At 42.8% G+C, this 128377-nt stretch overlaps 13 protein-coding genes across 13 annotated transcripts; 5 read left to right on the plus strand and 8 right to left on the minus strand.

Annotated features, from left to right (window-relative positions):
* Window positions 1-4609: 4609 nt before the first annotated feature.
* LOC131288280 (uncharacterized) lies at window positions 4610-9695 on the plus strand. The gene is made up of 4 exons (XM_058317400.1): window positions 4610-5405; window positions 5518-5655; window positions 5739-5947; window positions 8537-9695. Exons 1-4 carry the CDS (start codon window positions 4611-4613, stop codon window positions 8883-8885), a joined length of 1491 nt encoding a protein of 496 aa, XP_058173383.1. The 5' UTR covers window position 4610; the 3' UTR covers window positions 8886-9695.
* Window positions 9696-11712: 2017 nt separating this feature from the next.
* Window positions 11713-13751, plus strand: LOC131288282 (serine/threonine-protein kinase pakD-like). Its single transcript, XM_058317402.1, has 4 exons — window positions 11713-12045; window positions 12137-12223; window positions 12306-13178; window positions 13272-13751. The coding sequence occupies exons 1-4, from the start codon at window positions 12015-12017 to the stop codon at window positions 13541-13543; spliced, it is 1263 nt and encodes a 420-aa protein (XP_058173385.1). The 5' UTR covers window positions 11713-12014; the 3' UTR covers window positions 13544-13751.
* A 1325-nt stretch (window positions 13752-15076) lies between these two features.
* On the minus strand, window positions 15077-16570 carry LOC131288281 (pachytene checkpoint protein 2 homolog). The gene is made up of 3 exons (XM_058317401.1): window positions 16482-16570; window positions 15737-16413; window positions 15077-15663 (listed from the first exon to the last, which is right to left on the minus strand). Exons 1-3 carry the CDS (start codon window positions 16529-16531, stop codon window positions 15077-15079), a joined length of 1314 nt encoding a protein of 437 aa, XP_058173384.1. The 5' UTR covers window positions 16532-16570.
* Window positions 16571-20098: 3528 nt separating this feature from the next.
* LOC131284551 (phospholipid-transporting ATPase ABCA3-like) lies at window positions 20099-41845 on the minus strand. Its single transcript, XM_058313414.1, has 13 exons — window positions 40833-41845; window positions 39891-40045; window positions 39481-39813; window positions 39151-39386; window positions 38107-39048; window positions 37788-37981; window positions 31642-31852; window positions 25316-25433; window positions 23109-25242; window positions 22163-22896; window positions 21753-22085; window positions 20372-21660; window positions 20099-20272 (listed from the first exon to the last, which is right to left on the minus strand). The coding sequence occupies exons 1-13, from the start codon at window positions 41843-41845 to the stop codon at window positions 20099-20101; spliced, it is 7866 nt and encodes a 2621-aa protein (XP_058169397.1).
* Window positions 41846-57187: 15342 nt separating this feature from the next.
* Window positions 57188-57915, minus strand: LOC131284552 (gastrula zinc finger protein XlCGF49.1-like). Its single transcript, XM_058313415.1, has one exon. The coding sequence runs from the start codon at window positions 57875-57877 to the stop codon at window positions 57188-57190; it is 690 nt and encodes a 229-aa protein (XP_058169398.1). The 5' UTR covers window positions 57878-57915.
* Window positions 57916-61371: 3456 nt separating this feature from the next.
* LOC131286931 (uncharacterized) lies at window positions 61372-63228 on the minus strand. The gene is made up of 3 exons (XM_058315942.1): window positions 63081-63228; window positions 62871-63012; window positions 61372-62807 (listed from the first exon to the last, which is right to left on the minus strand). The coding sequence occupies exons 1-3, from the start codon at window positions 63144-63146 to the stop codon at window positions 61372-61374; spliced, it is 1644 nt and encodes a 547-aa protein (XP_058171925.1). The 5' UTR covers window positions 63147-63228.
* Window positions 63229-63716: 488 nt separating this feature from the next.
* LOC131284553 (Golgi-specific brefeldin A-resistance guanine nucleotide exchange factor 1) lies at window positions 63717-70808 on the plus strand. Its single transcript, XM_058313416.1, has 8 exons — window positions 63717-63818; window positions 63951-65709; window positions 65785-66290; window positions 66501-66709; window positions 66783-68970; window positions 69047-69316; window positions 69381-69528; window positions 69573-70808. Exons 1-8 carry the CDS (start codon window positions 63717-63719, stop codon window positions 70772-70774), a joined length of 6384 nt encoding a protein of 2127 aa, XP_058169399.1. The 3' UTR covers window positions 70775-70808.
* A 719-nt stretch (window positions 70809-71527) lies between these two features.
* On the minus strand, window positions 71528-72127 carry LOC131284554 (UPF0235 protein C15orf40 homolog). The gene is made up of 2 exons (XM_058313417.1): window positions 71824-72127; window positions 71528-71730 (listed from the first exon to the last, which is right to left on the minus strand). Exons 1-2 carry the CDS (start codon window positions 72029-72031, stop codon window positions 71528-71530), a joined length of 411 nt encoding a protein of 136 aa, XP_058169400.1. The 5' UTR covers window positions 72032-72127.
* Window positions 72128-72783: 656 nt separating this feature from the next.
* Window positions 72784-74357, plus strand: LOC131286278 (glyoxylate reductase/hydroxypyruvate reductase). Its single transcript, XM_058315210.1, has 3 exons — window positions 72784-73216; window positions 73286-73453; window positions 73520-74357. The coding sequence occupies exons 1-3, from the start codon at window positions 72993-72995 to the stop codon at window positions 74247-74249; spliced, it is 1122 nt and encodes a 373-aa protein (XP_058171193.1). The 5' UTR covers window positions 72784-72992; the 3' UTR covers window positions 74250-74357.
* LOC131286279 (U6 snRNA-associated Sm-like protein LSm3) lies at window positions 74296-74938 on the minus strand. The gene is made up of 3 exons (XM_058315211.1): window positions 74825-74938; window positions 74654-74761; window positions 74296-74595 (listed from the first exon to the last, which is right to left on the minus strand). The coding sequence occupies exons 1-3, from the start codon at window positions 74840-74842 to the stop codon at window positions 74416-74418; spliced, it is 306 nt and encodes a 101-aa protein (XP_058171194.1). The 5' UTR covers window positions 74843-74938; the 3' UTR covers window positions 74296-74415.
* Window positions 74939-75729: 791 nt separating this feature from the next.
* Window positions 75730-76589, plus strand: LOC131286779 (H/ACA ribonucleoprotein complex subunit 1-like). Its single transcript, XM_058315778.1, has one exon. It carries the CDS (start codon window positions 75730-75732, stop codon window positions 76438-76440), a length of 711 nt encoding a protein of 236 aa, XP_058171761.1. The 3' UTR covers window positions 76441-76589.
* Window positions 76590-77020: 431 nt separating this feature from the next.
* On the minus strand, window positions 77021-77806 carry LOC131284556 (uncharacterized; the record flags this gene model as incomplete). Its single annotated transcript, XM_058313418.1, has 2 exons — window positions 77021-77198; window positions 77271-77806. Coding segments are annotated over 2 exons (714 nt in total), but the record flags the coding sequence as incomplete, so codon positions are not given.
* Window positions 77807-91499: 13693 nt separating this feature from the next.
* LOC131284557 (adipokinetic hormone/corazonin-related peptide receptor variant I-like) lies at window positions 91500-121201 on the minus strand. Its single transcript, XM_058313419.1, has 9 exons — window positions 121000-121201; window positions 101717-101907; window positions 99965-100192; window positions 97517-97718; window positions 96481-96634; window positions 96081-96277; window positions 94874-95017; window positions 92932-93149; window positions 91500-91706 (listed from the first exon to the last, which is right to left on the minus strand). Exons 1-9 carry the CDS (start codon window positions 121199-121201, stop codon window positions 91500-91502), a joined length of 1743 nt encoding a protein of 580 aa, XP_058169402.1.
* Window positions 121202-128377: the final 7176 nt, after the last annotated feature.

Below are 128377 nucleotides of genomic sequence, written 5' to 3' on the forward strand. Positions count from 1 at the left end.
GTGTTGTGCTGGGGTGGTTTTATTTTTAGTAGAAAGTGAAGCGATGAACCAAACCGAACGCGCACCAAGCCAACATCGGTTGCCATGCGGGATGCGCGTGATGCGGCCAAACTATTGACACTTTCTACATACCACCCCGAAACCCGCCCCGTCGTGGGGGAAGGATGGTTAACCGTGGTCCATCACACAGCCAGAGGACCGCGCATCTTTTTACAACCGGTCTCCGCTCGGATTGTGGTTGTACACCGACAAGGAAGATGGGTCATTTGCCTTTTGGTGCGAGACTTGATCTACCTTGCGGGTTACATATATACCTGCACCTGACACCGGTGCCAATCTAGCTCCAGTAAATCACTTTGATATTACATCAGATTTGATCCAGCGGACGATCGATGTGAGTAATCCAATACCAGTCGGGAAATTAAATAACTTCCTTGCGCAATCGAACGAACGCTCGATCGAGTGTAGAGGATATAATTCCGTTGATGTGTATCATTCTCAAAGGCAAACAGAACCTGCCGGAAAGGTCTGGAATTGCCGTTAACTTACTTCATTATGCCAAGTTCCAAATATACATTGATATCCCAATAATCGCACGTCAATGCACATCCGCAACCGGTTGTGTTGTTGCAGATTTGGGGTGTATAAATAATTACCCCCGCATTCGAACCGCCTTTTATTTGCCAGTCTCATCCATCTGTACAAAGTTTGACGTCAGTCCAACGTTTTATTGGAAGATGATCGCCAGTCCGACGGCTCACATCGGGGAAGATATCACAGATTGGATGCAGTAATCTTCTGGGGGTATAAACGCTTCGTGATAAACGGATATTTTAAAAAGACGAAAAAGAACTCACTCAATTTCGTTATTGCGGATGTTTGTGTTTCGTCGATTACGCACAACGATAGGGCTGCACACCCTCACCAAGTTTAAGGCATCCTCTGCCCCTTCTCCTTCTTCGGCGCTCGCACTCAGGTTTGATTGGAAAAACTGGCAAATCATGCACCACACCATAAGACTGATAGGACCCAGCACCACTGGTGGGGTCACGACCTCTACCTACCCGTACCCGGTGGGGTGGGCGGGTGTGGAGAAGATGTAACGGGGAGTCCCGTCAGCCGCTTTCGCCATTGCAATGGGTTTTTGATAACGTCACCGAGAGAGCTCCAGAGGTAGTTCCAGAAGGAATTCCAGAGCCTTCGCCGAAGGGAGCCTGGAAAGACCAGTACCAGAATCGAATGATTCGATCGGCGCCTTCAGTGCCGACCCTCACAGGCCAATTGGTCCCCGGCTTGGCCCGTATGGTCAGTCAAAACAAGTTCTGCAACCTGTCTCCTGTTTGTCAGAGATGCACAACACAAGGGCGAGCGTACTTGCAGAGGCGGATACTTTTCGAGGTCCCGGGTTCTGTTGTTTGTCCGAGTTCGAGCAGGTCTTTGTTAGTGCTGGAGATAAATCCATGATCGTACCAGCATGGTGAATGATAACCTCCTTTTTCGACCGGAACGACGGTGGCCGTGCTTGTCCATCGGCTTTATCGGCTCACCCTTGAGGGGCACACCGATTTCGTTCCAGTGATCCAATCGGTACTTTTGCTCTTGAGGACACGGTTAAAGCTGTAACACTGTAAGCCCTCAGATTTTTAAAGCCTTTCCAACGCCTCAGTTATTTGATCGGTCACTTTCTTTCCAAGTGATATGCTATGACTGGTAGATTTTTGGTGAAGCAATCGTGAATGAAAAACGGTGACACGAAGCAGACTAAACTACATACTCTTTCTTCCTCCAACGGGTCAAGTTCCGTTGGTTGATGAATAAAATTTCAATCGCCATCAATTGGCTGGCGGTCGTGTTGTGCCATCATGGATTTCTCAATGGGGTCGACTACGGTGCAGCGGAGCAGCTTACCCGGTATCACTGGCACACACTGATGAAGCCGTTTAGGATGGCGAGGCCACTGCCCTAAAAACGACAAAATTGAAATAAATTGTCTCTCTTTACGGCAGACGGAGTTCCAATGTCGGGTACGAACCGGTACATCCTCCTTGAGATGGGTGCTAGAAAATCGGCCATTCGGGTGTGGAACATTACCGCCGACAGTCGCGCCGACCCTTCGGGGGATCCTCATTCTCAAATGTCCAGCCCTCTCGCTGTAACCAAAACCACGCACACTGGTGTCGCTTTACCTCGCACGCGGTACTGCGTCTCCGAACAAAAGATGTGCCATCGAATCTAGCCAACCTCGAAACATCTCCCGGCCCTGGAAGCAACGGACGGGACTGTCACGTGTAGACGTGCCATATGCACATGCCAGATCGAAAAAGTGTACAGTACAGGGCCCCCTTGCGAGAAGGAATCTGCGCAACATCAATGTGATAACCTTGTGCCGACGTGGGAGAAAAACCTATACAGAACACCAACACCGAATCGAATGGTCTATGTTGGCGCCCCGTTTGCACTTTGCACTACTGATCCTCGTGATCATCCCGGGTTGGCTTCGATCAAGCGGAGTGATCGATCGAATCCTATTTATGGCTCAACACCCCCTCCTTTCACTTGATGCACACGTTGGGGTGGGGTACACCTTATCAATTCGATCCGTCCTTCTGGCTCCTCCCCCATCCAGCCACGGCCCTTCCACAGCGTGACTCGTGGCCAGCTGAGATGAGGCTGTTGTTATTGAATGTTTCCCTCGCGCATGACATCGCGGGAGACAAAAATAAATAATCTCACGGTGGATCCGAAGGAGGAACCCGGCTGGCGCCAGTAGCCGAGCCATGGCTCCTTGGGTGGAAAATTCCACTTGCCACGAACGGGAGATTTCGCAGGCGCAGGAGAACAGACGGATGTAACCGGCTGCATATGTTTTCGCTCACAAGACGTTCACAGAAAAAAGTGCGTCCACACGCGCGAAGCATCAGGAACGTCTCTATTTTAAATTTTTGTCAGCTGATGCTGGCGTGATAATCAGGGGCAATACCGTATCAGATTGCGTCAGGGTTGTATACATGTGTTCTTGTTCTCGCGCAGGTTTCTAAATTTACCCATTCTTCACTTCACTTCACTTAACCTATTAACAAACCTGTCTAGATAGAGGATTAGCAGATTGCTGTTCCGCATTTGGTCAATCATTACGTCTCAGCGAGAGTCAACTTCATACCGGTAGGAACGTTGCCATCCATGTCCATGTTTGATATCGTAAGCTGCCCTGCAAGTGACGTCGGTCGACGGCAACAATTTGTGTGCCCCGTAAACAAATAAATCACCGGAATGCTAGCGCTTCACAATTCGTCACAATTTAAAATGTACAACAAATCTCTCCCAAGTGTCTCCATGCGTGTTTGTATGCACGATGAGTAAACAAATTTCAATATTCTCTGTCCGAAGTGTCTTGAAGATGGAAAAGAAGTGGAAAACGCTACGGGAAGAATGTACTTCCTTAGTGGATTTTTTAATTGGCGACACATGTCGTCTCTCTTTTGCATCGTCTATTGTTTTCTTTAAATACTCAGAAATAGCAAAAAACTGCCCGGTTCGGTGAAAACATGACTTTTTACGATCATCAATGAGGTGATGGTAAAAAAGTTGCCAAAAATCTACAAATCGACTGAGAATGTGCATCATAAATACATTAGATTGCTTGGATGACAATAACACGTAGATTTTTTTTCCTTTGGATCCACCATTCATTCATTTATTCTCACATTTTACTTCTTTCGTTGTTTTATCTCAGCATCTTTGAGTAACATTTACAGATGCAATATTATTGATGGATCTTTTCGTTTCTTCTTTTGTATACAAACTATCGCTGAAAGATACCCTTTAACCTCCTTTTTAAACATATACCCGGTGCATAACTGCAGAGCGAACTGATTTCAATGACCATTTAAGCAAAGTTTAAAACTATTGAACATGTAAGAATAAACCCGTTTACTTTCTAAAAACACCAAATCTTTCCTACAACACCTCGTTCTTGGACGACCATGTCCTATATTGGTATTTTTTTGTAACCTTCATCATCAGCAGCAGATTCATCGAATCGCTCTGCATCCGCGGCTCAACAACTGCCGGGCAGAAATAAAAGCGTGGATGCACTTAAAAATAGAACTTCCACAAACCAACCCCTACACGGCCTTGCAGGGCGTGGGTTGTGGAGAATATTATTTTCTGTATTGCCTCATCATATTGTACTGCTGACGTACGTGTCCTTTCCCGTCAAGAAATGGTTTAGCAGACCAAGACTCTTGTGGTACAGTAAAAAGTAATCGGATGCAACTGGTGCCGGTACCGAGTGCAGCATTGCGAAATCGTCAGAATGCTCTCTACTTTCTCCTTGAGAATCCATTACAATTTGGATCGAGTCACATTGAAAAAGACAAAGCTAAAATAATATGATCGGTCGCACACGGATCTCGTGTTAACAAAGTTTATTGTTAAAAATAGAACTAGATTCGTTCCAACTCAACGGTCAACCTGACATGTTAGCTAATGTTGTTCTTTTAACTTTTTTTTTATTTACAGAGCATTCAGAAGGTAGCTTTATAGTTCGTGAAAAAATACCAATAGACCTTTCGTTCGTCGATATCCCCATCGTCTGCTAACTAGCCTGAATGCCAGCCTTTGCGGAAATGTTGGTCTCACAAAGCCCCCCCGTGTACAGCCACTCGCTGCCAACCACGGACTACAAACCTGGTAGTGGGTCCCCGGGATCACCCGGCGGTGGCAATGACAGCACCGCATCCTACTTCGCCAACATGGGCAGCTACTGTCGGCCGGCTTCGCTGCACCTCACGACACAACCACAGTCAAATGGGCCACCCCCGCTCCAGCGCCAGCTTACTCCGCCCTGGGGCCTCAGCCCGACGGGAGGTAAAGGGCCGGCTTCCCCGAGGCGTTCCTGCTTGGTGGTGCGTCCCGACGATCCGACCACACCCGAGGAACCGGAACCGCCCATCGCCGTAGACATGATACCAGCGGTGGAGGCAACGGATGCTGCGACGATGACACTTGCCAGCGAGATCCCCGCCAAAAGCAAAAAGAAGGTCGTCTTTGCGGATGACCACGGCCGACAGCTGACACATGTGCGGATAATGAGCGAACCATCCTACATGCCGCCGATCTGGAGCCTGCAGTTTCTGGCCCATGTCACCCAGGGCATGATCAGCCCGGTACCGCAGGAGCAATGGGTGGTCGATTTCGTGCAGCCCGCCAGCGACTACGTGCGCTTCCGGCAGAAGCTGGACGAGCGCAACGTATCGCTCGAGAACGTGATCATCAAAGAGACGGAGCAGCTGATCGTCGGCACGGTGAAGGTGAAGAATCTCTCCTACCACAAAGAGGTCATCATCCGCTCGTCCTGTGACAGCTGGAAAACGCACGAGGATACGTTCTGCACCTACAGTGTGGTAAGTAAGAACGGCAAACACTGCAGCCAGCTAAAACTGACTAGAATGATTTACTGATTACCTACTGGCAAACAGAGCTCAAGTGGCTAATTGTTTCTTTTTTCTCTGACAGGTTGGCAACGGAGCTGTTTCAGCCTACCTTCTGTATGACACATTTGCCTTCAAGCTTACTCTTCCTCCTAAGTCCAGACGGATTGAGTTTTGCGCCGCATACAAGTGCGATGGCGTCGAGTACTGGGATAACAATGATGTACGTATCGATGTGCAATCTATACTTGCATTCTCAACCCTGTTTTCTTATCGATACCTATTCTTACATGCCTTCCCCCACAGGGTCGTAACTATTCCTTGACGAACCGCATTGCCCCACGGGAGGACTCCGGAGCGTTCCTATCGTCCGCCGCGGCGTACAGTAGTGGTCATAATGGGCGCAATGGCACAACGACGCCGACCGGTGCCTTCAGGTCGCCTTACGTCGACTCCAGTGCTCCTCTGGACACCTGGACTGACATGAACGTCGAATCACAAACGGGGCCCTACTGGTAAATGCAAACACAGCCAACCGCAACCTTAGACCTCCCCACAACCTCTCAGCACCACACACAAACAGAGAAACACTACCGCGACCACTCACCACCACCACCACCATTTACCGGTGACGGCGGCAACAATCCCGAGTCACGATAATCGCGTTTACCCGGAGATCGTCTAGATCTAGCGCTATAAGAAAAATCCCTCAGTGGGACATAGTTCGAACAAGTAGCCGTTAGTGTTCACACTATTCACTACTAAGCACATGAAAACTCTTTGCCGAACCACTTGGGAGAGAACGGGTGTTCGGTTGCGGCTGTTGGTATACTGCTATGCGAGGGAACATTCCGCCACGATCGTCACGAAGCGTGTAAGAAGCTAGCCTTTTGGAGACTTGAAAATCGGTTAAAACACTTCCTTTGCTCGCGATAAGGGATCAGGCAGAGTGTGCTTCCACCTGAAAAGTTTCTAAATCAGCGAGGGGGCAGGCAGGGACCAGGAGTTATAATCACTTCCTAGCCGTGTGGAACCACTGTAGGCCTTCGACCCTTTCCAGATAGATTTAAGTTTAGAAAAAAAGCAAATTAAGGAAGGAAAGAGATAAGAAGACAAATCCTGTCACATCTAACCAAGAGGTCTTTGCGCTGAATAGGGTGATCCCTCGTCTGCTCATATTGCCTTACGCTAATCCTGCACACTACTAAGACACGAATGAATGACGAGAATGGAAAGGACCAACTATCGACACCCACAAGTACTGTTTTTCGGATTCCAAAGTTCCGGAATGAAGTGGGTATCGTTTAATGGCGTATGGTCCCTTGAAAATTCTCCACAAACGGAGATGTCTCTAGACATCTCTGTCGCGGAGTGTTTGCATCCTAGACGCTGTGCTAAAGAACTGTTAGACAACTTTCACGCATCGAGTAGTCAGTGATCACACAATACCGGACACTTCAGTACCTCTAAGATGTGCACGCCAACCGGTTTGCGTTTGTGTGTATGTGTGCGCGTTTGTGTTCGTGTATGTGAGTGTATGTTCGTGTGCATGTGTGCACAAGCTCCAGTTGCACCTGCCACCGCCCGCGCACAGCTCGCACGCAAATAGAAAACGACAGTGAAAGTGATTTGTTTTCTGTTTCACGGAGGTAAATTTTCAACACTAAGTTTTAACCAAGCTTCCCTTAAATGTAGAATATCCTTTGCTCCATTGCTCCTCGCTTCCTGCTTCCTTTCTCCGTCACTGCTTGTGCCATCAATTCTGTTTGCCTTCGATAAAAACTAACTTAACACAGATCTTTGCCTAGTCTAGAATCAGGAACATGAAAGGTACCTTGAGTAGATAGAGTAATTCGTTAGGGGTAACTTCAGCTACTAGTACACTAACTTGTTATTTCAATTTGGTCGCACCAAAAGCGAAAGAGTAGAGCACCGTTTGGATCACGTGACACCGACGGGTAGGTTGTTCGCATACAAAACGCTTTAATTTTGGGAATCTTTCATCTATCATGTGTACGAGAATATCCACTGCTCTTAGATCACAAATTAATTCTTAACTACCTAACCGTATATGTTAAGCCCGTCACACTGCACTAGGTCAAGAGGTTATTATGGATAACGTAAAACAACGTGGGTCCACGGTAGAGGTGCGTAAACCAAGAGCAAAACCAAAAACCGGTTGGCGTCCTTCGAAACGTTTAACAACCCGCGAGACGGTGCCATTGAGAGCCAGCAGCCTCACGCGTAGTGCCCCGCTGCACTACTTAGAGTTCCATTGATCTCGTGGTGTCGTATGCATCTAGTAAACAGCACTTCCTTCCTTTCGCTTCCTTATAGTCTATCTTGGGGTTGTGCACCGGTATTGTGGAATCACCTGAGCCTGTGCTGAACTGTTCGGCTTTAATATGGCGTTATTTTGTACACTCAATGGCATGATCATGTCATAGATCTAACTCGTTGTCTTCATCGACCACACCAATGAGTTCAGGGATTCGGCGCTCAAGTAGCTCACACCTAGAAAATTTCGAATTCAAATTTCTAACCGTTTTCGACACTCCAACACAAGAAACATCCTAGCAAGCGATGAAAACTGCGTGTCAGTGTTATCTGTGGCTTTCCCATTCGGCCGTTTCAGCTGCTTCCGCTGTAATTGGAACTGGGTGCCATCGGTACTGAAAAGCTTTCGTAAGAAAAAGCGCATATCCACCCACAACCGACTGGCGCTAGAATCCACTAATGTGTCCAGTAAGTGTGGCGTGCTGTAGCCGCGCCGGTCGAGCCAACGCGATCGGTGTACTAACCCATCCTCATTATGTGTGTTGCATTGTGGTAGAATGGGATTGTGAAATGGCGAAATTGGCAACATTTTTTCCCATTCATAAGCAAAAATCGGGCAAACATAGGGCATCATTAAGGCCTCGTGATGGTTTTCCATCAGTTTCGTACACCTTTCCACCCTGCACCAATCGTCGACCCGTAGGAATCCTTTCGTTTTAAACATAACCGTTAAATGAGTCAAACTGTTAGCCGCCCGCTTCATGTTTTGCTTTGTTTTTGTTCTCTTTTCTTTCTCCCGCACTGCCTGTCTGTTTCGTCGCCATCAGTACGGGTGACTGCTCGCTGGACCGTTGTGCCGGGCATGATCAGACGGTGCCGGACGTGGACGTCGCCCCAGGACCACCCCGCCAGCAAATGAAGCCGATCGGGTTGAATCTGTCGTATGAGGAGGGTACTCGTGGGACGCACGTGGCGATGGCGGGCGATCGCCGAGCCAGCACCGGCGCGGATACCTGCACCCATCCGCCGGTCAGCATGAAACCGATCGTGCCACTGGGTCGCAGTGCCAGCAGTGGCAAACTGTACTACATACGGGAGCGGCACGAGGGCGAAGATCTGCTTGCCAATTTGCTTCGCCTGCGCAACCTTATGTTGAACCAGAATGTGCACACGTGAACCGGGACTCGGACGAAGACAATTAACGGATCAGCCGACCGGTGCACCGTGTTCACCATACGGTTTGTCATATCCCTTTCATGAGGTGGCACGATTGTGGGATGACCGCAATGGGTGGGTTTTTTGTTTTTAAAGTGATCAAGTGTAATGTTGAGTACGAAAGCGACACGATTCGTATCGTTCGTTGGCCTCTTATGTTTGATGTAGATAACGTGTGATGATTAACTCGCACCGTAGCAGCTGCTCCTTTCACTGTCGTTAGGGCCAAGGGAGGACACTACCGAAGAATACTCAAAAGCTAACCGAACCAATCAGAGCTGTCGAGTTCCACGGAGGGATGGTTAAAGAGATTTGTTGGCGGTTTTCTTTGAAATATATGTTCACCTCTAATTAGCAGCAAAAAGAAACGTACAAGGGAAATTGCAATACAAACATCCTTTCCACACTGGTCCAGTTGAACACAATAGGTACCAAAAACATACTAAAGCCATGTGGGCAGGACGGATCAGAGAGCGGATTTTGCGCGAGTGATAAAGCGTTTGCCAAGCAGGCGGCGCGTGATAAGGAATCGCGATCGGATAGATCGATTTGTCGAATCGACACTGGAGAGGAAGAAGCAACATGAGCATAAATAGCAACAGAACAAACATTAGTAATTTAATAATCATATATTTACATACGGCAACTAAAAGACTGATTATGTCCACAAAATAAATTTATTCTAGGACAATGTGTGTGTGTGCCTTTCGATTCGGACGCGGATGGTCTATGGGAGCTCTATCTGATTATTTTTCATAATCGTAGAACATGAGGGCGAGGGATCTGGCTTAGAACGGAATATTTAAGGTGTGCAAAATTAGTTTTCGGGCGAAATCAACGACGATTCGACATTATATGTACCTTTTACAAAGCATTAGAAATTGATTGAAAAAATAATAAATATACACACACACACACACACACACACACACACACACACACACATAAATCGAGCGATCGAGAACTTAATAATAGGAGTTTAGCAATTCAAACATAGAAAACACCGTGGACACTAGGGAAAGCCGCTTCGTGGCTTCACTAATTTATGTATATAATTTCTACAACCGTTCGAAAGTAAAGAAAGTCAATAAATTTTCCTTTTCATGTAATGGAATGGTCCCTCGATGTAGAGTATATGTACACAGAAACAATGTTTGCTAGCTAATGGATCCTTAGAAGATGCGACGTTAAAAGACAAGCAGCAATACAAATGAAAACATAAAACATAAATGTAAAGCCAGATTCGATCTGAAACACGATAACATAACATAAAGCACTATCTTAAGGAATGGAGGCTGAGTCAAATTATGTGGGCGAGGGAGCGAAAGAGTTAGGCCCATCCTTATCACTGAAAGTGGCCTCAAGAAACGTTATGTTTCATAGGTTTTCAACACAATTTCACTTGACCTTCTATCTTGTGAGGACTTGAATGATTCTAATCTATTATCATTAGCTGCTGCTACTTTGCCTTATTTCAAATGTGCTTTATTAGATTTATGCCTTCGGGCTATATCGTCGATTTACCATTAAGTTAACGTTTGCGGTTACTGTTCCGTAAGAAGGCTGTAAATATTTCGTAACCCACGTTCCTGCACAAAGGAATGTGCTTTTCTTCGCACGTGACTTGAGCATGCAGGAAGAGTGGTAAATGTATATAGTTGGTAGTAACGAATAATAAAATTAAGATTGATATGTCTTTCTAAAAAGAAAACTATACGTAAATTTAGGGTTGTACCAGATCCACGACATCCTTATCTATGACATCCGAAAATATATAGTTTTTATAGACGAATACTGAACTTCTTCATTCTGCAGGACATCTGCCCAGCAATATACGCATTCTTTCGCGGCCTGGAGCAGTTCTAAACCGAACCCTTGCGTGGCAGACATGACCGAAGACGATTATTAAAGAAAGTTCATAGTGGAATAAAAGAAATGAATTCAAATGTGTGTTTGATATGCTATTACACTCTCTTATAAGTTTACTGCAGTGAAATTCTACTTAAATTAAATTTGTTTGTTATCGCAGTTGTTGAAACAGTGGTCAAATTTTTAATAAATGTTTGTTTTCTTAACTTTTAAAATTAGTAACCGTAAAAATATTTTTTTATATTTTAAGGCCTATTCCAAAAACCTTCTTCTTCTTGTTCTTCTTGGCGTAACGACCTTGTTGGTCATGCCTGCCCGTTAAGGGCTTACGAGACTTGTTTCCCTGTTGTACGTGGATAGTCAGTCCTCTCGTACAGGGGAGGGTCCGGTCTCGGTTGGGATTCGAACCCACGCCGTCGAGGTGGTGAGCCCCGGCGCTCATGGGTCGATTTTCTAACTGGCGCTACCGCTCGGCTGTCGCGGACCCCCAAAAACCTTATGATTGGTTAAATAATTTGGGGACACTGGTAAGTTCCTTTTTCATACAGTGTTTTTTTTTTAATTTTAGAGACTTTGACCTCTTCGGTCATTCGTCTAAATTTTCCATACAATGTGATTAATACATATTGTTGAATCCGAAACATCAGAAGGTTTGCCTTATTATGTTTTGTTCTACTATACTAATGGTATTAGAATGTAAACCAGAATAGCAAATTATGGAGGATCAAATGTTTGTTGGAAAATATGATCAACGTATGGTTAGGTTAGTTTGAAATCTGCTTATGCATTAATCAACCTTCTGTACAGCTCCTTGGGTAGGTTCCATTGACAGCTGTCAATCTGTGTTTTTCTTCCATTTTTTAATTGCATAGATCCCCAGGTTCGCTCGTTTGTTGTTCGATTGTTCAACAAGACTTTTCCGTGTGGGAGACTCCCAATGTGCTTACTCTGCAGTTCACCTGCTTCGTTTCGAGTGTAACTTGTGGCATAGCGGAATCTGTATCGCCAGTTTTCGAAACCCAACTGCAGTGGGCGATTGGTAGGAGCTAAAATTCCATAAGAAAATTACCACGGACCACACCAACGCAGTCTATGCTATACGCCAACACTTTCCGACGTTCGACGCATCGGATGCACTCCATCCCGTAGTGCACTGGTAGTTTCAATAGTCCAGTCGTACGAACAGGTCCACCACAGCGCGCCAGGAGGGAACCATAAACGATGGATAATTGCCACAACTATGCGACCACATGTAAGTAGCTTCGAGTTTGTCTAGTTTCGGTGTTATGGGAACCCAAACCCTATTCGCGTTGGGGAAACTTACCCTTGTGCTGTTTTTTCAGCGAAAAAGAAACGTATTCCGATCTCCGACGACATACACATAATCATCAAAAAATTTCGTGACAAGGACAAGCATGATGAAAAGCCATGTAAGTATTTGATTTGCAGTACAACGGAGAAGTAACAGTTAGCTTATGGCGTTGTGTTTCCACTTTTCACACCGAAATTCAGCCACTTCCGGTGACCACGACTATGACGATGATCACAGCATGGATTCGGAGGAGCTGCGACGAGTGCGGCACCAGGAACCGTCATCTTCGTCAACGTTGGTTGGCATTACTACAAACAGTAACAGCAACAGTACAACATGCGCCTCCGTTGGAGGAACTTTGCAGACGGTCGGTCTCGGAAATAGCCACACAGTGCAGGTGCAGTTGCAAGCACAGCAGCAACAAATCATCTCGCTCGGACAGCAGTCCGTGGGAGTGGGCGGTTCGCTCTCATCGAACAGCGGCGCCGGTCTAGCATGCCAAAGCAGCAGCAATGTCGGCTCTCAGTCGGAAGACATTAAGCAGATACTGAAAAAGCTGTCCAATATCGAGGAGCTACTGAAGATAGTGGCCGAACAGAGTCTAACTCGTCTAACGGCGCTGAAGCAGGAGTCGGGCAATGCTCAACTGCAGACAACGACGATTGTCTCCGGTCAATTGACTTCCGTAGACCCAAACCCAACGCTGCAGCAACAACAACAACAACAACAACATCAGCAACAGCAACAACAGCAGCAACAACAACAGCATCAGCAGCAGCAACATCATCATCAGCAGCAGGCAACGCAAGCAGTTGAGATAGAATCGTGCTTTAAGTTTCCACTGCGGTCTCTTAAGGAGCTGATCGAGCTGAACAAGAGCATCTGCGGCGATGAGTCGCTGTACAACAAGCTGTTCGAGCATCTCACCAAAATAAGACTGGAGTGTGACCAAAATATCGTCATCAATGCGCTAACGTCGATTGTCAGCGACGAGGTGCTCGATGCCGTTACGTGGGACACCGGGAAAAAGTTCAAACTGTCCTCGGTCGTTTTGTTCAGCGATTCGCTGTACGGTGAGCATAGCGGAACCGAAAGTGTAGAACAGTTGAAGTGCAACTGAAGCAAAACTAACCTTCAACCTCCGTTTATCTTTTCTTTTATCATAGTGGCCTGGTTTAAGGACAAAATGAAGTACGATGAGTACGTCGCCGAAATGAAGGATGCCATCGAACGCTCGCACAAGCGGCACGCGAAAGTCAAAACGAAAAGAAACCAACAGAGCAATCAGCTGCAGCAGCAGACGGTCTCCGTGATGCACTCTCCCCTGGGGAGTAACGCAGTCGGCGCAAATACCTCCGTCGGTGCGCCCCCCGGAGCGGTAAACTCTATCAGTTGCGACAACAGTGCTTTAATCTTAAAGGTGGAATCTCTTGAGTAGTGTCGTCATCCGTTTTAAGGTCTGTACCCCGAATTGCCTGGTCCCAGACTGGCACGCACGACTTCTTTGACCATCTTTTTTTTCGTTTTTAAACAGTTTGTAACCATTATACCGCCTGCTAGGTTTGTTTTTCGTTCTTGAATTATTGAATTCTAGAGAAATGTTAGATTGAATTTTACAAGCCATCCCGGTTTCATGTGACGCAAATGTACGCATTGAGATTTTTCAAAATTTTCTTTTCAACAGTTTTTACTCGACTAGCTTTGAAAGTGTCAGAAGATGAAACATAACCTAAAGCACATATAGAAAACATCATTGTGCATGTTAAGCAAGGCTAAACTACACCGATAAGCGTTAATGATAGTGGTGTTGGATCTCTCATATCAGCACCGAGAGTGAACAATTTAGTCAGCAATTGTTTTGTTTCTTTTTAGTGTTGATGTTTTTTATCTCATTTATGGCCATGCAAAAATACGGCATACAGGAAAAGCGGATACACAAGCGGACAAGCGGAAGGTGTCATATGAAGTTTTTTAACTCATCATTAAGAAATATTCAAAATGGTCAAAAGTGCATCCTTAAATAAGTACACGGACAAGTTAGGTTTAGAAATTTAGAGTACAGTGATGTGAACAAATCCACGTACAATAAAAAAATGGCAAGACACTAAATTAACGCGTAGACGAAAGTTGGTTATTTTGAGGATTTATTCGGATAGTTTATTCACATGAAACTTACTTCATCCATAGTAGGCGACGGGGTAACATAATCCAATCAGTAAACAGAAAGCAACGAACGTAACATCATATCAAGTGGAAACAACACTGTTGGCATATTATGAGCCCTGTTTCGAAAAAACGCTTTTGTACGTGGCGGGAGTCACGATTTGAATTTCTTTTTAATCTGGCATGCGCCAGATTTTCGCCAGTCGATGAACGGGACAGAAGAATAGTTCTTATTTCCTGTTTTTGGCTGCTTTTGGTAAGCGCAAAAATAACAGTGTTTTCAATGATAGAGTACAGTTCTTCTATAATTTTTATTCAAAACAGATGGAACGATTGAGTGCATTACTCTGCTTAATGGTTAACCAGAACGATACCAAAACAGGGATAATTCTCTCTTCGCAACGAATCCTTTTGTTATGGCAAACACACGTACTCATTCTGCTTGCTTATTTTCAGTACAGCTTTATAACGGTAAGTTTAGCTCGAAAATAATATTTTAATTACGTCTAGTACTAGTACCGATTGACCCCAAACGCCCAATTATTTTTCACCCCTAGTATCAACACGAGTGGGAACTGGTGCAGTTCATACCACTATGTTTTACACTGTTGATTGATCAACTGGCCAGCATCACTCTCGGAAAAATTATCATTACGCATCGCCTAATCGGATTTATTATTCTAGCACATAACGCAGTTTGCACATTTGTTGAACAACATTGTAATTGAATATTAAACTGTAATCGTGTCCGTTTGCCAAAATTTGCGTACCTACAATGAAAATTGTGCTCGTGAGGTGAGAGGGTGAATCATAATACATTTTCATCCAAATGTAATCCGTTTACTTTCTCCGTTAATGTTTTCATATCCTTTCCCAGCAACTCGTTGTCGGATCGCACTTTGCGGATGGCCTGCCGCATAGCGGAAAGAAAGTTTAATAGACTATCCGATTCCTTTTTGACAAATATGGCGTGCGCTAGGAAAGGGATCTTCCGCAGTGTACGGCCACTTAAGCCTGTTGACAGTTCCACCACCTGTAGCAGCATCTCGAGTACAATGCACGGTGGTCGATCGATTTTGATTGCTTCCGCATGGGGGGGAATATTCTCGCCGAGCCAACTTTTCGAGAGAGTCTGCGAGGAGATAGATGTTTCTTCGCGCTTTATAATGCCCACTTCGATGAGATCGTGTAGGGCCATGCGGTAAATTTCGTAGATTCCCTGCGCCTTCGGATAACCAATGTACTGCACGAAATCCGCACGGTCAAGGAATGCAGCATCGATGCTCTCGGTCAGGTTGGAGGTCGCAAGGATGAACACATTGGAGTATCGTCTGATGCGGTCAAGCTGCGTGAGGACGGCATTTACGACCCTTATGCTGTCGCTCGGTTCGTTGGCTGCAACCAAATGAAAGGGAGAACTGGACTAGCATTCGATTTATCCAATACAGGGCAGTTTCAAAGTACTTACAGGAAATTTTTTCTCTGGCGTAAACAATCGACTCGATCTCATCTACCAGAACACACACCAAGCACTTTGGGTCCTGCAGCAAGTCCGTTATCTCACCAAACACTTTTTTCACCAGCCTACCGCTCTCGGAGAACCATCGGGAAAATAAACTATGACTATTTATCTCTACCAGGTGGGAATGCGTATAATGCTCGTTCAACCGGATGGACAATTTCTGCGCGATCGCTTTACACAAGCTTGTCTTGCCGGTTCCGGGTGGACCGTGAAATAGTGCCAACCGATTACAGGTGACCAAATTAGTACTGACGCCCTTCCTGGAGAATAACATCGATGTTTCAGCGAACGACAGCATTCCGTCCTTGATTTCTGCATCGTAGATTAAACTCTCCCAAAGTCCGTGCAGTTCACGGGAAGGGAGCAGCCAGTGCTGGGCTATGTCCACCTCTTCCCCGCCATGGTTTACTGTTTCCTCCTCGGGTGCAGCATCATGCAGCTCATAAAAATTGAACTGCAGCCCCGAGCGGGGCGTGAACTGATCTATATTTGTGCAAAGTTGCACTTCTACGACGTATTTCACTGGTATAGTGAAAATCGTACCAATTGGGATTTCTTGGCGCTCGTCGACAAACGCATGCACATATTGGAACACTTCGCTGCGTTGCTTTAACTTGTTGAATCTGCAAAGGACCAACAATCATAGGATAACAATAGATGGTCCCATCTGCGAGTGTTGTGGAACGCTTACCCTCGGCTACAGGCAACTTCAACCAATATCGGGTAGACGATATCACTCATTGCTTTAATATTAAGCGAAATAAATGCGTAGGAAACGTTGTGCAAGATAATTAGGAGTCGACTCCGGCCGGTGAATTCAAGTGATGGATTTAAGTGATCCCGCTAAATTTGAAGCATGTTTGACAGAATGCAAGGTTACTTGAAAGAAGTAACACTTCAACAAAATGGCACGTTAAACCAAGGAAATTAAATCAATGTAAGAAAATAGTATTTAAACACCTCGATAAGAGTGTAGCATTGCAAAATGTACCTTCATCGAAGCCGGTTCGGCCCATGCAGCAGATTGTGTTTCACCGGCAGAAGAATATGGAGCAATATGCGCAATAAGGAAAACAGACAATATTTATTTCCTGAACGTTCTTAGATGAAATTTTATGCAGCAGCCTCATCGGTACAAGACTAAATGATAAAATTCCAAATAAGGCCCCACAATGTGGAACTTGTATGGAACAAGAGGACATTACTAATTTTAACGAAAATCGGTGGACATTTTGGGATGTTTTGTTTTTGTTTGCACTTGTCTTACTCAAAGCAAAAAATCGTTAAAACCCCAAATGAAGCTCCCCCAGCCGAAATCGCTGTCGTGGCTACACCATTTGCGAGCGGATGTACCTAAAAGGTATGCAATGGATGAAACAAATGCCGTTGTGTGAACCGTTTGAATTGATTGTCACGTTAAATTAAAGATTATGGTTATACTGGAAAGGATGTGAATTGGATGGATGAAAATTCAGCTACGCAATCAACCTAGGGGTGCGGTATGAGGGGGGCCCACGGGCCACCCTTATTTCACAAATTTATAACAAACTCCCTTTTTCGGTATACCTAGCGCAGTCCGCTCGCTGCGCTCGCTGCGGGCGCGCCGCCGTTTCACACTGATTTCTTCAGTCCAACTCATTGGTTTATGATGTCCATCTTGCTCAGTTTAACCAATTAGTTCAAATCATTACTGCTTCTAACAGAAATTCAACGGTTCACATACTCAAACTGAATTGATGTGCCACCTATTGCATAACTTTAGGCGCAAACGTGGAAAGAATGACGACGATGCGGCGACGGGGGGGCTTCATTTGGGATTATACCACATTTCCTTGCAGTAGACATGTTGGTAAAAGAGTAAATGAGGCCCCGGCCGCCATGTTTTCGATCGTGGCTACACCTCTTGTGGACGTTTAAACTGAATGTATGCAATTGGTGATACATTAATTCGTTAAATTCAACCTACGAGTATTTGAATCGTAGTGTGTACCGTTAATTTCGGCTACGCAATCAACCTAAGGGTGCGGTATGAGGGGGGCCCACGGGCCCCCCTTATTTCTCAAAACTATAACAAACTCTCTTTTTCGGTAGACCTAGCGCAGTCCGCTCGCTGCGCTCGCTGCGGGCGCGCCGCCGTTTCCAAATCATTTCTTCGGCTAAACTCATTGTTTCATGCTGTCCATCAAGTGTGGTATAGTTTACTTACTAGTAACTTAACATGTAAAAGTATATTAACCCGCATTAAACCTCCAGTGGGTGATTAGTTTAAACCGTTATGTTCTTTTAAGCGAACCGTTAGCGTTCAAAAATTCGAAACGAATGCATGTGTCGCGCTTTGCATAGCTTCAGGCGCTTAATGTGAACCAGCAGGAAGAGGAGAATCTAGCCCGGGGCCTCATTTACTCTTTTACCGACATGTTAACTAAGACCAATCCAAATGTTTAGCCTTTTAGGATTAGTAGATTTCAAGAAATAATCTGTCAAAGTCAAAAAAATGTTCAAAAATGGTCCGCGCTAGCGAACTTTTATTGATTGCTTGATGGCAATCGTTTTACAAGTATTTAAACTATGACCATGATCTTTTATACATTGTTGGAAAGGTAATATGTTAAGCTTTCATAACAAAATATTTAATATGCACATTTACCATGTCTTACTCACTTTTGCCAAGTAAAACTGTATGCCATTATGGAAAAAACACTTTTTCAACTTTGGTAATGCAGCAAAAAAATCTTTTGAAGTAAAAGAGTGTTTTAAAAGTATTTAGAAAAGTTTCACCGCCGGCATGGACCCGGATCAACCCCAACCGTAATTTCGAAAAAAAACACTCTGCTAATCGTTCCTGGTCTCTTTGAAAAAACAATGAAAACGATTAGAAAATGAAATGATCTAAACAGTCAAGTTCTTTATTCTACTAAGTAAACACCCTTATCAGTCGGTTATCATAGCTGTCAAGCTGTGTGTAATCTTTTTTTTATCAGTGATCACGGAACAACAAGGCATGTGTTGTCCTGTTTGTGGTGCCACTCCTGTTCAGAAGAGTGATCTAACTTTGCTTGAAACAGGATATACCCCACAACCTTCCACATTATTGCATGGCATATCCCCACTACATTGCTGGCTGCGGTTTCAGTTAGAAGCTGTAATAATTTGAACTAATCGGTTAAACTGGGAAAGATGGACAGCATAAACCAATGAGTTGGACTGAAGAAATTAGTTTGAAACGGCGGCGCGCCTGCAGCAAACGGACTGCACTAGGTCAACCGAAAAAGGGAGTTTGTTATAAATTTGTAAAATAATACCCTTATTAGACGAGCGCTTTTGCTGTCATCTTTGCCCAGAATTTTACTACCAAAATATTCTTTTGACATAAAAATGCTCTCCGCTCGTGTAATAACGCAATGTTCCACAAAATGGGTAATGCAGTTAATTGATCATTTTCATGTTTGAATTTAGCGTATTGTTCAACCTAGAGTAACGAACAAAATCTGTTGCAAACAGAGCTAAAAGTAAACAAATCGCCACTTTGAAATAAAAATTCTAGTCGAAAGAAAATCGGAACCGGGCACGACCGGTTCTGACAGCAATATTGCGCATAAATCGCAAGGGATTTATAAAAGGAAATTAAATTGACTGGGTCTGTAATTTAAAACATAAACCTTAGTGTACTCCGATGTAACTGTGGCATCGTAAACGATGTCTGCACTAACAAGTCAGAATAATATTGTTATTAAAAAATCGCTTTGTTTTATTTGAATACTGATCCTCACACACAAAACAATACAATAAATACGTGCTTTCCTGCTATTTCCTCATTTTCATTAGGGATGTTTGCAACGCGTTTTATGATTGTAGCTCGAAAAAGCATCAATTATATATTAACTAACTAACCACAAGATTAGTAGCATTGGTTGAAACTCGTGCATCAACATACAAAAAACAAAGACAGTATACAGATGCATTAAACAGCAGCTGTTGACACAATACAAAATATCTTCAAATACGACGAAGTTCTTGCGTTTCAAAAACGAGAGACAAATTGACCGATTAAACTTAGTCAAACATGATACCGATTCTCGGAAATTATGCATCAGAAAAATTTTAAAAACAATTTTGAATGTGGTTTTGGATTGCCACAATATCCTGTTCTTTGGGATAAGCAATTTGTGAACTGTTTTCATACGTTTTTCGCTTAGCCTCACTATTTTCGAGAGTACTCTGATTAAGAGTTTGCACAGGAACTACACAACCCTCTTAGTTTTATAAACGTTGCTGAAAATTCATGCTTTTTTTAAATAAAACTGCTGTTCAAGGGTTACTTTCATTTGCTTTTGCGCGAAATTTCATAAAAATGTCCTCGAGCGAAGTTTCGTTGATTGAATAGCTTGCTATTGCTTCGTCGTGCGCTTCTTTGAGTTGATTCACTTTTTCAAATAATTGAGACAGCATGACCGGAGGATTAACGGCAAATTTCAACATATCCTGCAAAATGAAGAAACATTATTACACTTGCTCACATTATGATACACATGACTGAATGTTCATGTGTGAGTTGAATGAAAAATTGTTCAAGTAACGTACTTCATGTTCTTCTTTTAGCGATGCGTTCAATCGCTTCTTAATTTCCGCAATAAGCGATTCATAATTTTCAGCATCATCCATAACCAACGTGTCTTTAAGTTTGATTAGTATGTTGTAACCCTGCCCGTGGTTTGATTTTAGCTCCAGAATGCTACCGATGCATCGAAGTGTTCCATCGACCATAATGGACAGCCGATTACATAGTTCCTCACACTCTTCCATGCTGTGGGACGTTAACAGGATCGTTTGATCTTCTCGCTGAATGTCTTTGATACACTTCCAAAGAAACCGTCGAGACTTTGGATCAACACCAGTCGTCGGTTCGTCGAGCAGCACAACCGACGGTCCACCCAGCAGTGCGAGAATCGTGTTTACCTTGCGCTTAGTTCCGCCGGAACACTCTCCCACCGCATGATCTTTATATGCAAGTATGTCCAACACCGTCAGCCAGTAAATAATGTGCTTTTCTCTATCCTGTATATTTTTAATCGAAGCGCAGTAATCTATCGTCTGGTACACGGTCAAAAAATCAAGCAACATGTCAATCTGCGGACAGTAGCCGTACTGCTCCCGGTATTCTAACGGGTTTGCCTGTTGCACCTCACAATGTTGCAAGTAGATCTGACCATCCGAAATCGGCAGATTACGGGAGAGCATCTGAAACACGGTCGTCTTTCCGGCACCATTCATTCCGAGCAGTCCGAAACATTCCCCACGCTTCACCGCGAAGCTGATCTGTTTCACTGCCTTGTGTTCGTCCATGTACTCCTTTTCCAACTTTTTCACCACTATCGCGTACTGGTCCCGCACGTTTGTTGTATTCTCCAGCAATTTGTCCACTGTGTTTGACTCCTCTTGTACGTTCTTCAAAAAAACACTATCAGTTTCATCCATATTTTCAGCAGCGTCTTGTAGTTTCGCTAAACTGGATGTTCGGCTTTTTCGACACGATTTTTTAGTTTTAAACATCAAACAGAAGACGGAACAATTTTTGAACTTTGAAATATTCTCTCGCCGATAAATGTGCTCAATGACTTCGTTTAAAATCAATACCAGTATTGGTACCACAACCAGTGGTGCGACGTACAGTTTTACCAGGGATAGTGGCTTATTGTCGTCAGCTTCGATTTTGGAGGAGCGCGATTCATAGACTATGAGTTTTTCATTTTCGTAGATTACGTGCATTGAATGCTTCAAGGCAAACTCCGGAATTATGTGCAGTAGCAATATCAAAGTAGAATTATTTTGTATATCGTCGTATCCGCTCGAAAGCAGCACCACACCACAAACTGTTAAGAAGAAAAATTGCAATATTAACGTTTCTATTGGTCAGCTCGGTATCGATTGGACAGCCAATTCGCATCTTTCCCGATATTCTTACCCCCAATGATCATTAAATAGCTCATGATCGTGATCGCCGTATTCGCATGTTCCACACACTTGCTTATGATGTACACTACCAGCAGGGCTTGCACGCCATACAAAAGTAACGCGGCAAAGATGTGCATATACGCAGACGACGAAAAAACATTTCCGCGATCGGTAATTAATGGCAAAACCACCACCAGCGTGGTTATCGCAGTATGCAGCAAAATGTCAAATAAATAAGTGCTGGTCCAGTATACATACCGGTTAATGTTTTGTAACTGTCGAAAACCTGTCTGATGTTCTAGCAGAGGCAATTGCAAGTATAATAAAATGTAGAACATGTACGCTATGTGAGGGAGGACAAAACCAAAACCGTTATTTTTAGAAAACATGCTCACGAGGAGCATCGTTTGCGATATTTACCGATTGAAACAAGCTCCGTGACGTAGTATGGTGTCGCAACATCGATTAGTAATTTGCGGGTTGATGGAATGTTCTGCACTTCGACATTCGCACTGGGATGACCGAAATAGTAGCGCATCAGTATTGTGGTCGCTATACTTTGTCCAATACCGGTACTGTGCACGAGGTTGTTGTTGTGTAGTATTGTCATGTCTAAACCATCCTTGGTATGATTGCACTCAATTCCTACTACCACTTCGTCGCGGTATTTCGTGTAATCCTTTCGAATTTCATTGTTTAGCAACTCTATCAGTGATATATTTTCCTGAACCACCAGATCTACTCCCTCAAACGTTGTATTCTTTAAAATGGTACGGAATAATGATTGTGTGTTGTCTCCATTTTGGAGGGAAAAGGAATTGATTGCTATTACACCACGTGCATTCGAAATTTTCGTTGCGATAAGGCTTACGGCGGCTAGATCCATAGCACCTGCCGTGTGCCCGGTGGCGATACAGCAAATAAACATGACTATAACAGGCAGCAGCAGTAACGCACCGTAAATGTGCTTGTTGCATTGCATATGGATAACCTTTTTGCGCCAAATGGCCCAGCCTATGTTTAATGAAGCACGTGACAGTACGTTGGACGCCCTTTTAACTGTAGTCGATGAAGTTAGTGGCATTCTGATGGGACTATCGACGCGATCTTCACTTTCCGGATGATGCTGGAATCTTTTGTTGGATTTGCTAGAGCTACAATAAACAAGAAAAACAATATTAGAAGCTTATTTTGCAAAAAATAAAAATATAGTTCATAGAACCATTATTAACATATTAAACAATAAGGTTGATTTGTAAACTGAAGGTGAAAAAAGAAATTACTCTCTTTTAGGAGATATTTCTCAACCAAAACATTCTGTTTGGACTACAAAAAAAAAAATTGTTTACACTAAATTTAGACTTACTTTAAGAACACTTCCTCAAGCGACGCATTCGTCATGCTTATAGCTTCAATGCCTCGATCTTTCTGATTGGTTTCCAATGTATTTAACAGCGCCGGGTACTGATTCAATGATTCATAAGGCAACGTAATAGAAAATACTTCTTTTACTGATTCTCGTACGGTTGACTTGGGTACGTGTTGCTGAACTAATTTCCATATTCCATCGGCGTCAAATTCGGGCCCTTTTAGCAGCTTCAGTGTGTAACCCTTGCCATAACGTTGTTTCAGGAATAACGGGGTTCCAAACGCTACCAACTCTCCGTACTCCATGATCGCAATCCAGTCACCGAGAATGTCGGCCTCTTCCATAAAATGCGTTGTCAGTAGGATTGTGTGATCTCTGCGCAGCTTCAGCAACAGATCCCATATGTCGCGCCTAGACTCCGGATCTAACCCGGATGTCGGTTCATCGAGGATTAACAGTTTGGTGTTCCCTATGATGGCGTTGGCCAAAGAAAGTCGCCTTTTCATTCCGCCGGATAGTGTGTGGACAAAAGCTTCGCTTTTATCCATCAAATTTACTTTTTTCATAACATCCACCGCCTCCTTTCGAGCGTCCTCAAGACTTAAACCTCTTAAACAACCGAAAAATTCCACGTGTTCTCGACAGTTGAGGAATGAGTAAAACACGTTGTGCTGGGGACAGAACCCGATCTGCTGCCGGTACCGATCGGGAGCTTGCTCTCCGTCCACAATTATAGAACCGGAAGTACGTGGGACCATACCGGTAATAATGTTCATTGTAGTCGTCTTTCCGGCACCGTTGTGGCCAAGTAATACCGTGATGCTATTTGAATAGATGGAAAGAGAAAAATCTTTCACCGCTACCTTTTCCCGCCCGGTGTTCCAGCGTCTTTTGTAAACCTTATTTAACTTTGTTATTCGAACCAGAGGTTTCACCTGTTTACCAACTGCTTGTTGTTCAACTCCATCCGGAATGGGTGTATCCAAGCACATGGAATCAACAGGAACCATTTCTTGGTCAACTGACTGATCCACTGTACGGCGACTTTCGGCCATTACTCGGTTGCCCATTAGTGTACCACGTGCCCTAAGCCAGTAGTTTTTCGATAAACAGAATCCTTTTGACTTCGGTGTTCCATACCGCCCAGGAAATACGTTCGTAACATAGAACCACAGAAACAGCCAAAAAATAATGCCACAAAGCTGCATCAGGTAAACGCTGAACAAACTATAACTTTCAAACGTAGGATACGCACTATTGAACAGATCGTGTGCCTCAAAGACATGACCGGAGGATTTGTATGAAACAAATATAAGCCCACCAGTCAGCCAACCATTCACGGGAAAGATGCAAAGTGGCAATGTTAGGGATTTGAAGATATAACTAACCAAGACAGAGGAAAACAAACAAACGGGTGCCACCGCTGCGGCAATGGTTGACGATTCGAGGGTAGTGCTTAGAAAAAAGATGAATACAATCAAATGTATAAGATACAATAGGCCGAGTAAGATCAGCCAGACAACCTGGGCAGGGTTGGTTTCCCAAACATCAATGAATAAACAGTATACCACACTTATCAAGAAAACTATGAAAAAATGAATTAAAGAAATGCTGAATAGTGTCACCTCATTCCAATAGCTAGCCGAACAAACTATTTTCAAGTATTCCTTTGCACCGTTAGCTCGCTCTTCTAATAAGGGCAGCAATAGTAGGTACACACTTTGAAAAGTACCACATGCGAGTGTCCAAACGACTGTATAGAAGGCACTGTTTGAGTCCTTTATGTTAGGACTTTCCACCACTGGAATGTGTCCATAGTGCAAGGAAGCATGTGGCATCTTTAAATCGTCGCCGTGACTCGCTTTCTCCAAGTAAAATGTATACGCCCGATCGATCGCATTCTGGAGAGCTAAAAATCCGCTCTGGATGTACTCGTTATTGCGTATCTTGTATGCGTTGAAAACGTCCCGCGAGTATGTTTGTTCGGTCTGAAAGTTATTGTTTTTCATACGTATTGTGTATCGAAGCAAATCATCATGGGAAATATTCGAAAAGATGATGCCGAAACAAATGTGTTCGTTGTCCAGAACTTTATACTCCAACAACTGTTCGGTTGCAACTGGTTCAACTCCTGTAAGCACATCATGAATCATGATCAAAAATTAGACGTATAAAAATCGAGCAAACCAATTTTATCAGCATACTTTCTTCGACGATGTATAAAATTTGACGTACATCTTCCATGATAGTTTTTGTTAGGCTGGTATTTGGCGTATAGTAGAATTTGTTGATAAGCTCGCTAGGTAAAAAATTCGCCAATTCCTAAAAGCAAAGAAGAAAAAATGTCAATAGAATCCATGGTGATGTGCCGCCATGAAACTGGCCAATAAAATTCTTGCATGTGTTTAGCCTAGGTCTGCACCACACAAAAACGGTTAATATCCAAATGAGTTTGTTATGTTGATGATTGCGTAGCCAAATTTTCATAAACTCATGCAAATAATACGTGTGGGAGTTCATGTTGTACATCTCGTCCAGTATAATCATAATCGAGACATCCAATCCAAACGGTTCACACAACTTTTAGGTACCTCCTCTCGCAAATGGTGTAGCCACGAGAGTGATTTCGGCAGGGCGACCTCATTTAGGATTTTACCCAGAAAACTGCTATTCAAAAAAACACAAAAAATCAAACATGATCATGCATTAAGATAAGAATATCACAAATCTTTCTCGGAAATACCCAGACCGTGCTTTTTATAGACGTTTACACTAGTCATGAGAATAACGATTCAGTAACGTGATTCAATTCAGAGTGAGTGAGTTATAATAGAGAGTCAATTCTTTTATTCACTCAGTATGAATTGACACTGTGAGAATGATTCGGCTCAGTGAGAATGTATTGCCTCAGTGAGAATGAATTGACTCTAGGAGAGTGAATTGGCTCAGGGAGAGTGGATTGGCTCATGGAGAGTGAATTGGCTCAGGAAGAGTGAATTGGCTTTGGGAGAGTGAATTGACTATTACGCGAGCTGAAATTACGCAGTTTTTCGATGGATAATTACTGATTAACTGAATTGACCTGGTAATCACTGATTATTCATCGAAAAAATGTGGAGTTTTGAGCTCGCAAAATAGTCAAATCATTCTAAGGGAACCAATGCACTATTCCTGAGCCAATTCACTCTTCCAGAGTCAATACATTCTCACTGAGCCGAATCATTACAGGGTTTCGATCCATATAATGGATAGAGAGAACATTTTAAAAGCATAGGGGATATTTTCAACCGGTTGAGAGAGCTTTGCAATCATATAGGGGAATGTTTTAGACAGCTAGGGAAATCGTGCAAATCTACCAGGGAGCTTTGCAACCGGTAAGAGGAGCGAGCTGCTAACTTCACAAAACTCAACGTTTTTGTTGAAAGGAATGACTTTAGATAATTTAATATTTTAAAAACGTATAAATTGGTTTCAACTAGACTAAAACAATATTCCCCGAGTTTTCAGCTTTTTTCGACATGTTACGAACGGTTCGGTCAAACAATCGATCCGCTGAGCCAAACGCAAAGTGACAAGTTAATGTGGTATATTCGATGCGAGGTTCTCCACATCTATCGTACTAAATTCGTTGCATGACAAACGAAGGTAAACTAGTTGATGCATAAATCGAAGACACAAGTTTTAATTAAATTAATAGACCAGTAAAAATACACAGCAATTAATTTAATTTTCTTGCGTGGACGTACAGGGGTGGATCAAAGTAAACAAACAAATTACAACAAACGAGAACTTTTGGGGGGTTGACAGCTTGCTCCCCTAAGGCTGGTGTCAGTGCTTTGTCGCACGATGTTTAGTCGGATGTCAGGTCCGCCAATTTTTCTGTAATTTTACAAATTCTAAGATTAAATTTTTTTTCTATTCTATATTATATAGAGAATAATATATTATATTTCTCCGAGTTTATAAAATCCAGCTTTGTTGACAGATAAAACCAGATGCATCCATCCGATAAAATCAAACGATTTTGATTTTATCGTACGATAAAATCGTGCGACAGCTTGCAGCTGTCAAATCCCATACATTTTGGGCTGTCGAAACTTAACGCGGTAAAGCACTGACACCAGCCTAACCGGTTGCAAAGCTCCCCGTTGGGTTTGCATGATTCCCCTGGCTGTCTGACACATTCCCCTATATGATTGCAAAGTTCTCTCAACCGGTTGAAAAAATCCCCTGTGCTTTAAAAATGTTCTCTCTACCATGATATGGATCGAAACCCTGTAATGAGCCAGAATAAATCATCTTGATGAATTGAATCAGTTCATTCATTGCGATGAATTGGCTCACTCACTCACTCTGACTCAGTTTGCACATCACTAATTTACACACATCACTATGCGAAAACTGATAGTCAGCAGCGGGTCTCGTCCTACGACGAACTAAAGCGATTAGCTGATGTATAAAATTACATGGATTGCATGATAACCATGAACCAAGATTTCGATTAATATATATATAAGATATAAACTTACTTCTTCGCCGTATACGCTCTCATCTCGGCCTATTGTTTGTTTTTTCTGGGTAGAATTCAATATGAATATAAGCACAATGAGCGGTATAAAGGTAATGACGATGTTCCGAAACTTGTGCCGTTTTTTTTCAGTACGACATTTTTTAATGAAATGTTGCGCTGTCCTCATTTCTCTGGGTTTCACAACTATTTTATTTTGAACACTTGACTGAGAACCTCGCTTAAAATTTATATTTTAGAAGCACAATAGGCGTCGGTATACGTATAGCACGACTCGATCCGCCATGTTTGTGTATAATCATGCCCTTAAAGCTCTTGCACACATTGCCAATGTTGGCGCCAACTTTCACTGCCAATATGCAGATTCTATGGTATCGCCATCTTTCGGAAAAATTTGCAACCAAATCTTGCTCAACCAAATTTTGGTTGCAACCTCGCCAACATTCGACAATTTAATGTTACTTAGTACAGAAGGTAAACAAACCAGTCTACCAAGCGTAAACAACCATTCGCATTCAAACACAACTGTTGTTGTTTATTTTTCAGAGAAAAAATGAGTATAGAACAAATTGTAAAAGAATGTTGTCGTCGACAACTTGTCGACAACTTTCGGTGATACTTCGCACATGAGCAATGCCAAGACAAGCTATTTTGACAGAAGAATAGAGGTTGTCAAGTATTTGTTTTGGTATTACCTTGGCAGGCATAGTTCATGTCTGCAAGGCCTTTAGGCCATAGCCAAGATCGATAAAAAGTAAGGTGGCAGCATACTACCCGGTTGACAAAAATTCAAATTTTTTGCAGCTGTCATGTAGTTACAACAACCCGCTAGGCGATTTCGAGCAAATCGTCCTCAAAAACGTCCTCCATGACACAAACATCGAGCAGTTTTGTATGGTGAGGAGGACAAGGAGGACGATTGCTCGAAAAACGTTCTCCTTTTGTTTCATCCCCATACAAAAATGGAGGACGTTTGTTCGCGCGGAGGAGGTTTTGAGGACGATATTTCGAGCTGCTTAGCGGGAAGTTTTTCCATGGCAGATTGCTGGAATTCTTGCTGGAACTACATAGTACCAGCAACAATTTAAATTTCTGTCAACCGGGTATGCAAAAACCCAGCGAGCAAAGGAACTTTCCTCGCCGACACATAATCAACCCAGCTAACAATTGAGGGTATTATGATACACGGGGTCCACACTACAGCGCAACGTCCCGTTTCAAAAGTAGCCCAGTTTCGGCAGAACAATCGCGCAAGCCAAGCGCGACAGAGGTAGGAGAGTATGTGGAAATATGTATCACATTGTGTCGCAAATTCGGCTAAATTTTTTCATTGAATTTTGAGGTAGTAACTGTTCATCTCCACATAGCGAACTCTCCTCCGACGAACTGTCGAACTCAGTTCCCGCAACAGCTGGGAAACTCGTAGGAAACTGGTAGGAAACTCTTGACAGCACTAGCAAAGCCCCTCGTTCTGACGTTTAATAACTGACGGATTAAGAAGAAGCGAAGAAGACCGAAACAAATGCGAGTCCACTTAGCGAACTCGGGAAACTCGAAACTCCATACAAGTTTGACAGGAGTTTCACCAGAGTTTCCTATGAGTTCGCTATGTGGAGATGAACAGTAATGCATGATATTTGTTTAACTACATATTTTATGCACGCTGAGTGAGTTTGGCGCTTCTACATCTGAAATTCACTGAGAAAACAACCTAAAAAAAACATCGACGATATTTTGCCCCACCGTATGAGGTATATTTTTTTCCGTCATCTCCTACTTGGTGAAGAGCAGTTTGTTTACGTTTCGGCACCTGAAAAAACTTTGGTAAAAATATCAATTAAAACGGAGTTTGATAACTGAATTACATTTGTGAAGCCTAAAAATAAGTAGTACAACGAAAAATCCGATGTTTCGTGAAGAATATTGCTCGTTTTGTTCGCGTTTGTGTTTCGCTTTGTTTACGTTTTGTCCAGCTGTCGGTTTGTTTTCGTTTCGAATTGACATTTGACAAGAGCTAGCGCGACGTCGCGTTTTTCGCTGTTTCTATACTAGCGGGATTTGTACGAAATTTTTTTGTATCGTTTCGTGACAGGACGTCGCGCTGTAGTGTGGGCCCCGAGCTAGGCATCGTCTAGCGCGATTTGTGCGACATTTTTTTTATATGGAGTTCAGCCGCCTGTCAGGCGACGTCGCGTTTCGGGACGGGACGTCGCGCTGTAGTGTGGACCCCTAGTCATAATACCCTCAATTGTTAGCTATCGAATACTACCGAAATTTCTCGTTACTCGGGGTCCACACTACAGCGCGACGTCCCGTCACGAAACGAGACGTCGCCTGACAGGCGGCCGAACTCCATACAAAAAAAAATGTCGCACAAATTGCGCTAGTGTAGAAACGTAAACAAACCGACAGCTGGACAGAACGTAAACAAACCTAAACACAAACGCGAACAAAACGAGCAATATTCTTCACGAAACATCGGATTTTTCGTTGTACTACTTATTTTTAGGCTTCACAAATGTAATTCAGTTATCAAACTCCGTTTTAATTGATATTTTTACCAAAGTTTTTTCAGGTGCCGAAACGTAAGTAACCTGCTCTTCAACAAGTAGGAGATGGTGTGGAAATATATACTTCCTACGGCGGGCCAAAATATCGTCGTTGTTTGTTTAAGTTTGTTTTCTCAGTGAATTTCAAATGTAGGAGCGTACAACTCACTCAGGGTGCATAAAATACGTAGCTAAACAAATATCATGCATTACTACCTCAAAATTCAATAAAAAATGTTAGCCGAGTTCGCGGCTCAATGTGATGCATATTTCCACATACTCTCCTACCTCTGTCGCGCTTGGCTTGCGCGATTGTTCTGCCGAAACTGGGATACTTTAGAAACGGGACGTTGCGCTGCAGTGTGGACCCCGAATTAGGTACACTGGAGGAAACAAGAACAGCACCACCTTGTTTTTTGCCAATATTTTTTATAATTCGTTAAAATAAGAGCTTTTTCGAGTTTTTTACGTTACTACAATCAGTTTCACAACTTTTCAGTGGATTACGATCGCATTCATGTGGGCTAATAACATTAAAACAAAATAAGTCATGAAAACAGGGAGGAAATAAAAATAGCACCACTTTGGTTTTTTGTTCAACAATTGAAGATATTTTAACAAACCCTCAATTAAAATATAATTTAATGATTTTATTAGTAAATATAAGAGTATTTGTATCTAACCCGCAGTTCCTCTCCGAGACTCGTTGCGATCGGACGCACTTTTACCAAAACAGAGTGTTAAAAAAAAAAAGTGCAAAAGCAAGCCACATCATGGCTGCTTCGAGAAGCACCCTGCGGGTGGATTTCTCGAAGCTCCCCAAAAGGCCGTCCTTGATGGAGGCCACAACCCTCGCCATGACCAAGCTGGGTCTAAGCAGCTCTTCAATCGTTTCAATCCGGACGAAGCCGGCATCCCACTTCCTTCACATCCGAGTGAAGGACCAGAGCCTTGCTCTAAGAACCGTCGAGGAGAACGACGGCAAGCATTCTCTCGAATGCGACGGGAAGAAATTCCCGATCCCGATCGTAATGGTCGACAATTCCGTGGTCATCAAAATCCACGACCTGTCCGAGGACATCACGGACAGATGCATTACGGATTTCTTTGCTCGCTACGGAGAAGTCCGGTCAATCCGAGCCGGAGTATGGGCGAAGCCATACCCGTGTGCCGGAATCCCTGACGGATACCGCTACGTCACAGCGGTCTTGTCTAAGCCGGTGCCGTCATACGTCTCGATTGGAGGGGAAGAGACGCTGGTAACATACCGGGGACAGCAGCAAACGTGTCGAACATGCCGTCTTGCTGCACACCATGGGATGACCTGCACCCAAGGCAGGAAACTGGTGGCTCAGAAGACGAGCGTCAACGAGAGGCTGTCGTATGCCTCAGCGGTGCAGAATGGCACCGAAAACCCTGCTCCAGCAACAGTCCCCCGGGCGAGCACACAAACCGTCCGTGCACCGACCGACCCGGTGAGCACACCGACCGTTCCGGCAAGCACAATGCTCATCCCATCGAGCACACCGATCATCCCGGCGCCCGCATCGACCGACCCGGAGAGCGCACCGGCCGTCCGCGCACCGACAGTCCCGACGAGCACATCGACCGTCGCGGCGAGCACATCGACCGTCGCGGCGAGCGCACCGGCCGGTGCTTCGAGCCTGACAATAGGCGCACCAGCAACGATCATCCCGATGCAGGCCACTAGCGTTGCGGCTAGTACACGGACCGTCCCGGCAGTAGCATCTTTCATCCGGGCAAGTGCGTTGACCGTACCGGCAGCATCGACCAGCACCAAGATGGACAACGCCGGACTTCAGGTGGACGCCGATGCCTCATCGACGTTCAAAGCCCCTCGTGTCCCTTCACCTTCCGCTACACCTTCATCCCTTTCCTGGCAAACAGTGGCAGGTAAGAGAAAGACGGACGAACAGACGGACAGCGACGTGTCGTGCAAGTCTGGGGAGGAACCGATCAAGCGTAAGCCAGGTCGTCCTCCCAAAAAGACCAATACCACGGCAGCGAAACCGACTGGGGTAATGGAAGTGGACGCACAGTAGTTTGGTGGAAATGGATGAGTTGATGACATCAGTGACGATCGCATCGATAAACATCAATGCGATATCCAATTCCACCAAACTAGATGCACTACGAACTTTCATACGCACTCTTGACACAGACATAATCTTCCTACAAGAAGTTTCTGTCAAAGACTTAGTGCTCCCTGGGTACAATGTTGTAACAAACATTGACCACACAAGGAGAGGTACAGCGATCGCCTTGCGGGTGAACCTAAAATTTTCTCACGTCGAGCGTAGCTTGGACTCACGACTAATCTGCGTCCGGCTTGAGAATTCTTCCACGCTATGCAACATTTACGCTCCTTCGGGAAGTCAAAACAGAGCTGAGCGGGAACTCTTTTTCAACCGCTCGTTGGCGTACTACCTGCGGAATGCACCGGGACCGGTCATCCTTGCAGGGGATTTCAACTGCGTGCTGAAGTCCAAGGACGCCACGGGTATGGGGAATACGAGTCTCACTTTGCAAAACTTTGTTGACAGTATGCAGTTGTGTGACAGCTGGGAGGCTCTCAAAGGAAACTTTGTAGAGTTCTCTCACATCACACGTGGTTCGGGCTCTCGCATCGATCGCTGCTACGTCTCTAAGGACATGAAGGATCAACTACGTGCAACAGACATGCACGTATTGTCTTTCTCGGACCATAAGGCGCTCACGGTGCGCATCTGCCTTCCAAACATACCTCGCATGCGGCAAAATGGATACTGGCAACTTCGGCCACATATCTTGACAGCCGAAAACATGGAGGAGTTTAGATGTAAGTGGAACTATTGGACAAAACAGCGAAGGAGCTTTGGCTCCTGGATGGAATGGTGGATTCATTTCGCCAAACCAAAAATAAAATCGTTCTTCCGATGGAAAACGAATGAAAAATACTCCATGTTCCGCTTGCAGCATAATATTCTCTATGCGAAGTTAGAGTCCTCATACGGTCGGTATCTTTCCAATCCGATCGAGTTGGTCAATATCAACCGTATAAAAGGAGAAATGCTACTCCTTCAGAGGCGTTTCTCCGAGGACTTTACAAGGATTAACGAAACAAGGGTGTGTGGGGAAAACCTCTCCACCTTTCAGCTTGAGAAACGAAGGCGGGAGCGCACCGTGATCACCAGACTTACGTGTGACAACAACGTTGTTTTGGACTCTCCAAAACAACTGGCAGACTATATACATACGTACTACAGGGAGTTATACACCGACGAGACAACAAACGTTGACGATACTTTTGCCTGTCATCGTGTAATCCCCGAAGATTGCGAAATCAACAACGATTGCATGGATGAGATCACCTACGGTGATGTCCTTCATGCAATTGAAAAATCGAAACCTCGAAAGTCTCCTGGGCCGGATGGAATTCCGATTGAATTTTATCAGCGAACGTTTGGGATAATTTGGAGAGAAATCATATTGATTCTCAACGATGCTCTCAACGGTCGTTTCCCGGCGGCCTTTGTCGATGGGGTCATAGTGCTTGCGAGGAAAAGGGGAGATGGGTGCACACTATCTTCGTACCGTCCGATCTCTCTGCTTAACACTGACTACAAGCTGCTTTCCAGAATTCTGAAGCAGCGGCTCGAGAAGATTATTGCTAGGTGGCAAATCATTTCACCGTCGCAGAAGTGTAGCAATAAACCCTGCAATATCTTCCAAGCTGTGCTCTCTGTTAAGGAGAGAATATTCGAACTCAAACGGAAGAAGAAGTGTGCAAAACTCGTCTCTTTCGATCTCTCGCAGGCGTTTGACCGTGTTGACAGGGGCTTCCTGTTTGGAACGATGGATTCGTTAGGGTTTAATCCCGCACTAGTGCGGCTTTTGAGGAAAATTGGTGAGCAATCTTCGTCCCGTGTCATTGTAAATGGATCCCTATCACCTGCCTTTCCCATCCAACGTTCCGTGCGACAAGGAGATCCCTTGTCAATGCACCTGTTCATCCTCTACCTTCACCCCCTCATCAAGAGACTCGAAGATATATGCTGCGATCAGGACGACCTGATCAACGCGTATGCTGACGACGTCTCCGTGGTGAGTACTTCCCCTTCCACAATCGAGCGGGTGAGAGCAGCAATTGAGGCCTTTGGAGTCACTTCTGGAGCGAGGTTAAACGTCCTTAAAACCACGGCTCTGGACATCGGAATGGTGACAACCGAGAACAGAATCAACCTGCCATGGCTGCACACCGTAGAACGGCTCCGTTTACTTGGAATTCTGTTCTCTAACAGTATCCGGGAAACAGCGGGCCACAATTGGGATACTGTTATCAATCACTTTCGTCAGTTGGTATGGCTGCACAGGGTGAGAGATCTAAACCTGCTGCAAAAGGTAACGCTGCTCAACTCATTCTTGCTCCCTAAGCTATGGTTTGTTGCGTCAGTCTGTGGCCCTCGCGCAATGGACATAGCCAAGGTGACAAGTTTGATCGGGTCTCTCCTCTGGAACGGATCTGGGGGTATACGTGTCTCGCTCCAGCAGCTGGCCCTGCCACGAGACCGTGGTGGCTTAAACCTACACATCCCAGCCGTGATGACAGCAGCCCTACTCACAAACCGCTATGTTGCAGAACATCAGAGCCTCTCATTTGGAGCCCAACACATCTTGTGTGCGGGAAACCCCCCAGATATTACATTGATACCGTCTACGTATCCGTGCCTTCGCAGTGTTGTCCAGCAACTGGCGTACACTCCATGTACGGTAAAAACACAGCTATCCACCAAGGCCCTCCGCAGGTTGCAAGTGAACAGACTACCCCCAGCCAAGATTCAGTCCCATCCGAAGGCAACCTCTAAAAAGGTGTGGAACAACATCCACCGAAGCAAACTAACAGCGGAGCAAAGATCCACCTTATATTTGCTTGCGAATGGCAAGATCCCGCACGGAGAGCTGCTTATGCGTATGGGACGCACGCCTTCGGCTTCCTGCATGTTCTGTGTTGAGTGTGACACCCTGGAACACATGTTCACCTCCTGCACTCGCGTTATTGCCGCCTGGGACCTGCTGCAGCAGTGCATCAGGAATGAAGCTCCAGGGTGTCAGTCGTCCTTCGAGTGTCTCCGATTCCCAGTGCTTGGGAATATAAGCATTGCGCAGCGGAAGGTTGTCCTTCGTTTGTTTGCAAACTACATCATCCACATCATTGGAAACAATGATGCTGCGATCGATGTAAATGTCCTTAAGTGTGCACTGTATTTGTGATTATAGAGTATAAGAAAGTTTTGTTTGTACACCTTATCTATTTATAAAATAAATAGTTTATATTTTACAAAAAAAAAAATCCCTTCAATACGCGGTGATGTGGAGGTACAAAATACATTTTTTCAGAGAGTTCTGCACATGGCGCTCCCAGCATTCACGAAGCATTAGCACCTAATTGTTGCTTCATTGTTTTACATTTGAAGACAACCACGATGACCATAAATAGGCCAAAAGTTTTTTATGAGATAAGGATACAAAGAGCCTGCTGGCCATCTTGATAGCTCCATTCTTATACCAGGAATCCAACCTGTAGTTAACATCAACTCATGGAATCTGGTATATTTTTATTGTAAAACGAAGTCTAAGCTCATCAAAGTTTAATTTTGTTCAATTAATCCTGTTTCTAGTACATCAAACTTCATTGTCAGTCAGATGCATGGCAAGGTAAGCTTTCGTTGCAGTGAGAGAGCTCCCCATATCAATGGTTTAACACCACCAACGTTCCGGCTCATTTTAACACCAGGTTCTTGTTGAAGATCTAGCTAAAACTATTGTCACTGTAGGAAACCAAGAGTGAACTTTATTTAGCCAGAAAAGAACTTTCTTTCAGGCGTCGCTGCAACAAGTATACCTTAAAGCGAATTTGAACCGTTTCAATGCATGTCGCTCTGTCATGTTGAGCTTGCGGAATCTTTGTGGCTACTTGTAGTTTTCCCCGCTCAACGTAATTTGCTGCAAATGTCTTATTGGCACCTTAAGTTGAATTCTGCATGATTTCGAATCACTCGTCCCGGGTTTGTTCCTTATTTATAAATTATACGCATATCCATCTCCGTAAGCTGGGTTTTAATTCCGCGTTGGTCCTTGTGGCCGTCGTTACCGGAATGTTTCATCAACCCTACTGCTATGATATGTAATCGGAAGGTTTTTAGACCGATTTTCAGGGAACAGAGGGCTGTACCATGGTCAGTTTTGATGTTTAGCTTAATTTTAACGAAGCGATGCTGTTCCTGACCCATGTCTTCTAAATGGCTTGGAAAATCAAATAACACACGACTAATAAAATGTAATTACTTTAGTTTAGGTTCCATACTAACTACTTATATCGTAAAAACTCATTTAAAATTATTAGTTTTTGAAATATCTTCAATTGCTGAACAAAAACCCAAAGTGGTGCTATTTTTATTTCCTCCCTGTTTTCATGAAATATTTTATTTCAACGTTATTAGCCCACATGAATACGATCGTAATTCACTGGAAAGTTGTGAAACTGATTGTAGTAACGTAAAAAACTCAAAAAAGCTTCTATTTTAACGAAATATAAAAAATATTGGCAAAAAACAGGGTGGTGCTGTTCTTGTTTCCTCCAGTGTATTGCATGATGGAGACGCATAGTAGGTGATAAACTTCAAGTTTCTCATACTTATTTCGAAAAAAGGTAAAGGGTGCGCTTAGGCGTAAAAAATTATCATTTATTATTACAAAACATTCTAGACTATAAGAGGGTATGTTTCATACGAGGGCGGACCCAAAAGTAACGGGAATCGGGTTGTAGGGAGAAGTGGGGGAAAGGGGATCGGGTTCAATATTTTTTTAAATTGTAACATGTTCTGGATCAGTATGCACAGTTTAGTTTCTGTGAGTGCATCCGCTAGTCTTTGAGATTTTTTTTCAGTGAAACGGTTTTAGTTTTTTCGGCGATTTTGTGAGATGGCCAAGTGGAACTGAGGCCAACCTCGTTCTGTAAACTCAAAGTAAAAATCTCAAAGTACTAAAAGAAACTAAACTTTGCATACTGATCAAGAACATGTTAAGATTTTAAAAAAATATATTGAACCCGATCTCCTTTCCCCCTCTTCTCCCTGAAACCCGATTCCCGTTACTTTTGGGTCCGCCCTCGTATTACAATCTTTTACAATTTTTAGTGATGGCGTAAGATTAGGAACGGAAAATTGGTAAATTTACCAGGACTTTGGTGATTGCGCAATATTTCATCACATTCATGTTTATTTTACTTAAACTGTCAACAATTTCAAAGTATAATGATATACCTTTCCAAAACTGTACTTCAAGTGAAATTCCGGTCAATATTTTAGGAGTTACAAGCCTTCAAAATTAATGCAATTTTTTCTATTTTTCTCCCAATATTTTCACAAATAATGACTTTATCGGAATGTTTCTCAGAACCTGGAATAACAGAGATTTTCCCAATTTCATTTCCCATTCCCAGTCCAATCCCCCCCTCAATTCAGCCTTCCCGCCTATTCGTCCATATAAGGAGGTGGATTCCCCCGTGTACCAAGCTTGGATATTTAGGCGACAAGTTACCATTCTGTACGACGCGGACGTATTGAGTAGGAGTTGGGTAGGATACCCTTTACAGAACTAAAGATGTCCTCGAGAGAAGTTTCATTAATTGAATAGCTTACTATTGTTTCGTCGTGTGCTTCTTTGAGTTGATTCACTTTTTCAAATAACTGAGACAGCATGACCGGAGGATTCACTGCAAATTTCAACATATCCTGCAAAATGAAGAAAATTATTATTACTTTTATTACTATTGCTATAGTAATAATATGTTATTACTATTGCTCACATGAAAAAATGTTCATGTGTAATTGCATGAAACATTCTTGAAGTAACGTACTTTATGTTTTTCTTTTAGCGATGCGTTTAATCGCCTCTTAATTTCCGTAATAAGCGATTCATAATTTTCAGCATCATCCAACTTGTCTTTAAGTTTGATTAGTATGTTGTAACCCTGCCCGTGGTTTGATTTTAGCTCCAGAATGCTACCGATGCATCGAAGTGTTCCATCGACCATAATGGACAGCCGATTACATAGTTCCTCACACTCTTCCATGCTGTGGGATGTTAACAGGATCGTTTGATCTTCTTGCTGGATATTTTTGATACATTTCCAAAGAAACCGCCGAGACTTTGGGTCAACACCAGTCGTCGGTTCGTCGAGCAGCACAACCGGCGGTCCACCCAGCAGTGCGAGAATCGTGTTTACCTTGCGCTTAGTTCCGCCGGAACATTGGCCTATCGCATGATCTTTGTATGCAAGTATGTCCAACACCGCCAGCCAGTAAATAATGTGCTTTTTTCTATGCTGTATATTTTTAATCGAAGCGCAGTAATCTATCGTCTGGTACACGGTCAAAAAATCAAGCAACATGTCAATCTGTGGACAGTAGCCGTACTGCTTCCGGTATTCTAACGGGTTTGTCTGTTGCACCTCACAGTGTTGCAAGTAGATCTGACCATCCGAAATCGGCAGATTACGGGAGAGCATCTGAAACACGGTCGTTTTTCCGGCACCATTCATTCCGAGCAGTCCGAAACATTCCCCGCGCTTCACCGCAAAGCTGATCTGTTTCACTGCCTTGTGTTCGTCCATGTACTTCTTTTCCAACTTTTTCACCACTATCGCGTACTGGTCCCGCACGTTTGTTGTATTCTCCAGCAATTTGTCCACCGTTTTAGACTCCTCTTGTACGTTCTTCAAAAAGACACTATCTGTTTCATCATTTGCAGCAGCGTCATGTAGTTCCATTTCCCTGGATGTTCGGCTTCTTCGACACGACTTGTTAGTTTTGAACATCGAACAGAGAATGGAACAATTTTTGAATTTTGCAATATTCTCTCGCCGATAAATGTGCTCTATGACTTCGTTTAAAATCAATACCAGTATTGGTACCACAACCAGTGGTGCGACGTACATTTTTACCAGGGATAGTGGCTTATTGTCGTCAGCTTCGATTTTGAAAGAATGCGATTTATAGATGTTGAGTTTTTCATTTTCGTAGATTACGCGCATTGAATGCTTCAAGGCAAACTCCGGAACTACGTGCAGTAGCAATATCAAAGTAGAATTATTTATTATATCGTCGTATCCGCTCGAAAGTAGCACCACACCACAAACTATAAAGAAGAAAAATTGCAATATGAATATTTCTATTGGTCTGCTCGGTATCGATTGGACAACCAATTCGCATCTTTTCCGATCTTTTCTTACCCCCAATGATCATTAAAAAGCTCATAATCGTGATCGCCGTATTCGCATGTTCCACACACTTGCTAATGATGTACACTATCTGCAGGGCTTGCACGCCATACAAAAGTAACGCGGCAAAGATGTGCATGTACGCAGAAGACGAAAAAGCATTACCACGATCGGTAATTAATAGCATAACTACCACCAGCGTGGTTATCGCAGTATGTAGCAAAATGTCAAACAAATGCGTGCTGGTCCAGTACACGTACCGATTGATGTTTTGTAATTGTCGAAAACCTGTCTGATGTTCTAGCAGAGGCAATTGCAAGTATAATAAAATGTAGAACATGTACGCTATGTGAAGGAGGACAAAACCGAAATCGTTATTTTTAGAAAACCTGCTGACGAGAAGTATCGTTTGCGATATTTACCGATTGATACAAACTCCGTGACGTAGTATGGTGTCGCAAAATCGATTAGTAATTTGCGGGTTGATGGAATGTTCTGCACTTCGACATTCGCACTGGGATGACCGAAATAGTAGCGCATCAGTATTGTGGTCGCTATACTTTGTCCAATGCCGGTACTGTGCACGAGGTTGTTGTTGTGTAGTATTGTCATGTCTAAACCATCCTTAGTATGATTGCAATCAATTCCTACTACCACTTCGTCGCGGTATTTCGTGTAATCCTTTCGAATTTCATTGTTTAGCAATTCTATCAGTGATATATTTTCCTGAACCACCAGATCTACTCCCTCAAACGTTGTGTTCTTTAAAATGGTACGGAATAATGATTGTGTGTCTCCATTTTGGGGGGAAAAGGAATTGATTGCTATTACACCACGTGCATTCCAAATTTTCGTCCCGATAAGCCTTACGGCGGCTAGATCCATAGCACCTGCCGTGTGCCCGGTGGCGATACAGCAAATAAACATGACTATAACAGGCAGCAGCAGTAACGCACCGTAAATGTGCTTGTTGCATTGCATATGGATAACCTTTTTGCGCCAAATTGCCCAGCCTATGTTTAATGAAGCACGTGACAGTACGTTGGACGCCCTTTTAACTGTAGTCGATGAAGTTAGTGGCATTCTGATGGGACTATCGACGCGATCTTCACTTTCCGGATGATGCTGGAATCTTTTGTTGGATTTGCTAGAGCTACAATAAACAAGAAAAACAATATTAGAAGCTTATTTTGCAAAAAATAAAAATATAGTTCATAGAACCATTATTAACATATTAAACAATAAGGTTGATTTGTAAACTGAAGGTGAAAAAAGAAATTACTCTCTTTTAGGAGATATTTCTCAACCAAAACATTCTGTTTGGACTACAAAAAAAAAATTGTTTACACTAAATTTAGACTTACTTTAAGAACACTTCCTCAAGCGACGCATTCGTCATGCTTATAGCTTCAATGCCTCGATCTTTCTGATTGGTTTCCAATGTATTTAACAGCGCCGGGTACTGATTCAATGATTCATAAGGCAACGTAATAGAAAATACTTCTTTTACTGATTCTCGTACGGTTGACTTGGGTACGTGTTGCTGAACTAATTTCCATATTCCATCGGCGTCAAATTCGGGCCCTTTTAGCAGCTTCAGTGTGTAACCCTTGCCATAACGTTGTTTCAGGTATAACGGGGTTCCAAACGCTATCAACTCTCCGTACTCCATGATCGCAATCCAGTCACCGAGAATGTCGGCCTCTTCCATAAAATGCGTTGTCAGCAGGATTGTGTGGTCTTTGCGTAGGTTTAGTAACAGATCCCATACATCGCGCCTAGACTCCGGATCTAACCCGGATGTCGGTTCATCGAGGATTAACAGTTTGGTGTTCCCTATGATGGCGTTGGCCAAAGTAAGTCGCCGTTTCATACCGCCGGATAGTGTGTGCACAAAAGCTTCGCTTTTATCCATCAAATTTACTTTTTTCATAACATCCACCGCCTCCTTTCGAGCGTCCTCAAGACTTAAACCTCTTAAACAACCGAAAAATTCCACGTGTTCTCGACAGTTGAGGAATGAGTAAAACACGTTGTGCTGGGGACAGAACCCGATCTGCTGACGGTACCGATCGGGATCTTGCTCTCCGTCCACAATTATGGAACCGGAAGTACGTGGCATTATTGCGGTAATAATGTTTATTGTAGTTGTCTTTCCGGCACCGTTGTGGCCAATTAATACCGTGATGCTATTTGAATAGATGGAAAGAGAAAAATCTTTCACCGCTACCTTTTCCCGCCCGGTTTTCCAGCGACCTTTGTAAACCTTATTTAACTTTGTTATTCGAACCAGAGGTTCCACCTGTTTACCAACTGCTTGTTGTACAACTCCATCCGGAATGGGCGCTTCCAAGCATATGGAATTCACAGAAACCATTTCTGTTTCAACCGACTGATCCAATGTATGGCAACATTCGGTCACTCGGTCCTCCGTTAGTGTACCACGTGGCCTACGCCAGTAGTTTTTCGATAAAAAGAATCCTTTTGACTTCGGTGTTCCATACCGCCCAGGAAATACGTTCGTAACATAGAACCACAGAAACAACCAAAAAATAATGCCACAAAGCTGCATCAGGTAAACGCTGAACAAACTATACCCCTCAAGCGAGGGATACTCGTTATTGAACAGACCGTGTGCCCCAAAGACATGACCGGAGGATTTGTATGAAACAAATATAAGCCCACCAGTCAACCAACCATTCACGGGAAAGATGCAAAGTGGCAATGTTATAGATTTGGAGATATAACTAACCAAGACAGAGGAAAACAAACAAACTGGTGCCACCGCGGCGGCAAAGGTTGGCGATTCGAGGGTGGTGCTTAGAAAAAAGATGAATACAATCAAATGTATAAGATACAGTAGACCGAGTAAGATCAGATAGACAACCTGGGCAGGATTGGTTTCCCAAACATCAATGAATAAACAGTATACCACACTTGTCAAGAAAACTATGAAAAATTGAAATAAAGAAATGACGAATAGTGTCACCTCATTCCAATAGCTAGGCGAACAAACTATTTTCAAGTATTCCTTTACACCGTTAGCTCGCTCTTCTACTAAGGGCAGCAATAGCAGGTACACACTTTGAAAAGTAGCACATGCGAGGGTCCAAACGATCGTATAGAAGGCACTTTTTGAGTCCTTTATGTTAGGACTTTCAAGCACTGGAATATGTCCATAGTGCAAGGTAGGATGTGGCATCTTTAAATCTTCCCCGGAAATCGTTCTCCCCAAGTACAGTAGATACGCACGATCGATCGCATTCTGGAGAGCTAAAAATCCGCTTTGGATGTACTCGTTATTGCGTATCTTGTATGCGTTGAAAACGTCCCGCGAGTACGTTTTTTCGGTCTGAAAGTTATTGTTCTTCATACGTATTGTGTATCGAAGCAAACCATCATGAGAAATATGAGAAAAGATGATGCCGAAACAAATGTGTTCGTTGTTCCAAATTTCGTATTTTAACATCTGTTCGGTTGCAACTGGTTCAAGTCCTACAAGCAAATAACACCATATATAAGCAATAATTAGGCGCATAAAAAATTGACCAAACTATTTGTACAACCATACTTTCATCGACGCTGTACACAATTTTGCGTACATCTTCCATGATAGCTTCGGACAGGGTGGTGTTTGGTGTGTAGTAGAATTTGTTGATAAGCTCGCTCGGTACAAAATTCGCCAATTTCTGAAAACAAAGAAAAAATATGTCAAAAGAACCATAAGAGGTGATTTTTTTTTTTTTTTGGACGAGGGTTCACATTGGCTGTGGCCCCGTGAGACCACAACCAACATTACTCCCTCCTCTTGCCCTTCGCCTTCCATCACGCTATGCACCTAAACGGTAGAAGCAATGACGGAAGAGGCATCTGTCCCTAGGTTAAAATATCAGTTTACGGACGCTGTGGCACGCAACTAACTCCTGAAGGGTGAAAGCGCGTGTTACTAAAGGTCTGACAGGTACTACCCTGACTACCAGGGGCTATTTCCCAAGCCTAAAGCAACGGACTCGGTGCAGTGCAACTTAAGCGGCTCAGAAGATCGATCCGACAGCTGACTTACCTGACACCACTACCTCCTAAAAACCCGTAAATGGGACTTGCACTAAGGTTCATCTCTGACCCTTCTGATCTGTGCGATCTTTGGCCCGCAAAACCGAGCTCCTGCTCGGTCTACGTGCCGTCCCCGTACTGCACCCGCTGGTGCTTTCCTTCACCTTGGTGCGCCAGTTCACCGGTGTATCCCTTACCAACAACAAACAGGTCGCCCCATAGACAGGACCCACCACCTTCCTCTTTCTGCACCTGTTGGTGCTATCCTTTGGCCCGGCTGATGTTCTGCCGGGCCCCTGGCAAGCCTAGTTTCTGGTTTGACCTGGTTTATGTTAGATGGGTACCACCTTGGTGGGGCCGATCACCGGTGCATCCCTTACCAACAATGAACAGGTCGCCCCATAGCCAGACCCGCCCTCTTCCTCCTTGCCACGAGCAACCCCAGCGCCCTGCTTGCCGGTCAAAAGGGGATTTTCAAATTCTAAGCACATTCTACACATCTGTAACCGGCCGCCCCCGGAAACAAATCAACAGTTCCTTCGTAACCAGGGTCACTCGTGACCTTCGTGAATCTTCCAGGAGAGTGCATCCCTTCCGAAACACTCCCTACGTCTTCGCGGTCCTGTCCACTGACATAGGGTCAATCCTGTTGAAAATACTGAGTAATGTCTTTTGGTTTCTGTGGAAATACTCCACCCTTGGATCAAACACCAATAGAGGAAAGCAGCAAGAAAACACGTGTTGTCTCTTTGAAAGTCCAGTAACAATAATTTATTTCATACAGTTTAAGTTACGTTGACAGCCAAATGCAGTGCTGCCAACTTTAGTTCTTTTCTCCCCAAGGTTTATACGCAGAGGTATTCACCCATTTCCAACACTCCTCCTGGGTGAGTACCAACCTTACTACTTTGCAAGTATTGTAACACGCGCTTTACCGCACTACAGTCACTGTTGTTAGGCTGACTGGCTTTGCGTCCCCTGTACAGTGTTATGTCTTCGAACGGTTTGCTTCCTTCATTTTCCGCTGTGTACCCTGGATCCATTGGAGTTCTTGGCACGTTCGACAGTCAGCTCATCTTCGAGTCTGTCGACTTCCTTCTGCAACTTCTGAACGGAACGTTCAGCGAATTCAGCGCGAGCTTCAGCCTCCTTGAGACGCTGATCCAACACTCTCACTTGACCACCGTACGATTCCTCCCGTTGCATTGCCTTTTCTTCCGAGACTTCCAGCGACTTCAGGTTGTTACCGACAACGCGGAGTTCCTCCTCAAGCTTGACGATCTTGTTTTCGTTCATCTCGACCTTCTCCTCCGAACGCTTGAGGTCCTGTTCCATGAGCACTAGTTTTCTGGCCACCTCTTCATATTTTTTGTCTGCATCTTCTTGCTCTGATGCTCTCGGTTGTGACGGGGTCCCTTCATTCTTGTTGTCACATTCAAACGAAAGATCTTCGTCACTCTCTAATACAGGATAATTCAAAACATGTCGCTCCTCCTGTTTCATTAGGTTCTTTGTTGCCGCCTGTTCCCCGCAGGGGTCTCCGTATTCGCCTGGCGTCGGACGCTCCATAGGACTACAGAGATCCGTGTGTATGATGTCCATTGGTCGCTTAGATTTCCGCTCTAGAACCTGCGGAAAGGGCTTCCGAACCAGCTTTCCCAGCATGCAACACTCACACACCATCCGCTCTCGGCAGTTTGTCATTCTTACTCCGTCAACTAGCCCTTTATTCACCATCGTGTTCACAGCCTGCATGTCACGGTGTCCCATTCGCCGGTGCCACGTGTGTTGGCAGTCTACACCATGATAACGCGTTGCTGTCATACACGTTTCCACCACCTTTAGCTTATATTGGTTGCCAACTAATATACCAACAGCTACGGTGGTATTTTGTGCTTTTATTTCGCAACCTTTTCTTCCGAATGATACCGAGAAACCTTTTGCTGCGAGCTTTCTTACAGATATAAGCCCACCTTCTAGCGCTGGAACTAACAAAACATTTTCCAGTGTGATGGCCACACGTTGACCATTGGCGTTCATGCCTACAATCACACCGTTCCCAATTCCGGTCGATTTTGTTTTCGTTCCATCTGCTAGAGTCACATCACCCAAAGGTTCTCTTTTAAATTCGGCGAAAAACTCAGGGTCATTCGTCATGTGACAGGTACAACCACTGTCAATCGTCCATGCACCTGGTATGACGTCACCCGCTATGAAGCACACAGCTCCAACAACCGCCGCCTGCTTCTCCTCCGACGAGCGTTCGCCTTCCATTTGAACCTGTTTCGCTTTCGGCTTGAAACTCTTTTCACTGCCGGATTGCGCCAGAAATTTGCGGCAGTTTTTCTTTAAGTGTCCAGGTTTCTGGCAAAAGAAGCACTTCCTTTGCTCGCTCCGTTCTGTCACTTTCAACACCATTTCTTTTTCTGAGACGTCATTAGAATTGGAACGTTTCTGGAACTCGTCCCGCAACCGCGCAGTTACCAGATCTAAGGTTAGATCCTCCTGCGGCCGATTCTCTAATGCAGTAACGAAACTGCTGTAAGACGGTGGGAGACTGCGTAGCATCATAATTATGCGCAGCAGTTCGCTGAGCTCTACCCCGGCGTTGTCAAGGCGCTCAAACAAGTCCTCAAATTCCTCGAGGTGCCTCTCCACGTTACCGCCTTTACACAGGTTTTTGGAACATATCTTTTGAAGCAACATTACCTGATTACCAATGGTGGCTTTTTCGTGGTAAGCCTGCAGGTTGCGCCACATGTCACGAGCCGTCTTGCTTTTCTTGATAAAGCGAAGTTGACTATCTTCAACAAGAAGGGAAATCGTCGCTCGCGCTTTGACGTCTTTCTTTTTCCAGTCTGCGTAATCATCATCATTTTCTTCCGGCTTCGGTAATTCTATCATGTCCCACAATTCCTCGCGTTCCAGCAAGGACTGCATGCGGAACCTCCATGTTTGATAATTACCGTTCCCGAGCTTCGCAAATGTTGCCTTCCAACCGTCCGCCATTGTTACTTTTTCTGCACACCGTTTCTCTTCAGGAATACCACAATTGCACTTCCTGGAAAACCTTGTCCTCAACCAAAAACTTTAACACACGCTCCGAAGCACTGGGGCTGGGCCCATAACCTGTTGAAAATACTGAGTAATGTCTTTTGGTTTCTGTGGAAATACTCCACCCTTGGATCAAACACCAATAGAGGAAAGCAGCAAGAAAACACGTGTTGTCTCTTTGAAAGTCCAGTAACAATAATTTATTTCATACAGTTTAAGTTACGTTGACAGCCAAATGCAGTGCTGCCAACTTTAGTTCTTTTCTCCCCAAGGTTTATACGCAGAGGTATTCACCCATTTCCAACAAATCCTAACCTCCGGAGAGGCTAAACAGACCAGAGGGCTAGATACCTAAAACCAGGATTAAAGATACCTTACAAGGCCCGTTCCGTCTGCGGCACACTACCAAACTCAATCCAGGCAGATTGATCATCCTCAAGTCCCGCACGGAAAAGACGAGGAATCTCACTCACATCCTTCGAGAGTTTCACTCTAATAGTGCACGGGAGGTCGGATATCCCTCCCACCCGGATCTCTGTTAGTCACCCCTGCTGCAAGGGGGTCCAGTGGCGCCACGAGGAGGCCAGTATTCCAGGCGTTCACGCCGTCACACCGTTTGACCGGAATGACCCCGCGAGAGGTGATTTAAGTTGACTCAAACGTTACGTGTACGTCCCTAAATCTCGTTAATCAAATTCTTGCGTGTGTTTAGGCACGGGCTGCACAATACAATAAAGAAACCCCTGGGGTGTGGTATCAATCAATAACAATCGCTTTTCTATTTTGGTTGAGTCATCGAGTTGTGAAACAAAGTAGGATAAACAGAGGTAATACAAACCTGTGAACGAAATCAATTTGTTTTTTCTTTGTTGTACACTCAAACAATACAAATATAAATATATACATATGAGATGAGCTTATGTCGTATTTGCAGTGTATTCCTGGAAAACCACACATGAAACATGATAAAATTAGCCACTAATGTGCTGTGTAAGTCAGATTCAGAATGAGCAATCGCTCCAGAAGTGCTGAAGTTCTGCGACAAATTGAATGAAGGGGCAGCGATAACGAGTAGAATGCGAGTGTTTGGCTGTTGACTATTTTATAGGGATTATTTCGCAGAAAAAAAACTCTTTTAAAGAAAAAATTGAGGGTATCGCGATTTGTCGACACTACCTGTTAGTTTTCTCGTCTGTCCTATACAAAAGGTAAACAACAAAAACGTAAAAAATGGCTGGCCGTGCGCGACGTTCCGTTTCAAAAGTAGCCCAGTTTCGGCAGAACAATCATGCCAGCAAATCTCTACAGAGGTAGGAGAGTATGTGGAAATATATATTACATTGGGACGCAAACTCGGCCCAAATATTATGTTGATTTTTGACGTAGTAATGCATGATATTTGTTTAGCTACGTATTTTATGCACCCTGAGTGAGTTTGGCGCTTCTACATTTGAAATTCACTGAGAAAACAAACTTAAACATTTTGCCCCACCGTAGGAGGTATATTTTTTTCCGTCTTCTCCTACTTGTTGTGGAGCAGTTTGTTTACGCTTCGGCACCCGAAAAACTTTGGTAAAAATATCAAATAAAACGGAGTTTCATTACTCAATTACATTTGTGAAGAGTAGAAATAAGTAGTCAAACGAAAAATCCGATGGGTAAAAGAGTAAATGAGGCCCCGGCCGCCATGTTTTCGATTGTGGCTACACCTCTTGTGGACGTTTAAATTGAATGTATGCAATTGGTGATACATTAATTCGTTAAATTCTACCTACGAGTATTTGAACCGTAGTTTGTACCGTTAATTTCGGCTACGTAATCAACCTAGGGGTGCGGTATGAGGGGGGCCCACGGGCTCCCCTTATTTCTCAAAACTATAACAAACTCTCTTTTTCGGTAGACCTAGCGCAGTCCGCTCGCTGCGCTCGCTGCGGGCGCGCCGCCGTTTCCAAATCATTTCGGCGGCTAAAGTCATTGTTTTATGCTGTCCATCATGTGTGGTATAGTTTACTTACTAGTAACATAACATGTAAAAGTATATTAACCCGCATTCAACCCCCACTGCGTGATTAGTTTAAACCGTTATGTTCTTTTAAGCGAACCGTTAGCGATCAAATATTCGAAAAGAATGCATGCGGCGCGCTTTGCATAGCTTCAGGCGCTTAATGTGAACCAGTAGGAAGAGGAGAATCTAGCCCGGGGCCTCATTTACTCTTTTACCATCCGATGTTTCGTCGAGAATATTGCTTGTTTTTCGCGTTTATGTTTCGGTTTGTTTACATTTTTTTTTCCAGCTGTCGGTTTGTTTACGTTTCGAATTGATATTTGACAATAATTAGTGCGACGTCGAGTTTTTCGCTGTTCCTACACTTCTGGCATCGTCTAGTGCGATTTGTGCGACAGTTTTTTTATATGGAGTTCAGCCGCCTATCAGGCGACGTCGTGTTTCGTGACGGGATGTCGCGCTGTAGTCTGGAGCTCGTGTTACGAAAATTACTGGTTGGGTCGTGAACACAATCACACGGTGCCAAGGTAAAAAGGCCTTGTGCGACTTGGTTGGTCAAAGAAGAAAGTACAGATTTCGAGTGACACATCCGAACAATATCCGATATCTTGATTATATTAACTTACTGATTCATCAAGTACGCTCTCATCTCTGCCTATGTTTTGGTTTTGCTGGGTAGATTTTAATATGAATATAAGAACGACGAGCGGTATAAAGGTAATGAAGATGTTCCGAAACTTGCGCCGTTTTTTTTCAGTAAGACATTTTTTAAAGAAATGTAGCGCTGTCCTCATTTCTCTGGGTTTCACAACTAGTCTTATTTTGAACACTTGAGTGGAAAACTTGCATTTTATAAGCACAATAAGAGTGGGTTGACGTGTCCGCGACGCGGACTGCGCGGGGACTGGTATTGCGAGGTCCGTGAAGCACCTATTTGGAACGATCCGTTCCTAAAAGAGAGGTGATGCACCCAGTTTTTTGGAACGAATATGAACCCCGCCCAGCGAACGGCGGTACACTGAATATCGAGCAGTTTTTTGCCTTTTTCTTTCGGACCCCCCGATATCCGGGGGGTCGAATTACACGCACACAACGTTGAGTCAGAGATGACACGCATACCAAGCGCGCCAGAAAAAAAGAGAGCAAAAACATAGTTGCTCTCGTATTCCGCTCTCTACTATGTCCAGCCCCACTCTTTCTCCCAGCTCGTCTTCAATTCTCACCAATGCGTCTTTTTCTACTATTTAGTCGTCATGTTGTCTCGATAGGATAAGTCAGTGCAATAATTGCTCTGAGCTATTTGTCAGTTGTCGATGCCCGAGGTTTAACATCCAATACTAACCTACGAGAAATGGACATCGTTTTCCATGACGATCCATTCTCTCTCCCATCACGGCGCGCGACTTTGCTCCGTTCAGGTGTAAGCACGGATGGTTTCGCTTACAGCTGTTCGACGTCAATGATATGAATGGTGTATGTGTTCGATGCCTGCATGGGGTATTGTTTTGATTGCGGAATGAAATTGCGTGAAACTAATGGAATGATATTGCATACATGAAACTAAGTAATTTCTTTATTTGTCGTTTAACTTCTTCTTCTACTTTTTTCCGTACTTTTCACTATAGAATTGAATAAATGAAAGAACAACATTAAAACAACAATTAAAAATAATGAATTGCTATGGGCTGAAATACGGTAGTAATGCCCCAGCGAACGGTTTTGCTCGAATCAGTCCATTTTACAGGCGAGGGGTAGGGAGAATTCCATCTCCACGACCCTCTACCATTGGCAAGAACAAGATAGCTGCTATTGATGCTATGCCCTGACTCTTTCTTGCTCATTGGGTCATGCATTTACGATTAACGCGGGGTAAAAATCGGTTGATGGTGTGCGTGAAGCTGAAGGCATCTGGTTTGTTTACCGGCACTTTACCTGTATACAAATTCTTATTTCAGTTCAAAGCGCCATTGAGTTCAATTCGTAACAGCCAGATTTTGTTAATTTTCACGGTTTTCACAGTGTTGTTCAGTGTTTCTTTGCACCATGTATAAAGTGAAGCAAATGAAGAAAAGTTCCTTAGCCAGTAAACTTGGCAAAAGACTGTGGGATGCGTGTGAAAAGGAATGGGAGGAGGAAAACCAGCCTGGACCGAGCAAAAGGATGGGAGAAGGTATGTTTGATGGAAAAGTGAAGAAGTGAACGTGATGTAGCGTTCAAAATGTTTATCTGAATTGATTAACGTAACCTTCACACTATTCCTGTTTCTAGAAACTACTCCTGATGCAGACCGTGATGCTGATGATGGCGAAGACGAGATTTTAGAGAATCTTCCGTTCGAATACATCCTGGAGGACGATGAGGACGACTCTGACGACGAAAATGATTATGAGACTGAAAGATTTAACAAAAATCTGCTGTTTAAAGAAGGACTCCGAAACTGGGCCCTAAATCACAAAATCTCGCATCATGCCGTTAATGACCTGTTAGAGTTGGTGTTGGACACAACGGATTTCATCCTTCCTAGGGACTCAAGATCATTGCTTAAGACTCCAGTGGATGTTGGAAAAGAGCTGGAAAGTGTAGCTGGAGGGAAATTGTGGTATCAGGGTATACAAAAATCCCTTCAATACTACTATCGGTAAGTTATAAACTAGTCCGGTAGCAATGCTGTATTAATGCTATTTATGATTTTATTTGCAATTAATATATATGTTTTTGTTTATTAGGGATGTGACACCAACAGTGAATATTTTCCACATCAACATTTCAATGGATGGCATTCCATTGCACAATAGTGGACCAACACAGCTGTGGCCAATTCTCATGCAGCTTGATAATATTGCTGAACGACCAGTTTTGGTGGTGGCTGTGTATTGTGGTCCTTCAAAACCTGCCAACGCAGAAGGTTATCTGCGTAGTTTAGCTACGGAGTTAAACTACGTGCAGGAGCAAGGAGTCCAAATAAACGGGAAACAGATTGAAATAAAAATAAGGGCCTTCATCGCAGATTCTCCAGCACGAGCATTTATCAAGGGTAAGTGATAATCGCAGTTAGCTACCTATGCGTACTTAATCATTACTGAATGTTTTTAGGCGTCGCTTACCACAATGCTATTCATGGCTGCATGAAGTGTAAGATTATGGCTACACATGTACGCAGCGCAAGAAAGGTAGTTTTCGAGGGAGTTGGGGAAGACCGCACCGATGCTGAATTCCGAGGTGGTTTATACGTTAATACGCACCAGAAACGGGAATCGCCTTTATCAGATGTAAATAATATAGATTTAGTATTAGACATACCTGTAGGCGACCCGCTGCACGCTTTAGATTTAGGAATTACACGAAAACTGCTGAAAGGGTATTCTTTGGGAACATTACAACCATTTCCTAAATGGCTGTCTTATACCCAGGAAGAAATTTCCCATTTAGTTAGGACCACCCAATTACCCTCGGAAATAACCCGTAGATTAAGATCCTTAAAATATTTGCCCTTTTGGAAAGGTACAGAGTTGAGTTCTTTTCTACATTATGTAAGCATAGCTGTATTAGAAAAAAGAATAAGTGACGAGGCTTTCGAACATTTTAAACTATATTACACAGCAGTGACGATATTATCTTCAAACGCATACAAAGCACATTGGAAATATGCAGGAGAGCTACTGAATATTTTTGTTGAACAGTTCAGTCATATTTATGATCGATCACACTTAACGAGCAATGTGCACAATCTTGTACACATTGCTTCAGAAGTAGAACGATTTGGCCCGCTTTCAACATTCTCTACGTACCCTTTTGAGAATAAATTGCAGTTAATGAAAAGATTAGTTAGAGGAGGGAGTCGGCATTTAGAGCAAGTAGTTTGTAGGTTAGTTGAGCTGAGAGAAATAGATGTTGCAAGTAACAGTAAAGTTAAAGATTATCCCTGTGTTGAAAAAACAAACAACAACGAGATATTGCACATCACATCAAGCTGTACATTAAACCAATGTAGTAAAGATTGTTGGTTTTTAACCAAAGATCATACCATCATTAAGTTTAGTTGTACAACTGAGCTCTCTAAAACTTTATATATTGTTGGTAATGTTATGTTAGAAAAACAATCTTCATTTTCGACCCCTTGCGATTCTGGCGAGATTCTTTATAATTTTAAGGCTGATATAGGAAGCTTATCTACTAGCACTACAACAGTTCTATTAGGAGATGTAAAATGTAAACTCGCTGCTGTTACAGTGGACCAGGGCTCAACATTTTATTTCACACCGCTGCTGCATACTTTGAGTTAGTTCATAAAAATTCTAATGCTACCTTTCTAATATAATATAATTCTAATTCTAATAATAAAACGATTTAAATACTTCTAACGATAAAAGCTATTCCGTCCGTTTCCGTTTCTCTGTCGTACGCAAGCCTTGTGCCATACTGCGACCTGTGCTGTGGTAAAATTTATTGAGAAAGAATTTTTTTATATATTCATCGGATAATTCAACAAAACTGTTTCCTCCAACAAATTTAAATAAAGCTAACACGTAAGTGTATTCCTCAAATGGAATTTTTGGGTCGGGAAAGCCCCTGCCTGTCCAACTACATAGAGACAAAAAGTCTCTATCAAACAATAAATCTAATAAAATACTCAACCTTGCATCTACATCATTGGTTGAACCTAATAAATGCAATAGGCGGCATATTACATCTGCCATGTAAATACTGTCGCCTAGCTTATGGTTGAATATTTTCAGCTCCTCGATGTTACACAATTTTTGCACATTGATATTTCTGTTATTCGTGTTTGCCTTATTGCAGCCAATGTTATTTAAAATTATGTTCACTTCGCTAGCCATATTACGTACTAGTTTAGATAAAATTCCTACATTCCTTTCCAATCGATCTAATTGAACGTCTTTTTCCTTCGGGGGAGGAGGAGGAGTTGGCGGAGGAGGAGTTGGAGGAAGAAGAGTAGGAGTAGAAGGAGGAGGAGTAGGAGTAGGTGGAGGTGTGGGTAGAATCTGATGGACAATGGATGTTGCTGGAGATCTAGGTGGGATTGCTGGAGGCTTTAGTTGATTGGGATTGGGATTTGATCTTTGTGGTATTGGACGAGGATGGAGATCATTGGGAAATACATTAGCTCTCGGTGGAATGGGTGGCGGATGGAGATGATTGGGAGATACATTAGCTCTCGGTGGAATGGGTGGCGGATGGGGGCTGGTACAATGAGATGGTCGTGCCGGTATCGGTGGAACGTAGTGGATTGTGTTGATGAATGGTTTTGAATTGCTGGATGAAGGAAGTGGTGGGAAGTACAAAATGGTACGGTTTAATGATGAAGGTGTCGCTTTTGCTGGTTTTTCTTCCATTATCCTGCAATATAATATAATAATCAATGAATAACATCACCATGATATATACGATCCGGTATATGCTATTTTTAGCATCGAACATATTATGTTCATGGATCGTAACTATGACGGATTTTTACCCCACTAATAAACTGCACAAATCACTGCAGTGGCGTAGCGGCGTGGTATGGTGATGGATCTTCGAATTCAAAGAAATGAGTTCAAACCTGGTAAATATAACTAATCACACTAAATAAAAAGTTCTTCTCCTCTTCCACAGATATCTAAAAGACTAACACTAGTGAAAAAGGGATGCCGCAAGATGTAAAAGTGTTGAAGCGAAGCCTCGGCTTGAGCAAAAACGCGTCAACATAACCTACAGGTTGAACGTCAACTTAATACAATGTTTTTTTTTGCTTTCACGCCATTTGCGTTGGTGTGCGTGACATCTCCTACACTTAACGATGTGTGAGTGCCACCTCTGACTCAACGTTGTGTGCGTGTCATCCGACCCCCCGTTAAGCGGAAATCGGGGGGTCCGAAAGAAAAAGGCAAAAAACTGCTCGATTTTCAGTGTACCGCCGTTCGCTGGGGCGTCTTCACATTAACGCAACCACCGCAATAATGCCGTTAATCGCTCTATGCACGTGTCAGCATGAGCAAAGGTCCATCGGATTTTGGTTCATGGAACCGAGCCAGAGCCTTTGCGTTATTTTTCGCCCTTCACATTATTGAAACAAACAGAACCGTACAGCGATTGCTATTAATTTCAAACTTGATATTTGAAATCGAATTTAAATCTGGAGACCTCTACATTGCTCAGCAATCAGCTGTGCTAATAACATAGAAAACTCAGAGCACATGACAAACAAACATAGGTCCAATAAGAGTGAAAGAGATAGCACATTTGAGGCATGCTCTTTTTGCACACAGCAGAAAGCATTGAAAGAGAATCCTAAACCCGCATGCTATGCATATGCCTTCCGCTTCACGCACACCATCAACCGATTTTTATTCCGTTTTAACCACAAATACATGACCCAATGAGGAAGAAAGAGTCAGAGCATAGCATCAATAGCAGCTATCTCGTTCTTGTCTACAGTAGAGGGTCGTGGTGGTGGTATTCCCTACCCTTCGCCTGTAAAATGAACTGATTCGAGTAAAACCGTTCGCAGGGAAATCAAATCCGTCAAATGACTCAAATTTGAAGATTCCGCCAAATGGGATTCGAAACTTCAGTCAGGTCAAGTCAGGTCGATCAGGGATGGGGTTTTCCCACTATGTGGCGGTCTGCCTAAATGACTCCGATCCGTAAGAGTTGCTACCGTTCCACTCCTTCCAATTATCGAGAATCTATTGTCCATTCCTCCCTTCTTCCCTCTGTCTATTCCTTGATCGCTTCTTCTCAGCATGGTTTTATGCATAGACGCTCCACTGTTTCGAACTTTATGACCCTGATGGTCAACCTGTATCCGCACATTGCTCCCGTGAGGCAGGTCGATTAAATTTACACCGGGTTCAAGACAGCCTTTGAATGCTTGTCACATAGGCTGCTCCTCGCCAAGCATGAGCGGATGGGATTCGGAGGATCTCTCCTTCTCTAGCTTGAGTCCTTTCTGGCTAATCGGACTTATAATGTCAAGCATTACCTTCCTGTATCCTCGTCTAATGATCTCTTCTCCCATTAACATTTTGCTGATGCCTTTTCTTCCTGATGTATCACCAACGGCCTCGTCCTGTGCGAGCCTAAATGTTGTGTTATCACGTTTAGCCGTTCCTCGGATCTCGGCTCTGTAATCGAGCGCGCAAATAAGATTTTGGGCCATATAACCCGCATGGCTTCCGAAATTCGGGATCCCTTGCGCGTGCTCTGTATTGCTGCTGGGTGCGTCCCATCTTGGATTATGGATGCGTCATCTAGTCTCCCGCTGGTGTCATTGCACTGGATAGGTTGGAGAGGGTGCAGAGGAAGTTCACTCGTATCGCCGTGAGGCGTCTTTTGAACGACCCTAGCGCTACTTTACTTTCCTATACCGCTCGGTGCCAGCTTCTTGGGTTAGACAGTCTCAAGGACCGGCATAATCGTGCACGTTCTTTGCTTACAGGGTTTGACAGGCCAACATACAACTGGGGCAACATTCCTTCTAAATCGCACCTTCTTTCAAAACAATAACAAAATTGAAGTTGTAACGTCAACTGGGTTATCGATCAGCATCACGCTGTAACTTGACACGGAGGGCGTAACCGATCAGTGTCAAAAAGGAACTTGTCAATGAAATGAGCGTTCTAGACACGGCAGAAAATCATCACGCTTCTGATGTTTCATATTGTTGTACTTTTTTCATTGGAGTTTCCTTCCCCTGAGGAACACTGATTCTCCTTCCCCGCTGGCTCCCTGCGGCTATTCCCTTTTACGTTCCTTTCTATCAACTCCGTGAGCATCCTCCTCCATTTATCCCACCCGACGCACGCAGTTTGCGCAGGTTGCGTTGGTTGATCCTTCATCGTCTCTTTCTCCTCAACGTTATCCTTCCCTTGTTTCTTATCCGATGCGGTTTTGGTTCCAATTGTATAGCCCTCGGAGGAAACAATTTTTATACAAAAAAAAAAACGAAAAAAAACCATGCGCATCCAACTCTGCTCCATTCATACAACGGTCACCATAAATTGTTCAAAGTGGTACATCTTAGATTTCCCAACTCCTGTTGTACCACTGTACTCTTGTGAAAATCGGCATCCTGTTGTACCACCCCTTTGAAAAACAACGAATTTCGGGCATTCCCAGACAGATAGCTGGGAAATCTTGGCTTACCAGCATTACGAGTGTGATACCTATGCACGTCAGACCCAACTACTATCCTTTCCTCCCGAATACGTTGATACCCGGCCTCTCAAAGTTTTGTACACAAAGACTACAGTTTGCAACACTATCCGCTGCTTGACCGACATTCGTTGTAAGAGGTCGAGCATAACAGCCGCAACACAAAATTATTCGCAATACTGTGTTCTGCAACCAGCAATGCCTCAAGCAACATATTTTCTATCGTTCTGCCAAAAACTGAATTTTTATTTTTATTCTAATCAGTTGTTAAAAGTATTTTTCTATTCATACCCTTTAAATCTACAACCGCGTACCCGTGTAAGCCATACGTTTTGTTTGCATTTTTCTATACTTCAGAGCTTATGGCACGAAGTTCGAAGCGGCATGCTATATCAAATCGACTTTATTCGTTATAGGAAAATTTCACGAGGCGCACTTTCATTACAATTTTTAAGCCGATCTAGGGTGTTCTTTTTGCTTGTGCTTGTGAAAAGAGCTTGGATCGACAAACCTTCGCTTGCAAAATTCACAATGGTACGGTTTTTCACCGGTGTGCAATCGGGTATGTACCTTCAGCGTGGGTTTCCGTTTGAAACTCTTGTGGCAATACTCGCAGGTGAATTGTTTGGCATCATTATGCACCACCTGCATATGACGATCGTACGAGCTCTTGTATGAGAAATGCCGATTGCACTCAAGACAACGGTATTCATTCAAACCCTTGTGAATATTTTCATGGTCCCGCAGACCAATACGTTTGTTGAATACTCGACCACAGAATGAACAAAAGAACTTCGGTTGGCGGCCCTGGTGCGTATTGTAATCGTGCTTTTGTAGCTTAGCTTCAGTTGTGAATTTCCTATCGCATTTAGAGCAGCGGTATAGCGTTATGGTAACGTCTGCGTGTGCCTTTTGCATATGCTGCAACAGTTCTTGATGGAATTTGAAACTCTTGAGACAGACGGAGCAATCGTTTGCTTCATTATGTTTCAGGGACTGGCTCTTCTTGTGCGAGAGTCGATGCTTTCGGGCGATGGTGAGGGACGTAAACTTCTGTGGACATACATCGCAACAGTGCAATATGACGGCGAACGTTGGATGTGCACGTTCAAAATGTTGGGCCAAACTTGCATTGCTCATAAACTCCTCACTACAAACAGTACAGCATAAGGGTTCGGCTTCGTTATACTTTACAAAGAAGTCAGTAAACAGATTTACGATATGCAGTTTCTGGGGCTTGGAAGCTTTGCACTTGTGTTCCTTCAATACGGACAAAAACATGAAATTCATTCCACACCCATCACATCTGTAGCCGTTGCAATCGATTCGATGTTTTTCCAATTCCGTTTTTGCACTGAACTGGTCTTCGCAGTATAAACATCCATACGCCGTTAGATGGGTTCGTAAATGATCATTCAAATCTCGGACATCTTGCAACACAGATACACACTGATAGCAGCGATACGGAAGCAATTGACTGTGCATATTTTCCAGATGATTAGTCAATGCCCCATAAGAACCGGAGAATGCATTGCACACAAAGCACGATTGTTCCTTATTGGTATTTTCTAGTGCATTTGGTGAACTTGATTCTTTTACAAATTCATTGTAGAGTTCGTCGTCGTATGGTTCTGTTTCGATAACATCGTCATCAAATATATTCCCTTCATCTTCATTTTTTATCGCCAGGAGATTTACAGTTTTCGGGTGTTGTTCCGTTTGCAAGAATGCTGCATCATGAAACGTGGATTTGCGAGTGTCGGAATTGACCTCATTTTGATCAAGTACTTCAATTTGTAATCTTATGATATCCTTCGATTCTTCCTTCAGAAAATTGCGTTCATGCCTTAAAAGATTGTTGTACGTCCATAAATACCATTGTAACGTGAATAGTTTAGTCAAATAGTTACCTCAATAAAGAACAGAACAATGTATTTGTTCTCCGAAACTCGTCCATTAAAGAAAACAACACTTCAACTTTGGAAGTACATTGATCACATATGTTATTGTATACGTCGGATGGATCCAGCTTTAAAATGAAACCAATTTTAATAAATTTACTGTTCTGCGTATGCAAAATGCGCGGAATACCAACCTTCATTCCCAAAAGACCGAACAACTTATCGCCCAAACATTCTGTGTTAAATCGTTCAAAAATTGATCGTGTTTGTTTATTTGATGATAAACAAAATCGGCAAGTAAGCACAGCAAGTTTTGTCGGCACGCTGTCCATGCTCATTTGCCGATTATTATTGCGATTTCACGAACAAATTACCAGCGGCGTCGAATGCAAGCCAATGTTTATGTTTACTTGTTTGCAGCTGGAAACCAAGTAATTATATAAAGGTGGCCACTATAATTATAAAGGTGGCTACTTGGGTTTTAGCTTAGAACCAAACACCTTGAATATGTTTTCAAACGTCAACCAAAGAGATACTGTAAACCTTGATTGTGATTTGTGTTGCTTAGTATTATTAACCTCATAATTGTTATTCCTAAATGTAAACAATGTAGATGTCCTTCGACCAGTGTTTGCGAAACATATAGAGGTGAAAGAAGCCACCCGGCTCAAAACCTCTATAAAATATATATACTACTACTTTGCGAAACATTCAACAACATTATCTGCGATTCTCGACTTGAACTGATATGGCAGCAACACTTCTGCCAGCAATGTGCCGGTTGTGTTTGCGGGCGGGCCCCGAAACATCCACGGTATCGATTTTTAGTATCGCCAATGGAAATGTTATCGCAGAAATTGTCGAGCAATGTCTTGGTATCGCAATCGTGAAGGATAGTACACCGTATGAGAACGTCTGCCCATCGTGCATTGTCTCGCTGGTTTCGATGCACGAAATGTACCAAAAGTATCAAGAATGCAATCGTACATTTATTCAACTGTGCCACGAACGGAATCAAAATGACATTGGAGGCGAATTGCATTGTAAAACAGCGGTATACACTGATGTGCATGAAATATCTGCATTGGATGTCACACTGGAGGACATTATTGAAGAAGATTATAGCATCGACGAAGCATCGAATGAATTAGAAAGTGCTCTTGAAACACTTCCCTTGAACGAACCCACAGACGCAAATTACGATGTATCGGTGCATTATTTACAAGATTTTCGACCGGCTGGAGAAATGGATGGTTTGCTGCACGGTCAGGCTGAACAACACCAGCTTCAGCAAACGGATGAATCAGAATGGAACCATCCGGATACTTCATTGAACACGTCGTTAATGGAAGAATTGAGCGCGCAGGTTGCTCGATTGGATGGCCAGGAAATCACAAACTCAAAAACTATAATTTCTGTTGATACGACTCACACGTCCATTTTACCACAACTTGCCAAAAAGAATCCCCCGAGAGATTTTCTGAAAAGATTCCAAAATGAAGCGACAGAAGTGGAAAGCTACCAAGATCCGAAGCACCAATGTTATATTTGTAATACTAATTTCCATAACGACGTTGAGCTCGTGAACCATTTTCCTTCCCATTTTCTAGATGTCCCACAAGGCTGCGCCCTGTGTGGGACTCGTCATCGGACGGTGATGGACCTTAATCGCCATTTGGCCTATCATCAATCAGAGAGGCCATACAAATGTGATAAATGTGCGCGGAGATTTTCGAACTTCCAGTCGTACAGGTGGCATACGAGCGAATACCACACGCGCCAACAGAACCAAACCCTATCCTTATCAGCTGACGCTGACATAAATAGAGGATCGCAAACGATGGTGTGTGATATATGTGGTAAAGTGTACCTACTTGCCGAACCGTACGAACAACATATTCTACAGCATGAGCATGGCCATCAGCTGTATCAGTGTAAACTGTGTGAACGAAAGTTTCCACGGAACATTTATCTTCTTTTTCACCTGGAAACACACGCCAAACAGCGTCCGCACCGGTGCCAGTATTGCTTGATACCGTTCGCATCGCAGTATCTTAAAAACTTCCACGAAAAACGACACCCTAACGGCGATGGAGGACTGATATCGCAACGCTGCCCTCTTTGTTTAACGTCATGCCGAGCGAAACATCGGCTGTTGGCTCATATCGAAGCGTTTCATCCAGCCGACACGCGTATTCAATTGCTGCAGTGTTCATTCAACGACTGTCGGCTTAAATTTCTCGATTTAAACGAGTTTCAAAGTCACATCACCGATCACCGGGTGGGTGATCGATTTCCTTGTATGCATTGTGCTCGCGTTTTTAAACGGCAACGTTTATTAAATACCCATCTGCGTACGGTACATGGCATAACTGTCGAGCAAGATCGTGCACCATCGACATTACGCTGTGAGGAATGCTCAACATCATTCCGAAGCGAGAGGACCTTTGCGAAACATTTTGAACTTTCTCACCGTCCACAAACAAAAATCATATCACATAACTAGTTTATATTATTGTCCTTACCATGCATACTATGTAAAGCAATTGAGTAATATTGTATGCCTACATATTTCGGAAGGAACAGAATTCCTGATAATGAATAAATATTGATTTTATAAAAGCGGAAACATAGTGCATGTATTGGAAGATACTTAGCATATATTTAGTATAATCTTTTAAACAGGATGTTGTAGAGATAACATATTTCCGTAGAATAATCTCCAGTATGTGCTTAAAACTCCCAACCACGGTGTTCCTTTACCACGTAGTTGTTATCCTTGCGCATACGACGTACCGCGCTCGCTTCGCCCTTCGGGACACATCGCTTTTTCATTTCTTTTTTCTCACGCTGAAGTATGTCTCCCTTTATCCGATCGCTGATCACCGACGGTGCGATCGTACTTGCTGTGGTTGAGTACGAGCGAACACTACGCGCATCATTAAGGAGCTTTCGTACCATCGCCATCCTATACTGGCGCGAATTCGGATCGATGGTTTCTTCTTCTGGATCGGTATCCGGATTGTCCGATTCGACGCATGTTGGACGTTCACTGGCCTCGCCAATGTCTGTAGTTTGCGTATCTATTGCATTTGTGCTATCCGCTGGTAAATCTTCGCCAATGTTGGACTGCTGTTCAGCTTGTTCCAGCACATCCCTCTCGGGGGTTTCAAGAGTGTCCTGGATCGACATTGAGTTTAGGTAACTGAAAATGGCTGCATTCGGATCGCTCTTTTTAACAGGTTTTAGTGTAGGTTTTTCCGACAACTTGATTTCCTCCTCCAACTTTCGGCGACATTCCTCCAGCTCTTTCTCATCGACCTCAGGCATCTGCTGCCCCTCGCTAGCTTCTTCAGTGTCCGAGGTTGCGAGGCACTCATCGCCATCCGAGTCTTCAAGATTATCCTCGCCGGTAGGATGATATTCTTTCAGAAGATCGTCTTCCATCTCCTGGGTGAATCCATACCCGGAACAAAGCACCTCCCGGTCGAGTTCATCATTGCGCTCCAGATCGCTGAAGCGTGGATATTCCTCACTTTCGTACCCAAACTTTTTCCGAAATAGTTCACGCACACCCTGGACATCCCGGTCAAAGAACATTTCGGCGTTCGGGTGGGAAGTGGATACCATCTGCGGAAAGTCGATCAGTATGGGAACCTGATCTTTCGTAATCATTATGTTGAACTCGTTAAAATCACCGTGAATCACACCGCAGTTACCGAGTCGCACGATCAGGTTCATAAGATCGTCGTACAGGGCTTCTACGTTGCCAACTTCGCACACGTTTAACAAGGGGTAGCCATCGACCAACTCCATGATTACACAGTGTCGGTTAAAATCGATGGGCTTCGGTACGGGAAAGCCACGCTCGTGGAGGGCTTTCATGTATGCAAATTCGCGTGTAGCAGATATGCGAGATAAGTATAACCAGCTCATCTTCTGCCGCTTGCCGTGATAGTCACGCTTTTCTTTGATGTTGCGGAAGCAAATTCGTCCGAGCCGGTGTAACTTTAGACAGAGTGGAGTTTCTTCCTCATCAACTACGGTGTAAATGTTGGATTCTTTTCCCACTCCGATCTGATTGCCGAATCCTGAGATTGATCCGCGTAGGGTCAACGATTTGAGAGCCAAATAGTCGTAGCCCATGTTCGTTAGGCGATATCCATCGTCTGAAATTGGTAAATGCACGAATTACCAATCGGTGCCGTCGAGAATGCACAGAGCTTACTTACATCGTTTTCCACGCTCGTAGGATAGTAGTTTTTGTTTGCAAAGTTCACGTAAGAGTCGATGTATGCCACCATTTTTCAAACTTGCTATCGCTGCAACCAACGCTCCCGGTACAAGCTCATGATTTTTCATGCCCATTTCGATCTGTGGTCCAACATGTAAAAGGGTTTTAGGGACGAAATTCATACACCCAATTGTGTGGCATTACTTACCGCCGTCATTATACGAAAGTCCTCCTTGCTGAGGTAACGGAGGACCGTTACATTTAGCTTACCCATGGTTAATTCACTTCACTTATTACTAACCAAAGTAATGCTCATCCGATTTTTCCAGTAACAGCACTGATCCTCGTGTTTCGTGTTTGTGTTTTACAATCTGCTGTCAAAACAGCTGCCAAAACATGCAGAAGCAAAACGTTTGCAGCAGCCCTGCGATGTGACAATCTCAAGGTGTCTATAATTGCATCCAATTCTGGCATTGTAAAATTCTGTGGAGAACTACTTTATTCTTGAGGGGAAAAGTACATAATTTAACTGTACGTATATCAGTTTATACGAGATAAAACATGCTAGGCATGGCAAGGGGAAATAACATTCCTTTTCTATCATGTTTTCCCCATAAACTGCAGCGCCATTCCCTCCCCTACAGAAGTACTGTCAGTCGATCGGTCGTCATCACATCGGTTTTCTAAAAAGGAGCAGAAAAAAAAATAGTAAACGTCACAACTGTGAGTTGGAAGTAATGGTACGTGAAGAAAAAAGTGACACAGTTTCAATCTGTTTCGTAGAAAATCTGCTTTGGTGAAGTTAAATTGCACCATTTCACCGTGGGCCACACCATCCGCGAAGATGTCACCGCCCGGAAATGGAATATTTGTCGTCCGGGGTGAAATGTCCACCCTGACGACGGCGATGCGCCGCGGGTCAAGGTGGAGCTTCAACTCATATCAGGTATACTTTGTCCGTGGCATGTAGTTTACCATCTGGATACCGTGGAAGAAAGCAAATAGCGAAACCCTTTCTGTGGTAAACCGTGTGTCTTTATGATCTGTTTCAATCTAGTATTTCTTTTGCCTTTATTAGGATGACGATAAGGATGTTTTGCTGAAGAGTTTTCAGGAGCTCAAGGAGCTCTTGCTGCAGGTGGAAGACCTACGGCTGGTTGAACCGAGCGTATTCCTCACACCGTTTCTCGATGTAATCCGATCGGAGGAAACGACCGGACCGGTAACCAGCCTGGCACTGTCCGCCGTTAACAAGTTTCTTTCGTACGGGCTGATCGATCCAACACACTCGACACTCGCCGCCACGGTGGAAAATATAGCTGATGCCGTAACCCACGCACGATTCGTCGGTACGGACCAGACGTCGGACGGGGTTGTACTGATGAAGATCATACAGGTGCTGCGTACACTCGTACTGAGCCCGGAAGGAAGTGCTCTGTCGGACGAAAGCATGTGTGACATCATACTGAGCTGCTTTCGGTTGTGCTTCGAACCGCGACTGAACGAGCTCGTACGTCGCACAGCCGAAAACGCGCTGAAGGACGTTGTGCTGCTGTTGTTCATGCGATTGCCACAGTTTGTCGAGGGTGGCACGTACAACACATTGAAGACGCTGAAGATGCGCTCCAGCTCCATGGATCAGTCCGGCAAGCGGCGAAAATATAGCAAATCAAATATGAAAGAAGAATCTAAACCAGGAAACATTCCGGGAAATACGACGACCATGCCAAAGATAGTCACAGACGATATAACAAATCAGAGTGGTTCCGGAGAAGACCCCGTCACGCCGGTAATGCTTACAGCTCCGAACCGTGGACTGAAGGCACACCCACTATCTACAACACCGGCCACGCCGGCAGGTGTGATCGTCGATTTGCAGGGTACGATTTCACAAACGCCCACAGGACCCACGCGGGAATCACATCCCACTGTGCTTCAGGAGAAGCAAGCATCTGCTGGGGTCGAAGACGGGCCAGCGGCCGAAACGGAACAAGAACAAGTCGTATCACAGACTCCTCAAACCAACGAAGAGGCAGTTGCCAATGATCCATCGTTTGTCAATTCCGTTGGCGTTCGCTTTACCCAGCAGCAACCCGACGAAGAGATTACATCCGGAGCAGCCGGGGCGATGGTTTCACATATTCCCTACGGACTACCCTGTATTAGGGAACTGTTTCGTTTCTTGATTTCTCTCTGCAACCCGCTGGACAAGCAGAACACCGACGTCATGATCCACATGGGGCTGACGTTGCTCACGGTGACGTTCGAAGTGGGTGCCGATAGCATCGGGCGGTATGACTCACTGTTGGCGATCGTAAAGGACGACCTGTGTAAGAATCTGTTCGGCCTACTCGCCACCGAACGGATATCGATCTTTGCCGCCGATTTGCAATTGTGCTTTCTGATGTTCGAGTCGCTGCGTTCTCAGCTCAAGTTCCAGCTCGAGCACTATCTCACCCGGGTGGCGGATATGATCATGAACGATAGCCCGCGCATATTGTACGAGGCGCGCGAGCTGGCGATGGACAACCTGCTGCAACTGTGGCGCATCCCCGGGTTCGCCGCCGAGCTGTACATCAACTACGATTGCGATCTGTACTGCACGAATCTGTTCGAGGACCTGACGAAACTGCTGTCGAAGAACACGCTCTCGGCGACGCAAGCGGTCTACAGTATTCACACGCTCTCGATGGACGCGCTGCTCACGATCGTCGAGTCGATCGAGCGAAACTGCGCCCAGGCAAAGAACGGCCAAAAGCCCGCTTACATGCGCCATTCGCGAAATAATTCATATGCCACGGAGCGTATCGTGCTGGACGAGTCGGCGACGCTTTCCGGTCCCGCTGTGCAGGCTACCGGAGAGACAAACGATACCATCGGTTCAGTTGGTGGTGGGAGTACTACTACCGAAGTGACGGAGGTGGTCGAAAATATAAGCAAATTTCTGCACTCTAGTCAAAGCGATCGAGCCGGTGCCTTGATATTTGCCGGATCAGATGTTTCCGCCGGAATGGTACCGCCTGCTTCTCAGCTCGGTCAAGCCCTCACGCATGAGGAGCTGGCAGCAATCAAGCGCAAAAAACGATTGCTCACGCAGGGCACGGACTTGTTCAACCAGCGGCCGGAGAAGGGCATACAGTTCCTGCAGGAGAACGGGCTGCTGAATGCGGTGCTCGATCCACAAGAGGTGGCCCAGTTTCTGCGCGAAAACTCTGGCCTCGACAAGAAGATGATCGGCGAGTATGTCAGCAAGAAAAAGAACGTCGAAAGCCGTATCCTGGAGGTGTTCGTGAAGTCGTTCGACTTTGCCGGTCTTACCATCGATCAGGCGCTCCGGTTGTACCTGGAATCGTTTCGCCTGCCCGGCGAGGCGCCGTTAATTTCACTTGTAATGGAACACTTTGCGGATCACTGGCATGTAAGTATTGTGTTTTAAACAAGAAAAAACAAAAGAACTGTCTTTGTACCGTGAAAGTAAAGGAAGCTGTTAGTATAAAAACTTATTCATGTCAACACAACATTCCACAACATTTGGTGTCTGTTGATCTTGCTATTCTGTCCGCTATGCTGCCAAGATATGCCGCTTTGTGCTTTGAAAACATTTCCTAAAAAAATCATTATATTATAGGAATGCAATAACGAACCATTTGCCAACACTGACGCCGCGTTTCGATTGGCGTACGCTGTCATAATGCTTAACATGGATCAACACAACCACAATGCGAAGCGACTGAACGTACCGATGACGGTGGAGGATTTCCTCCGCAATCTGCGCGGATTGAATGGAAACTGCGACTTTGACCAGGAAATGTTAACAAAAATTTACCACTCAATACGGTGAGTCTTCCCTTCACGTGGCAATGGGTATGGTTTGCAGTATGTTTAACGTGGGTTTTAAATATCTTTCTAGAAACGAAGAAATAGTTATGCCTGCAGAACAAACCGGGCTGGTGAGGGAGAACTATCTGTGGAAGGTTCTGCTGCGTCGTGGCGCAACAAAGGACGGTCTTTTCCACCACGTGTTCGGTGCGCAGCATGATCGTGAGCTGTACCGCGTCATCCAGGGATCAACACTGGCCGCCCTCAGTTTCGTGTTCGACAAATCGCTCGACAATGCACCACTCTACCAGAAGGCCATCGGAGGGTTCATCAAGTCGGCCGCAATCGCCGCACACTTCCAGCTACACGGCGATTTCGATGCGCTCGTGCTGACGTTGTGCAAGTTCACCACCCTGCTGACTGCGCCGCCGCCGAACGACGCGAACGAAATCACGGCCTGCGTGCTCTTTGGGCAGAACGTGAAGGCCCAGCTGGCAATGCGTACCGTGTTCGGGCTGATTCACGAGCACGGTGACTGTATGCGCGAGGGCTGGCGGCACACGACGGATGTGCTGCTGCAGCTGTTCAAGCTGAAGCTGCTCCCGAAGGCGTTGATGGAGGCGGAAGACTTCTGCGAGCCGAGCGGCAAGGTAACGTTGCTGCGCGAACAAACGCCCCTGCCGAAAACGGAAGGTGCCGGGCTGTTTAGCTCGCTCTACTCGTACCTGGCGAACGATGGCCAAAGGCAGCCGACCTACGAGGAGCAGGAGATTATCAAACTTTCGCGCAAGTGCACCCGCGACTGCCAGATCGAACAGATCGTGAACGAGTCAAAGTTTCTGCAGCAAGAATCGCTGGATGAGCTGATTGGGTGTCTGCTAGCAATGATCGTGCCACCGGAGGCTCACAAGATGGCAACCGCATCGCAGTCAACGTCACCGTACGGTGAGTGTACGGTTGTGTTTCTACTGGAGCTGCTCGTGAAGATACTGATCCAGAATCGTGATCGCTTGCTTCCGGTGTGGTCACGCGTCCAGGAGAAACTGTACGCCCTGCTAGTGGGCGCCTCCATGTACGAGTACACCTATCTGTTGCAGCGCACCACGGTTGCGCTGCTGAAGCTGGCCATCTACCTGATGCGCAACGAGGAGATCTGCTCGACCATTCTGCAAAGCTTGAGAATGCTACTAGCGCTCCGGCCGGCCGTCATCCTGGCCATCTCGAAGCCGATCTCGATCGGTATGTATGAGTTGTTGAAAACGAGCGCGCAGAACATCCATACCGAAGCCGACTGGGTCATCGTGTTCACCGTGCTGGAGTGCGTAGGAGCCGGCGCAATGCCACCGGAGTACGTGGAGTCGTCGTCCGCTGGTATACCTGGCTCCTCGGCCAAGTCAGAGGGCACGCTGAGCAGTGAGGAAGATTCAGGCCTGCCCGCCGATCGGGGTTACATCTCCGATGCGGAAGTCAGCTCATCGGCCACGTCTCTACCACTTCTGGCCACAACGCCCCCACCACCACCGGCACCAGCCGTACCCAGTAGCCCTACGGCGACACCAGGTGACGCGTGGATTCTGGTGAACAAAGATGCAATCGATATGGGCACGGGAGGTGTGACGAGTGGTCCTCTACCCGGCTCACCCGCCCAACACTCCATCCAGTATCAGTGTAAGCTGCTGGACCATTCACCGTTCGCGCTTGTCAAATGCTGGGAGAGCTTGGCGTTTATCGTTCGGAATGTGGCGCACATTACGCCGTACAACTTCGAGAGTTGTGTCCGATGCATTCGCACCTTTGTCGAGGCTTCGATGAGTCAGCAGCAGCAGTTCCGCGACCCACATCAGTCTCACGGTCCCAAAGGCCAGGCGCGAAAAGCGGCCAGTGCGGGGACAAAAGAGCGACAACGATCGCTAGCAGGCCAGAGTGGAATGTCCTCATCATCGTCATCGTCGGTTGCGCTGGATAGTAGCGATAGCGATACGGAAGAATTGCCCGAGCGCTATCAATCCATCTCGATCCAGCTACTTGACCTGATGCACACGTTGCATACGCGCACGGCACAAATATTCCGATGGTGGGCAGAGGAAGGCGGTGCGGTACCGCAGTGCTCGTCGCTCTGGTCCCAGGGCTGGTGCCCTCTGTTGCAGGGTATTGCACGCCTTGCGACCGATCAGCGGCGGCAGGTGCGCACCAGCGCCATCACCTGTCTCCAGCGCGCACTGCTCGTGCAGGACTTGCAAACACTGACCGGGCTCGAGTGGGCCGGATGTTTCAAACAGGTAAGAATGGCTTATAAGATCCTTTGGTCGCCTTTATTTTAACATTCTTCTATGTCTTCATCAATTCCCACTGCAGGTATTATTCCCTCTGCTCCAGGAGTTACTGCAGGAGAAAGCAACCAGCCCGGTGGAGGTTTCACTGCTCGAGGAGTCCCGCATCCGCACGGCCACAATCATGTCAAAGGTCTTTCTTCATCACTTGACACCGCTGATTGCGCTACCGAACTTCCAAGAGCTGTGGCTCGAGATACTGGAGTACTTCGAGCGGTTTATGACGGCCGGCTCGGACATGCTGTACGAGGCTGTACTGGAAAGCCTGAAGAATATGCTGCTCGTTATGCACTCGGTACGTTGTGACAACACCAGTGGCAAGGTTTGTGTGATTTGTAATGTTTCGTTCTGATTTGCAGGTGTGTGTATTTCATAACACCGATGGCGTTACACATTCGATGCTGTGGGACGTCACCTGGCAACGGATATCTGGTTTTCTGCCCAACCTCAAAGATGAACTTTTCAAACAGGAAGGTAGGCGAAGCGTTGGCAGCATAGATAACGATGGTTACGAACGCGATATATGTGTGTATTTGTTTTTTACATTTCAGCCGTCCGTGCATCCGTTAGTATTAATGGAGGTAAAGCTGGAACTGGTGCAAATGGTACTAGCGGTTCAACGGTCGGTGGTCCATCGCAACCGACAACCACACCATCGTTGGCAGGAGAACAGCAGCACGTTCTGGAAGGAGGCCAAATAAACAACAGCAGCTCACCGAACGTTGATCCAACGTCGTATCCTCGTGTAATGCTTCATCCGGTACCAAACAACGTACCATCTCCGACAACGGAAACAATTGCCCCCAAGTACCTTGTGCCAACCGGCAATACTCCTCCTGTAACAATGTCTCCTGAAGTGCATCGCACACCGGTACATCGTACAGCACCAAACAATCTTCTAATGAGCAGTACGACCACAGCCGATTTTAGTGCCCTTCCACTAGTTTTACCACAGATGGTCACCTTACCACCGCCATCATCGCTGGAATCATCGTCGGTAGACGTGATGACACACGATTCTGCGGTTGAAATCAGTAAACCCTTATCAGAACAGTCGCTCACTTCACCGATGCCATGGGAAGCTGCTTTGCAGCGTCCAGGCACGGGTTCAGTGGTTATGCCGCAATCTCCACACGTTGGAACGAAGGGTTCGGCCTTTGCCGAATTGACCACGGGGTCACCGCCAGCCACATCCGCATTGCCTTCGCCCCATCCGGATGAAGGATTATCGAAGGTGGGAGTCGAGGCAAATAGAAGCTCCGCTGCACCAAAGCATGCCCCGGAACCACCGATTCCCATAAGCCATCGTCTTGCTGGTTCGCAGTACCCCTCTTTGCAACACGTGCCGATCGGTATCGCGCAGAGCTTTGCCCCGATGTTTGTTCAACAGCACCATCCAGCACCAGAGGAAGCACGCGATATCTACACGGACTACACCAACGATCCGTACAATCTGACCCTGCACATCGAGTCGGGCGGCACTATTTCACAAACCACCAAAACCACTGGTAGCGGGGCGACGACCGAAGCAGCAGCCATAGCGTTAGAGGAGGGTAATCGTCCCTCGCTGATCGACTTTGGCTCGATGACGCTAGAATCGGCATCTATGACGACGGTTGCTACAACGACCGAGGGTGGAACCGGGGGCACGTCTGCCCAGCTGCAAAATGTTTTCCAATCGGCGCAGTATTTTAGCTTCCCCACCAGTGGCCGCATACCGCCCGGTTCGGAGATGCTGTTCGGTGAACCATAAAATGGTGTGTGACCGATTGGTCATTTTATATCCACATAACAGACACAGACATTCCGAACAAACGGTTTTAGGGCGTTGTTGTTACGAGCGAGGGAGATTTTAGTTACTTTTTTACAAGGTATCAACGCAGAAATGGTTGGACATAGTAGAATTTAGAAAAAAAAACCGAGTGAGAGACAAAAGTTACTGTCCCCCCCGGTTATCGAAGGAAGTGTGGTAAGGGATACCTTACCTTACGGTTAATTTGATTCAGTGATCTTACCTATGTACCATTCTGTAACCAAACGCAAACCGGCAGTGGTATTTATTGTTAACAAATCCGTATCGTTCCCTGTTTCGTCTAGTATTCGGTTTATTGTCGGTGTATCATACTAATTGTCGTGGGCCCTCGTTTTTTTCTTTGTTGAGGTAGCTTCATTCGTTGAGGAAAAGATTAGTGAACAATTGTTAATCGATTTTAATTCCACTGTTCGTATTTTATGTTATCCTTTAATCAGACCAGCGATGTTTGAAAATGATAAGAGATGCACTCAGTACGACACAGGGTGTTGCATGTGAAGTGGTTTTCGTACGCTGTAATTCATTTCTTTCACTGGACGGTCATTCGCTCGATAACGGGGTGAACGAATAAAGGTCGGGTAATATAATTTTTCCACAATAGAAAAGCTGCACGATGTTGCACGGAGGAGTATGAGCAATCATCAATAAATATATTATAATCTACTCGTGTGTTTAACTGAACTTGACTGCGGCTTAGTTTTCAGTGGATGCTTCCTTATGAAAAATGCTCAACAAATGCTCTGCACTGTGGCTACAGCCACTTTTCTCTAGCACGATCGTTTTCTGCCGAGACTTGGAGCCACGATCCAGGCTGATATCGCTCTTTCGAAGGTCCAACAGTTTGGAAAGGTATTTGATCAGTTCCGTATTTGCCTCTCCATCTATCGGTGGTGCGGCTGCCAGTTTGAAAAAGGAAGGGGAAAGATATGGTTTAAAAAAAACCCTCAACAATGAGTCCTGGAGGAAAGCTACTGTACGAATAGGCTTACCAATTTGACAACCTACTCCTTCTTCACTCACATCCGTAATACCGTTCGTTTTAGCGCCCGGTTTAGCCAATATTTTCACAATAACATTTCCAGTTTTCGGATCCACATAAACCGGACCGGTCGTTGTAGGTTTGTTGTTGCTCTCACCTCCCGGTTTGGTGTTTTTACTGCTTTGCTTCCCACTTCCCTTGCTGGCTTTTTTGGACATGGTACGAACTGATTGACTGAGATTCGATGCAGTTAGAACGGTTGCTTTGATGCACTGGTGCAGCAAAGAACAAACTGCAGTCAAAACGAACCGAACAAAAAGTGGAACCAGGCGACACGTATGCTTTTGTTGTTTTAAATGTTTTGTTTACAATCAGCTGACTTTGACAATTCTTCACAAGCAGGGGGTGAAAGAGGGCTGAAGATTCGTATTCTACCTGGCAGCTAAAATCATCTTCTTGAGATTGGAGGATCATCAACATAATCTTTGTAGAGTATATCGAAGACTTGAGAGCGTTAAACAAATAACTTGCAAGACGGTTGGTCCCTTCAATTGCACATACCGTGGATGTGCACTGTGACTACATATAAGAGAAACCGAAGCTTATCACAACGAAGTTGATGGGGAAGCACCGTGTCATTGATTGGTTTGTCGGTGTGACCTCAGGCCATTATCAAGTCCGCCGAGAGTGTTAATCTCGCATAATACAATTCTTCACTACTTTGTTTCTCTATAAGCAAGAAATCATTTGATTGCAGTTGCATGGTTATTGTGTACTTCCCTGGCCTTAGCACAGATCACGAAGTAAATTACTGTTATCGTTGAATTCTTTTTGCCAGGCTTCCAAACAACTTTGGCGATTCAATCGTTTTTCAGTGTGGCATTGTCCGTACCCAAAACCAACATGTAACGAAACTCGAGCACTTTCGGTAGACAATTCTGTGACGTTTCCGATCGGTAGTTTGCGAAGTCCTTTTTGCGCGTTTCTAAGTTTAACGGTCAGTAGTGAATAGCAAGATTGTGTACACAAACCTTACATAAGGGACGTGAACGGTTTCATTTCCGTTGTACACAAACAACGCGTTTCACTTGTAAAGCTTTCTTTGCCCCAAACAGGTGGGCCTATTTATTATTATTTAGTACCGTGTTTGCTTGCCTTCGTCCGCCTATTGTTGTGCGTATGCTGCTTGGAATGAATCCTGTGTTTCGTCAGTTTTCCGTAGCACTCAAACTTGCCAGCCAGAGAGAGGCGATCCGAGTCCTGCAGCATCGTATCCCAGTGCTTGGCGCAATAAAACATTCTGCCATAAGCCATCGTCATTATTGCTGTTTCGAAATGAAACCGAAGGTGTACGTAACACGAAACGATTACGCCAGACTCGGGCTGGATCTGCTCAGAGAAGAGTGAGTTGTTATTGGCCGCTTTTGGGGAAGCCCGAGGGAGAACTCTTTGGTGAATTTTGTTTTTCGTAGGTGTGATATTTCCATGTGGGATGAAGCATATCCCGTGCCAAGAGATGAGTTTCTGAAACATGTTGCTGGCAAAGATGCTATTTATTGTTCACTGAACGATCGCATCGACAAGGAGCTGTTGGACCAGGCGGGACCAAATTTAAAAGTTATTGCAACCATTTCCGTCGGGTGAGTCAGGAACTTCAAATGACACGACTATCCTAGTCACAATTAACGAATTTTTCTACTTACCAGTTACGATCATATAGATGTGAAGGAGTGCAAACAGCGAGGCATACGCGTTGGATACACACCAGACGTGTTAACAGATGCGACGGCCGAGCTGACCGTGGCCCTGCTGTTAGCCACAGCACGTCGAATGTTTGAAGCTAACAAACAAGTACACACCGGTGGGTGGAAATCGTGGTCGCCAATGTGGATGTGCGGTAGAGGGGTGAAGAATTCCACCGTCGGTATTTTCGGCTTTGGCCGTATCGGGCAAGAGGTCGCGAAACGTTTGATACCTTTTAAACCGGCTCGCATTCAGTTCACCAGTCGCACGGACAAGTTCCTTACTGCGGGAGATCTGGGCGTTACACAGGTTCCTTTTGATGAGCTGATTGAGACTAGTGATTTTTTGATCATTGCCTGCTCGTACAACGTCGAAACGGCCAATCTTTTCAACGATGCGGTGTTTTCGCGCATGAAACCTTCCGCGATACTTATTAACACGAGCCGAGGCGGTGTGGTCGAACAGCATGATTTGATTCACGCACTGAAAGCGGGTAAAATACAAGCAGCTGGGCTGGACGTTACAACGCCAGAACCCCTACCACTCGATAGTCCTTTGCTTACACTTCCGCACGTAGTCGTTTTGCCACACATTGGAAGTGCCGACATCGAAACACGCATCGAAATGTCGCGCATAACAGCCTGCAACATTCTGGCTGGATTGAAAGGTGTAAAAATGCTATCGGAAGTATAGTTCCGCAAGCCTTATGAATCGCTTACCTTGTTTAATCTTTCCGGGTAATGTAATAAAGCTGGATAATTCGTCAAATAAAATAACACTTGTAGGATATTCGTTCAACACAGTTCATGTTGTTCCGTGTACAAGCAGAATAGTAGGATCGTACAGTAGGGGGCGGCCTTTAGCTACCGACTCGCATCGGCGGGGAAACCAGTATCACACCGTCACCTCGCACGAACAGCATCGGAATGGTACGTTTGGTAGTTTTGTACACTTCTTCATAGGTTTCTTCGTCGATTTCAACCGTGGTCACTGTTTCTTCTGCGTCGCCAAGTACCATATTAAGATGTTGATCGAATGCCTGAAAAAAGGAATAATTAGCACAAAAGAATTGTAGGTACTGGTTATTGTGACCTTACATGCAACCGTCCCCTTAGTTCGCGCTCGTTTCTCATTTTAACATAGATTTTTTCATCCAAACTCAGCCGGATGAGATCCAGCGGCTCTTTGACCGGAATGATGGGCATCTAAGAAAGATAAGGTTATGTTATCGTTCTGCGGAGCAGTAATCATTTAATTGCACTGAATACCTGTTCTTCTTCAGCCATTTTAGCGCACAGTACGAATTACAGTAACTATTTGGTAGAATCTTTCGCTAAGCCGCCTTTTTTACTGCGATTATTATCAAAGGACGATCGACGCTTTTTAAGCTTTCTGTCACATTGAAAAGTAAACAGTATGAGTTTATAAAACAGAGCATTGGTACTTAACTTAAACGAATCCGATTTGAAAAAGAAGAGCAAAACATTCCCTTTTATTTTAGGCTCCTATTATTAAACACTACGTGTATAGTGTTAAAAAATAAACAAATTTTTGGCGAAAGGGTAAATTTTGCTCGAAATTTATAAAGAAATTGTTTTGTATTTTATAGTACGAATAATTGACTTAGCGTGTATATATCTTGTGCTGGACAACATGTTTGACAGCTGACATTTTAAACGTCTCAGCTCTGTAAACACCATGTGCTCGCGTGCTCGTGAAGTAGTTTGTGTCGAACGTGCCTAGAGATTGTGAGTATTTTCGGTCAACAGATCGGAAATACTGGACGTAGAATATATTTCGAGCAAAATTGACCATCATTGACCTGCGTTAGCAACAGAGTGTTATTAGTTTTTGGTAAGTAAACAGATTTACTGTAGTTAACTGCCTAACATTACGGAATCTGCATATACCGGTGCCTCGGCGATCAGCTTCTTCCATGTGTTCACAATGTGCGTCTATTTGTTTGTAATATTTGTTTTCTTGAAGAAATATCCTTGCTTTCTTAAGATTAACTTCAGTAATAGAATCCTTTAAACACTTCCTGTAAAATGAGACAACAAGTTTGTCGATTCACATATATTACATGCACGCTGTGCTAAACGACATGGTGGTATCATAACCTCACTTTAATGGCTTTGTATTTTCATTCTCTCGAATCCACAGTTTGTTCGCTATGAGTTTCCGTGGACGTGGTGGTGGCGGTGGTGGAGGAGGAGGAGGTTTCCGTGGTGCCGGTGGTGGTGGAGGAGGTTTCCGTGGTAGCGGTGGTGCTGGAGGTGCCCGTGGAGGATCCCGCGGTGGTTTCGGTGGTCGTGGCGGGTTCAACAATCGCAGCTTTGGGCGCGACGATGGGCCAAAAAACATTATTCCGCTCGGATTCTACGACTACCCGTGCCAGGAAGATCTGATCGCCAAGGTGGAGGTCGAGAATGTCCCGTTCTTCAATGCACCCATCTACATGGAGGGAGAGAAGCAAATTGGCAAGGTGGATGAAATTTTCGGTAACCCGAAAGATTTTTACGTCTCGATCAAGCTGATGGATAACATGAAGCCGGACGGATTTCAAGCGAAGCAGAAGTTGTTCATCGACTCTGGAAAATTGCTACCCTTGGCACGATTCCTGCCGGGCAACCAGACCCGTAAGCCGGGTGGTAGAGTCGGCAAACCTGGGGGCGCACGTGGTGGCCCCGGCGGTCGTGGTGGACGTGGTCGCGGTGGAGGCGGCGGATTCCGTGGCGGCCGAGGAGGCTTTGGTGGAGGTGGTGGCGGTGGTGGTGGTGATGGAGGTGGTTTCCGTGGAGGTCGGGGTGGCGGTGCACGCGGCGGTGGTGGATTCCGCGGGAATCGTGGAGGTGGTGGAGGAGGCGGTGGAAACCGATGGTAGGAACCACAAACATGGAGCGAATTGTGAGTTTTCCTAAGTGTACCCTAGTTTACACTGTTTGCGTATATAGTTTTTGTATAAGTGCTTAATGTTTAAGAACATGGAAATATATACTTTGCTTCCAAAATGTCGGAGCTGTACAACAAGAATATTTTTTCCTATTTTGCAAGCATTCATATTTTGCTAACACTTAAAACGCAGTTTAATACCTTTAATTATATCAACAATACTACCCTGTGGAATTGTTAAAATCATTCAATTTTAGATAAAATTAACAAAACCTTGACCTTTACTCAGAAATGATAGTTTGTGTAAGTGACAGATAGATGGCGCTGAATTTTGAATTTTAAAAAATATTTGATCTACGTACAACTTTGAATTCAAATTGTTGAAGATAGTGCAGGGAAAATAAAGAATGTTGTATAATTTGACCAATATATATTTGTCATACTTTATAAAAACACTTGGTTCTAAAGCGTACGAATGTTAATTATATACCAACCTATGATTTTTTGTTCTTGTAGAACTTGGGCTTACTAATAGAAATGGTCCGCAATTTTCTACGCTACCTTATTCAATATCACGGCGCCGTACAATCGCATCTACAGATCGGACAGCATTTTCTTTCCACTAGCCACCGTTCTATGCACGGCCCGTGAAATTGATGATGACATAGCGGTAAATCCTTACTTTCATCGTTTTCAATATCCTCCAAGCATATGGGACAGACCACCAGCTGATGCATTTGATTTTTGTTTCTGCGTATGAAAAGAAAAAGAAAGCCGATCAGTCGAACGATGTAAGACGAAATTTGTAACGCTACAACGTACAACTGCGTGACCTTGCTCAGCTCGTCATCGTTCCGTGCTGATTGTGCCGTTATTATGCTAGGAGGGAGAAATGTGGCCAGGAAGCGGATCAGCTCAAATTCATCGTCGTTGCAGAAATCAGTACGAAGTTTAAATTCGTCGCTGTACTGGGTGGTGCTGCTAAAACAGTGTCTTCTGAGCATATGCTCCACCAGGCCCGCCGTGTCTCGCACGTCGGTTGTGTATCCGTCTAATCGAAAGGAAACACACACGGGACAGAGCACCACTAGACGTGATTCGGATGGCCCAGTATTACCAGGGAGATAGGTTCCACGTAAATGGTCGTACAGTGCGTCGATGGTAAGACGTTCTAGGCCGCAATGTGGGCAGGTGTAGATACCGATTGCATCGTACTGATCACAATTAATCTTTCGGGCATACTTTCCGAGCAGCTCATCGTAGGTCATGTGGCGTTGCAAGGGGTGTTTCTGTTCGAAGCAGGAAACCGTAGACTGCGGACACACCAAGCAGCTGAGGCTGCGGCCGTTGAGGAAAACTGCAATTGTTTTAGCGAACCACCAGAGGCATCAGTTTTGATTGTTGTGAATTGATATGTCGTGGTTAAAGAATTTTTTCACTCTCCAATAACACTACTTTCAAATCTTCTGTGGAATATTACTTAAAAAATGCGAAACGTGTCTGTAGTACTTACTGCTCATTGTTGATTGTCGATTACAGATGCTTCCGCACCGTTTCACTGCGATCGGAATAGTAACAAACATTACCGTGTGTCGTGGCTATGAGTAAATAAGTTGCCAGTGGCAATGGCATGAATCGATCTGCTGATAACGTGCGATCTGACTGACTGACGGAGCGCGTTACGCTTCAAACAAATAAACAGCTCCCTATACAGTCCAGGCCGTACATGTGTTATATTTGCTTAATAAAAAATATATATTTTTACACTAAAAGTTATTTTTAATAGTGTCAAGAACAGATTACCGGCTAATTAGCTAACAATTAATTGTTAATATTGTAAATGTTTCCCCACGTTACGAGAAAAAATTCACCACAAATGTAATTCCCCTTATTTTCCCCTCTTTTTGAAGGGAAATTTACAGTGCAACCTCGTCTATATGGGTTTTGCATAATATAAAAATTAAAGAGAAAACATACTAGTCGATGTCGATAAATCAACTATAATAAAGCATACATATGCTTTCAATTTGATATAAACATAGTATAACCACATTCAAAATCAACTAAGGTGTAAAAAATAGTAAACATGATTTTCGAAGGGTCATTTTAAGCTGTCCGAATAATCTGAATCACGATTAAACGGGGTTTCCACGATTGAATGCAGTTGTATTACATCATTAACCACTACTGGAATCAAATCATGATATGTTGTGGTCTACAATATTTCAGCGAAGCATGATTTTTTATAACTTAGTTTTTGATGGGGTTTTGCAGACTTGATTTAAGAAATAATATTACATCACATTTTGTTGGTTTGTCCTTTTGCGTTTATAAATATTATCAACCCTTGGTCTGATTTGGGTATCTTGGTTTGGAAGACAAAAAAATTAAAATGCGTACCAACATTTCAAACAAACATTTGAGCTAAAGTACTGAGTGGAAGATAAGCAAAGGACGATTTCTAGAAAATTTGGAACGCTATTTCGTAAATATTGACCGTGGCTGTGACCTATGTTCTGTTCAACTTCTAGCCGTCGTATTCGCTTATACGTCGAAAGAAACCTTATGCTTGTTTGATCTTTCAGTAGCTTTTTACCATCTCTTCTACAGCATTCCTTTTGGGTTCACTTTAAGCGATGCTTTTTGCTTTCGAATGTCCCCCGCGGTTCTTTTCCCGGGTGAGTTTGGCCGGTCCGGGTTGGCGAAGCAGTAGTTTCGGCGAGGTGTTCCATGTAGCTGATTTATTTGTTCGTTTCCTCCCTTCCTGTTTGCTTTATCGTACCCTGTAGCATTTCTGACACTCTCGATAAAGCCCTTCGAGTATTGCGTCGGTTCGTTGTACTATTGGCACTGTTTATGTACTTGGGATTGGCAAGAGTCCTACGCTTGCCAAACGAAAGATGTGCTTGTGCTGCCTATTCTTGTCAAATTAAATGCCTAGCCATTTCTAATGTATTTGTGCCATTTTTCAATTTTCTCGAAAGCTGTCGCCTGATAATCGATGATTGAGGGCCTTATCGATTCAGTGTGAGTTTTTTTTTTTTAATTTCGAACAATGTCCATTCAATGTAACAACGCCTAACGGAATTGCTTTAACGCTTCATTCGATTACGCAGGGCTGTGATTACATTTCTGTGGATCCATTTGATGTCCAGACTAGGCACCAAAATGTAGCATTTCGGAAAAATGGCTCCCTACAACAAAACTCGGAAAAATGTTTGTCGTGAATTTGCAAAGTGTATCACTTACCAATACCAAAGTTAGCATTTACAGCTACAAACGATAGCTTCCTCTCCCGTGGAAAAGACGCATGTTTGTAGTATTATCTTCTTCTTCTTGGCGTAACGACCTTGTTGGTCATGCCTGCCCCGTTAAGGGCTTACGAGACTTATTTCCCTGTTGTACGTGGATAGTCAGTCCTCTCGTACAGGGGAGGGTCCGGTCTCGGTTAGGATTCGAACTCACGCCGTCGAGATGGTAAGCCTCGGCGCTCATGGGCCGATTTTTCTAACCGGCGCTACCGCCCGGCTGTCGCGGACCCCGCAGTATTATCTAAATGCTGTAAATTCGGTCGGAAATAAGATTCAAATTTACCCAATGGTTGAATTCGCAAAGTAAAGAAGAATCTGTTGAAAAATATGACACAACACAATGATAGACATTTTTTATTTTACACTGTTTTCAGGGCCAATTCGTCGGCATCAAGCTGCTCTTTGTTGGTAGTAGGCAGTGAATTGCACGCGCAAGGTTTTTGTTTGGCATCGTTAGGAACCAGTTTGGGTTTGTTAAGTTTAACTTTGCCATTATCGGTAGCAACATTGGCGCGACGAGAAAATGTCGCGTTGTTGTCGCGTCAATGTTGTTACCGATAATGGCAAAGTTAAACTTAACAAACCCAAAGTGCTTTCTAACGAAACCAAACAAAAACCGTGCGCGTGCAATTGACTGCCTACTACCAACAAAGAGCAGCTTGATGCCGACGAATTGGCCCTGAAAACAGTGTAAGTTTTTTATTTGATAGTACTTCAGTGGTATCTGGAATTTTTAATGAAACAGTTTCATGCCATTTTAAACGTGTGTAATCAACAACCGTGGAGTTAACATAGCGTCACCGAGCCTCGGTAAGATTAATGAAGCTTACAACAAGCAAACGAGAAAACATTAGAAAACTCGTTCGAGCCATGTCTGCTCCGGTTTCCACAACCGTTTATGTTCTCTGAACCATACTATCGAAAATAAAGGAAAACTTCAAGGCTAGTAGAAAGAGTACACCTAATAAAGACATTCTGCGAAGCACGCAATTTGTCTTGCCGACGCCGCGATCAACCAACTGTACCTGTACATTAATTAGAGCTGACTTTATGGTAATTTCTCCCCAAGCAGCGAAGAAGGCAAATGTCGCAGAGGTTGTGAAAGTCGTAGACTGTTTGGTATCTTAGGCCCTGAGAGAGTTGGCGTGAAATACGCCTTACACAGGTGTGAAGAACAAATACATCCGATTATTTGGTAAACCATAAGCTATTAAAACTCACACGTGTTTTGGAGATGCCTGTCTCCTAAATATATGGTATGGGTGAACATGGCATGGGACGGATTGGTAATTGGTCTAAGCTCGTTTCAATTACGACCACACTCCAAATAAAACACACATCAGCATAATCCTTCAGAATCAGATTAAACTTTGTTGTCATTCAAAGTCAATATTCTTTAAAGGTTCAATTAGTAATTTTGTTCAACAATTAACTACAATAGAATAATTTAAATAATAAGTAGAACCAGCGTAAACATAATTGTGTTTGTAGCGGACATCCAAAGTAGTCCAAATGAAAGCAAGATATAATTTATGTCATTGCTATTTTGTTTTACTTCCGAGAGAACAGCCGTTGCCCGTAATGGAGGTAATTAATATTTTTGCATATTATTTATTTCTTTTGATGACATTGTTGCCGGATGTGTATGTAATATTAATAAGAAGGGTGTTGTTTGTTATTTGCACCAATGATCAATTTTTATTTTTAATTAATGTTTTTTCCTTCGTTAGCATTCATATAGCATTGTTCGGCATTTTCAACTGTGGGCACTTGACGGAAGCCATTTGAGTTTGAGTAATGATGAGTCTAACGCCTTCATGCTCTCGCCGACCCCTCCCCCCTCCCTCCCTCCTTCCATCATGCGCTCACACATTCCAAAAGTTTGCTCACGGAACGGACAAATATTTGCTTGCGACAGCATCCTCCATTTAATGAGTTTTATGCTAATTCACCTTGGACAGGTAATTTAGCACGGTGACAATTTTTAAAGGTTGTTTTTATGTTTACAAATAAAAAAAATAGATGAGGGTAAAAAACCTATGTTTTTAAACAAAATATTAGATTTTTCTTGATGTTGCAAGCGGCACCTTGTTGTTTTCGAGGCGTATTTTAAACAACAGGTTCATACATGTCTAATGTTGTTTTTACAAATACCAATAAAAAAATAAATACAATTACAAGCATTTATGCAAACAAGTACTACATTTTGAATGCGGTTATTCAAAATGGTACGAAAAATGGCTCTGGAAATTTTCAATTTTTTTGTCAACTTAGATCAAAGCTTTTGAAAATGCTTTGCGACATTTATTTAAGTCGTGTCATTAGTTGTTTGTTGGCTTTTCATAAATACTGTTGCCACGAAAATATTCAAAAATCGCATGCACAGTATGTTGGTTTGGCCAACGAAGCAAAATGATAGACAGAAGAACATTTTCCTCTCTATACATATGGTGAAATATAAAATCTCTCTGCATACGTAGTTCATTTCATTGCTACGCTACTACGAAACGAAAAAAAAAAAATTATCCTCTTATGATCTACTGGAGGGTAGCCTTTAATGCAAACCACCGATGATGGAAAATTTAAAATGTTCCGTTTTGAAAATACTCATGAATGATCGGGGCAAAATAATTAAAATTTCAAAGAAGAACTCTGGACCCTTTTGACTGTGATTATAACGGAAGTTCGCTCTCATGTACTGTGCAATTATCGCTTACCTATGATATTATTTTTTAGGACCCATACTTTCATTTTCTTTCATTTAAATTTAACCAAATTTTTCGTGATTACAACGTTGTAATGAAGTATGCATGTTTATTTTATCGTAATGAGTTTTACAGATTGTTGAAATATTGCATATAAAGAACATTGCAGCTTTAAAACAGAAAAAAACAGAACAGAAAAGAATACATGCCCTTTCTATGGTTAAGACTGTAACCAACATGTTAAAGTTTGTCTAAGAAGGCGTCAGACGTTATGGTGTTTTGGCACTGAGAACGCATATTGGTTCATTTATGTTCGCCATTGTTCCACAAAATCCACCGGAACTTATCCAGAACATACAACATTTTTCCCCAGACTTGTTTCAAAATACCCTCAGACTTTTTATCTTCGTACATCCCGAACTTTCTAGAACCTAATAAAGGTCAAATTCAACATTAAAAAAATGGTATTAAACCTCCTACGTTGTTTACAGAGCCCCTCGGGTTGTACAGCGTAGGTTTTGTTGTTTTGGTGAAGGTGATGCAACTTTGGCGACACCTTAAGGTTGATCGCCTTTGTGAATCCCGAATCCTCTGCTAGACCAACATCGGATGCGTTGAACTTTAGTGTCGAGTTTTGGTGCAACCACAAAAATGTGTGTCGAAAGTAGTAAGTTTCAAGGCATGGCAAGACATACTTTGTTTGTTGTTGTTACGCTCAACTTTTGAGGCGTCTGTTTATCTTTCGCATCATAGTCGACAGGAGGTGAACCACATCATACGGTTGCATGGTACATAATAAATTCTAGGAAACAGAAAAGGGTATTTTATATTTATTTTTCATGTTCGTTGGGACAGAAGAAGATATTCAAAATGGCTCAGTAAATACAAACATAATTGACGTCTTTGAAATGTTATTATTTGTAGTGAATTAATCCCCCTTGATGAGCCGCGGTCCATCAGATAGGTTATACTTTTGGTTATGGTATTAAATCGAGAGTAAAAATCAATGACACGATGAAAAGTTTTCATTGGCTGTAACATTCCCACGTTAGTTCCGAAAACCGACGCGTGACAACACATTTACATAAGGATCCACTGAAACCTAGGGTTAAGGACGTCAACAATCCTCCAGTAAAAGGTGGGAACGGGCAAGTCGATGTGTCATTGGTGACCCTTTCAAAGCTTCCTTAATTAAGGCTGACGGTGTGGAAAAGTGGTCCTCCTTTGTGTGGCATGCTTTGCTTGTACCCTCAAATTGGTTGGTCCGTCCTTTGCGGAATGATGAAATAACGCATGGGGTGGAAAAATGGAAGCTCGTCAAAGCTCGTGCTGTTTTACTGATATTTTCGCACTGGAGCCACCGTGACCAGACTGTCGGCTAGAGATAGGTGGGCTGTTTTATTAACCGATACCAAGATCTTGCCGACCAATCTCCCTTATACTTCCATACTGGCCGGAGCTGGGTTGTTTGGAAGCGTTACGCGTCAGGAACACGAAACTCATCAAGGGTCATGATTGATCGGAATGATTCGGCACCTGCGGTGGCCAGTGATGCGCGAGATGAATGGTCCACGGTTGTGGAAGGTAAGAGGATGTTATTTACTTTGTAAACCCGGAGTCTAAACGGAAATCGGCAAAACCAGGTATGGTGCGCGCAAAACCCGTACCTAACGGAGGCTTACCTTTATTTTTAAGTACTATTTCAGACTTTCAGTTGGCAACACCGGGTTGACTTTATTTTATGAGTAACCAAGTTAAATTTTATAAATGTATGTTGGCGGTAAAAGTGGTTCTAGGAAAGAAAATCAATCCAAGAGCGAATCCATTATATGAAAGTGAATTAAAAAAAAGCTACAACATTGTTTATTTTGAAATGTTTCTCCAAAAACCTTTTTTTAAAAGCGATTTCTACACAATCGCACTCGCAAGCGATCCTGTTTCCCGGAAATCCTCCACCACCTGTTTGGGAAGGACTTTTCATTGGCTGCGGTTCGAATCTACTTCTTCAATCGGGCATTTCGGCTTAGCAACTGCAGCCAATTTTCTTCTGGAGCATTCGTACCGAAAAGAAAACCTTTATTTTCATCAGCCAGATGAAAAACCTAGGCCAGATTTGTTTTTCCTGGAATATCGCATACTGCCGTATTGTGCGCCGAATGTGTAGAGGTGGACAACCAAAAAGATCCGACTGTCTTTCCTTTCCAAAGGCGAGATGCCGTTAAAAAGCTGTCTGTGTGTGTGCGTCTATAGAGTGTTGATTAAACATCGATCCAATCTCTATTGAATTAAGCAATAAGTCGATCGCAAAACAGAAGATTTTGGTTTTGGAAAACTCGAAGCGACTAATTGAGAATGCTTAAACATTTCTTATACTGGCAGTTTGAAAAATGGAATAAGTGCACCGAAGAATGGGGTAGTGTATTTACCGCACTTATTTTCCCATTTTAAATAGATTGGAAGTGTAGAATTTAGGTGAAAAATGTATTCATCACACTGATGTGATTAAAACTTCTATGTTTTTTCATTCATGTTGAACCCTTCAAATGTACTTTTACATTTTAGAAACAAAACCATGAGCCGAGCGTTTGCGCCGGTTAGAAAATCTACTCACGAGTGCAAAGTCGCTGCATCAACGGCGTGGGTTCGAATCCTAATTGAGAATCCACGTAAACAAAGGGAAAAAGTGCTTAACTCCAAACATTATTTGTAGCATACTTTAAGTAAACAGGAAACATTTAAGTCATGTAAGTGTGGGTAGTGGTTGTGTGAAAAAAAAGAGTGACTGACAAAAATTTCATGTTTTAGATGTATCCTTGCTACGAAAAGTGGTATGTAATGGTTCGCGTTCCATGACCTTTTGCGTTTAAGCTCGAATGCTCCGCACAAGCACTTTTGCACCGAAAGAAGCGTTATGTCTAAACCTGTTTGATACGTTCTAGGGAATATATTTGAATCGTTTTATTCTTCCGACATACATGCATCGTTTTCTTCTGTTACGATCTCATATTGTGGCAGAAAAAGAGGAGAAACGTGAGAGTTGTACAGTACAGATGTTGGATTATTTTAAATGCAAACGCGAACATCGTACATGAATTCAAATGGAACGCTTACACTTGCTGCGAGAAACAATAAAACTCAAAAAAGAAAGGCCATCGGTAAACGAGGGGTTTCTGTTGCAGTGGGAGGTTGTTTAGTTATGGCACGTTTCAACTGGCAATTACCGTTTGTTACGATACTCGAGGGATCTAGTTCATATGCAAGGAAAATAAATGTAGCTCACGAAATGGATGCTGGTCAAAAGACATGCTTCAAAGACATGAAGCTTTGCTTTGGTTACCGGTTATCAAGATAAACATTTCTGCTTAATATATTTTCCCCGAATTTGTGTACGTTTCTGAAAACTACGAAACTCACTTTGGGCAATGTTGAGACAGGTGTAATTGAAAAACTCACCATCTTTTGCACACTGGGGAGTAATAAAAATTCCCGTTGATCGGTGGTATCAGGGAAAGCCCTTCCAGTCCGGTTTAAAAGCAAACAGTGAAACGCACCTACTATTCACACCGCAAGGAAAACACACCTTAAGGGCATCCTAGGGCCAGGGAAACCGCTCAGATCGTTGAATATTTAATAAAACACAGCAGATTTACTTTACTGCTGCTCTGGAAGCTCCGATGGAGGCGCCGATGGAGAGGGAAAAGACGACAGCTTTTCCATGGAACGGTATCATTGCACTGTGAAGCCTTCTTATCCAATCGGTAGGGAAGGAGGAAAATGAGAAAACAAAAAAGAAAGCAGCACATTCCAGGGCACTCCATGTCTGCAGGCACGCGTGTATCTCGATCGAGTTACATTCACTTCCGAATGGTTAGGCATGATGGTTCCCCACTTGTTTGGCAGTTTTACGATTACACGTACGGAAATTTGACCGACACTTGTCTTCCTCGGAGAATACGAAATTTGATTTGCTTACGGTTAAGGAAAACAAAAAATGATCTTATCTGCACTGGTTAGAGTTCCGAGAAAGGCAATAGTTTTCTTCGAGTTGGTGTGGTATTTGGTGAAATCAAAAAGATGTACACTTTCTGCACGGAAACTTCTAAAGACACGTTCCCTATTTAACAATGATCTCCTCAGACGCTCATTACGCTAGAAGTTTTTAATTGTTTCTGGTTTTAGTGGAGCTATTTTCTTTCTTCACATAACTTCATCATTTCTCTCCTCTCTTAGCGTTACTGTTTTAGTTTTCGTTCCCTTTTTTAGTTATTTACCTTTATCCCTAATCCAAATATCACATAAATAAATATATAAATGTTTTCGCCATATTGATAGTATTTCTAAGAGTTTAGCAATTTTTTAAAATGTTTACATTTGATCTGGAGACATTCTTTGCAGCTGTTTTGTTTAACATTCATATGCATAAACTTTTGTAACTTCTTCTTCTTCTTGGGGTATCGGCTGTCTCGGTCATGTCTGGCTCATGAAGGGCTTACGAGACATTTTCCCTATGTGTACGTGGATAGTCAGTCCTCTCGTACAGAGAAGGGTCCGGTCTCTGTTGGGATTCGAACTCACGCCGTCGAGGTGGTCAGCCCCGGCGCTCATGGGCCGATTTTCTAACCGACGCTAAATCTTTGTAACTATGCATAGCCAATTAGTTATGTAAATTACATTACGTTACCTTGGTTATTTTATCTCTATTGAGGAGAAAAACATAAAAAGAGTAGAAATGGAAAAAAATGTCTAACTGATAAATATCGTACTACTGGAAATGCAAAGTTTGATGTTGGAGGATTGAAGCAATTCGTGCAAAAATGAACTTTGACCATCTTTAATCGACTTATGAGAATATAGTCTAAAAATATTTCTCATTGAATTCCACCAATCTCAATTTTTGAAGCCCATAAAGTGTTCATAAATTTATTTGAGAAAAGTTTTATCATCGCCTCCATTGCTTCTTCTGGGAAGCAGAGCTCGAGCATCGCAAATTTTTCCTTTCTGATCGGATGTTGAGCATGAAAATTGATTATTCTAATGTTACAAGTTTTCGCGAAGTGCCTCAAGCCGCCTACCAGTAAGAAGTGTGTGTGGAATGTATTGGATGTTTTAAAAGTAGGTTAAAAAAAGGGCAGAGCACGTTGGCCGGGACATAAAACGTAGCGGCACTGTTGACTATCCGGTGTTTCAATATCCGCCTCTCCACGGTATAGTTTGGGCATTTTTTTCGTTTTCTGCTTCAATCCATGGTCGCTCACACGGGCTGCATTAATTATTACCGCGGATGGCGCGCGTACGGAGAAAGTTTTGAGCACATTGGGGGCGAAGATGAGTCCGTTATTTTTTTGTGGGCATTTTTCATCCGATTCAGGGTTGACACATTTTTTTACCTGCTATGTTTTTCTCCAGGGAAGTAGATGTTGGATTAATATGAGACCATATTGACCAAACTCATAAAATACTTTTAAAAGCCTTAAAATAGGATCATGCAGTATGTTAAATAAAAAAAATGTTTTATGATAAAATCCCATGAAATTCTCCTCTTTTTGCCGTCACACATAGGGATGTTTTTGAAACCTCGGTCGAATGCGACACATTTTTTGTAATAACGTAGCGTTATGAAGAAAAGGTTGCGAATCACTGCTCTTTATTACGGTGGATTTGCGCGTAAAGTTCTGCATAATTAATGCTACTTCTGATGTTTGCGGGACAATATTGCCGAGTTTCAAAATATTCGAAAAAAAATGTTTCTGGCTTTGAAATCCTGATGCTTTTTAATTTTTTCATAACGTTCGACATTTTAGAAACCTTCGTTTGCGTGGAGAAAATATAAGTTTTCTATGCTTGCTTTTCCACGGCACACAAGAGTGTTATTAATTTAAAGTTTAAACTTCACTTGAAGTTAAGCTTGGTTTTTTCCTATCATCATAACCAAAGTATTACGATTAAAGTATAGTTTGCTATAGATGTTAATTGAATGCACGATTGTCACGTCAGATAAATATGGCGATTATCTAATATGGATATTGTCTGACCAGAAGCTGAATGTTGTTGGCTTGGGAGCAACTTTTCTTGTCCAAGGCCGAATGAAAAACATATACAAACAGACAGCAAGAGGGACAGCAAATGATATTTCCTTTGAATACAGTACGGTGTACATGTTCAGCCGCGGACAGGGTACAAAAAAGGAAATTAATTAGCGCAAACGGGAACGTCAACAGTTCAAGTGGTTTGGCATGTTGATTTTCCCATTATCATCCTCTGCGATTTGGTGTCCCTTGCTCATTTTCTCCGACGCTCATTTCGGCCTTGTTAGGACAACTTTCATTTGAGTATTGTCTTGTGTCAGTTGGGTTCGCAACTCTTACTTTGGAATCATTTTCATTTTGTGTTTCTTTTTCGAGAAAATAACAAGGCATCCAGCTAACCATCGCCAGTTCATATACGGATGTGACGTGTTCTGTCTTGTTCACAATGAGTATTTAGTCGAGCCCCCGGACCCATCTCAAAGGAAAAGTCGAAAAGTTGCCAAATGACGAGGGATTTTCCTGACCTCTTTAGGGACCATCCAAGCGAGTTTGCCGCTTCTGTTGGATCTTGAGTATGTTCAATCATTCATTCTTTCTCCACCGTTGTCACGGTGGACTAAGTGGATTCCTTTGAAGGTGAGCTACATTGCGAAGCAGGTCCTGTTGAACATCAGCTGCAAACAGCAAGGTAAAGAACGGTCGAATCAGCTACACACTCTTGTTGATGACATAACATTCACATGGAGATGTCAGTTTTTGTTTGTCGTATTAAATTGTTCAATGTAGTCAGCCTTTTGGTTCCGTCGGCGTCTGTTCGTAAAACCTCTATTGAAATTTAATTTGTTTCAAACCCTCCAAAGTGGTACAGTGCTAGGGACAGATGTGATTAAATAGAATAGATAGAAATAATCTCATTCTTATTTTTTTACCATGGGTGTTCTTATAAATTTCAAAAACACGAGTCTCGTTTCAACAAAATAGACTCGCATATTCCAAGGCTATTGCTGGGGAATATAGTAGACTTTAACAACAATCAAACAATTGTTTAACAAAATAAACAATGATTTTCCGTTTGAAAAATGGGCATCATCCACTCAAGTGGAAAATAAATTTGTCTTCCGTTTGACGTTCATCAAACACCTTGCGCTATGCTTGTTTTAAACTTAATCTTATTAGATGTCTGCCCGGGTGAACTATAAGAATAGCTATAAAAATACACATCTAGCCTTGTCATAGGAAAATGTACTCGATCCATATTTATAATATTTGGCACTTGGAGAACCAATTGAGATGGAACACTTTTGAACACTTCGTTCATGCAGAAAACGAGATCGGTTTTGGGAATAATTTTGCTTAGCAAAAAATGAAGGAAAGTCTGTAAATAATCTGTGACAAATAACCGTTTTTCATGGTAGTATGATACTTTTGCTCATTATTGCCTCCCATGTTACTTTATTTCTCATGATTTTTCTTTAAATTTGTAAATTATTTAACAACAAATAACGATAAGACTAATTAATTTAAATGACTATTTTATTCTAAATTTCAAACAGTCATTTGTTCATAGAAGTACCGGTGCCCCATTGGTTCTACCAATCATGGCGAGGAAGGTTGTCATTTGTGAATTAGTTTTGCATCGTTGTAAATACAACAGCAATTGCCGGCCAACCGTGTCATTAACGATTCATTGTGTTTACCATTAACGAAGTGCCCAAGACACAACAACCATTGCGATGCGATGAGTTGAGTCGAAACAATCATTAGCATTGATTAGTTTATTTGAAATCCAGTTTGCCGTGGGGAAAAGGTTTAAGTCTCATCGGTTGGCTTGTTGATTACAGCTGTTTGAGATTGGATCAGTTTTTGGAAACTGACTTCACTGGCATTTGTATTGTGGATGCATATAGGTAAAACTATCAAACAAGTGATCATTACCGAGTTTAAATGGTAGTTAGAAAAAAAAATCATGCAAGAAATATATAGTCATTTTGATATAGTCCTTTTGATTGAATAGAATTTGAATAGTGTATAATGATTCATAAGACTTACCACATTTTAAAGCAAAATACCCTTATACCTTAAATACCTTAAGTTATTATAAGTTTTATTTTTCTTTCGCGTTGAATGTTGTTTTGAAGCATAAGCTTAATTCATTTATAAAGTACTGAATTTGATAAAAAAAATGACATTTGATTTTCACTCAAGTTTATTGTTTCCATTTGTTGACATTTGTATCGGTTTATCGATAATTTGGATTTCGAGTTGTTTTTGTTACGAAAACCTTTCGTTGAATTTATTTCAGGTTGCAATTTAAAGGTATTGAATTTTTCCATAATTTTAATTTTCTTTTTAAGAACAATTACTGCCAGTGAATCCATGACTCACATTTGACGATTCCATCGAATTTGTACATTTAGTAGTTATGTATTGAAAAATATTCGTTTAAATATTCATAATGTAAATATATGCATTTTATTCGCATTTTCTGTCCTTTCAGTGTACTTTATTCCGGTTGTGGCATGGGAACTTGATGTACTGTTTTCAATTGTTTTGTATCTACTTTTTCACTCATCACATTACAGTTCTCACAAATTACCATTTTATTCAACCAATTCGTTAAAAAACTTGTTTTCATTTGTTTTTGTTTGATTAAAATCCATCACCCATTTCGTACTAGTTTTCTTCTGTCGAAACCGATACGGTAACACGTCTTTTTCACTACCGGATATTGCCTTGCTGCGTTTTGCTGCATTCCTCGCAACCTGCCATCAGGTGCAGTAGTTGAAAGTGTCTTTGAAGAAGCATAAAATAGACGATTACCCTGCGACGGCGGCGTCCACATCTGCGTGCGTTCAACGCTTGCTTGTGTACTCCACGTGTCCCGCAGTGCGATCGATCCATCCGTCATCTGGATGGTGAAGCAGGTGGTTCCGATCAGCACAAGCAGAAGAAGTGACTAGTACGGGAAACGGACGACCATCGTCGAAGCATGCACTACCGTGGAGGTCATCATCGCCAGCCGCCCGTGTCGAGGCTTCGTGTTAACCCGCACTCCATCGAGGAGTCGAGCTCGTGCGGGGTCGGGTCGGAGTAGAACGAGGGTCGCGATAGCATCAGCGAGTGTTCGTCAGCCAGCATAGCGAACTCGCTGTAGCTGGGTTGGCAAACACCCTTCCCGCTACCTCCTCCCGGCCAGTAGCTCGTTCGAGAGTGGTGCTGAAAAAAGGGGGATATCTGTTAGGACCGTGGGAGGCTTCAAATCGGTTTGCTAATTTGAGTGAGCTCATTCCAGCACAGTGGCAATAAAGTGAAATCGAAGGCTGAGGCAAAGCCGCAAGCAAACAGAGGATTTGATAATATTTTCCCTAGCATTTCGAGTATTTCGGAAGGCCACAAAATCACATGAACTCATATACATAAACGTTACGGACGTGTATGCGCGGATGGAAATTCAGACTGTTTTTGGTAAATCCGGCTATGACCGCAAACACTTCACGCGTGACCTGCAATCGGAATTCAGGTTTGAAAAATTATCCCCAACCAAATGTGAGAGAGTTTTTAAGCGGTACTGTGCTCTGTTGCAAAAAGTTATGAACATTTCAACTAATTCATGTGAAACAGTCACGACGAGTCACATATTTGTGTTTCTCGATAGTATATGACAATAACATGACATGTTTTTAGACGTTTTTTCATATTCACCAACTTGAATTATTAATTATTTTCTTCATAGCGTAATGTATATTCATATTTAGTACACTTCAACTGGGATTTTAAAAAGATTTATCAGAATGCTTTAACTATTAACTAATGTAGTTGTCCGCATCTCAAGAAATATTATTACCATATGCACCTGAGAGAGAATGTTTTGCCTGTTTCACAATATTTTTTTCCTCCGAATGATAGTACAAACAAATAGTTCTATAGCTCCAAAAGCACAGTCATCCCAGAAACGAAAAACCCGCAAAAAGGATATCAGCTCAGGCACTTTTGGAGCATAATTAGTTTTCCTCAAAAAAGGGTTTGAGGGTTGTGAACGCGCGCTTGGGTTGGTCAAAATTTCATCCGCTATGTCGGAACAGCCATTTTGATTACCATGTGATTATCTACGTGATATGTATTCGTTGGGACGAGTGGTGGAAAAAAAAATCGGCAACTCTGTTATTCACGTACGAGCCTATGGCGGTCACCCGAAAATTGGCAATCAAATAACTTTCATCCGAACTATTTGGACGTTACGGTTGTAGATGGAACGGCAACCGTACTTATCCTACGGGTTCATGCTGAATCCCACGCCCCCGTCTGCTGACGGCAGAATACATAAAAGTGCGGTAAATTGCGAATGCGAATCAGCACGAAGTACGTATTAGCCCAATCAATTAATGTCAGCGGAAGAAGTTCACGCTGATACTCTGAAACGTTAGTGCAGGTTTTCGGTTACCTTCTCACCCCCGCCCTTCCGGTGGGCGCCAGATGTCGCTGGTTTGGTGCCTCCGCAGATGAGCCGGGCCGTATTGGTGTGATAATTACTGCCGTTGGTGATGCCGTTGCTGAAGCGGTTGCAGAATCGAGTCGTCGCTGTGGTCGTCCCTACTATAGTGCCACTCGCACCCGCTCCGGTAGTCAATCCTACGCCACCAGTCGATCGCAACTGGGAAGCTATGGTAGAACAGAAGCGTGAAGCGTCAACTACACAATATTTAACATATTTTTAAAATTATGGTCGAAACACCATTCTTCTGAAAGCCTCTATTGTCACCGTACAACATAAAAAATACACGAAAAAAAAACGTTTATTTCTTGGCAAAGACTTGATATATTTCTACTGTAATTTATTTTTGATCCATATTTCAAAAAGAACGACAAAATTAGTCATAGACTAATCTATTGTCTTGGTTATAGACCAATGCATTTAGCATTGATTGGCTAAAATCTGAATGCAATCATGACATTCATTATAAATTCTCATGAAATTCAGCATATTTGCATAGCCTATTTGAAAAACATTTGTATTGGAGCCTATATATGCCCGTATGGGAAGATATACCTTTCGATTACTCCGTAGAAGATCAAAGAACATTTCATACTATGAGAAATAACGCTATATTTCACTACAATCACTATGTTACCAACACTATAGGATCATTGAGCCTATAGGAACTCAGTAAATTTCAAACAAGAAATAAGAAACAAAAATATTGTGCAACATTGGGATAAGTATAGCCACAGGTTTTAGTGGGATTGCAGTTGGCTTGGCTTTAAAACACACAAACCTCTTTAGTCTTGATTGGTGCATTAATGTTGTCTTGTTCATTTCGAACTAATGATATTTTTCGATCAAAACTTGCGTAAACTTCTGAAAAAACTCCAGCTTGTTTCTTTACGCATTGCATAATAAAATTACGACTGATTCATTGAACAGCTAATACAAAGGAAGTGAATGTTTTAAACCTGGTGATGTAATTAACGATGGCCAAAAGGCAGAAAACTGGATAAATACAAGGGGCGCCGATTGAGCTTGTAATGTTAATTACAAAACAGGAAACCGTATACCAGTTAGTAGTATGTGCGAGTGTGTAATTTTTTATCGTTTAACTGTTAAGTCTGCAAATATCATATTATGCAGAGTGTAAAATAGGAAACCTTGCGGTTGGACAAGAGGTTTAATTAAGCCAGCAAAAAAAAACATTTTGATTGTGTAATTGCTGAAGAAATATGATAGGTTTGCCTATAATTAAAACTTATATAAATGTCTACAGGATTTCAAAAGAGAATTTCTACAGTCAATTATAGCATTTTCGCCGTTGAGGGCCAGCATTCGAACAAGCAACTAACAAGTCACAGGTTTCGGCTAACAGTTCGCATAATGGCAATAAAGCTCCATCTATGGCGTGGCAACATTCGCGCTCTACACAGTCACGTTCAATAAACAAATATGAAATATCTTGGAAGATTTTTGGAAAATTAATATATGTATACCTAGTCGAGGACAAACATAAAAATAAATGTGGAGTGCTTATGTTATGAAGAGTTTTATAATGTTAATATCATTATTCTTTAATATAGCATTGAAGTGAATTCTGTGTTCAGAAAAGTATTCTCTAAATATGATCTATTGTTTCCTGTTTTTGAGTAGCAGGAAAGAAATTTTCAATCCATACATATAAATATTTCCCTCATGGATTAAATGATACTATATGAAGTCGCCAAATCTGTTAGGGCTAGTGCAATCTCAACACGTCACTCCATAACTTGTAAGGGGTGTGTCGGTTTTAGGTAATGGTCGCGTAGCATGGGCTACCGGGCGCCTCCATCGTGTTTGCTTACGATGGAGACGCCCGGTGGTTGACATAATTCTGGATCGGCTTTCGGTTTCGCAGTACCTGCCGATTGGAGTAGTGCGATTCCCCCGTTCTGCGAGAGATGATTCATCGTAATGCTGCGTTGGTCTGCAACCAGTAGCTCGTCCTTATTATCCCGTCCGGTCAGCCGGTCTGAGTGTGGTCCAATAATGCCGGAAACCGCGTCTGGAATTAGAACGTGCGTTGCATGGGTTGGTTTGATGGTTCTGGTTCAGTGCTAGCCTATGTGAGTCAGCTCTGCGCACTATTGCTAGACGTTCCAGGTATTCAAAGCTATCATGCAGTCATGCAGAGGTTTGATGAAAACATTATTTTGAAAGCTAAATACCACTATGTACCAGAATGTATTTGGATGGAGGTATTGGATACATTTTAATGTATACCACATCGTAGCTAAATTTGTGGCTTAGTATATAAAACAAACACAACAAGAACAAAAGCAAAAATTTGATTGCAAAACTGTAAAACTTTTCTTTACATCAATATAACATATGAATATTATGGTGGGGGGTAGTGCCGGTTAGAAAATTGGCACATGATCGTCGGGGCTCACCACCTCGACGGCGTGGGTTCGATTCCCAACCGAGACCGGCCCTCCCCTGTACGACAGGACTGACTATCCACGTACAACAGGGAAACAAGTATCGTAAGCCCTTAACGGGACAGGCATGACCAAGAGGTCGTTACCCCAAGAAAAAGGGAAGAATATTATGGTATTTGATAAAATTCAAACTGTATTTAAGTTTTTATCACGTGTTTTTTAAAAAGTTAATGTAAGTAAGATTTTTCGAGTTAAAACCTAAAATTACATTATTGTAGCTGATTAATGCGTCATAGGAAGAATCCTATATGCGAAATACAGTCACTTGTCTCATTTTTGTTTATTTCGTCATATCATTTTTATTAAAGAGGTCTACAAATTGGAATGCTTGTGTTCGGTTTTTATTTCCATTACTATCATTCATGTCGATAAACATTGCTGTCCGTCACTTTTCCTCCAACTCAAACTATTACAGATGAATGGAATATTGTGTAGGTAACAGAAATCTACTTTAAAAAACTTGTTTACAGAAAACAAAATTATAGAGAGTGAGAAATGTGCTACGGAGAAGAAATAAATAAATCGGATCCAAAATCTAAGGTAAACAGTTTTCTATTACTTCGAAAACGGGCGCTAAATTGCAACTACATAATTTTCACACGAACACCTCTACTTGCGCACACATACCAGTGGATCGTCGTTGAGCCGCGTTCGGGGTTTGGACACCTCCGGGCGAGTTCCGGCGCCGGCAGGGCAATCGACATTTCATCGCGTACGAACCGTAAACGAGTGGATTCATGCAGGAGTTGGAGACGGCCATCAGGAACAGACCATCCTGCACGGCCACATCCACCTTCGAAGCACTTTCCCGGTCGAACATGTACCTAAGCAACAAGGAAGGGTTAATGATGTTTTTACAATGTTGACTGGACATGTTTCAAGTCAAGTGGAATGGTTGCGTGATGAGTTGTCGCAGCACTTGTTGTGTTCAATCTGTCGTGTTGTTCGTCGATGAAGGCAGCATCGGAAACTTCGCGCATTATTGTGTTTAGGTTTCCTGCTCCTGACAACGTTGCAGACTACCTACCAGAGTGTCATGACGACGTACGGCGTCCAGCACCAGACGAAGACTACCACGATGGTGATGGTAAGGCGCAACGTGCGCTGACGGGCTCGCTCGATGTGGGTCAGATCGTTGCATCGCAGGCGCAACGTTCCGGTGGTGTTGGAATCGCTTGTTTCTAGAAGTTAATGAAAAAGAAAAAAAAAACAACAAATTGCAAATTAGGATTCCAACGGTACCAAGACCACTGGCACATTTCCCAGATGACAGGACAGTTCTCGAACAAAATAACATGACGTTTCCGAGAATTTTGCTACATTTATTCATAGTTAAGCATTTTACAACAAGCAGCTCTCCTTTTTTTAAACTATTTTGAATTAACAAAAAATTTACTCATCAACCTAAGGATCAGCTTAGAAGCAAGACAATGATAGAAAGAAAATTAAATATTTGTTAAAGCAGTTTAACATTTCGTACAATTTGAAATGTTTTATTACATATAATTCGACTGGGATTTTTTCAAACTTCTCAATAGTTACTACTTTAGCATTTTGCTTTGACAGTAAAGATAAATTATCAGTTTATTTTCTTAACTCTTCATACTACTTAAATTAAGAGCAGCGTGTTTTCAACCGCCGTTAAATTTACGGTCACTGAAATATTGCTCATCATCTTTAGTTTTTACGAGCTCAACCCCAAATTAATTAAATTACGCGAACCAACAAATTATTTGCTTAAGTCCGGAGGAAAATGTTTTTTACTAGAGTTTTACTTTCGTCACACCCGTTTCCTCCCCCACACAGTTATTTTCCTTACTAAACAATCGTTTCGTTCGGTATTTTTGTGTTGTCTAAACAAATGCAGCATCGCTATGTAGCAGGAAAAAGAAGCTTGAAGAGCTGGTAGAGTCACGGCAATAATCAAACTCGCTAAAAGGTAAACACCTCTCCCTGCTCCTCTCGCTTCTAGTCCACAGCTTCGTTTTACCTACCTGTTCCTCGCGCAACAATGAAACAAACAAAATAAACCACGCACAATGAAATAGGCCCTCCCGGCTTACCTTTTTCTCTGGAGCGGTTGGAGATTTCGCACAGGATCACAGTGTACGCACCGCTGATGATCATCAGCGGCAGGAAGTACATCGCTATCACGCAGAACAGGTTGTACGCCGTTTCGAGGCCGGGCGTAGGGAAGAAGCCGAAGGTGACGCACTGCGTAAAGTTGGGCACCTGCGGATGCTGCTGGACGCGGAAAATGATGCTCTGGTGGAAGAATGCGAGAAAAGTAGAATAGCGGAAAGAGAGCAAACAAACATCAAATGAGAAAACGTAGGCGTCCACCGTAATACCGGACGGAAAGTAAAATTGATTTTCCTGGTCCAGTCCAGGGACTGGGTTTGGATGTCGCTGTTGCTATGGGCAAGCGGAACGGCCTGTGAGGCGAATCAAATTCAGCATAACAAGAGCACATCAGGCATGCCTTAATAAAAGAAATAATTTCTATCACGTCAAGGACCGCAGCTGGTTCCCCCCGGAGGGACGGAAAGAGACCCAGAAATAAACAGGTGCTGATGCGGAGCTTTCTGACGCGGAACGTGGAATGTTCGCTGATGGTGAATGGACCCGGCATACGGAATACAGGCGGAACATCACGTATGCACGTACACCAACCAGCTTGGAAAAAGCCGATGCTCGTTGGCGATGGAGTGCCATTTTCCGGTTTGACCGAAGGCAGAATTCCACCTCTTGCTTCTTCTTCGCATGCCAAACTCATGGAGAGGAAACGGAAAATAGACTCCTTCCGTCAGAGATGACTGATGGCAAACGGAAACCTCAGCGGACTCCATTATTTACCGGCGTGTGGAGGCAACCCAAAGCCGAAGCGAAATAACTCTGTCTACCGCAGCAGTCACCAGGGAGGAGAGGAGGCCTACAACTACCAGACACTGGGTGCTGAAAGGCGATGCGTAAAATCCGAATATGAAAATGGAAACAGTTTCGCCAGTCGTGGTCTGACAGCGTCGTTTTCCACCAATGTCACCGGCATAACAAGGATAAAATACGACTACAGAAAGGTCTAAGGAAATTGAACGAGGGAGCGTAAGGCGTAAACAGAATCTTTCGCTGCAGATACTCGTCCGTCACATAGCAACTTTCTTTGATTAAACATGCGGCATCTTCTTTGATGAATCCAAAACGCTCATGCTTTTATATCACCTCACGTTCTGATAAAACAATCGTCTCGAGAGTGCAGGGCTCATCTGTAATCATTAAAAACTTTGTGATGATAAAAAATAATTGAGATAATGAGCAACGCAAATTGTTATGGTTAAAGTTTTTTAATTGGTTTTGGTGAAAATCAGTTTACTCGCTCCAATGTTTGTGGCTTTCCGTTGGGTTCCAAATATATAGTAAAAGTTAAATTAAATCCTTAGCTTGTTATCGCATGCTTCGATACTGTGTACATCATTTCAATGTGGTAAGAGAACAAGCAAACATCCCAAAAAGTGAGTTTATAAACTCCCAACTTCGTCCGTGACAAAATACGCAATCGGAGAAAAATCATCGACAATCGAGTGGGAAATTGTTTTCCTTGATTTGCTTCCTGATTGATAGGATGAAGAATTTATCTTTCACAGATATTTCACACCTCTGCCTTGTACCCCCCTTCCGTGGGCCGAAAGGTTTAAAAATAGTAACTGTCGTGTACTGGAATGACAGGTTGATTGTACACAACCGACTTGACGACTTCGCTTATAAGAACTGATAAAGAAAATCATCCGTAGTGATGGCGATGGGGTGGACATTATTTGCAAACCGCTTTCATGGTTGTTGCAGGAAATGCACCACCTGCTGCATTACTCACAAGCAGGAGAGCTTGTTTACAAATCGTGTACGCCTGAATGGACCTGTTATAAACAGGTGAGCAAATGGCGTAGAAGTGATGGCCATTAATAGAGAAATAGCAACCAAAGGTAAAAGTAGCTTTGTTGAAGCAAGGAATGCTGTCAAGCAGCTGTGGTTTATAATAAAGCTTATGGATTAAATGTGACAATCTTTAAGCGAATAATAACAATGAGTATCACGATCAGAAACCATCGATTTTATTATGAAAGTTCCATTATTTTTCTAACTGAATCAACACAGGTAAACTGAATTTAAGCGACATTCCTGTATTCTGCACGCTTCATGAAGTTGTGAAGATGAATAAGGAAAGCAAAAAAATATCCAAATCCTTCTTCAAAAACGTTTTTCTGTTAGACACATACTGACTATGTTGAGTGTTACAGTAACGGACAAGTTTTTCATTTCGATATGAAAATAACAATAGTTATCTAAGAAGATGATATTAATTAGTGAAATTCGTCTGACATCCTATCATATCTCTTTTGACAGAAGCACCAGGAACTGAGAAATGTGTTTTTGTTATGTACGAAAACGTTACGTAATGCCCAACATGACTTGGGAAGGATTTGGTAACCATGACAGACGGTCAATTCGTCACTCACCTGCGGCATGGCGTTGACGAAGGCAATGAACCAGGCTCCACCGAGCATGATCTTGCCCCGTTTGCGTGCGGCCGACACACGTAAAGGATATATCACAGCAAAGCAACGATCGAGCGATACGCACACCAGCACATTGGAGCTAAGGTAGAGGCAGAAGGCTCGCATGAATAGAAACACCTTGCAAGCCACGTTTCCGGCGTGCCACTGCACCGTGATGCGCCAGCCGACCTGAAAATAGAACAAGCGATGAAAACTTTCAGAAATGGAGAGCAAAATTGGCGAACCTTGAGTTGATTATTGAGCATAAAAAATGAAACAAAATAAAATGCTGCATTTGTTTCATGTTTCAGGATAACCTTAAATATTCATGCTTTAATTTAGTTATCTAACTATTGAACACATACAATTTTTTTCGTTTTTTTCTCTCGATTTTTCAATTATTTGTTATAGTCGCTAGTGTTCAAATACGAAACTTTTGAATTCAATTATCATTGACATCTCTTCTTCCTACGCACCATCGTGAAACGCGAGTGGAAAAGTGTCTACAAAGCCGTCAAGCACATAGGAATTGGGACGGCAAACTCATTTAAGTTCTATTGTGTCGGGCCAAATGATCATTCAATGATGTTAGGTTTTTTCCTGTCTGTTTTAAGGAAAAAAGTTTGCAACTTGTGAGAAGCTAGAAAAAGAGACGGTCCGTAAATGGATTGCAACGGCATGAACAAGTTTCCTTCATACATTATTAATTCGCTCCATTCGTCGGCGAATCAATTCAAGAGAGTCCCGAAATCGAATGAATTCCGCCGTGAAAGCTGACATATAATGGATTGATGATGGCGGTGCCGACGACAAACTGCGAGCAAATGTAGCGATATGCAAACGGCTGCAGGCTACGCGATGGCAGCCGTTCAATCGCAGCAATGGAAGGATATAATCATTCCATTTCGTCGCTCTCGATTTTGCTACTTACGATTTTGCCGACATCTCTTAGTCTTCAGGTGCATACCGTCCCACACATGAACGTTTCCTAAGGCTATTATTTTGTAAAGTGCTCCGAACAGCGCAATGCGATTTTAACATTAGCAGCAGCAGTGGATGGCTAAGGGAAGCCGATTTTAATTGGATTCAACCTATCAATCATATCAAGCTCTCAGTTATGTGATGCGAAGTGCTTTATTTCTGCGCCGTTGAGAAAGTCATGTCAAATGATCGTTAAATTTCCCTTGATACAAATTTGTTTTTCTTTATTTAAATGACGGGTTCACAACTTAAAGCACTATTTAAATCTTTAGAAACTGAATCACTTCAGAGATGAATCACAACTCCAAGGAAATATTTCAAGGGGACATGATAAGTGATTTTCGTCGAAAGCCTTTGAATCATAGATGTACACTATTTGAACAAGCTTATTGTTGAACAGATGATGCTTCTGTCGGAAACAGATAACATGCTGTTATCTCCCCCGGTACGGAACATAGCACGAATGACTGTTCTGTTTAAGGAGAGCACAATGATTCTTCAAACCATCATTTCGACATAGAGAATGGTGTTGCAAGCAGCAAGAGCTTTTGCTTCGGTAAATACATTTTGGCCTGTTGAATAAAGTATTAATCCGCTACAGCTCATGAGAAACAAATGTGTTTAGGTTGTTTGTAAGCCCGTGCTGTGGTTGTTTTCCACACGTACTACACGGAAAGTGCAACGGCTTCATCGCGTTTGCAGAATGTATGCAGGAAATATCACTTCACTTACCTCCAGCGGTATCATGATGAACGCTACCATCAGGTCGGCCACCGCCAAATGGCAGATCATGAGGCTGACGCGCGAACGACGATGTCGCCGGGAGCGGAAGAGCGTTATAACAACGGACAGGTTGCCACCGGCCGCTATCACAAACAGGACGCAGTACACGATGATGACGGCCACGGTGGAGTCGGTGTGTCCTGCCGATGCCCGTACGGTGCGATGAGAGAAAAAGGATAGAAAGAGGAAGGAAAGTGCATTTCAATACATAAGGTTGTTGCATAATGTATGTGTTCTTCCCGGTATTAGATTTCTGCTTATTCGTTGATAAAATCATGATACCAGCAAAGGATAATGGCTATGCCAACTAATACCTCATGAGATTGGTAGGATTCTGAGAAATCCAACAATGACTAGAAGTAAAACCTTACCACTTTTCTGCTACCCTCTATAGAATGTGTGGCGGCTACGTCACGCGGGAATTCAATCCATAGGTATAAACTCCCAAGCATAATTATAACATAATTAGAAGGCACCTTGTAAGTGCCAGGCAATAAAGTCGCTCTCTTCCACTCGAACCAGCAAAGGAGTAAGTTCATAGAAAACATCCGAAACTCTATCCGAACCGCGAAGCGACATCCCCACACTGGTGACCCCGACGAAGAAAATTAATACAATGCCCCTCGATAGTGAATGCGAATCGAAAGCAGAAGTAGCCGTTGGCCGCGAATCAAAGGAAGTAGAACCCGTCGTAGTGGCAAAAATTAATCTCCCTACCTTTGACGAAGACGACATCGAAACATGGTTTCTATGCCTTGAAGCATTATTCTGCGTGAATCTTGTCAACTCCGACAAACAAAGGTACAATGCGGTCGTCGTAGCACTGGGTCCACGGGCAAAACATTTTCACGAAGCGATCTCGCGGTGCAACACAACAGAATCAAGTGATCGGTACATTTACATGCGAAAAGCAGTGATCGAATATTTCCAACCATCGGAAAACGAGCGCCTGACCAGCCTCCTATCTGGCGTTTCCTTAGGGGATAGGAAACCAAGCGCCCTTTTGCGTGAGATGCGTAGGATGGGAGGCGACGGATGTTCGGAGGCAGTATTGTCCAACTTATGGCTGCGCGCATTGCCAACCACGGCGCGTTCCATCCTAGCGGCAATGCCAAGCTCAAAATTAGACGAACAGGCACGGGTTGCGGACAAAATCCTAGAAGCACCGCGAAATGAAGTTGCATCCATTGAGAAACAAGAATGCAACAACAGTCGCCTAGAACAGCGCATTGAAGAGCTGGCAGATAAAATTGAAACTATTTTATCAATCGATCGCGACTCGAGGCAGAGTCGATTTGCATCGCACCAGCAAACGCATGAGAGACCAGCACGGGACCGCAAATGGTCATCGAACCGACGCACCGCGACTCCATCGCGATCGAGCAACCACGCACCACGTTGGATATGTTGGTTTCATTACCGCTACGGTGCACAAGCACAAAAATGCGAGAAGGAGAAAATCGGCGATTCCACAACTCAATGTATTTTTTTCGAAGAACGCCTCCCGATACACAAACGAAACAAATAACAAAACTCGATGCAAATAATCACATACCACCCACCAGCGCCAAGCTGAACATTCATCCCAGCGACAAGCTGAAACACACATACATTCACCGAATACACATCCAAGACGATAAATCCGATAACCGCTACATGATCGACACTGGAGCAGACGTTTCCGTAATCCCGCCGTCCACGCGCGAACGAAACCGCCCAAAAAGCAGATCACTATATGCCGCAAACGGAAGCACCATCCGCACGTATGGAACAAAACGCCTCGTCCTGGACCTTGGCCTCCGAAGGACATTCACGTGGAATTTTATAATTGCTGACGTTAGCACTCCCATCATTGGTGCAGATTTCCTGCAAAATTTCGATCTGTTGGTCGATGTAAAGCGCGGAAAGTTAATAGACAATACAACAAGATTCGAGCTGAACAACATAAATGTATCAACTGAGCCAAGCATCACCACTTTTCACATCCAAGCCCCTTTCACTGAAATCGTCGAACAATACAAAGACATCACAACGTTAAACACCAAACACAAAACAAGCAAAACAGTTTCACATCAAATAGTCACCACAGGCCCACCGGTATTTTGTCGTCCAAGAAGGCTCACCATTGATAAATTAAACGAAGCGAAAGCCGAATTCCGCTATCTGATGGAACAAGGTATTTGCCAGCCGTCTAAAAGCTGCTGGGCAAGCCCACTGCATATGGCGAAGAAACCGAATGGAGCATGGCGCCCTTGTGGCGATTACCGAAATCTCAACGCCGTTACCATTCCCGATCGCTACCCTGTCCCACACATACAGGACGTTTGTACCATCCTTCACGGCACTACAATATTCTCGTGCATCGACCTCCAGCGTGCTTATCACCAGATTCCCGTAGCGAAAGAGGATATCCCGAAAACAGCGATAACGACACCGTTCGGGTTATTTGAGTTCAACTACATGACCTTTGGACTTCGGAACGCCGGCCAAACACTCCAGCGGCACTTACACGCAATTTTCGGAGATCTGCCATATGTTTTCGTATACATCGACGATCTATGTATTGCCTCCACGGACGTTGAACTGCACAAGCAACACCTGAAAACAGTATTTGACCGATTAAGGGAGCACGGTTTAGCAATAAATGCTGATAAATGCCAAATTGGAAAGTCGTCTGCAATTTTTCTGGGCCATCTAATTACACCTGAAGGAATTCAACCAAACCCAGAAAAAGTTAAAAAAATCTTAAATTTTCCAAGGCCTAAGGTTGCCATGCAAATAAAGAGGTTCCTCGGAACAATCAATTTCTACCGAAGATTCATACCACAAGCCGCTGAAAACCACCGAATTCTTCAGCAGATGGTAACGAAAAATGTAAAAAACGACAAGACGCCACTCATTTGGGACGAAACTACGAACGACGCGTTCGTGAAGTGCAAGGAGATGTTAGCAAAGGCCACGCTACTTGCCCATCCTTCACCAAACGCAAAACTCGCCCTGAACGTCGACGCATCGAACTTTGCCATAGGTGCAGCATTACACCAGATTGGCAAAAACGGTCCTGAGCCACTTGCCTTTTTCTCCAAAAAGCTCTGTAACTCGCTTACGAAGGCAAGCACCTACGATCGGGAGCTGTATGCAATATACGAGTCTGTAAAGCATTTCAAGGACCTTCTCGACGCACGTGAATTCTGCATTTATACCGATCACAAACCATTAGTCACCGCGTTCTTGCAACGACCAGAACGAGCAAACCCCACCCAGCAGCGCAGACTCAGTTTCATCAGCGAATATTCGACGGACATCCGACACGTGCCTGGAGAGCAGAACAAAGTCGCCGACATGCTAAGTCGTGTAGAATCAATCAGCACCGAACCCATAGATTTCGAACGCATGGCACTAGCACAAAGAACAGATAACGAAACACAACAATTCATAAAAAACCCACCAAAAGACACAACAATAGTTCTCAAAGAAATAACCTCGGCGTCAGCGAAGACTACCTTACACTGCGATGTGTCAACAAACATAATTCGACCATTTGTACCGTTAGATTTCCGCAAACCGATTATCGCAAAGTTACATAACACATCACACCCAGGGATACGAGCAACAACACACACGGTTTCACAACGATTCGTCTGGCCTTCAATCCGCAAGGATTGTAAACAGTTCGTTGCATCCTGCATGGCATGCCAACAAAATAAAGTCACCCGTCACAACAAAACACCCGTTACACGAATAGAAACACCAAACCAGCGGTTCGCTCATGTCCATATCGATCTCATCGGCCCCCTACCGCCGTCAGAGGGCAACCACTATTGTCTTACTATGATCGATAAGTTCACCCGTTGGCCAGAAGCGATCCCGCTGCCCAACATGACCGCTGAAACCGTGGCCAAAGCTTTAGTAGCGAACTGGATCGCGAGATTCGGCGTACCAGAAAAAATCACCACGGATCAAGGCAGGCAATTCGAGTCTGACCTGTTTAAAAAACTATCCGCACTACTAGGAATAAACCACCTGCGCACATCACCGTATCACCCGCAGGCTAACGGGCAGATCGAACGCGTTCATAGGCAACTAAAAACAGCACTGGTTTGCACGAACCAAAAGGCCTGGACTGAAGCACTGCCGATCGTCCTACTAGGTATCAGATCCTCTCTAAAGGAAGATATTGGTGCAACAGCAGCCGAACTCACATACGGGACTATTTTACGGTTACCCGGACAATTTTTCGATAACAATCAGCCTGCAACAATAGCTTCACCAGAGTACGTAACCAACTTAAAAACTATCATGAACCAGTTAAAACCAGCACCGACATCGAACCACGATACAAACAAACAACCGTACGTCCAGCCCAGCATGGCATCCTGCTCGCACGTGTTCGTACGCGTCGATAGCGTCAGGCCATCTCTCACGCCTCCGTACGATGGTCCATATAAAGTGTTGAAACGAAAGAACAAAACATTTGTAATAGACAAGAACGGAAAAAACTCGGAGATATCGATCGACCGCCTGAAAGCGTGTTTCTACGAAAATGTGGACAAACCACCAACACTCGCACTTACGCAGCCTGATACAGTACCTACCAAGAAAAATTACACGACGAGATTTGGTAGAGTCACAACAATACCATCCAGGTATTAAAAGAAAGGGGGGAGTGATGTGGCGGCTACGTCACGCGGGAATTCAATCCATAGGTATAAACTCCCAAGCATAATTATAACATAATTAGAAGGCACCTTGTAAGTGCCAGGCAATAAAGTCGCTCTCTTCCACTCGAACCAGCAAAGGAGTAAGTTCATAGAAAACATCCGAAACTCTATCCGAACCGCGAAGCGACATCCCCACAAATGTTTCATTTGTGGCGAAAACACCACTTCCTCTTTTCTTGTCAAACAAGAAAGCGGCACTTTGAAGGTTTAATATGTATTTTGTGTCGGGATAATGTATATCAACGAGGATGTGGTTCCCGGGAAAATTGTGCCATCGGTATGTTTTGCTGTTGCTACCATTGAAGCTTAATTTGGATCACTAGAAAAATAGATTTGGCTTATAATGGTTTACAAGCCGTTATTCTTAGGTGCACTGAGGAAAATGTATCCAGATTAAAGGAAAGCTGTAACGTAACACAGTAGCATACACGCACATTCAATTATTGCGTTCAACGTCTTTCCATTTCTTACTATCATCTACCATGGAACTTCGGTAATCCAGGTAGTTCAATAAATCCTTGTTGCTAGTGTCCCGTGGAAGAGATAATGCGAACAGATATGGCGTTCTACATCTTTGAGTTTCTTACTATTCTCTACCATGGCGCTTAGAAAATCCAGGAACTTTCATTAAATCCATTTCGCTAGTGGCCGGTAGAACAGATAATGCGAAAAATTTTCAACTACGATTATGCTAGTTTCGTTTTAAAGCTCTGAGATTGAAAATGATCAATTTTAATAATTTTTTATACTCGATAAGCAAACAGTAAAACACTAGTCAAGAAATAGTACCTAGTAATATTTATCTGCTCAATCTCGTTTTTTCCCATCTAGTTGCAAAACCAATATATATGGAGATACAAGCTAATTTTCCAACAATCAGTAAAATTTCAATGTCTTGGCTGTTGATTGAAACTCTGGATAATGCAATATCAAACTGGCACTGTTCAATCTCAACCGACAGATGTTCAATGGCCAATTCCAGTTTGGGCCTGATAAAGATACGTTTTCAGACAGGGGCTGGGCATGCAAAAAGACATAAGCACGTTTGCCTCCAGTAACCAAATTGTTCAGAAATAATTCCAAATAAATCCCTATTTGAATGGCGATTTTCGTTCTTGCACTCCAAGTACCGACGATTACGGTTACGATGCTTTGGTTCGATATCAACAAAAAGTGGTTGGTATCATCTGCCACTCACGTAGCCAGAAAACATCCAGTATTTTCCTTTCTGTACATCAAGCATGAGGGTAAGGGTTCAGAATCCATTTTACTATGTCGACGGTTATGTACCGTATTTAACGACGGAGTACGAAGGGAAATAAATGAACGTTGTTGTTGAGCCGGAAGCCATATGTGGAAAAAATGATCCCATGCACGACGTTTGAGTGAGTAGAAAATCGACGGATCGATCAAATCGAAAACGTCGCAAAATGGATACTTCGATCAATGATGCATTGATCTGACGCTGGTACGAATGTGTTTCGAAATGAATGCTGTGAAGTAAAAAGGCAGATACAATCCATGTAAGAATTCGAAAAATTGCACCAGTAGAAATGCTTGAACGCACTATATAACGCTCGGCTGTCGCGGACCCCGTTGTTTAACAACCCGGTTTGTTTAATTAGCAACTGTAATCTCATTAGTTTATGATCTTTACTTAATATTCGTTTTCAGCTCATGAATAAGCAAAGTTCATCATGAGTAAGAAACTGCCGTTGAATGTTATTACGATGTTTTAAATCAATCGCACTTCTCAATCTACAAGTGAGCAATATAAAAAAAGTTCACAAAAAACATTATGTTTTAGTCAGGAAATTATAAAATTCCAGGGGATTTAATATAGCATAGTGGGTAAGCTGGAGTATCCTTATTTAATTATTTACGATTTCCCTGCTCATTGAAACCGAAACAAGTTTCTAATCCTTAATGGACTACGTCCGGGAAAACGTAACCACAGCTTTTCCATGGAGTATTTCATAAATTGAGAAGTTTCCCATGAGAAACGCGATACACCAAGATGACCAGGCACTAGACAGAAGAAAAACGGAAGAAAATTGATGAATATCTTAACGTTCCTCGCAACACCCACGGCGTAATGGCCAAGTCATTGTGCATCAGTGTTATCGTCCTGCTACAGGGAATTACCTTTCTCCCAACCCACATGGTTTGACCTTCTCGGTCCGCCAACTTTAACCGAAGCTAAAACGAACGGATGTTTCCTTTGCGAAAAAATATACTTCTTTTAAGCGAAGAACGTCAAGAGAGTTTTCGTTCTGATGCTGTTGGGGATTTTACCAAAAATAATACGAATATTCATAAGATGTGCTTTTATATTTGTTACAAAGTAAATTGTTTTCTATGCAAAAATAAAGCTTCACTCTATGTTACGCGTATTCAAATGGAGCAAGCGTTTGAGCGCGTTCAGATGGAGTCCTGCTGGATATTAAATGTTGTTCCAGCGTGTTTTGCAAACATTGATAGTCCATACAAAAATAGGCTCATCCCCGCACTTTGCGAGCGTTCGTTGTCACGCAATAGACGCATTGACAGTTTATTTATAGCCTCAAACAACATCTGCGAGCTGGTTTGCTAGGTAATGAAAAATGTAGTTTGTGATAGGGAAAGTAGTTTTTTGCTTGCCTTCCACTGGAACATCTCGGGAAACAAGTGACGCGAAAAAAATTAAGTGGCTTCTTGACCAAGCATCTATTGACGTATCAATTCAATGTAGTTGATAGAAAAATAATTGTCCTTTTCCAAGCAGATAAAAATAGTACAAAGCAGCCTTGAGGGATAACTTTGCATTTGATGGTCTCTTTCCGAAAGGTATTACTTTCATAGCTGCGTAGGTTTTCTGATGAAACTACAGCGATTTGATGTTTTCTGACATAACACCAGCTGTTGGTAATCCTCTGGGAGAGAAACTTAATTATACTAATGTCTCTCAATTGAAGACTTCTTGCAAAACTTTCACCAAAAATAATCATCTGGAAATTGTTCACGTACTCGAACAACCAAGCTTATGTAAGAAATGTGTTAAATAAAAAAGTATAAAAGCACATCTATAAGGTTTCAACTTACTGTAAAGTTGTACATAAAAGTATTTGAAGTTTTTAAATGACTTTGTAGACTCTAACTCTTTTGAAAAAAAAAGTTGTAATTTGAACACCAGTGTTGTGAAAACAACGGTCCGATAGGTGCAAGTTCAAATTGAACCGGTTGGAGCCGTCAACAGATCGCAGTAGTTGTGGTGAAGGGCCGCGTCCGCTAGCTGGTCCAGATCCGTAGGGTCTATTGTCCGGAAGAAAGAGACGACCAGCTGACGGACGCGGCTGATAAAATGATAAAAGGGGCTCCAGCCGGGACAATTACTCGTCTTCGGTTCAGAATAGAGAAAGAAAACACGTGTAAATTTTTTAACATTGGCTCGAGATAAGAAAATAAACTAGGGACAACTGTTAAAAAACGTGTTGAATAGTGATAAATTGAAAGAAAGTAAGATTGGACCGAAAACCCGTTGCAGGACGCAACAACCAGATTAAAATCAAAGTGATGACGGCGATTGTTTAATGATATGGTTCTTTGATTTACGTGCAGAGAAATTATTCATCTGCATTATCGAATCGTAAAGCTGTTATTGGGGAAAGCAATTAGTTGCCAACTAGGCCATGCAAATGAGTCCGTGTTTGCCTCCGCAGTTGTTTCAACCGTTTCAGTGAATTGGTCAACAGTTGACTTTTCATCGCCTCTGTCCCTGAAGATATGCTGTACGCAAAGTGGAAAGCAAATGTCTACAGTTGAAAGAAAAGAGGAGATTTGAATAAATCAGGATTTCAGCAAGAGCAATCAACGAGTTCTATCAATTCTTCGCAACCATGGTAGTGTCGGGGGATAATTCAGCGTATAAATAAAGCTATCACTAAGCAAATACGATTAGTTTTCCCTCAACTACTCTCTAAGTAGCCCCTTTCCTTGTTAATCACAATTTTCACAGAAGTCTTCTTCCTTCCTTCTTCCAAGCTGCACAAGGTGAAAGTCGACAAACAAAAGCACATTCGAAGAAGCATATTAGATTAGAACAGTAAATCCGATTATTAGAAAAGCTCCACCCGAGTCAAAGAAGCAAGGTGTTCGGCTTATTAGCTAATGGCTTATTTTATTAGGATGATTTTTTATTTGGAAAACAATTTACAAAGCACAGTTCTTTCCAGAAGCTTACGGGAATGCGCTTGCAATTCTGTGATTGCCTACAAGTAATTAATTTAACAAATATTCTTCGTAAACCCACAAAAGTCTCTCGTTGTGTGGATATTATGATGTTGAGCAAGTATGAGAAAAAATTATTGAAATTTTCAGAAAAACAGAAAAGTTGTGACTTCGCAACATCGCATTTACAGACGCTTGATGGATGATGATTGTTTCAGCAACTTTCATTTCGCACACCGGTTGACGTACGGAAAGGCTAATGATTGATCTACACGAAGCGCAAAGCAACCTTTGCAAACGGTAAAATGCTGTGAGTTAGCGGTAAAATGCTGTCAGTTGGCCAGTCAACTGTCAAAGCAAGCGAAAATCTGTTTTTCGGTCGGCGAGTGAAAAATAGATTTGCGCACCTGGTATAGAGTGCCGGTGGATGGCAAATAGTTGTTTTTGATAATGTTCAGTGGTTGTTGATAAGATTGCAGTGTACACAATACTTCTGTGGTGTTTTTTTACAATAAAACAATCAAAACAACATTGAATGCGCTTACATCTGCATCGGCTCACGAATAGGAACGTCTACACGAAGCGAAAAAAAGTGACAGAAAAAATGATATTTTCGCCTGGATTTTCAGAGTTTTGCGCATCGTGTAAACTAAGCATAATAGAAAAATAAAGTGAAAACTTTACCCTACTGATCAACCGCAATATCCTTTCAGCAGAGAATCTGATACGGAATTATTGGGAAGTTTTTCAGTCAACCGAACGGATCATAATCCAATCGGTTCCCCATTTAACTTTGCTCTTGCGCGGCTGATATACGCGGGTAAACTCCGATAAAACTTTTATGTTTGCTTCCTCTTTGCGCCAAACATTAAATATCCAACGTGGGTCGCCATTTTAAACAAGGCGATAAGTGGAAAGTTTTAATTTTTGTTTAATTTACCTTTCATCGCATACGCTTTTCATGTTTTGGTGATGCTTTGCTACCAACATCAACGATCTATATTCATTTTCTCACGCCGAGCAAAACGCCGCTGTTGCAATGTTTTCTACATGCGGCCATGGGAAGGTAAGCAAGTATAGGAAAGGTTTTATAACAAAAACATTCAACCTTGCAAGAGGAAAATTCTGGACGGAAAAGTTCTGTTTGCTTGGTAACCGCCCCTACTCGTCCTTGGTGATCGATCCTAGGGCAAACTGAGGGTAACATTGCACAAGAATTATGTAAGTAGGAGTAATTAAATGCTATTCTGTCGCGTTGGTCTAATAATGCAATAGTAGTTTTTACTTGCACAAACATGTTTATTTATTTTATTTTGTTTTGAGAAATTTAAACATTCCATATTGAAAATAACCCGGGAATGTAAGACAAATACAAAAAGCTCCAATCAGAAAGGATTGCATTTTGTGAGCAAACAGCGTTTTTAATCCACTTTTAACCGATTATTTGGCATGAGTTGGAATTTATTATGGCATCAGCCAAATGCTTTCACCCATAACGGTGGAACAAATTTGTACCACAGCTTGGGCAATCCATTTTCATTCGACACTCGGTGCACCCATAAAAATGACCTGCCAAAGCCATTAAACCTACGAGTGCATAATCCATGGAGCGCTCGTTCGCATAATCGACGGTCCAACGCGCTGGAAGCTGCGCTTCTGGCAAACATGTACATGCGCTTCCTTAACTGGTGTCGCACGACTGAAGCAAATCGTTTTGCTCTGGTTAAATGTTTGGCACCTCACTAAACGCTCATTTGTCACACGCCCACGGTACGGTTTCGATAGTTTTCGCGACCTCGACGCTTTGTTCGCGTGCCAAAAGTTTCGAATTTATCGCCTTCTAGAACACACGATACACAACGGTCCACTAAATGTGTTGGATAGTTCGGACACGATGGGGTTCCACTAATTATGTATCGTAGCTAGGGGTCTCCGATCGGATCCCGTGGACGAGGACATATCTATCCTAAATGGTTCATTTTGGCGCAGGACGCACTGGTCAACCGGAATCGATTTACTCCCAGAAGAAAATTTTCCCTCTAGCGATAACAATAAGAACCGATTAACGACCAACGAGCAGGTTCTACAACGTTCGATGAGACAACAAATCGTTTAAACAAATAGACAGTTTTATAGTTATTTCTCGTAGTTTATGTCATACGCCACGTTGGTAAGTTTCTAATGATTTTAGACGAACAAAGTGTAGGAAATTACAACCGGATTGTCTTTTTGTAATCCTTACTCCTTGGATCTTGGATTCAGCCCAATCGATTGACTTGGATTCGACTGACACCGAGGTTTGCAAGGGCCAAGACATGGTTTTCTATACTAAAGTATGGAAATTATTACGCTTCAATTATTACCGCAATGTTGTTGGGAAGCAGCAGTTAATATGCGCGCTATCTCTCCTTGCCCATCAAATCTCGGAATTTCCCAACGGTTCTATGGACCGTTTCGGACCATGAAATTCTTGCGGTGCTTCGTTTCACCGGAATGGCAAGTATTTAATTAATGGCAACAACGAGTGAGCATCCGTGGTGGACATCCGGCGTACTGGCGACGAGCAGAATCAGCTCGGCCCAAAGGCACACTGTGCCACCTTTCAATGGACCCCTATAGCCTGGTTCGACTTAATTTGTTTGTCATTCAGATAATGAGACGGATGGGAGGACGATGGTGTGTGGAATAATAAAAGACGAGTCAATAGTGGTGCCTTCCAGTAGCTTTATTCTGTCGTTCGCCCTAATGTGGTGGAATTACGCGTCAGGTGCCAGATGCTATGTTGCGCCCAATTTAGTTCGTCGATTACTCAGGTCCACACGCAAAGGGGCAAGTAAAGCCACAGCCTGGAATTAAGGGGTTAATTGGAAATGGCAGGACAGATTTATCTCAGCGAGTACTAATTTCCTTCATTTTCCGTTTCATACCTCGATCGAATGGTGCAGGCAAAAACATCCAACTTCCAATTAACGCACTTCGAGACCGTTACGTGCGACGAGATTTGTGTTGGCAATGGCACTCAAATTAGTTGCTAATGGCAGCCGATGACGTTGGGTGGCTTTTTCACAAAAGCTGTCCATCTGAAAATCTGACACCGATAAAGTTTGAAGCCGTGTTGCCCTTTATCTATCCGAGTGTTTGGAACATCAGAGAGATCCTACAACCATCGTTACCGTGGCAAATCTCTTAATGGAAGTGTTCTCAATCACCAAACTTGTCGACAAAAATCTTCCTTTTAGAGATGTAGATTTTTTGTACATCCATTGAGCTCGAGTCACGTCATAGTCAATTGAAGTTTAATTAATGTTCATCGTTCTTTTAAATTAAAATTCAGCAAATAAATACATTTTTAAAAGATTCATAAACAAATCTTTTGAATAACTCTGCAAATGAATGTTTGCCTATCATCTTGCTGATGGCACTAATCGGTTGTCTCATGCTTCAGGCCCACTCTTGCGAGTATATAATTCAAATGCAGCGAGTGAAATGTGGCTCTCGAGACACACGCTGTTGGTTAATATTAAACGACAATAAATATGAATATACAATATAGCACACCGCCCCCTGTCAGGTATCAGCTCTTTGCATATTCAACATGGTTTTGATCAATTTCTAACGCGTTCCATCATCAATAAACATCCTACGCACAGTCGAGAAGGTTTATGCTCTTTCGCAATAACCTTTGGATGAACTATTCTCGAGTGCGTGTCTGCGAGTATTGATCATCTCTGAATTACGGCAATCGATTGAAAAAAGGATGGATTTGTAATTTAGCTCCAAGCTATTATCGTACAGTTTATTTCGCCTCTTGCTTTTGATCAAATCTCGTTCGTGTTTGCATGAGGCATAAATCTTTGATTTATGTGTATTTTTGCACAATTTCCAGGTACACTATGAACGTCATGTATGGTTGGCCGGTATATGTTTGTAAAAGAATTGCTCCGGTTTTTTTCCACACACAATCCTTGCCGACAAGAGCATTCGAAACTAGATTCAGTACTGATTCAATTGCAAACTAAGCTTCTGAGGAATCTGGTTGGCTTTGGAGAAACTAACACTTTAACGTGCCGGTGATCATGACCCTAGGGAATGGTGTATTCCGCTGAAACGTACCAGATAATTGCGGCCCTAGTAACTGTATTGTTGAAAGCAATTTTACCACTAGCATGCCAGAGTGCTTCTGTTTTGAGCGATTTCACAGATAGTTTCCCGCATCGTTGTTCTGCTGTAGCGTGCAGAACCGGCATGCTGGCCTCATCATACACAAAAAAAGTTGCCTAGAATCCATACATGCCTATGGTACGACGATCTGATTTCTCACCAGGCGCATATAGCTGGGTCATCTGAATCACGATGCCATTTACCCTTTTGATGCATAAAGGATAACTTTAAATTCGTTCCGCACCAGGAAGCAGTAGTGCGAAACGAGGTGAAGAGAATTCCTTAAACTTTTCCACGGGCGGCTCCTCTGCCACAACGATCCCGTTTACCGTTTGCTGGCATTTTTCTACCAAACGCTCGCCTAACTTTTCCACGAAATGGGTTTCTAAAACATATTTTCGTCCCTTTTAGCTCCTAAGAGGAGCCTTTTTGTACGTGTTTCCTTCTGTTTCCGTTGTTGTATGAAACGGCTTTTAGAAAGGTTCCATGGGAGGGAAAATTTCCTTTTTTTTTAATGTTGGCGAATTTAACATGGGCAGGTAGCGGCGCGCGAAAGAGGTGGGAGAGGGGGGGAGGGGAAGGGTTTGGTGTTTGTAAAAGTGTGGTTTTACCATGGAATCTGTTTCAGCATTTTACCGATGTATTCGCATATCACACGTGCTTTAAATCCTCAAACGATCGTGAACGATATCTCTGGCTTACGCTTTCAGCATTTCACATTTGAATTTCATGGATGTGCTTTCATGCCTTTACTAAAATAAAAAGATACCTTCTCTGTGGAAATTCAACTAGAACAGTCTAGCTTTGAAAAATGCAAAGAGCTACAACAATTACGTTACTAATAGCGATCGATATAGTTACCTGTTTGCCATTTATTGTGCCGATATGAAAAAGGTAGAATGCTTTGTTATGTCATGTATAAGATTATAACACGTATAGAGCACATCTTTCAAGGAAATGTCATTCCATGGTTCATTTTAACTTTTTCATTTCCAGTGAATGGTCTTATCATTCATCTTGATTTGTCTCATGCTCTAAAGGTTTGTGAAGCAATTCGTTTTCATAAAACTTTATCAACCTTATGCCATTTTAAAAATGACGGTGGGTTGTGGTACTTGGTTATGTTTTTCATACTGCCATTAATTTGAAACAATCTGTTTTCTACACCGCTTGACAATAAACCGGTTGTTTCTTTTCTTCCCCTGCAGCGGGGTCTCATTGCACTTAATCACAAGCGACAGTAAAAGATAATGTGACAACGGTTCCTCACAGCATAAAGTGAAGCAACTGCTTTTTTAATACCATTATAAATTTACACTTTTCCCGTTTGCTAGCTGGAAAGGTTGCGTGAATCGTGAAGGCAAGAGCACCGGTACGATGTCGGATTTTTCTTCTTGGTGTTTAGTTTTCCTTAAATTTCATTGTATGCTCGAGTGTCCTGCGCGAATGCGCGAAGTTGTTAATTGAACTTTCAATCAAAAAAGCCTTGTAATCAGTGAGTTTAATTCTAATGAATTACGCATTGCTATTGAATTAGTGTATAGAAACGGTTTAACGCGCTCGAGAGGAGAAAATATTTAAAACCGCTATTAAAACAAAACCACCAATCGTTAAATAATGATAAGTATTGGATAACTAAACAGCACTTTACTTGGCCGTATTTTCGCTCGATACCTCATTAGTGAAGCGGCATAAATAATTCATAATTATAATTAGGACCACTTCAATATTAAAACGGAGTATTGTTGATCGAGCCATACTGAAAAGAGTTACCGTTGCATAATGAGGCCAATGAGGGAGTGGAACATCATTTTGTTTATGATGGAAACCTTTTCTAACCGTTCGAGCACGCCTTATTGCACCGAGCATTAAACGGTCGGAATTATTAAGTAAAAAAGGAAAAAGGATACAGAAATAAGCAATAATGACGCACAGTACACGAAACTAAGATGCTGGTGGTGGGATGGCTAAGAAGAGCTATTGCATTTATAATTGCAATATCTTGAGAAAAGGGCGATAAGTATCAAGCTTGCTATCGATGCTCGCAAACTTCAGCTTCAGCTGAAGGAATGTTTGCGTAAACGATGTTTATCAGAGTCCTCAGTTGCCTATAGAGAACAATCTGGCATCGCGGGTGTTTTATGAGGTGTGATAGAAAATAGAAAAGCGAAATAGCTCTCTTCATTTTAATGCAGTCTATAAACATTTGGGACCCTTCGGTAGCGATAAGTAGCTGAAATTAATGGCAACGCATGACCAGGAAGACGAGGATAAAAGATTACTCTTGATAGCATTCCCGTTCCATGGAGGCCGTAAAAGATGTGATGCCAACAGAGAGCAACGATGGTCTCGTGAAACGTGTGGACCTCGGGTTCAGGGGTTAGATCGTAAAATATGTTCATTACATCCAATGTAAACCTCGTGGATATTATCTGTAGCTTTTCTTTATCCACCTAAAGCACAGTATAACTGCTTTAAGCTATACTTTGAGGTTTGTTAAACGGAGAAGACGTACCAGTACTTTACCTCTTGTCTGGATTGCCGGTGGAAAACATGGCGTCAAAATAGACAAAATAGTATACTTGCTTGAGATTCTACGCTCGTCCAAATAGCGCTATGATTTTATTGCCACGTGTCAGTGAAACTCTAATGCTAAAAACTATCATTTTACACACGCGGGAGTTCGTTTATTCAAAGTTTGAAGACATCTGATGATAATACAATAATGCCAATAATGTAATTTTCAGCTTAGCAATCAAACCTCCTTTTAATGTACCGATCACCAAATATTCAGGATAATTAATATTAATGACAAATATTACACCGAAATCCAATGCTTTGCTATGGATTGATGCCAAATTGAGGAAATGCTGGCATAAAGTTGACCGTTTTCGATGTGTGCCGGAGGTCGCTCAATTTTTTACTACTTCCGCATCCCGCAACAAGTTCCTATTTCCTACTTCGTGCCATACCAGTTCTACGAAATTATTGAGCTAAGATTATTACGCTTGTCGTTAATTTCCGACCAGCACTAAATTGCAAATGTCTGGCGGGGAAGAATTAATATTATCATGATTCATGACGCCGTCGATCACAATCGTTCGCGAAACGACCTTTTCAGATGGAACCACTTTGCTTGGTCTAGCCATCTTTAATGTTTGTGACACTTTGTATTCTTTGGGAGCTGGTGTTAAATCAAGACTTCCGAGAAAAGTTATGCTCTTTTGATTACATCCACCCACGCGCATTTCTCCACCCGTCATCCAAGTTGTCGGCAATCACGTTTTAATAACGCAATTGAGTTAATTCGTATCAGAATAAGATGTGGAAATATAACACCGCATGAACAGTAATCCTAATTAAAGCCATGCTTATTCGTAGATATTTACAGAAATCAGAGTTTGATACATTTAGTCATGGTTTATTAGAACCACAAAGTTTCAAAAAGATTAAGAATCATTATTCATACAGATCAGGAAGGTAATTGAAAATGAGCTGTTCGTAGAATTTGTCCATGAAATCTGTTACATTTTAATAAGGTTAATGAATGAAGCTAATCATTAACGTTATAGGTTTCGTATACAATGGATATTAAATTGCCTATCAATAGCTTATCAACACTAGAAGAAAAGAGGAAAAAGATTATTTTGTGAAACACTTTGTTTTACTTAAATCAATTACTAAATTGACACCTAAACAGCGATCCTACGTTAGTTCCATCCATTAAATTTACCACAATGGCTAAATATGCTGTATTCAATTAGTTTCGCTCTCGCTTTTGGACGGCTCACCCACATAGGCCAGCTTTAGAAACATAAATCTCCATCTCCCCTCCCCCCCTCCCCTCTCTCGAATGGGTGGTTATCCTATACAACGCATTGCAAATTGAATCTGGCGTGAGTGGGAAACGGGAAAGTTTACTATATTCACGTCGGGCGTGTGACAGCTTCTATTGCTTATATCTGATGGTACGTCGCAAGCAGAGCAGAATCAAGACCGAAGCAAAAAAGATAGCATAGAAAAGCATTTGCATTATGCTTACGTTATCAATAGCTCTAGATGGTTTGAACAATATTGAATACAAAGAGCATATCTGATGGGAAGGTTGGTTGATTTTTTTTAAATCTGTTGCTTATGAGAAACTCTAAGCAACTTATGGTCTAAATAAAATATACATTTGTAGCGTAGATGAGTGTGTTTTTTAATATTCTATTTAAAAAAAACACTTACAAATGAACATCTATGATGATAGACTCATAAGGCCTTCGTCCATAAGTTTCTTGCATTGCGGATATTATAGATAACATAACAGATAACTGTCAACTTTAAACTGAAAGTCTTCTTATAGGCCGGTATATGAATATCATATCATATAGATTGGTTATTCAAATAGAAATGATTACATACTAGATAGCAAACACTCAGTATGCTATTGATTATCATGCTGGATTCTTGTTATCGATAATGCATTGTGCATCGTTCACGTGTAACGCATGCATGCATCATTCACTCGAGCGGGAGCCATTATTCCAAGTATTTGTAAAAGTTAATCTGTACAAATAAAGAGCCTTATTAGTATGCGCAAGAGGTGTTGAAATAATGTTAGAATTTCAAACTTAATCACTTATCACTCATCAACGAACTGAGTTAATTTTTTTGTAGATTATCTCGTTTTCACGATTGCCTACTCAAACGCGTATAAGTATAAGGTATACTTGATTCAAATAATAATTAATTTTCATATCATGAGTATCAGATTTAATCTTGACAATCTTTGGTCTAATGAGTTATTTTCACCATTTGCGAAGAAAGAGCTACGCTTACATAGAATACACTGAAATCAAAATCCACATTAACAATATTAGTGCGGTGGGTAGTACTACTGCTCCACTAGTAGTTTTATGTTATGAGAATATGTATACATAGCACATAGTCATAAATCTGCGAATTTTTATTTCCAACTGGATACTAGCTTCATATCTTTTGTACAATACAACAATGCATGTAACATAGAATGACACCGAAAATTGAATCTGACATTAAAAGTAAATGACAAAGCTCCCACGTTGATGCACACATTGAATTCATTATGCGCCTGTGCCTGCGATACATGTTCCCACAGTGCCAAGCCGTTCCATGCAATGGCGTCCATCGTTTTTAGACACATGTTTCAAATTCGTTACGAAGCAAATTGACATCGGCTTGTAATTGACTCATGCATTGTATTGGATATAGGAACACAAAAGATGACTGAATACATGTTTGATACCGTAACAAATGATTTAAAATGAAGATTGACGTTCTAATGGAACAACAAAGAGGATTCACAACTAACTTCCGAACTACTGAACATAATCAATGGAAATTATATTGTGTGTTCTCTAGTAATAATACTTCCCATTTTATGTGTTTGAACATCGCTTTAAGCAGGACCAGAATAGAACTGCATTTAACTAGAACTGATTTATGCACAAAGTGTCCTGGTCGAACGCTTTATCGTGGCATAAAATTAACTGTTAACCACTTTTTACCACCATCGCTAATACGAGATACTGACACGAGCTGCTACAACGGGTTGCCACTAAAACATCCGATCTAGCCGCTCCAAAGGGCCATCAACTGCGGCCTGTGGAACGTCCGGAAACCGACGAGCCTATCTGAGCCGGTAATCCGTTCGCGAAGTTTATTTTTACTTCTTTGCCGCTGCCTGGCCGGAAGGAAACAATTTATGTACCGACTAGGAGCGACGATTTATACCACCGACCGGGGACGTCTTCCGAAGGTCCTAGTGAGCGTCCTTTGGTTGGTGAAATGGGCTGCAAACGATCACCATTGGGACCGGGGTGACCTTTGCCATGAAGACTATCATGGCTTTGAGAAAGCCGCAAACCGGAGACCTCGGGTAGGAAGCTCCCATGAAAGTCGGCTCGTATTGCGTTACATCAGTAGCAATCGACTTTGCCATCGGGCGGATTGAGTTACGGGGTTGAATTTAATGGTTCCCTGCAGTGGAACCTCAACTCCGCGACGACCATCCTAAATAGCCTAACTTTGCCGTAAGTGAAAAGCAACCATCAAAACTCCGGCCCAAATGAATGTCATTAATGACTTGTGACTCCCGCTTTCGGGGATCGTGAACAGTACCTGGGGCGGCTATGGTAACCTCCGAGCCGTTCGTGTCCGCCGCACCCTGCAACCCGCTCCCATTCGGTGGCAGGCCACCGAGCCCGTACGGAAGTGTGCCGGAGAAGTTGCCCAAACCGGCCGCACTCTGGTAGTACTCCTGCAGGTATTCATGCTGGAGCGTGATATCCATGATGTTGAGTAATCCGGCCGCCAGGTACATCCGCCAGGGGGTGGCTGCCTTCACTTAGGCAGCAGCTTTAGTCGCTCGAAACACGACCACACAGGTCATACGCACCGATCTTCTCCGAGAACTATCTGTTGGAAGCATCAAAATCACAATGCACTTCACTGGAGCAGTTTGAAGCTTACTTCAAGACGTACTCTTCCTGCGACCGTTATGAGGGATTATTTAGCCTACTTTACTTTGATAATTTTGCTCACAGAGCATTATAGCTAATCACCGTTGTACACGATTTGCACAAATGCACCGCCACGCGTATGCAAACTACTACTTTAGACGTTACGCCTCAAATGGTTTTGGTGGCATACAATGGAAGGTTTTCCAACTCAACCTTCGTAGCCCACTGTAATTGACTAACACTGCCAATGGCTGAACGGCAGAGCACTCAAGCACTGACGATAAGCTGATAAGCACAGACACCACTCTTTGATCCAAGCTCTTATAACCAAGCAAAGATAGCTCCACATTGAAAGGAATCACTCGCCGACTTCATTTTACATTACACATTCGATTGCATTCGATAGTGCTACGTAATGCCAACGACGACTGGCAAATCGCGGAAAGTCGGTCTGCATAGGGATATCGAGGAAACTCTTTTGTAAGAATCTTCGAGAATATTTCCAAATTTGCAAGATATCGAGCACTTCATATGGGGCTTAATCCCATCGGATTTACCGGAAAATGTAATGTAGCACGGCACATTTCAGTGACAGCTCGGTTGAAACTTCACACCATTACGCAAACCGTTACACGAGCGTTATGGCTGTGGCCTCGGCTCTTTCCGGAACACATAACCACGTTCCGGCCACGTTGTTCGGTCGTTGTCGAGTTTATGACTGCGCTTCGGTGGCGTTTCGTACCGCTGTGGCACACTGCAGACGAACTGAGATCCACCGTGGTCAGAAGGATAACTCAAAACCCAGACTGGAGAAATCCAAAACACGACTCCCCGACTGCAGGCACTCTTCTGCTGGAGCATGCGTGTTGATGCACCGATTCCCTTTAAAAATTCCCCAATGTTCAGGGAAAGATTCTAATGAGCACCGATGGGGAAAATAGGTTTATCGGTTTACATCTCCCCGTGGGGCTCACCCAAACATTGGGGATGTGTAACAGGCAGTGGATACAACCTGTTGCTGCCGGCAAAGCAAACCGCCAAGGGAGGCAGCTATCAGTTATGGGCTGTTCCCATCGTTATCGTTGGTTTATTGCGTACTCGGTTATGCTGTGGCCCGCCGTTCCGACCTGAAACATCGTTGAAACGAAAGTAGAAGCGGAAGACACACTCACTCGCTGAGGCGGATATTGATTGATGCTGACAGAAGCGTTTTATCCTGGCTTTCGGAAGTCTTTTCAAGCACCGCAGCAGGTGACGGCTTTTCAAATACGTATACACAAGTAAGAAGGCAAAACAGCAACATAAATCATAAGTCCCTTTCCCACGCGGATGTGGGAAGAGAATGGTCGAACATTTATTATACTTTCATGGGCAACTGCGAGCAAATCAAAACGCCAAGTCCTAATCCAGGCTTTTATTCCTCGTTCAACAGGGACGGATTGAGGAATGTAAAAAAGAATAGCCCGCATCAAACCATGGCAAAAGCATCCTCCCTGTGTGTGGCAATTTCACTCAGTTTTGTGTGCTCTTCATTGAAAGGATCGGGAAAGTAGTCCTTGCGCTTGTCCTTCCGCCGGAACCAGAGGGGGTATTGCTTATCGGATCGAAAGCACCCACGCAGCAAATGGGCAATAAATGGGGCCATCGAAGCCGGACAAGCTTGAAAATAAACTTCAAGTACTGATTGCGAGTGTGCGGTTGAATTCAATTGGACGCCACCTACTGTAACGACCGTCGATTCCTATTTATGTTACGGTCATCGTAGGATGGTCAGATTGACCTGCCAATCGCAATCCCCAATGAAAGGGACAGGGTGTTTTGTATCATGACACAAGCACATGCTCTGTCCTTTTTTAGATGATGCCGTTTGAGGTGAATGACCAATTGTGCTGGGATTAATGCAGTCTCATGAGGCCCGGATGCTGCTCATTAATCAGAATTAAATTTAAATTTACATATTCTACGAAACAATTAAAAAGACACGTCTTGGTAACATGATTGGTAGTGATTAGCAAATTAAAACTGTGCTACAAAAAGTGATATCGTCTTTTAGTCTCCATTTTAGGAGCTTGTTTAAACTGCTTTGAATAGTATTTCGGTTCGTAACAAATTGCCTCAATCATCACGCCACGGCAGCTGGAATGCCACGCATACAAAAGAGATGTAATTATCCCTAGCAAATGGATGGTATATGATACACCTACAATCTCTTAGGTGTGATTTAGAGCCGATTAAGTGGGAGTTTATAAAACATTGATCATGGAACAGGAAAATGGAATAACGAATAATAACTGTGACGAAGTTATCGTACAACTGGGGCTCCGATTCACATTCTTACCAATCGGTGGCTTCATGCGAAATCGATACCGAAAAGAGCTTTAATTTGGATTTATTTTTTATTTACACATTGTGTAGCAGTTTATGGGTTTTGCACATCGTTTAAGATCCACAAGATGTTTTATTGCATTCCGGTTGATTGGAAAATAGGAAACAGAGATCAAGCGCCACACTTCGTCTCTATTTTTCTCAGAGCACAGTTTCCGTACCACGCTTCAAGCTGAGATCTATGAAATTCAACATTCGCGGAGGGTGTTTGCGGTATGTTAATCTTTTTATTGTAGTTTGGTAAAATTATGATCCATACAAAAAATGAGCAAATTTTTCAGTTTGTTAACATAACTGCTGCATCCTTTTATCTGACTTTAGTATTAAAAATGTGCATAATACATCTATTCACGGCTAAAAATATGTTAATACCCGAAAAACTACAAATTTGTATAAGAAAAATCATGTAATAAAATGAATAAAAGATCTTACAACTTCAAAAGTAAAATAAAATGTGTGTCAAGATTAACCAGAGTCGGCGCCGCATGATTGTAAATCGGTGATAAAACAAAGAACACTTAGTAAGTGTTGGGCCAGTATGCCGTTCGTTGTTAAATTATAAAACAAAACCTTACATTCGCCTTTTTTTCCTACAACTGTGTGTCTACAGGTTGTGGTTTTGTATTACATAACTTGGTTCAAATCGAATAGGGCTCTTCACCAAAACGATACCTACTTTAGCAAATGATAAGCTATACATGAATGCACTTGAAGCACACAAACTTAATATGAAGTATTATGCCCATGTGGTTACTTACAAATCTGGCACTAGAAACACTCGACACTATAGGCACAGAATTATGGTTGGTGGTTTTTTAAGCAGGATTATGATTACGTTTAACGGTCACGTATTTTCACGTCCTAGTTGTTTAAACGGAAAAAAAATTTGGCAAGAGGGACTGGTTGACTGTTAGTTTTGCTTAAGAGTCTGTTGGATCTTTTCTACTATATATAATTATTTGCATTATTGTTATCGTCATTGACATTAAACTTTCTGCACTGAAACCATTGAAAACTTAGTTCTCATAGTTCTTACTGAGATAGTTTAAATCTTCAATACTATGCCTTTACTCTTGGGCTATGATACAAATTGTGGTTGAGAGAGGCAATACAAATTGAATTCATGCAAGTTCGTTGCATCCGCATTTCCTTCAGGCCAAGCCCTATACCACAGTCACAAGCTTCCTTCCAATGTTCACCACTACTGTCTCTGCTAGCTTTTATACGGGTGAATCACGTCAAGCGTTGGCGGAGCATCGAAGGGACGAAACCTAAGATTGAGATTGCTGTAGGTATTCCGAAGCAAAGATGACTCGCAAATATCGGAACCAAACGAACGTTGGCCGTTGAATCGAATCCAGAATGTCATTCTGGAATCATTTTCAATCGCTATCCGGCTTATACCCGTTCCATTTTGTCGATGGGTGGTGAGATAGTAGTTATGCTAATTTTAAAATGTGCATCCATCAGCCCAGTCTAGCTTTACCCGTTGGAGGAATAGTGATACCCGACAGCTTTCGAACGGTTCCTCGAATCGTTCCCAGCACGGCAACAAAGCGTGGCTCCATCGGCAACCTCCTGACCGTCTTGTCGGCTCCCAGGGACTGAGGGTTCGTCGAACGACAAGGGTTTTAATGAACAGTAATTAATGATTGCTACCTCCGAAGCAAACGCCTTGAGCCCAGCATCCGAGATTTGCTTCCCCATCTGTGGTCTTTATTTGAGGCTAAATACAGCTCTTAGTGCAGGTTTGCAATTCATTTCAAATTTGTTCGAACCGATACAATGAATCCTCTTACGAAATACCGATATTTTGGAAGAAGTTTGAACAATAAAATCTAGAAAGATAAATAGATTCAAGATTTAAGAGATTTATTTGTATTTCTTTGTATTTGATGTGTAGAAGAGGAAATCAATATATGCTTAGAAACGGACGAACAAACACCAACTCTACCGAACAGCACAAACTTTTCTTTAATTACCACCCTAGACACAGCATGGGGCATGCTCTAGTAAAATTAGGCTTTGGAATTGAAAGGAAAATAAATTCTCGATTCAGGGTTCCATGAATATATTCGCCGTTTCGGATGCGACGCAACCAACCAGAAATATATGGATCGCATTGTTCGTTGGTCCTTGCAGACGTCCAAGCTGAGCGTTTGCTGTCTGGGAGTGGATCGGCCTCCACTGCTTTGCATTGTTACCCGAGGTAGCATAGCGTACAGGGTTATAATAAATCTTTATGTGACCAAGTTCCACAAAAACCGATTCAATTAACACTACTCGCTGAAATCTTTCGACCAAACCTGTTGCTCTGTTACCTGCATCATGAAAACCGAAATAGATGGATATTGCTGAAACTTTGTCCATATCAAAACGGTCCAAAAAGGGAAGAATACTTTTCCGCAACCCTGCAAAAAAAACGCTAGTAACTAATGAACGGCTGAAAGTGTTACGTTATATCGAAACACAGAAAGCAGTTGAATTGAAGCTAAATTGATGTTGCTGCTAAATGGTAACGTATATTTTTTTCTGGATAATCTGTATAATCTGTAGAATAACAGTGCTTCACTCAAACTCAAACCATTATTGTGGTCAATGGGATTTAAAACAGTTTTCAATATTTTCGTTGAAAAACTTCAAGCATTCAATTGAGAGATTCGGTAAAATTAATTTTCGCAATTATCGGGATCGCATCGGCGGGATATTTTACCGAAGCAACTGGCTTTACGGCTTTAAGAACCAAACCAAGCATCGTGGGTGTCCGGAGGTTTCTGATTCGACAATTTCCAGAGCTTACATAAAGCCAATCGCTTGCAACAGCGTTATTTAACAGCGTGCTTATGACGGTGGTCAGCATCGTGTATTATATGCTACTTTTCCTGAAAACTTTCCGTCTTTTCGTGATTCGCTGTATTGTGTGTTTGTTACTGTGTTCATTCAACTGCGACCCACGCAGGAAGTTCCGTGCTACTCAGTGATGGTACTGGCATTCAAAAAAGAAAACTTTTGTACAATTTTCTGTCATTCATACCTTAAACCATGACTGCTATTATCCGAAGCTTGATATTTCTTCCTCCGACCTCCGCGTTTTTACTCTTTGTGGTGCAGCTCTCGTTTCGAATTGCACTAGAAATGTTATGAAACGCCGAGTCAGTTTTTGACTGCAACGGTTGACGGTGAAATATTCTTTATGATTAATTTATTGCGCTATATTTGCATCGAGTCATACAAAGGATTTATAACGCTATTACAGTTTCCATCAATTAATTGAAACTACGTGCTAGAAATATACAAAATAAACTAGCGCACCCAATATTTTATAGCCAATGGGCGGAAATTATTTTCTCTAACGCAAAAGTGAGTCAACAACAAAGCAAACCATTATCACCTAAAGTGTCTGGGGGCATTTAAGTTTATACCATTTAAGGCTTTTGAATTTGTAGTTCGTTTTTGTAGTTTTGGTTGACTGTGTACAGGGGGGAAATGATGCCATAGCGTTTTTATCTACACTTTGCGTCCTTCCGGTTTGCTTCACAAATGTACTTGATTCGTACAAACGGTTAAAAAGAAAACAAAATCGTGAAAGAAACGATAGAAATGCTACAAAAAGAAATATGTTTTTTTTGGAAACTCTGATGCAGCATTGTAATTTTTCCAATATCAATTAATTTGAAAAGATGATTTATTTTTTTCACTGGCTGGAATATTCATTCATAATTGCTTAATTCATTTGAGTCACATTAAATACTTTGAAACATTTTTTACCTATAATATTATACTTTTTTATTACAAGTTCTATTTTATCCCCATCAACTCTTTCCTTGTGACAGACAAACAAAAAAAATAGAGGTTGGGGTACTGGAGCACCAAAATAAGAAGCAGTTGTACAATAGTCCTTATTTAATATTGTGCCAAACAATCCAATGTTCGTAACTCTCTACGAGCTACCAGAAAAGGTTATAAAACTTAAATTTAATGAACCTAAACTTTTGCAAGGCACAATAGTTACCAAGAAGGATATTTCAATTTCGGTAGTCACGAGACCCAACGGCTGTTTTTCTTCCGGAAACACGGAAGTATGTACCTACTGCCATTTGCCGGTACGATAGCAACAAAGGCTGCATAGTTTATAAATAGTTAAAGGAAGAAATGTCCCCACAGATCTCTAAATTGCATGTTGCTGACATTCGAAAGCTGTTGATTTCTCTTGTGGGTGTTAGGAAATCTTTTGGACATTCGAATTATCGAAACCTTTTAATTTATTGCAAGCGAAGTATTTTAATCGTATTTCGCAAGGGAACATGATACTCCAGTTATGGAAATGTAACATTATTTTTGTGAATTTTAGCCTGTACCTTATGATGTGGAAATGAACAATTTATTGTCGCTCTATGAAAGATGGTTTTCTTTGATAAAATATTATTAGAGTATTAATTCAGAGTTTAACAATTCTTGGTAATCCTGATTACCGAATTGATTTTCCAACTAACTGGGGACAGTGAAGGTTTTAGATCCTTGATGTGTATACAGAAACCTTTCTGTTCTTTGACATTGAGGCTATGAATGGAATTAAATGGAAATTGTGAACATGTTTAAAAGAACAACAGAATGGTAAAATTCTGTTGATCATCAGTTTTTGAACCGCTTAA

Source organism: Anopheles ziemanni, chromosome 3, assembly GCF_943734765.1.
Source record: "Anopheles ziemanni chromosome 3, idAnoZiCoDA_A2_x.2, whole genome shotgun sequence".
Taxonomy (NCBI): Eukaryota; Metazoa; Arthropoda; class Insecta; order Diptera; family Culicidae; genus Anopheles; species Anopheles ziemanni.

Bases quoted from the DNA above. Each gene is read 5' to 3' on its own strand.
- LOC131288280 (XM_058317400.1), top strand. From the start codon at position 4,611: ATGCCAGCCTTTGCGGAAATGTTGGTCTCACAAAGCCCCCCCGTGTAC. The intron at 5,406-5,517 runs GTAAGTAAGAAC...TTTCTCTGACAG, and splicing joins CGTTCTGCACCTACAGTGTG to GTTGGCAACGGAGCTGTTTC. The intron at 5,656-5,738 runs GTACGTATCGAT...CTTCCCCCACAG, and splicing joins AGTACTGGGATAACAATGAT to GGTCGTAACTATTCCTTGAC.
- LOC131288282 (XM_058317402.1), top strand. From the start codon at position 12,015: ATGGATAATTGCCACAACTATGCGACCACAT. The intron at 12,046-12,136 runs GTAAGTAGCTTC...CTGTTTTTTCAG, and splicing joins CCACAACTATGCGACCACAT to CGAAAAAGAAACGTATTCCG. The intron at 12,224-12,305 runs GTAAGTATTTGA...ACCGAAATTCAG, and splicing joins CAAGCATGATGAAAAGCCAT to CCACTTCCGGTGACCACGAC.
- LOC131288281 (XM_058317401.1), bottom strand. From the start codon at position 16,531: ATGAGTGATATCGTCTACCCGATATTGGTTGAAGTTGCCTGTAGCCGA. The intron at 16,414-16,481 runs GTAAGCGTTCCA...GGTCCTTTGCAG, and splicing joins GAAGTTGCCTGTAGCCGAGG to ATTCAACAAGTTAAAGCAAC. The intron at 15,664-15,736 runs GTAAGTACTTTG...ATTTGGTTGCAG, and splicing joins CGCCAGAGAAAAAATTTCCT to CCAACGAACCGAGCGACAGC.
- LOC131284551 (XM_058313414.1), bottom strand. From the start codon at position 41,845: ATGGTTTCTGTGAATTCCATATGCTTGGAAGCGCCCATTCCGGATGGA. The intron at 25,434-31,641 runs GTTTGTGTGCTC...CTTTGCTTTTAG, and splicing joins GGTCGGTCGGTGCACGGACG to GAATTGGCGAATTTTTTACC. The intron at 22,086-22,162 runs GTAAATATCGCA...TCCCTCACATAG, and splicing joins CACGGAGCTTGTTTCAATCG to CGTACATGTTCTACATTTTA.
- LOC131284552 (XM_058313415.1), bottom strand. From the start codon at position 57,877: ATGAGCAATGCAAGTTTGGCCCAACATTTTGAACGTGCACATCCAACG.
- LOC131286931 (XM_058315942.1), bottom strand. From the start codon at position 63,146: ATGGGTAAGCTAAATGTAACGGTCCTCCGTTACCTCAGCAAGGAGGAC. The intron at 63,013-63,080 runs GTAAGTAATGCC...GTTGGACCACAG, and splicing joins ACTTTCGTATAATGACGGCG to ATCGAAATGGGCATGAAAAA. The intron at 62,808-62,870 runs GTAAGTAAGCTC...TACCAATTTCAG, and splicing joins CTACGAGCGTGGAAAACGAT to ACGATGGATATCGCCTAACG.
- LOC131284553 (XM_058313416.1), top strand. From the start codon at position 63,717: ATGTCACCGCCCGGAAATGGAATATTTGTCGTCCGGGGTGAAATGTCC. The intron at 66,710-66,782 runs GTGAGTCTTCCC...ATATCTTTCTAG, and splicing joins AAAATTTACCACTCAATACG to AAACGAAGAAATAGTTATGC. The intron at 69,529-69,572 runs GTTACGAACGCG...TTTACATTTCAG, and splicing joins TGGCAGCATAGATAACGATG to CCGTCCGTGCATCCGTTAGT.
- LOC131284554 (XM_058313417.1), bottom strand. From the start codon at position 72,031: ATGTCCAAAAAAGCCAGCAAGGGAAGTGGGAAGCAAAGCAGTAAAAAC. The intron at 71,731-71,823 runs GTAAGCCTATTC...TCAAACTGGCAG, and splicing joins AGGAGTAGGTTGTCAAATTG to CCGCACCACCGATAGATGGA.
- LOC131286278 (XM_058315210.1), top strand. From the start codon at position 72,993: ATGCTGCTTGGAATGAATCCTGTGTTTCGTCAGTTTTCCGTAGCACTC. The intron at 73,217-73,285 runs GTGAGTTGTTAT...TGTTTTTCGTAG, and splicing joins CTGGATCTGCTCAGAGAAGA to GTGTGATATTTCCATGTGGG. The intron at 73,454-73,519 runs GTGAGTCAGGAA...TCTACTTACCAG, and splicing joins ATTGCAACCATTTCCGTCGG to TTACGATCATATAGATGTGA.
- LOC131286279 (XM_058315211.1), bottom strand. The intron at 74,596-74,653 runs GTAAGGTCACAA...TCCTTTTTTCAG, and splicing joins AACTAAGGGGACGGTTGCAT to GCATTCGATCAACATCTTAA.
- LOC131286779 (XM_058315778.1), top strand. From the start codon at position 75,730: ATGAGTTTCCGTGGACGTGGTGGTGGCGGTGGTGGAGGAGGAGGAGGT.
- LOC131284557 (XM_058313419.1), bottom strand. From the start codon at position 121,201: ATGTACCTGGCGGCCGGATTACTCAACATCATGGATATCACGCTCCAG. The intron at 95,018-96,080 runs GTATGTGTGCGC...TTCTAATTCCAG, and splicing joins GGCTCAACGACGATCCACTG to ACGCGGTTTCCGGCATTATT. The intron at 91,707-92,931 runs GTAACCGAAAAC...CCCTTTTTTCAG, and splicing joins GGAAGGGCGGGGGTGAGAAG to CACCACTCTCGAACGAGCTA.